Source organism: Ambystoma mexicanum, chromosome 3q, assembly GCF_040938575.1.
Source record: "Ambystoma mexicanum isolate Mex_15411 chromosome 3q, UKY_AmexF1_1, whole genome shotgun sequence".
Taxonomy (NCBI): domain Eukaryota; kingdom Metazoa; phylum Chordata; class Amphibia; order Caudata; family Ambystomatidae; genus Ambystoma; species Ambystoma mexicanum.
This window is the reverse complement of record NC_090926.1, coordinates 244,111,158-244,255,336: the sequence shown is the minus strand read 5'-3', so window position 1 is coordinate 244,255,336 and position 144,179 is coordinate 244,111,158. Positions and strand designations below refer to the sequence as shown.

The window sequence follows — 144,179 nt, the reverse complement described above, 5'->3', positions numbered from 1 at the left end:
TGGGAACGCGTGACAGTAGGCCATGTGTTGTTGGGGGCATGTTTCAATGGGTGCGTCGAGCGAAATGTGCAGAAAAGGCGTTTTTTTCCCGACATTTCGGACTTTGCGGGGCTGTCTGGGTAATAAAATCTGGGGGGATGTGCGCAAATCATACCTCTGCGTATTCCCACGGGTGTCCTCTTTTCGGAAATGCATGGGGTTCCCCGTTTTCCTTGGTGGCTTGGACACCCGAGGCCCATATCTGTATGTTGTGCCAGTCGGCAGAATGGCTGAGATTCCCCTCTGCAAACAGACTGGGGGTTGCTTGCGTTTTCGGCTTGCCCCTTGCCCGCCAGGTAGGTGCACCCACGCATGTGAGGTACCGTTTTCATCGGGACACCTGTGGGAACGCGGGACGGTAGGCTATGTGTTGTTGGGGGCGTGTTTCGATGGGTGCGCCGAGTGAAATGTGCGAAAAATGCGTTTTTTTCCCCACATTGCGGACTTTGCTGGGGTGTCTGGGTAATAAATTCTGGGGCGATGTGTGCAAATCATACCTCTGCGGATTCCCACGGGTGTCCTCTTTTCGGAAATGCATGGGGCTCCCTGTTTTCCTTGGTGGCTTGGACACCCAAGGCCCATATCTGTATGTTGTGCCGGTCGGCAGAATGGCTGAGATTCCCCTCTGCAAACAGACTGGGAGTTGCTTGCGTTTTCGGCTTGCCCCTTGCCAGCCAGGTAGGTGCACCCACACATGCGAGGTACCTTTTTCGTCGGGACACCTTTGGGAACATGAGAAGGTATGACATCTGCTGTTGGCGACGTGTTTCGGTGAGTGGACACAGGGAAATGTCTCTGAAATTGGCGGAAATTAAGACAATTCTCAGACATTTCGCTCTGGCCACCCACCGAAACACACTGCCAACAACACGTGGCCTACCTTCCGGCATCCCCACACGTGTCCCGATGAGAACGTTATCTCACATGTGTGGTTGCACCTACCGGGGGCGCAAAAGGAAAAGGGTAACCGACTGGGAACCCCAAGCCATTCGCCACTGCCCATTTTGTTCATGTGGGCAACCTACAGATTTGGGCCTAGGGTGTCGAAGCCAGCAAGGGAAACAGGGAACGCCATGCATTTCCCAAAAGAGGACACCCTTGGGAATCCACAGAGGTCTGCCTTGCGCAAATTGCCCCAGTTTTTATTAGCCACAATCCCCGACAAAGTGTGATATTTGGTGGGGAAAAAACACAATGTTCACTTTGTCTGGGGTTCTGGGTAATAAATTCTGGGCCGCTTCGCGCAAGTCAGACCTCTGTGCATTCCCACGGGTGTCCTCTTTTGGGAAATGCATGGGGTTCCCTGTTTTCCTTGCTGGCTTCGACACCCTATGGCCAAATCTGTAGCTTGCCCACATGAACAAATTGTGCTGTGTCAAAAGGCTTGGGGTTACCAGCGGGTTACCCTTTTCCTTTTGCGCCCCCGGTAGGTGCACCCACACATGCGAGGTACCTTTTTCGTTGGGACACCTGTGGGAACACGAGAAGGTATGACATCTGCTGTTGGCGATGTGTTTCGGTGAGTGGACACAGGGAAATGTCTCTGAAATTGGCCGGAAATGAAGACAATTCTCAGACATTTCGCTCTGGCCACCCACCGAAACACACCGTCAACAACACGTGGCCCACCTTCCCGCGTCCCCACACGTGTCCCAATGAAAATGGTACCTCACATGTGTGGGTGCACCTACCGGGGCGCAAAAGGAAAACCGACTGGGAACCCCAAGCCATTCGCCACTGCCCATTTTGTTCATGTGGGCAACCTACAGATTTGGGCCTAGGGTGTCGAAGCCAGCAAGGGAAACAGGGAACCCCATGCATTTCCCAAAAGAGGACACCCATGGGAATCCACAGAGGTCTGCCTTGCGCAAATTGCCCCAGTTTTTATTAGCCACAATCCCGGACAAAGTGTGATATTTGGTGGGGAAAAAACACAAGGTTCACTTTGTCTGGGGTTCTGGGTAATAAATTCTGGACCGCTTCGCGCAAGTCAGACCTCTGTGCGTTCCCACGGGTGTCCTCTTTTGGGAAATGCATGGGGTTCCCTGTTTTCCTTTCCGGCTTCGACACCCTAGGCCCAAATCTGTAGGTTGCCCACATGAACAAATTGTGCTCTGTCGAAAGACTTGGGTTTACCAGCGGGTTACCCTTTTCCTTTTGCGCCCCCGGTAGGTGCACCCACACATGCGAGGTACCTTTTTCATCGGGACACCTGTGGGAACACGAGAAGGTATGACATCTGCTGTTGGCGACGTGTTTCGGTGAGTGGACACAGGGAAATGTCTCTGAAATTGGCCGGAAATGAAGACAATTCTCAGACATTTCGCTCTGGCCGCCAACCGAAACACACCGCCAACAACACGTGGCTTACCTTCCCGCGTCCCCACATGTGTCTCGATGAAAACGGTACCTCATATGTGTGGGTGCACCTACCGGGGGCGCAAAAGGAATAGGGTAACCCACTGGGAACCCCAAGCCTTTCGCCACTGCCCATTTTGTTCATGTGGGCAACCTACAGATTTGGGTCTAGGGTGTCGAAGCCAGCAAGGAAAACAGGGAACCCCATGCATTTCCCAAAAGAGGACACCCGTGGGAATCCACAGAGGTCTGACTTACGCAAATCGGCCCAGAATGTAATACCCAGAACCACCAGCAAAGACCCACATGGGAGAAGGGTGCCCATGGCCAGGGATATTACCGCCGACTTTGCTGGAGCCCTGGCTGCCCTGCGTTACAGCTTCTCCCCACCAAGGAGTCTCGGCAGTGTGCCAATACCTCCCCGAAGGGAAAAGCTGTAATGCAGCCCAGCCGCAACTCCAGGACAGTTGGAGGTGATCTGCCCAGACGGGCCATTCACACCCACACCACCAACAATCCAGCCCCAGTCTCACCCACCCCACTGACAGTGGGCCCTAACCATAGAATAATAAAAAACAGTACTCATATAACATTGCAGCTGCTTGGGTAGAAAAAGCTGTAAACAAAACAAAGAACATGTGTTACCTACGGTCACACCAGCAAAATGTAGCCCTCCCCGGGGGCAGATAAGGGGGGGGGCTGTCCAGCACTCCTCCCTGGGCTCAGGCTTCCATTCCTAGGAGCAGATATCTGGTCCCAGGGAGGGCTGCATGACTTTGCACCCACTCCATTGCGGGTGGGGGGGGGGAGGGGGTCAACGCCCCATCCCATTAGAAAATTCTCTGACCCTTTGGGGTACCCCACCGACCCCCCTAAAAAGCGTTCCACCATTTTCATTTTTTTTCCTTTGGTAACCCAACTCCCCTTGGTGCAGAGGGTCACATTGGTGTGCCAATCTGGCGCCAGGGTGCCCAAACCTTACTGCCCCACCCACTGGGGGGGCCTGTCCCACCATTTTTGGGGGCCCTCTCCCCCATCACCCCAAATGGCTGGCTGGGACACCTCATGCAGGCCTCCCCGGGCCTCCTACAAACAGCTGCATGAGGTACACCCCACCTCCATTTGGGGTGAGGGGGGGAGAGGGCCACCACAAAAGGTGGGGCAGGACCCCCAATAGATGGGGCAGTAGGGTTTGGGCACCCTGGGGGCAGATTGCCACACTAATGTGGCCATCTGCACCAAGCGAAGTTGGGTAAACAAAAAAAAGAATACAAATTCATAGGCTGCTTTTTAGGGGGGCTGAGGGGCACCCTAAATTGGCAGCGAATGATGTACTGCAATGGGGGGGGCCCTCAGCCCTCCCCCACCCCAAATGGAGGGCCCCACCTCATGCAACCCTCCCTGGGGGCAGATAGGGGGGCCCACCTCTTGCATCCCTCCCTGGGGTCAGATGCCCCTTCCTAGGAGCAGATATCTGCCCCCAGGGAGGGTTACAAGGGGTGCCCCTTTTCTACTTCAGTTGGAGGGGCACCCCCCTTTCATTCAGTAAAAACTCCATGGTGGCTAGTGGCCCCCACCCCTTCCCCCACCCCCTTTTCCCATAATTCTTTTTACATTTCCTTGGAGCAGATGGTCAGCCATCTGCCCCGGGGTTCACATGCATGTGCCCCCATGCTTTGGGGGCCGGGAGGGGGAGAGGACTGCTTATTTGAAGCAGCCCCCTCCCCCCCACCTCACAAACGGATCCATGGTGGTCTAGTGGGTTGCTGGTCACGGATCGAGCGCCCTGCGCCCGACCCGTGACCAGCAATGCCTCATATGTGGTGTCCTTGGAAAGGGGAGAAAGTCCCCTTTCCAGGGACACCACTTTTTGATCAATCCCTTGTGGTCCAGTGGGCCCCAGGGCCCCAAACCACCTCCCACCTCCCACCTCCCCTTGATTTTATTTTGCTTTTATTTATTTTTATTTCCACCCCTGGGGGCAGTGATTATCTGCCCCAGGGGTCTCTGGCGCTGTGGTTCCATGCCTTGAGGCCACAGGGGGAGGGGGGCCGCTTACCTAGTAAGCAGCCCCCCCTCCCCCTGCGTCACAAATGGATCTGCGTTGATCCACTGGCATTGCTGCCTGCGGATCGCGTGCCCTGCGCCCGATCTGCGGGCAGCAATGCCTCATATGTGGTGTCCTTGGAAAGGGGCACCACTTTTGTTCCATCCCTGGTGGTCCAGTGGGCCCCAGGGCCCCAAACCCCCTCCCACCTCCCTCCATCCCTCGATTTTTTAATTTTTTTAAATTTTTTTATTTCACCCCTGGGGCAGTGATCATCTGCCCCCAGGGGTCCTGATGCTGTGGCCCCATACTTTGGGGCCACGGGGGAAGGGGGCCGCTTACCTAGTAAGCAGCCCCCTGCGTCACAAACGGATCTTCATTTGATCCGTGACGTACCTGCCCGTCGATCGAGGCGCCCTGCGCCCGATCCGCGGGCAGCAATGCCACACAATTGGTATCGTTGGAAAGGGGAGAATCTCCCCTTTCCAACGATACCTGCCTCGATCTCTGGCTTGAAATACAGCCGGAGATCGAGGCTGACAAAAAGGGAACTCAGCTTCTTTATCCACCGCAGCAGCCGAAAATGGCTGCTGCGGTGGATTTACTTTCAGTTTCACGCCGATGTGCGTTACGCACGCCGACGTGAAACTGAAGGTAATCCAGCCCCCTGGCAGCGAGGGGGGACCTCCCCCTCACATAGCCCGGGGGTTGGATTACAGTTTTCAGCGATCCCTGCTTTGCAGGGATCGCTCAAAACAAGGTGCCGAAAAGGACGAGCTATCTCGTCCTTGGCACTGCGTGTGCACTGTCAAGGACGAGATACCTCGCCCTTGGCACTTAAAGGGTTAATATAGATTGTGCTTCTTGAGATAGTACACCAACTCTAATACTTTTTAAAATGTTGGCGTATGTGAGCTCTACAGACTGACACATGTTTTCAGTTAATTCTTTGTATTGAAAATGTTGCCAAAGGTTGACATTTCCTATGCTGCCAAGTGTTTTACGGCATAGTTTGTGCCCTATGGTTTTAAAAATAGTTTCACCTTTAACTGGTGTTAATTGAAGAATATCTCTGAAAACTATAATATGTTTTTGTCCTAAGAGTTCTTCATAGTCTGTTTTCAGGACCTCTTGTAATCTGAGGAGAATCAAGGCTAACGTTAGATTGGAAACCATGCTTACCTCATCTATTAGCAGCATTGTCATTTGCTTGAAAACTCTGCATAGTTCCATTGCAGCTTCTGGAAAAAGTTTGTAATAGTCTAATTTATTTTGGTGTTCCACTGAAAGGATTAGTAATCGGTGCAAAGTGACACCGCCTATGTTGTATGCAGCTAAACCTTGTACAGTATGTTGTACAGTACCTTGTACAGTATGTTGGGGGCAGTTACAACAGATGACAGTTTGTTGTTTGGCAATTGTTGGAGGAACTTGATGATTTTGATTGAGGAAGTTTTGACTGAACCAGCTTGACCACTCACGTATAGCAGTATACGTTTGTAGTCTCGACAGGTACAATTTTTAGTTTCATGCTGCACACCATGTTCAATTTGTGTTGTTATTTCTAGGAAACTGCTACACTGCTCATTGTTTAGTTGTGATTTCAGTAGAGCAAAGTCTTCTGTAGATTGTTCATAGTAACACATGCTTTTTTCTACTTCAGTCATGGCTAATTCTGCCTCATTTGATATTAGTGGCTATCCAAGTGGTTCTTGGCTTCCTGTTACAGAAGGTTGACTGCTGCCAGGAGTGTCCACATCTAGTTGCGCCTGCAGTTCTTCTTCTTGTTGCTGTTCATTGTGCAACATTGTTTTGTACTGCGTAAAGTTTACGTTTGTTCTATTGCTTTCATTTGCTTTGAAAGCATCTTCATAGGAGTCATAGGTATCTACTAAATCTTCTTCTTTTCTCCATGGTTTAAAACGTCGCAGTAGGGACATGTAATACAGTTCTTTATGCTGAGGAGTTTTAAAGACAATTTCATGTGATTAACTAAGCTTTGTTTGGTAAGTTTCACTAGGCTGCCTTCACAATTTTCCACTCTGTATCTGACTTTCTTCTCATCTGGTTTAATATTTTTATTATTTTTGTATGGGAAGTTGTGGGCTATGTGTGGCCATGACTGCCACCAATAACGGGACAGTGTCCGGTTTGGTGCAATGGGGACTTACCGGTCTAGTCTGACTGGTAAGTCCCCATTGCACCAACCATTCCCCATTCCCATTTTAGCCCCAATAGGGCTCAATGGGAATGGGGAGGGTGCAAATAACAGGCTCGTGAATGTCAAGCCCGTTATTTTCTCCCTGGTCCCTTAATGGGTCTTGTCCACGACGGCTGGTCAGACCAGTCGTTAATGGAGGAACCCGCTAAGGGACCTTAGGTAGCAGTAAGTACAGAGCAGTAAGGGATTACCGGTCTCCTTACCGGTGACCGGTAACCCTTAGCGCCCACCTTGGAATGAGGGCCATGGTTTCCAAAGTGGTACTCCTGTTTGGGTAGTATGTGTCAAGTAAGTTGTTTTTCAAAATGTCTTGGCTGTTAGGATCATTTTTGGCTATTGTTTCTATGTGTTCATATGATTTGAGAACCATTTTTCAAGATTTAGCAGAACCAAGGCTTAGCCATACTATATTTTCAGATTTTCCATACAAGGCTGTACTGGTTAAACCGTCTGCGGCTTCATAGCAGCCACATTCTCTATGGGAGAGCATTTTTATGCCTAAGCTGTACAATTTCTGTGATACTGTTTTGCCAGAAGATATGACATCCCAGAGGTCTTTGAGGTCTGTTTTTTTCTGCTTTGGTTAAGTAGGCTGTGACATATCGTGCAACTGCAGTGGAAGTGTCTGCAATGTACTGCACATCTATATTTGCATTCCATCGGAGGGCAATGATTTCATTATAATCATTGATGTATTTTGATCCTTCTGTTCTTTATATTTAATATGTGTTCTCAGGTGATTTACCTTTGACACTATGTCTAACTGAAGACATTTGCTGCCTGATTCATGGAATTATTTGCGTGAAAAACGCAGATTTGTGCACCTTTCTGCCTGAAAATCCCCATACTTCAAACATGGATTTTTGGGCAGAAAGACGCGCAAATCTGCGTTTTTCACGCAAATAATTCCATGAATCAGGCTGGAAGTTGTTTACTTGACCTGTTGTTGAAACTGGTCTAGGGAAACCAAAGTGGCATTTTGTGTAGTATTTCCCTTTGTTTTTATATTTGCTATTACAAAACTTCCCACATTTGTATTTTTGAAATTGTAAAATGTATGCATGAAGGTCACTATGTGTTGCTTTTGAAGGGATTTCACAAGTGACATATTTTGGGATGAAATGCAAAACAGTGGCATCACTGTCCTGACCAAATTTAGGAGCATCTTTAATCCACAAAAAAGCATGTGGATGTGTGGTGGTCCTCTGGGTTGGTATTCTTTTCTCCAAAAGAAGTGCTGCACTTCTCCGAGCGGAGGCAATGTTTTATTACAAATGAAGTGTAGCATAGCAATGAAGCGATGATGTAAATATCTTGATATATTTTCAGGATCTAGAAAGCAGAGTTCTGCTGGTGTTTTTATATCTATATTTGTTTTGTTTTTGTTTGCTATGCATAGGAAATCGTATAAATCTTCCCATGCATATTCTGCACAACTTAATGTCACAAACCAAGTGGGTGGGCCAAGGTTTCTTATCATACAGAGTACATCTGCATGATGTAGGAACCAGTATTCTTTTGTACCACTCATGTTTGCTAAAAGATTTGTAATGCTTGACTGTAAAACTTCATCTTTTTCTTGCATGTTTTGTAGTAATTGGGTAGCTGATATATTTTGAAAATTGGTACCTGATTTTAATGTGTGCGCAACTCCGTAGCATAGAGTTGCTAGTTCACTTTCAAAGAGAAGGTGGAATATGTATTCCACATTTTGTCTGAATCTGGGGTCTTCAGAATACATTCGTAAAGAGCAGTATTCTGTTGCTGTTTTTTGTGTGGGTCTTTCATCGTACCTTCCTCCTATTTCAGTAGGAAAGAGTAGAGGAAAAGCTTGTGCTTCTATACTTTTTTCACATATGCTGATTGAAGATTTTTTGGCTTGTCGCATTTGGCAAGTTTCCAGTGCATTATCTATGGTGTCTTTAGAGTGTGATGGGTGAATTGTATAAAGGTCTAAAATATTGGATTATGTAGTAGGATCTAGAAGTTGAAATTGGCCAGTTCCTGATGAGTCTTGAATTATTTCTGTGGTTTCCCTCAGGTTTTCTTCGACATTTATTTCTTTGTAGCGTTCATTGTTGTCTTTTAGATATTGCATGGCTTCACTAACTTTATGTAAGTCCACGAGTTGTTGCCAAATTCTTTTGTCTTTTGTATGTACGCCATTTGCTAAGATAAATAAAGATTGATCTATTGGACATTGCACTCCCAGATTGTGTACATTTTCTTTGAGATATAATGGCAAATCTACAACTTTGTCACAAATGTCTTTCAGTAATTCAGAGGGAGGTAGTTTTGTTGATTTTGGTTGAAGGCATATTATTGCTTGAAATGGGAGCACTTTTTGAATTATGATGCTCTCATACAAGTAAAGTGTTGCAGTGGTTTTGGTAGTGGGAATAATTCCAAGTTATTCATGATAGCACATGGAGGTATTTGGTTGTTGTCAAGTTTTGCAGTGCAGTAACTGCAAAGTATTAAGGGGTTAGTAATTTCGGATTTGTTTCTGCTATAAGGTAGAGAGCTAATTGGAACCACTTGGAATCTTCATTGTCTTCTATTTTGTACATTATGTCTACAGTTTTTGTGCTATTCCTATAAAAAAGTCCTGTGGTAACACCACACGGGTTGGTACTTCACCAGATGTACTTTTAAACTTTAATATTTCTATTTTGTATGTGTGTACTAGAATGTTGGCATCTGTAAAGTTGTTGCAAGTCTATTCTAAAGCAATTGGATTTTGTAATTGGCTTTCACTTCCAAACTATTTTCTCGGGATGTGCTCTATTTCTTTTCACATAGTACACTTTATGAACGAGATTTCTTACAATTAAATGGTGTGTTGCTATTCTTTTGATATGGTGGAAGGTGCTTTTGCAAATAGGTCCAGAAAAGCAGGCTAATGAATGTCCTTTTAGTCCTGTGTATTTTCGCACTGGACAGGAGCCCATAGTTTGTTATAGTTTTATTTTCAATTTGCCTTTGCCTTTCACATACTGACTGAGGAAGTGGCGTAAAGATGTGAAAGATATTTTGCCATTTGTAGACTGCACACATTGGTTCACTGGAATGGAGAGTTAATACTAAGTTTGCTATGGACATTTTTGTGAGCGATGTTTCTTGTTCCATGATGGTATTATTAACTTTTTCATACCCTTGTCCACTGCTATGTATGGCAATTGGGTTTATTTGGTTTTGTTTGTATGCTGCTTCATTGAAATATGATTCTGTGCTGGTGGAGTGACTCCACTCACCTCCACAGATGTTTGCAAAACTATCTTTGTTGATATTCCGTTTGTTGAGAAGTCCTTGTTGCAGTTTAGTACTTAGTTTTGTTAGTGGTTTCATTCTGTTTAAAACTAAAATAAATCATTTCCTTTGAGAAGGACTGCACTGTATATGGGAGCTTCCAGGATTAGTTTTCTGTGGTAGGTTTTTAGTGTTGAGCATGATTTATCTCCTGTTTGTATAAGGTTCTGAAGGACTCTGTGGTGGAAATTGTTTTGTTGTAAAATCATTTTTTTGGTAGGTTTACTTGTGGCTACATGAAGATTTATAGGTGCAGTGTTAGCACTAGTGGTAGCTGCAGTATTTTTAATAACTTTCTGTTTAGTTTTACATTTTGAATGAGGAGGCAAAGTTCCTTTATTGGACGCTGCTTTTGTTTCGCTTAGTGACTGTATTAGCTGTTTTGTTTGAGCTTTTTGTATAAATTCTGGTAGAGGTGGATCCTTATTTTGTACAGTTTTATTTTGAATTGCTCTACTTCTGCGTTGTTTTCTACGTAGTTGATTTTTGGTAGGCATTCTTTGGGGTCTGTTGGTGAAAAAAAGAAAGTGTGGGTTGGGACGTTGTACAATATATGTGTGCATTGTGCATGAGTGTCTGAGTATGATGGTAGGCATGTATGTAGAGGTGTGTGATTGTGGAATGGGCTGTTACTTCAGGTTGGGAAGACTATTCTTGTAGTTGTGTGTTACTATACTGGTGTTCCGATGGCAATACAAAGTGTGCACCTGCTGGGGTGCAATCAGTAATACTGAATCTAATGCTGCAGGGTTACTACAATTGTTTGTTTTACAATACTATAACTCTACCATGTTTGAGTAACAGTTAGAACATTGTGGCAGTATTGTACTTACTTTTTTGGATGCAAAGAGTAGTAGGTTTCTTCTGAATTCTGTTTTTTACTTCAGAAGCTGCTGGTTTTCAGGAGCGTTGTCTTCACTGCAATTGTGAAAGAAAGAAGTTAGTAAATATGTGTGTTATTAGCACTGTTGTTAATGTAGATATGTATTTGTTTGTTTTGCAGTAATAGTGCTTTCTTTTAATTGTGCATAGTATGTTTCCTTTGTCTATGTGCATTCAGGATATTTTACTTAGAATCTGTCAGTTGAACTTGCCTTAGAAATGATTCCAATAGTAAGCACGCAGAGCACACTTGGCTTTTTAAGGCAGTGTTATTTGATGTTAGGAGAAATAACAGTATGTTTTTCTTGCTATTTACACAGGGTAAATAGCAGGAAAAGCATGCAATGTATGTATTTACAACACAAGGTACCTGCTACTTACCCTGGATAAGTAGTAAAAATGTCATGTTTTTATTTCTCTCATCTGCTATGATCAAGTGTAACTTTAAGGGTGTGTGTTTTCCAAGTTTTCATTTACCCATATCACAACACAGAACAGGAAACTGTACATTGTTTGCATTTGAATATGATTCTTGCCATTTACAATAATACTGTTATTTCTCCCATCCTTTGACATGAAATCGCACTTTGATAGAAAGCTCTGTGTGCTGTGTTTCATTACTATTGTAATCATTTCTAAAGCAAGTTCAAATGATAGATTAAATGTAAAATGCCTAGAATGTACAGAAAGGAAATTGTATGTACATTCTATGCACTATAATGCATGAAATGCTATTATGCTTGAAATGTGGATAAATTGGTGGCAGTGGTTACACAAATGACAGAATGAATGAATGAAGAGAATAAATGAATGAATGAAGAGAATAACAGTTTGCCCATTACAATTAGTAACATGGGTAAATGAAAGTTTGGATAGCACATAGCAGATGGGAGAAATGACAGTATACTTTTTTGCAGGTTATACAGGGTAAGTGACAGTTATCCTGTTCATATGCATTTATACAAGAGCTGTACATGTACTGTGCACAAAATATTCATACCTGTAGTTTGTGTGCATGCATGTGGATGTGCATGAATCTGTAAGCAGAAATTATGGAGAGTTTTACAGTAGTTTTTGCAGTAGGTGCTTTCCAATGACAGGAGACTTGTACTCAGAGTGATGAACAGTACATCTAAAATGCTGAACTGTGATGATAGAGTTAGATGTAGAGTTATTGGATGTGATTGGTGGATGACTGCTTAACAGTAGCCAATGAGGGAATGGTGCAGAGATTAAAGTGGAAAGTGTAGAAGGGCTGCCCCAGTGTTACGTGATTGGACACCGTAGTTGTTCGTGGACAGGGCGTGCCACATCCGGGGTTTCTCAGCAAATCCCTGTAGGGATTAGCCAATCAGGTGTTGAAGTTGTTCTTTGCGGGAAAAGAGGGTGTGTGTGTGTAGTGAAGATGGCAGAGGTGAAGAAAGTCAGGGTGTTGGTTGTTGGGGATTTATTTGTAGATGGTTTGTAGAGGTATGCTATGTTTGAACATAAGGCTACCAGTTTTGGTTTTGAAGGTGTGGAGGTTTTCTGGTGCACTGTGCCTGGTTGCATTATGCAGGCAGTGGTTAGAGCTTATAAAACTGTCTGCATGTGGAAGAATCCAGATGTAGTGGTACTGCATTGGGGTGGTGTCATTTGGGATACATCAGTGCTCCTAGTTTGTTGAGTATCCTTGAAAACCTGGTTCAGGCAATGATGGAGGTTCTTCCAAATAGAAAGTTGATTTTTTCTGAAATATTGCCTAGGGTACTATGGGACAATTCTAATGTTTTCTGTCCCTAGCAAAATGGTGCACGATGTTTAGTGAATAGAGGGATGTCTGCTTTCTTGTTGAGAAGTGGAATGTTGTCACGTAACAATGACAATATTGATTTTGTTAATGGTGACTATTTTAAAGCAGATGGCATTTCTTTATCTATATTGGGAAATACTATGTTATTTCAAAATATAAGGAGTGATTTACAGAGGATAATGTGAAGAAGATAAGTGAAAAAAATAATAATAAAATGAAAGCTGTCTTTTATAAGAACTTTCTAAAAAAACATAAAAGGCTCTTTTCAGAGCCACCCTAAAAGGGGAAGTGGGGCACACTATTTAAATGTGCACTCCCCACTCTCAGATTTTTCGATTTGTGCGTGGACACTGCGGTTGTCTGCAGACAGCGCGTACTACATATAGGGATTTTGAGGCTGAGTGGGATGCAAATGAGACTGTGCAGGGCAAGGGATTGGTCAATAAGGTTTACTGGGTGTGATGTATAAGGAGAAACTTTGGCAGAAAGTCTGTTTCTGAGAGGAGAGCAGACATCTATGGCTGTGTCTTTCAGAAGGCAGATTGTCGGGAGACTCATGGATAAATTGGTTGGAGGTGCATGCAGACCACTGTGGAGTGGCTGTACATCTTGGATTCCCTCATGTGGATGTGCACTGGGATGGAGTTCGTGGAATGAAGTGGCCGGATTTGGTTCCTCTTCGTGCTGCTTTGGTGACAAGACATTATTATTATTCATTGTGGAGGGAACAGTTCAGGACATGTCTCTGGAATCTCCTTGCAATTTGCAATGAAAGAAGGACTTGGGAAAGTCATGGACATGTTTCCAAACTCCTGAGTAATTTTTTCTCGTATTGCGCAGAGAAAAATGTGGCTGCTTTCTTCTTCATTAGGTCCACAAATGGAGAAAACGAGGCGCAATGTCAGCAAGGCTCTTTGTGCCTTTTTGAAAGATGTTGGCATGTCATCTTTCCACAATGAAAATATTATGTTTCATAGTACACACATTTTTTGCAGAGATGGAGTACATCTTACTTATGCTGGCAATCAGATCTTTCTGCGAAATATACAACATGTATTGTGACCCTTTTTGGAATTACAGCAATCCTTTTTCCAGTAATTGTTGAAAATGTGAAGTTTTTGAAAGACAAAAAAACAGCACAAAAAGGCTCTTTTCAGAGCCACCATTTCCTCCCAGAGAGGAGTGCAATTGTTTTGATAGCGCAGCACCCCAAACATTTTAAATGTCCACAAACTGTCCACAGAATTCTAAAAATGCACAGGGACCTGCAGCCTTTCATTAGCACTTATATTTTTAAACTTTGAAAAGCGGCTCTGAAAAAAATTTGTTTTTGTTTTTTTGTTGTTTTATATTTTTGTATTTTTTAACAAAACACACAAGGAAGGGAAGAGAGGGTAAGGAAGGGGCACCAACCACAGGGATAAGAAAGGGTAGATGTAGAGAGGAAGATGTAGGGTGGGCCTTAATCAGGTAGTGAGCAGTCCTTCTCATGCTCCCGGACTGCAGCCTCGAAAGCACTTTGAAGGGTCTCCCCCCTGCAGAGTACTGCGTCACAGTACATACACAATACTGTGACCCTCAAAAGGTAAGGGTCGACTGTGTCGCGTATGGCCTGCGAGGCAGCTGAAGGGATGCGCTGCCCCACAGGAGTGTCCCTTGTGGTGGCAGGAGCAGAAACAGAGGATGCTGCAGAGGAACTCAACCAACTACGTTTATCGCAGGGGATAACCCTACGAATAGCACCAGCATGGAACGACCTTAGGTTTCACTTCATGGAAGTAGAACCATAACTGTACAAACCTGGTTTGCCATCTGGCACTCAGTACAGCGCACCTTGTTTGCATCTTGTCCTTCAAGAGTGGCAAACAACCTCCACACACAAGATTCATGGGGGATGCTAGTAATAGGGACTTCCACTACCTCATCCTCATCATCCTCTTCATCCGCCTCTTTATCATCATGCCTGTTCCCCTCTCCAGGCCCCTGGGAAGGTGGTGGAGGGGGTAGGGGTGTTGCTGAAGCTGAGGCAGTAATAGCAGGAGCAGCTTGCGATGCCATCAGGAAGATTATGGAAATCAGCAACCACAAATCAGGAACAGCAGGAACCTGCACCAATAGACAGCAATGACAGCAAATGTCAATATAAGCCAAAGGGGCAGTGCTCTGTCTTGGAAATCCAAAAGCAGAATAAGAAAAACCTCTGCGGTGTGGCCTTTTATAGTGGTGCTGGTGCGCACTTCGTGGACACACGGGCTGTCTGTGAACACTTCGAACACCAAAAAGGGTTCAAAAAGTTTCAAAAAGTACGCAGATCTCCAGGGACATGGTCTGGGACATGTACTTGGGTGATGTTTCACAGGAAAATACATTGGATTACTCAAAAAATCACTTTTTTCGTGTCCGGGGGCCTGGTCTGTGTTTGAGAACAAGGAACCATGCTTAGCGTGGGTGCAGTCACATGATGACGTTGCGCACATGTTCGCGAATGGGACGGGTGTCCGTAGGACACCAAATGCACGGGGTTGATGGTATGCATGCATGCGGATGTTCTACAGACAGTGTTCGGGTCCCCAAACTAATTAAAAGTGTGACACACATGCAGCGGACAGTTACAGACAGGCGCCATGTTCGTAGGACCCGAGGGTGGGATATGCATGCATGCGGGTGTTCTACAGACAGTGTTCAGGTCCTCGAACTAATGAAACGTGTGTCACAACTTTCTGGACATGCGGACGGGCTACATGTTCTACGAGCATATTCACTCTGATTGCAGACAATGCAAACAGGGGGGATGTTCTTAGGACACCTTATTTTGAATAATAGCGGACATGCAGACAGATTTTGTGTCCTGCGGACACCTCAATTTTTATTACGAATAGTGCGGACAGGAATAGTGTCCTTAGGACACCACCATTTTGATTAATTGCGGACATCCGGGACCGCCGCGCTGTCCGTGGACACACTAACGGCTTTTTTTTTAAAAAAAACACAGAGGAAGATAGTAACAGCATACATAATGTTTTATTATTGTACAAAAATATAGAAATTATGAAAGAGAGGGGGAAGCAGAAATTGAGACAAATGCAGGGGAATTAGGGTTTTCTAAATGGATGGTAGGGGAGGAAGGGATTGAAGTCTCATCATAATGTTTTTGGTGATGGGGATTTGTTGGGGATGGTTGGCTGGGACATGTAGAAGGGGTACAGGTGCATGTGGGACAGTGATATTTTTTGTTCTCCATGATATGGTTTTCTACAAAGTTCTTCAAAATAATAAAATTGGTCTTTATTTGATCCATTTTTTGTTGTAAACGCTGTAGATGATTTTACAAAGTGTCTGTTTTAGTATTATTCTTATTTTCTCTATGTTCTGTTAAAGAAAAATAAATGTGTTAGGTACACACAAAATAATGTTTATTAATCGGCTTACTTAGAAAAGTGCAGTGTCTACAATTGGAATCACTGTTTTCGCTCATTTCGTGCCATGGAAAATGTTCTCCTAGCCATTCCAAAGTACTACACATTTCTGTGTAAATTCTTTTTAATAAATTATGTTTTAGTGTATTGTACTACAGAAAGTTTAGAAATATAAGAATTAATGTAGTGTACTTACCAGTTTGTTTTGACTTTTCCTCTTACTGCTGTTTATGTGTGCTCTTGATATTTGTTGTGTAGTTTCTGAATAAAGCATTAGTGAGGTAATTGAGTTAGAGGTATATGACATTTCTTTTTGGTATGTCCGATTATGTCTATGTAATTGGACTGTTGGTGTGCTACATATATGCAGTTTGCACTTTCTATTTCTTTTTAAATGTAATTTATTTATATGCTGGTGTTTGATCATGTTTAGTGTGTTTATTGCATGATACCACAATTTAAGATACACCATGAGTTTTTGGATAGTGTTGATGTTGGCCGAGTCCATCCGCAGACATGCGTGCAGTCTGCAGACATCCCAACCACTAGCGTGGTAGGGGGGTTCAGTATGGTGTATGGTATATCTATATAAACTAAGGGAAACCTAATAAAAACCTATCAAATTCATGATATCTATATCTATATTCAGTGAAAAAACTTTGTTAATAGGATGTTATGGTTAAGTTGCGCTTCTAAAAACCTATGAAATTGATTGAAAAAACTTTGTTAAAGGGACATTATGGTTAAGTTGTGCTACTAAAAACCTATGAAATTCAGTGAAAAAACTTTGTTAAAGGGACATTATGGTTTTATGTAAAACTGAAAAACCCCAGAAATTCTCCAGTTAAGTTTCGCTACTAAAAACCTATAAAATTCAGTGAAAAAACTTTGTTAAATGGACATTATGGTTTTATGTGAAACCGAAAAACCCCAGAAATTCTCCAGTTATGGTAAGGTAAGCAACCATAACTCGTGCCACCACCATTCACTGCTAAGAATAATGCCCATGACATCAAAGATGACATCACAAATATCATTCATGACATCACTGATGACATCACATATGCATTTAGTTTTTATGCACAGCCTCTACAAGGGATTGTCATTATAATATTGGCAGAAAAATGTCAAAAAATTAATTGGAAGAACTATCATTTGCCAACTAGTTTTACCATAACGTCCCCTTAGTTTTTTCACTGAATATATATAAATATAAATATATATAAATACTAACTGTGTGAAGGTGTGCTCATGTGTACTTTGTTTGTGTCTACCTGAATGAGTGCTTCTTATATGTCCTGGATTAGTTGCCTGTGTATGCTCAAATGCATGGTATCGCTGTGGATACTGCCCAACGCTAATAGCGCTACCGCAACTCAGACCGGCGCAATTGCGCCGGCTCACGAGTTGTGGCGGGTGGGGGACATTAAATCCCCATTCCCCATTGGGTCCACAGGATGGGCTTTGGGGAGCACTATTACCGCCTGCAGTAATAGCATTGAAAACAGCTGAAAACGGCCCGAAAACTGTCATTTCTTAGCTGGAGGCGAAAATGCCATTTTCAGCCCAACTCGTGATTTGGCTAGCCCTTAAATGCAGCGTAATTACTGGATTCAAGGACTCAGGCCAAACTCATGATGAGGCTTTTGTGTTCAAGTGTGTTTTAGCTATAATGATACATGACCTTTTAGCTTTGTCAATGCTTGTTAACATATTGATCACACATTGGACTACTCATGAACCTGCTCTTAGACAACCACCTTTATTTTAATGCCTAAGCTGGTGACATGTTTGCCTGTTCTTCTCAGGTCAAGGTGCCATATTACCTACATTTTGGCATTTCTGCCGAAAATGGATGGTCATGTTAAACCTGTTCCAAAAATGGATTTCAACAAGCTCTGCTGTAACAAATAAAAGTGTGGGTGCTACCTTTTATGTCTTGCTATGTTGTGTACAAATGGAACACAGTGACAACTTATGAACTTTTTTAATTGGAGGAGTGTAGACATTTCTGCTGAACGTATGCATATTGACGAAGTGCAGCGACCGGGCCCCAACCCAACATTAGGGGTTGGGGCTTGGGTCCCATGGACATTTAAAAACAATATATATTTTAGAATGCTGCAATTTATAGCACACTTTCTGTATAAGTAATCGCGTAGAAAGCTACACAGCTTCTGTAGGGTAACATATGAAAAATTCCAATAGATGCTTGGTCACCCACAGCTCATAGGACGATTTTCCAACACATTTTTATGATGCCTTTGCCCACAATTTATGACAGTATTCTTCCAGTGTAAAAATCCATTAAAACATGTGCCAGTATGTGTCAGTATCCCCAAGTAAGAACATACTCATGTTTGCTTTATCAATAATGTTAGTATGTTTGTTAGTTGTTAGTAATGATTAGTAATGATACTATAAAAACACATGGCCATGTTGGCTGTGCCAATATAGGCCAATACCCCCCTTTAAAAACATGTATGTTGGCTTTGCTTATTATGCAAGTAAAAATGCCAGAAAACATGTCCATGCTGGCTGTGCCAAGATGGGCACTATCCCGAAGTAAGAACACTCATGTTGGTTTTGCCCATAATTCCACTCTTACACTTTTTTAGGTTTTGAATTTCAAGAACTACGATAGTAGCTTACTATAGAGTTTATTTTAAAACAACACAAATCATACAGTAAAGCAACTTGTTAATATATAAGCCCTTATAGAAACGTATTAAGTCAAAAGAGTATCATTATAGCTTTATTTTCCACAACCTGAATGAAACACCCAGAATGCAGAGTAATGTGAGACCCACAAATGCCCTCTGATTTGCACCACTTTCTAGTTAGCATTTAAAGGCACACAACAAAAGAAACTGTCTGATGAGGTCAACCTCATATAGTAATTGTTTGTCAAACTTTTCCAGGTACTTGTTTTGTATGATGTGAAGTACCTCTGAATGTACATCTAAAAGCAACACCTTATTTTTACGTGTCAAACGGGTAGACATCATGGACATAAACTGAGTGGTAAAAGCTAGCTTTATTTTGTGGGTCGCTTTAATTGTTTTGGGATCCGGCACACATTTTGGAGGGAATTAGAGCTACTTGGGTGTTTTCACTTGTAAATGCCCCATCACACTTCTAATAGCCTAAAATGTTTCCGAAAGTGTGCTGCTAATTACAGAGTGATATGTTTAAAAAAAAGTAATCACCAGGCCCCTGTATAGATGCTGGCCTCACATCCATTGATTGTCATCTGCATCTTGTCTCCTATCAACAAAGTTCTGTAAGTGAGTCATTGGGGGAAACGTAAAGCCCAAAGGTGTATTGCTCCTGAACAGCATATACTACAGTGAATGCAGGATGGATTCCTTCTCTTAACTTCCAGGAAGCTCTCCACAGAGGCAGATATGTGCCTCCACCATTGCTCAAGAGCAGCATGAGCACCAGCTCCCTTTGCCAACATGTACTTTACGCCAATGTATCAAGGCAGAGACCACGAGAGTCTCTTTCAATCAAATCATCCTCCTTCCTAGCAGATTAAGAGGATGACAGACTCAGAAGCTGATTCTGATGATGGTGTAAAATACCCTGTTGCTATTTCTCCTTTATTCTGATCCTTACCGAAAATGACTCTTTCGGAATGTGTTGGATCCATGATTTTCCGATCCATTTACTAGATCATGTAACAGGTGTATAAATCAGTTAACTTGGCAATGGCAGTGAAGCTGCTGGTAGGGTGCACTGGACCTAGGTCTCTGCCTTTTCTCAGCCTGTAACCACAATACATGTACTTCAGTACACCTACCATATCAATATTCCCCTTTAAAAAAAAAATATCACAGTGCAGGGACACAACAGCAAGTACTCTGAGGGTGTCAGCACCATTTTCAGTGTTTACCCAATTTGGAGTATAGTAACAAAATACAAATTATACTGTTAATAACTATTAGACCATGGAAATCGTTATTTACCTTCTCTCATCCGATCAGAATGTTAAGCGTGCAGTCAATAAATACTGGTATTGACTGCATTGTGATTACGTCCTGTGTTTAGAAACAGACAGGGAAACAACAATGCAATTTCCAGGCAAGATTGTGTTTCATCAAGACACTTCCTGTATGGCACAACCTGTTTCTTTCCCGCAACATGCTATTTAACACAAGAAAGAGAAATATTAAAACATTGGAAAATGCTTTCATCTTCTTATAGGGAAACAGTTAACTTTTACATGACGCCCAATGCATGGTCATGTTAAACTTGTTCCAGTTAAACCAAGTTGCAATAAATTAAAATATTACAAAATAATATCACATTTGATTTACTTACTCAATTTGTCTGTTTACTTTACTCATTCTCAAAGCACCATTTTTTTTTACTTCACAATGAAAACTCCAAAACATGTATTGCTAGTACCACCATGTGCTAATAGCCTTATAGACCTCAGGAGAAGAAACTATCAGGTATGATAATGACCCTTCCCCAACTTATGCCATGAGGCTAACAGGTCATTATCCCACATTAGGGACTACTCCATTTATCTATAAGGCTATAATAACACATGCAAATGACCTGCCAAAAAACACGTTCAGAACATTTATGCAGCGTTTTTAGCACAAGATTAAGGGCCAACTTCCATGTCTCCATCAGAATCGAGGCCCAACAAAGACGTCTGGCACTGGCATAATGCCCTTTGCGTGTTTATGAACGCAAAGCCCATTTTATGCAAACTTCAGAATCAGGCCCTCAGAAGGCACTGACTAATTTCAGACACTGAGATACTAAATCAAGGACACCAGCTCTCACTAGGATCAACAGACATAACAAACTGAGATTTTGGAAAGCAGAGTAAATACAAAACGAAAATGAAGAACCGCAGAGACAGGGTCTTCAATAAGCACCTGGAGAATGAGAAATGCAAATTAGGTGATATAGGTGTAATGTGGTGCGTTCTCAAAAGAGAAAGTGTGATAGGGTGTAAGATATTGAATGCTTGTTTAGGGGGAAAACACAGCCCAGACCTACCGTGTCTTTTTGGAACGTGTGGGAAAATAGTACTTAACAGCATCTGAAGTATCTACGGTGTCTAAGAATTATGTTACGCTATGCTATGTTTATATGATATGATATGGCATTTATAACGCTCCTATCCACAAGTGTTTCGAGGCATGACGAGGCAAGGGAGGGGGAACAGAGCGAAGACAGACAACGATCCTACTAGGCCATGTGTCATTCAGGTCGCGCAAGTGCAAGGGAAGGGGGAAAGGAAAGTGCAGTACATGGGATAATAAAATAACAAGTTAAATAAAAGAACGGCCAGCTGGTGGCAAGTGCATGGTGAGTGCAGACATAAGTGCTGGTGGGGGGACTAAAGGGATACAGAAAACAGTCCCCAGGTGCCGGGGTCGCCAGAGAGGCAGTGCAGGCGTGCAACTGGCGGGGCTAGGGCCCAAGATCAGATGGGTGGCCAGGTAACCAGTGCAGTCTTAGTATCCGCCAGGACTTCCGCAGGGGAGAGGGGGAGAGAAAGCAGAAGCAAAGAGGAAGGTTTTAAGGTGCTTCCGGAACCAAAGATGGTTTTCCTCAAGTTTCAGGGAGGCATGGAGGCTGTTCCAGAGGGAGGCCCCAGCCGAAGAGAGAGATCTACCACCAACTCGTTGCTTGGAGAAGTGACTGACCGTGAGGGAGTTGGAGGCGGATGAGCGAAGAGACAGAAGATATTTAGGAAGAGAGAGTTGAAGGTATTGAGTCCCCAGGCCCCAGAAAGCCTTGTGGACAATGCAGAGGGTTTGAACTTAATCCTCACAGCCACTGGGAGCCAGTGCAGAGATTTCAGTCCTGGAGAGATACGAGCCCTGGGCTTGAGGCCAAGGACAAGTCTTGCAGTCCTGTTTTGGATGAGTTGCAGAGGGCGTAGAGTAGAAGCAGGAAGATTTAGAAAGAGGCTGTTGCAATAGTCCAGCCTAGAGAGAACCAGAGTTCTGGAGACAGTGAGTTTCTGGGGGAAGGAGAGGAAGAGAAGAATACCTCTGAGAAGGTGCAGCTGGTACGAGAGAAAGAGAGTGTGGGGTCGAAGATTACCCTGAGGGTTTTAGCCTTGCAGGTGGGAGCAGGAAGAGGGCCAAGAGAGGTCAGCCAGAAAGCTGCAGGAAAGGAAAGGGTGGGTGTGCCGATGAGGAGAATCTCAGTCTTACTGGCATTAAGGCAGAGGTCATTGGCGGCAAACCATTCCTGGATAGCAGACAGTCAGTCAGAGATGAGGGACGGAGAAGAGGTGGCCGAAGGTAGCTTGAAAATTAGCTGAGTGTCATCCACATAGCACTGAAAGTTGGGGCAGAGAGCTGCAATGCGGTGGGCAAGGAGTGCCAGGTATTGGTTGAACAGCCAGGGAGAGAGGTTAGACCCCTGGGGGACACCACAGGTAGAGAAAAGGATAGCAGAGAGAAAGGACCCAAGTTGGACCCGGGAGGGTCGGTCAGAGAGGAAGGAAGTCAGCCCTGCCAGCCTGACCGGTGTTACCTAGGTTAACACAGAGACAATTTAGCAGGATGGCATGGTTGACAGTGTCAATGGCAGAAGAGAGATCAAGCAAGATGAGGACACAGAGGGTGTTAGAGTTAAGGTTGGAGAGCAGGTCTTCATGGATGTTCAGGAGAGCAGTTTCGGTGCTTCTGGCAGCTCTGAAGCTAGACTGATGGTTGTGAAGACAACCAACAGATTTGGTGTGGAGATTAAGCTGGGAGATGGCCAGCTTCTCCAGGAGCTTGCCCAGGAAGGGAGTGATGGAGATTGGGTGATAGTGAGCCGGGCAGGAGGGATCGGCAGAGGGTTTCTTAAGAAGTGGGTGCTCAAGTGAGTGCTTCAGGGGGGATGGGAAGACTCCAGTGACGAAGGAGTGGTTGCAGAAGTCAGAAAGGGCAGGAGCCGGGGTGTCAATGTGGTCCTTGATGGTTTTGGAGGAGCAAGGGTGGACCTGTTTTGATGAGTCTTTCATGGATCGGACTTGTCTAGAAACCTTGTCAGCGGAGAACAAGGGAAAGGCAGAGAAGGAGGGAGGAGAGGTGGCTGCAGAAGGGCCAGGGGAAGTGCAGGGAGTAGAGGCAGGGAGGGGAGAGCAGGAGAGTGAGGACAGGATGTCCTGAGTTTTAGAGATGAAGTGAGAAGCCAGTGCTGTGCAGAGGGCCTGGGAAGGGACAGGAGATGTAGAGACTGCGGCAGGATTGGCCAGTTCCTTGCAGATTTTAAAGAGTTCAGCCGAGTTGCTATTTCCTCTCGGCCACCCTGCACTTGCGTTTTAGGGTGACGAGGTCTGAGTCGTATCAGGAGTTGCACTTGTCTTTGGCTTCAGGCGGATCCTCATGGCAGGGGCAAGGATATCAAGAGTATCAGATATAGCAGAGTGGAGCGTGGAGAGGGCTGTGTCAGGGTGAGAGTCAGCCAAGGCGGGAGAGGGAGGTTGAGAAAGTGGCGGCGAAAGCCTCAACTGATACGCGCTTCATGGGTCAGATGACCAATAAGGTGGGTGACAGTGATGGAAGTGGGTTGGCCTGAGTGGTAGGGAAGGTGAGATGGGAGGAAAGGAGAAAGTGATCACTCCAGGAGAGAGGAGTGGGAGAGAAAGTGGAAGGTCTGAGGAGATCAGAACATCCAGGGTGTACCCTGCAGAGTGAGTCGAGCCAGAGGGGAGAATAGAGAGTGAGAGAGAGTCACAGAGGTCACGAAAGAGTCCAGAGGGAGGACAGGAGGCATCCAGGTGGATGTTGAAATCTCCAAGAAGGAGGAGTTGAGTGGTTGAGGCTAGAAGTGAGGAGGAGAGGTCCTCCCACTCAGAGAGGAAGGAGGAAATCTTACCAAGTGGCCAATAGATAGTAGCCACAGTAAGGGAATGGCTAGGGGAGAGAAAGAGTCTGCAGACGAAGCATTCAAAAGAGGAGTAGGCCTGCGTAGGAATGACAGAGGTAGGAATCCACTCGGGCAAGATCAGGGCTACACCCCCTTTGGAGCGGTTGGACCTGGGCGCAGAGAAGATCGTGTAGCCATCGAAGAGAAGCATGTCAAAGCTTGTGACAGAGCTGGCCGTGAACCATGTCTTGGTGAGGCCGAGGACATCGAGGTCAAGTTCTTCCAGAAGGCGGCAGATGTCGCAGGAGTGTTTGATAGCTGAGCGAGAGTTAAGAGTGGTAATGTGGAGAAGGTTTCCATCCTTGAATGACTTCCGGGGAGGGGTACAGATCAGAGGTATGCCCTGCAGAGGTGTGGAAGGAGCCCGAGGGGGGCAGAGAGGTAATGAGTGGGCAGGGTAGCTTAGGAGGAGGCAGTAGGGAGAGGCGAGGAGGCCATGGAGGGGGGAGAGGAGACAGCAGGAGAAGAAAGGAATTGTAATTTGTACCACGCACCGCTGCCATTTCATGTTCTCCAGATGATCTGGCACATCTGAAAAGGAAGGGGGTTGAGAGGGAAAAACACCAGAGAGCTTTTTTTGTGCTGTTGGTAGGTTCAGTTCGGAAAAAACAGTCACTGGGTGCTGGTTTGTTTTTATGTTTTAGACATTATGTGGTGCTTGGTGCATGCATGTGTATGGGGTGATTTGTGTGTGATTGGTAAAGTTTCCTGTTGGGACTTGTGGGGTCTGTAGTTTGTGGTGTTTTTCTCTATGCGGCAGAGGTACGTGTGTGATTTGTTCAGTGTTTGAGGGTGAGTATGCAGAATATGAGAGAGTTTTTAGTAGGTTGAGTGGATTAGTCATCTGAGTTCTTTGTGCAGGCTATGTTGATCCATTGAGTTATTATTATTCTGTGGTGATTTGCTGTAGAATGTGTTATTTATTTAGGTGGTTATGTTTTGGATAATTATGTTTCTATTGTTTTAGGTGTTTCTTTTGTGGTGTGTTAAAACTTTTACTTCAATGATGTTTCCTATTTAGCTTGGTGAGTAAATGAGCCGTGTTTTTAATGATTTTCTAAACTTTACGTGGTCTTCTGTTGTTCATATTTCCTTTGGGAGTGAGCTCCAAACACTCATTTCTATGCAGGAGAATGTTGTTCCCCCAAAATTACGCTTTGAGTATTGTTTTGGTTCAAGGCAAATGTTGTTGCTGGATCTTAATGTTAGTTTTGGTTTGTAGATGGACATTTTTCTCTGTGTGAATTCTGCTGCTTGGCCATGTGTTGCTCTCTGTGTTATGCATACCATTTTGAAGAAGATTTGTTTTTTGACTGGTAGCCAACATAGTGTTCTTAATGCTGGTGTGATGTGTTCTCTCTTAGTGAGTCTGAGGATTAATCTTGCTGTTGCATTCTATATTTCTTGTCATTTATTGATAAGGTACTCTGGCATTCCGGGATAGTTGCTGTTGGCGTATTCTATTCTTGACATGACTAGAGAGATAGAGGTGAGTGTTCTATGTGGGATGGTGAAGAAGGGAAGTATCCGCTTGATTGTGTGTAGGTGGAAGAAACATTTCTTTACTACTGCGTTGTCTTGCGGTTTGAGTGTTAAGTCGTTGTTCATTAATATTCTGAGATTTCTGACCATTTTGCATTGTTCTGCTGGGTTTCCCAATTCAGTAGGCCATGGAATGTGGTGGTGGTTGTTCGACGGGTCATTGGGCGCGATCATGATTTCGGTTTTGTCCTGGTTGAGTTTAAGGCTTTTGGTACTCATCCAGTTGTTTATTTCTGTAAGGTAGTTGGTAAGGGTAGGGTTTTGTTCGTCACTAGCATAGACTTTGGTGATGATTTGTGTCTCGTCAGCATTATTGTAGCAGGTGAGGCTGTGTTTTTTGATGAGGTTGATTAGGGAGGTTATGTAGATGTTGAATACCAGTGGTGAGTTGGATGAGCCTTGTGGGACTTCACAGGTTGTTGTGCGGGGGATTGAGTTGAAGGGTGTTAGCCAGGTTGTTTCTATTCTTTATTTTATAAAGAAGTTTAGCCAGAGTAACACTGTGTTGGCAATTCCTATATCTTTAAGTCTTTTGATGAGTAATTCATGGTGAATTGAGTGGAAGGTTGCTAATAGATCAAGTAGTGTTAGTGCTGATTTGATGTTGGTGTTTTTTTTAGATCATCCCATGTCAATAGTAGTGCTGTTACCATTCCTCTCATGGGTCTGAAGCCGATTTGGGTCCGGTCTAGTCTGTGATTGTTTTCTACATGCCCCAGGATTAGTTAATGGATGTAGCTTTCTAGCAGTGTTGCCGGGTATGGGATGTTTGAGATTGGTCAGTAGTTGGTTAGGTTTTCAATGTTTCCTGCTGGGTCTTTAATGAGAGGCTTGATGTATGCTGTTTTAAAGGCTCATGGGTCAGTCCCTGTTGCTAGTGAGTGGTTGAAGCGGTTGAGGAAATACTCAGCAGGTGTTTTCTGGCCAAGGATAGTCTTGTATATGTCTGGTGGGCAGGGGTCTGCTGGAGATCCGGCTCTGTTCAACTGGGAAGTTGTTTAGTCTTGTAGATGGTTCCGTTTTACGGTTTGTTGGTGTTTATAGGAACGCTCTTATTGATTTTCTGGATGTTTGTGATTTTGTTTTTGAAGTGGTCTGCAGGTCATCGCACAGTTTTTGTGATGGTGGGTGTTGCTTGAGTTTGTTATCTGTTCACTGTAGAATGTCTTTTTTGCTTTGAGTATTTCAGCTTTGTATAGCCATATCTGTCTTTGGTATGTGATTTATGTTCTGTTGATCATAGTTTTTCTGCCATTCTTGTTCAGGTTTCCGGTTAGTTTTAATTCAGTTCTCTGATGTGGCATGCAAACCATCTTGCTATTGTTGTATTTAGTCAGGGGGCAAATGTTTTTTTCTGGTGCAATGCCATCTAATGTTTTCATGATCTATTTTTCAATTGTCTCCGTTGTATCTTCTATGTTGTTTGAGTCTAAGCTGGTGATTGCTGGCTTTGTGGACTTCAATCTGGTTTTTAGATCCACAGTGTTTATGGATTTCCTGTTTCTTTTCCGAATCGGAGGGTTTTTCTGTGGGGTTAGGTAGTATACTTGCTGGCGAGTGGATCACAAAGGGTATTATGAGGTGGTCACTCCAGAGGATTTGCATTGGAGGTGCAGTTGTGACCAGGTTTTTGTTGCAGAAGATTTTACCTAGGGTGTGGCCTGTTGTGTGTATTGCTCCCTTCACCAATTGTTTTAGGTGCATCGTTACTAGCTGATTTGTTAGCATTTTGGGTGAATCAATGTTTTCTTCTTCAAACCAGATGTTGAAATCTCCCAATATGATCAGGTGATCATGTTTGATGGCGATGTTGACTATGGCATCCACACATGTTTCTATAAAAGTAGAGTTGTATGTCGGTGGCCTGTAGATATGAGGGACGATAGGTTGGTTTGGTGATCTAAGGCTACGTGCAGGAGTGATTCAGAGTTTGGGATGTTTAGCAATGGTGCTGTTGTCATCTTTAGCTAGTCCTTGAATGCAATGACAAGGCCTCCTCCTCTTTTTCTTTCTCGGTTGGCTTGTTTGAGTTTGAAGTTGGGTAGGGAGTCGTGTGCTATTACATTGAAGGTTCGAGTTAGCCAGGTTTTTATGAAGAATAGGATGTCTGTCCCTCCATCAATTAGCAGTTTGTATATTCTTCCATCACTTGGCAGTTAGTATATTTCTATCATGTTTTTTTTCCGTTTATCTGGCATTGACTAGATTGCAGTGTGTATTTTTGTTTTGTGGGGTTTGTTTGTCCTTTGGTAGTTGCGTTGGTGGTTTAAGTTGATATTGATTCATTTTTCCAGCATATTGTGCCATTGGTTCTGTTGTTTCTGTTTGTTCATTGAGAAGGTCACAAAGGTTGCATTTTGGATGGTTGTTTTCTTCTAGGTAGTCTATCCGCTCACATTGATGGTTCTTTGTGTCGTGCCAATTTTATGTGTGATGAACGGTGTGTTCAATTTGTTTCTCTCAGTTGTGCTTCTGTGGGTTTCTTGTCTGTGTTGGTTTTCTGGCTATCCTCATTGTGTTTACAGTTCTTCTGGTTGGTTGGCTGAGCAAGTGGTAAGCACATTGGTAGTGCGATAAGTAGAGTGATTTGGTCTTGTTGGTTTTTTCCTTCGGAGTTGTATGTTTGTCCTCAAGCATTTTCCTCTTTGCTTGGGATATTTGGGCTATTGCAGCATGCAGTGAAAGTTTTGTGGTGGTGTAGTTTGTCAGAAGGTTTTATAGGGCTGTTTTAGTGTTCTAGCTGGCCAGGGTTCTGAACTGTTTCAGGCATCACACTGCCCCATGATAAGCCTATTCCGGCAGCTATCCTGATCCAAGGGTTGGCCTTTCTCAGTGGTATACTTATCCCTGGTCTAGACCTTATCCAAGGGACAGGGACCTTATCCATGGAACATGGCTATCTAAGGAACAGGGCCTATCCCAGGGGCGTGAGCTATACCAAGGGTGTGAGCTATCTCTGGGGGCGTGAGCGATCCCAGTGGCATTTGCTATCCCAGGGGCATGAGCTTTTCCCAGGCAGAGCTATTCTAGGGCAGAGCTATTCCCGGGCAGTGCTATTCCAGTGGTATAGGGGTGGAACTGTCTTAGGTGGAAATTACCTCAGGGGAGAGTATCACAGTCGTGGTATTATTCCTTGTCCCGGCTTTATTGGTATGGCTTTCCAATGATTGAGGCCTCTTAGTGCTAGGAGCTTGTGATGGGGAGGTATCCCAATGGCATGATCTTCGCGTGAATAAGTCCTTAATGTGTTACCATTCCTAGTTGTGAATCATAGTAGTGATTGTGGATTAAATTGACGAATGGTTTAATGTGGCTTTTAGCCTCTGGATGGTTTGAGCTCCCCTTTTTGAGGTCTTTTTAGGTATTTCATTCACAAGGGCACATGCCTCTCTGTGGTGGTTGTGTTTCACTCTCAGAGTCTTGTGGTGCTTGGGAACCCCAGCTTTTTATGGTTTTGTAGTGGTATCGGGTTCACAGTGGCAAAAGTCTCTCTGTAGTGGTTGTATCTTGGTCTTAGAGACTTGTGGAGTTTGATAACCCCAGTGTTTCGGTGGTAGTGTTCCAGACAGTAGTTGAAGATTCCCAGAGTTTGTGGTGGGAGGTTAGTAGTGGTGGGGTGCAAAGGTCGGGTGGGAGAGTGGTGAGGTTCCGGGGTGGCAAACTTTAGGAGGTGTGCAGTAAGGTGGTGAAGTTGCAGGTGGTCTTGCCCCATCCCATCGCCTTTAGGGGTGAGTCTACCGTCACAGCAGTAGATTTTGCAGAGACAGGGCTTACTGCAGAAAAGTTCAAAGAGATGGAGGAGGACCCCAGTGCTGTGGCAGAGTTTAAGTGTAGCAGGTGAAGAATAAAAAAACTCAAGAACAAGAGTTTAGGGTGGGGCGACAGAAAGCATTCAGGTACAGAGTGGTAGTGTCTTATAGTAGCAAAATTCAGAGTTGGATATTTTGCAGCAGAGTTTAGAGCTCAGAGTGACAAAGTGTCAGAATTTGGGAATTCGCAGTGCCAGAGTTTAAAGTGGCAGAGTCGCACAATGACAAGTTCAAAGTTGGAAGATTCACAGTAACAGACAATAAACAGTTTCAGAAAATAATCTTGCAAATAACTTGTGGAGCAGGGCTTGCATAAACGTTTCAAAAGAACACAGACAACGTTGGTAGGTGTTGAAGTAGTTTGGTTTTGCTGTGTTTATTACAATATATCATTAATGATCCATTAGAGCCAATTTGCAGCAGGTGGGAGTTCAGAGACGCAATGTTAAATGTTGCTCTCATCATTTGAAGGTTTTACGTAATATTCATGCCCAGTCATTTCTTTAATCTTTCAATTATTTAGTAGAGAATGCATGGTTCTCAGGACTCCTGATGTTTCATAATCCATCAGTGGCAGAAGACCAATCTTTATATGCTGTGGACACCGAGAGAACACATCATTGCTCCTAGACAATACCAAGGACTTTAAAGCAGAGACATAATCCTCGGTGGCCTTTGGGCTGAAAGGTTAGGAAAGTGAAACATGTTTATAGGTATTCCGGGATCCTTCTCCCATCGTTGACATATAGGGCCTCATTATAAGTTTCGTAGAACAGGATAACGGCTCCGCTAATGGAAGCGGACCCGTTAAACCCATCCGCGGAATTACGAGTTCCCCTTGCAGGGAACCAGGCGTCGTTACCGGGTCCTGCGAGGGGAAGAGGGAGCTAACAACGGGCCAGTCATAATCAGCCCGTTGTTAGCTCCCTCTCCCATTCCCATTGAGCCCTATGGGGGCTCAGATGGGAATGGGGAAGGTCCAGGCCCGGGTTTCCTAGAGGGAGGAATTACCGGGCCCTCCGAACTTGGAATGGCCCGGTAATTCCTAATTCTGGGAACCCGGTAAAGGAGCCTGGTTTGGGCTCTATAGCTGCCGCCAAACTCGTAATGAGGCCCATAGACTGATAGTATGTGACTCTAGATTGGATGAAAACAAAGTTCAGCTGTCCCTCTATGTTTCCTTTGCTATGCGTTTTACTGCCTCCCTGAGACCCTCAGTTCCGGCAAGTTACTAGCACCTATCTGTAAATGTCTGCATATCTGTGAGATTGCAGGGGCATCTCAGAGCAGGCTTGTCAGCAGTGACCTTCCAGTCTGTGAGAGAATAGAAGTCCCTAAATACAGAAGAAGAGCCCCGGAGATGACTTGCAGATCCTGAATAGCGTCCCGGGGGTCCAGTGCCTTGGCGTGATATGGGGGCCTGCACCCTGGTCATTGCAAGGGCTGAATCCCAGCCTAGAGGCTGCCCTTCTGTTCTAGTAGGCAGCCGTTCCTTCTGTAAGTAGTTGTCTCTTCCTATTTGCATAGACATGCATAATAGCCCAGCAGTTAAGGGGTTAACCTGGGATGATGGACGATAGGATAGAGTGGAGAGGCAGATCCCAGGGCATAGCAAGCATGGTGACTGGGTAGGATATCCTATAGCCCCAGATGGAGGGCATGGCAAAGGGCAGGTTTGTCATGGCAAAGGGCAGGTTTGTGTGCCACAGTTGCATGCTTACAGAAAGTAATTGCAACAGTGGAAAGGAGCATGACTATGCTGTCCTGAAGTCGGTCCATCGCTGTTCTTTGCTTTGATGAATGCGGACGCACGTACATATAGGGAGAGAGGTTTTACTTGAGTATCACCAAAGAAACAGGGGATTCAGACCCCCAAACCTAGCAGCAACACATCTGGCAGCAAGGCAAACTTGCCATCAAAGACACATGGGATTCAAATAATTAATTTTAACAGACCTAAGAAACATCTCTCAACCTCTGCTGTGATGGTAACAAAAGAGTTGCAAGGCTTAAGAAGCATCGATTTCTAAACTATCTCTGAGTTTAAAGGACAAGGATTAAAATGCCAGTAAGACAAATTGGGGAAGTTAGCAGAGGTATCTAAAGCAGCTGAAGGTGGGGTACTAAGGGAAAGGGGCATGAAGAAGTGACGTTGACAGGGGGATGGCGTGAACGTGGATGCTATTAGTTCATGCTCAATGTGATATGTCAGTTGGTTTGATCACCCAGAATAGAGAGCTCAAGTGGCATGGCTTGGTCACCTAATTTGTCTGCTGGCTAGCGTCACAGACTCTTAAGCAGAGTTATGCACAGTATAAGGATTTCTATGAAAAAAACATATTTTGGATCTGCGTTTGAATATACTTTTCTCCAAAGAACATGTATGGCTCGCATCTACATCTGTGCATTTATGATTGTAAAAACACCCCTTCTGGGGTGAAATAAAGTTTGTGGACAGGGTGCTTTCATTTCACAATAATAGCTGCAGTGGTGCCACCGCTTTCCAAATAACACCACAGACTTTCCCAGGAAAACGCACGCATTTCAGTCAAATCAGGAATTGACTAAGTGTGTACGTACATCTCATCAATCAATGTCTTTATCGTCTATTTTTGCTACATTTACCATAGGGATGAGTTTATATTTTTCCAAATGAAATTCTTACAGTTCATGCAAGCCCAGTTGGGAAGCAACTGATGGTCTTGAGTAATTTGCCGGTGGATCCGCAGGTGTTTCCTCAACATTAAATATTTATTCCTGTGAGTTTCACACAATCTGACCTTCCTAATTGAGCTGAAAATGTTCCCAAGACTGACCTGAACGTTTCAGGGCCAGTGTAAGAGTTCAGGTTACCCCAGGACATCTGTTATTTTGCTCTTCCCTTTGGGCAATATGTCCTATTGGTTGTATGACTGCTCTCCCAACCACTATGTCCCTATGCTGAGGGTGCCCCAGGTGGGAGCCTAGTATTGACCTGATGTAAAACTGGTTATGACCTGAGTGGACATTACAGCTGTTGACACTTTTTCAAAGAAGTCCATATAGGACCTTTCCTAAGGAAAACATGTACAGTGTAATCACTTCATGCTACATTGTCTTTAAAGAAACAGGAAACAGAGACCCATTTGCAATCCGGCTTCCGCTGCAGCTATGGCCATCAAATAACTTTGTGGCCTGTTTCAATCAATTTTGCAATGGTTGAGCGCAGAGTGCCAATGTGCTTTGTTGGCGTTGTAATCAGAATTGAGAAAGTCTTTCTGTGTGCTCATTCTGAGTCATGAGTGGTCTCTGAAGAGCAGGAGCCCGACTTCATACTTTGGCTACCATCGTGGGCGTTGTTTGTGGGGAATGAAGTTCTACAGAGTGTCTCCTGCGGTCTTCCCTCTCCTCCCAGTCCTCTTCTGGCTCCCAAGTTCCTCTTAGAATAGCAAAGCGTTCTGAGAGACTCTTTGAATTGGGGAACAGGATGTAGTTGTAGATCAGTGAGGCCAGCACTGCGCCAACACAAGGTCCCACCCAGAAGACCTGTAGAAATGGAAATGTTTTATTAATTATATTTTACTCATGTAAATATTCACTAGGCAAAAGTCAAGCTCTTTTTTGTAGTAAAGTCAAGTAGCATCTCTTTTAAAAAATATTTTGAAATTATTTTTGCAACATTTCTGTGTGAAATGAGTGCTTGTGGGATGTAAAGGACAATACTGTGCTGACATCAAATCTGAGATACTCCTGTTGCATAAAGGGAGTTTCCAATTGTGCATACATGGCCTTGTGTTGGAATAATGTAGTTGTATTCAAATAGTTGCCTAAAGAACATACATGGGAATGGGATTGTAAGTGAATCTATATGATAATGAGAAAAAAATAATGATGCAAAGGAATTGGGTTTTATATTCAGCACTCGGGTCTGGTCAGTCTTGAATGATATGCGTGCTGTCATAATGGAGAAAATAAGCTTGCCACATGGTAGCAGTATTTTACTTGGAGGCTAGATTTCTGCAGTTTCACCACACAGAGTTGTAATCTCAATCACATTGCCAGAGGCATATCTATTTATTTATGTTTGTATTTGTGCTTAGTCAACATATGACTTTTCACAAATTAGATTCAAACAAATAAAATAGAACCAAAACTACATACACATAATTTAAACATTAACCAATAATAATTTCCAGTTCCTTCAACATTCTTAACAGTTCCAAGGATAAAAAAAGTCCCTCCCTGCGGACATTCCACACCAAAAACCCTCTGAATCAATCCATGCCACATTATGTACAAATCGAGAGAAGCATTTTACTCAAGTCCATTGTTGCTCGACAAGAAATTAGTCGATGTTTAACATCTTGCATCATGCCTGAATAATAGAGATCATCACATAATACATCCTTCCCATGTCCTTAAATTCTTTATTCTCTGTCCTCCATCTGGCATCCGGAAAATGCCTTATATAAGGTAGGACAAAACCCAGTGGTTTGTCAGCGACATGGAAATTCTTAAAAATCTTCATATCACTGAATTTGGCCTTATTTAATATCCAGTCATTTTTCATTATATATTTTTCAATTTCATTATATATTTTTCAAAGACCGTACATTGCCAATACATTTCAGACTTCTTGTTGAAGCAGGGAAAGCGCCTCATTGGTACCCTGTCCCATTAGAAGCCCTATGTAACATATAGTTTTCTCCTTTGGGCATATAATTGATCTATACACCATGACCTTTCTGCAATCCACATAAACCTGTAAAGATTTGAAGCCCAACTCATAATGCAGGCTAGACATCGGTAAGGACATGGGGAGGCTCAAGGCCTTTTTTCCAGATGAGTCCTTCCATTCTAACCCAGTTACCCTTAGAAGCCATATGCTCAATTTTAATGCCATACATCAATACCGCAATTACTTTCCCCTAATAGAACTTAAGAAGAGGCAGTAACGAAAATCTACAGTAAGAGTAGAGTATCTTTTTCTTTTGACAAATCAATTGATGTCACTTCCCCTCAATATCTGCCTCAAAAACTTGTACCAAATGTTAAGAATGTTAAGAGTGCAGTCAATAAATACTGGTATTGACTGCATTGTGATTACGTCCTGTGTTTAGAAACAGACAGGGAAACAACAATGCAATTTCCAGGCAAGATTGTGTTTCATCAAGACACTTCCTGTATGGCACAACCTGTTTCTTTCCCGCAACATGCTATTTAACACAAGAAAGAGAAAGATTAAAATATTGGAAAATGCTTTCATCTTCTTATAGGGAAACAGTTAACTTTTACATGACGCCCAATGCATGGTCATGTTAAACTTGTTCCAGTTAAACCAAGTTGCAATAAATTAAAATATTACAAAATAATATCACATTTGATTTACTTACTCAATTTGTCTGTTTACTTTACTCATTCTCAAAGCACCATTTTTTTTTACTTCACAATGAAAACTCCAAAACATGTATTGCTAGTACCACCATGTGCTAATAGCCTTATAGACCTCAGGAGGAGAAACTATCAGGTATGATAATGACCCTTCCCCATCTTATGCCATGAGGCTAACAGGTCATTATCCCACATTAGGGACTACTCCATTTATCTATAAGGCTATAATAACACATGCAAATGACCTGCCAAAAAACACATTCAGAATATTTATGCAGCGTTTTTAGCACAAGATTAAGGGCCAACTTCCATGCATCCATCCAAATGGTTCGTCCTTATCTTAAATCCAAGATATTTCATTTCTTTTACAACCGGAAGACAATGATTATTCAATTTCCATTAAAAATCCAAACTCTTTTTTTTAAAAAATGATGGAGAGCCATAACAGATGTTTTAGATGTTTTAGATGGGTTAATGATCAAATCATTTAATATCCCATACTTTGCAAAGGCTGTGATCAGGCATGGGAGGCCTGCGGCAGGATGATGTAATAAAATTATGTCATCCGCGTAAGCCATCCAATTGATTTTACACACACCAATCGGCGGACTTGCTAAGGTGTAAGAATTTAGACTAACCGATAGATCTGCCAAGAACAGGTTAAAAAAGCAGTTTGCGATCTTGCCTTATTCCTTTCTCAGTCGGTATGGATGTTCATGAGTGACCATGAGAAATCAACCTTTGTTGTTTTTTTGTGGAGGTGGATAATGATGGATAAAAGTCAGACTGGGATTCCTCAGTCTTTTAATTTTTGCTAAAGTTTACCACGTTTGATTGTGTCAAACTCATTTGATGAGTCTATTCACACACCAAGTTTCAAACTTGAGACAGAGATCATACAAATCTCTGCAGTGGATGTTCAACACACTGAGCTATGTTACCAGCATTATTCGGCATTATAATGTATGTCCCCTTATATGCACACATCTGAACACACTACACTGTCAACAGTTTACATATGGAAACCGAGTTCATGATTTTCAGAATTGCATCCTGTGGGACCATATGAATATTAAACATTGGGACCAATTAAAATCCATAATGAATCATGTATGACATCATCTTGTGGGAGATTAAATGGGCCAATCTTTCTAGGTGGTTTCAATCAAAAGGAATGGTTTAAACCCGTTCAGAGCACGACGGGTGTTACCTCTTGATTGTTCCAGGCGGATCATGAAAATAGCATGATCTGCCACATCGAAAGCAGTTCTATGTGATTTTAACGAATCGGAAAAGAAAGAATGAATTTGTACTGAACCCAAAACAACGAAAAAAATACTGATTTATTTGGGGGGGTTCCAACCCTTCCATTCCCCCATGTTTAAAACCCCATCCCAAACCCCTCCCCACCAGCCTTAACCCCTTACCCCACTCCCACATATATATATATATATATTTTTAAATCAGTATTTGTTTGTTGTTTTCTATTCGCTTAAAATTGATTGTTTATTTAGTATTCAGTAAAATCACTGGATACCATTGAAAGCTACCGATAGATACAGAAGGATTAGGGCACAAACTTACACTGGCCTCTGGGGGACAGCAATTACTCCCTAACCACATGAGTGGTGTCCGTCTCTCTCTCTCTCTCTGGGCAGACACCTGACTGATAAGAGTTGATGCTGTTCAGTGTGGTTTGTTAGCTGAGCCGTCCTCATCATTTCCAGGGTTTTTGCAGCACAAGAATGTACATAAATGGTTTGGTACAGTACCCATTCTCAACAGCTGTAATATCAGCTGATGCGAGACTTGATGCCAAAAGAGAAAATAACTTCACCTCTCTATTCTCTCCATGGTGTGGCACTAAAAAGACACAGTGCTGCCAATGCGAAGTCCTAGTGCAGGGTGATGTATGGGACTGTAAGAAAGCTCATTCAAGCTTCTGCTGGCTTCACTTCCTCAGTGCTGGATTGACAAGTGCATATGGCGTGGTCTGAATGAGAAGCAGACATGAGAGCTGAGTTTGAATACCTCCTCTGCCAGTGCCCCGTTGTATTTGGCCTTGTATATTCACAATTGTATTTATTACAGATTTAAAGAAGTAAAATAAGCACCCTGGTCTTAAAGGCAGTATGCAACTAATCTCGCGCCTTGGATGTTCAAGTAAAACAGTTGAGCGCAGACTAACCATTCCTAATCCACGTTGATAAACACATTTCAAAACCCACCTACCATCCAACAATACCAATTTATTCTTATTTTATTAGAACAGGTCCTACAGTACCAAATTGAGACCACTCAATGGCTTGATTATTGGCATTTATATTTTAATTATATGTCTTATTTTGTTGCTTTTCTTGATCTTGTACTTCTTAAGCGTTCAAGCTGCCCTCCATCCGCTCGCCCCCAGCCGTTAACACCTGACAAAAAAGAGGTCCCATGTGTCAAAGTGCAAGGTGCGAACAGTGGCAGTATTAAACACTCTACAGGAGGTAAACATCTCCAGAAAAACTGCCACCAAATTCCAAAATTGAAGATACTGTGAGAAATTATAAAAGGGGTCTGCTATGTTATGGGCTTCAGTCATAATGTAATCCTTGGGTGGCACTGTGGCTGGGATGGTTCTGGAACCACACCTGGTTCAGGAATCATAGGAGCTCGAGAACCGCCCTGAGGAGATGTGCATCCACCTGGGGGCTCTCGGTTAATAAAGACTTATGGCTCATCTAACAATTGTGCCCATAAGTCATTTCATGACATTTGGCAACAAGGATTAGTTCTTCAAGGAGAGCCCCCAGCATTGACGTTGGAGCACATATGTGGTCCTCCAGAGCCGGCCGCTTTATCTATATGTCTGAGGCATCCCAAAGAAGGAAAATATCGCCGGTGTGGGAAGACTAGAGAAGAGCATATCCACCTTGCAAGCACCAAAATATTACCAAAGTACTGTTTATTAGTCAAGTGCAGCAAGATAGAACTTTGATACTAACGTTTATGTTTACTCCCACATCATATGAAGGTGCCCACGCAATCACCAATAGCTGTTGAATGCAGAGGAAAGGACCTTAAAAAACGTCCTTAACGTGGCAGCCATATTGGTAACTACTGTAAGGGTTACTAGAGTAACCGCACGCCGCGGTCTACAAACGTGTTGGGAACCGGGAATTTCGGACATGGTAAGCACGATTAGCGCTGCTTATAAGTGGACACAATAATTGCTTATGAAGGGGGAGCGCACAGATGAGCAAGTGCATGTGTGTCCAACATAAAAACAAGGAACAAAAGAAAGACATTCAACAGCAGGAAAAAGGAATCAGCAAATGACTCAAATCATCCAGGGCTATAATCATTTAATAATCACCACTGTGCCCCAACACCATGCAACATATTCCAGCACCAGTCCAATTCCTCCCAAGCCCTGGGAATCCTGTCAGTCCATGGGAACAATGGATAGATGGTTTTCAAGTTTACTTAAGGGCAATTGGTGTGGCCAAATTTAACAACGATTTTAAAGAGGCTACCTTATTGAACGGTATAGGCACAGTGGCCCTTCGGACATTCCTCACACTGCTAGACCAAAATGACACAGAAGGTGGCTCAGGAGATTCAACGGTGCAGGTAGCAGCAGAAGATACGAAAGTGCCTTAAATAAGCTGTCTAAAAACTTTGGGAACAAGATCAACATTGTCCTTGAAAGATATCGGTTCTTCTCCAGACGCCAATATAAAGGCGAATCCATCAATGCCTACAGAGCAGCCTTGAGGGGTTTGATTTCTACGTGCAAGTTCACAGGGGTTGCTGATGAATACCTCAGAGAACAATTAGTTTTGCATGTAGCAGATCCCAGCATACAGCAAAGATTATGGCAGGCACAAGACCCTCCTTTAGAACAGGCAGTGGAAATTGCCAGTACGATGGAACTAGGAGAAGTTTATGAAAGAGGTGCAGAGCAATGAAGAGGTCAAAGAGATTAAATATGTCCAAGGTGAGAATAATGAGGACAATGAGGAGACTCTAATAGCCATGGTAAAGAAAATGACTGCAAATAATTTTAGAGCTAATTCGAAAAAAGATAGGGAACCAGTTAATAGATTTCAAGCTTGATGTCAAAAATGTGGCCAGAACAGACACACAAGTATTGGAATGCCCGGTTTACGCGGCTGAAAGTAATAAGTGTAGCTATATGGGGCATTTTGGCAAAGTTTGTAGGAATACCAGAGGTAGAGGTGTACCTCATTTCGTCAATTGAGCACAGAATGAAAGTGATCACATTTTAAATAATACTGGCATCAAGGTGTTGGAAGAAACTGGTGGTCAGAGGAGTTTATTATGTTATGTTATGTTTTGTTATGTTATGTTACTTGGCATTTATATAGCGCTCTTTATATCATTGGTATGACCTCAAAGTGCTGGTAGGTTGAACGCCCTCGGTAACCGTAGTTCTGGTCAGTAGAGAGAGATAGTGTCATAGGGTGTGTAGGTGCACCAGTTATGGGTGCAGCTGATGCAATTGCTGGGTGGTATCTGCATCCTAGCATTAGATGTGGTGCTAGAGATATCAGTTGGATGTGTGCAGTCTGTTGGGTGGACACCCAGACTGGGCTCTGGCTGCGTTAGGCCTGAAGGACACATATGTGAGCAACTAGGCCGGATAGTGCTCGGCTAGCTGTGATTTATTAGGGTGATGAGGTGTTCCTGGGGTCGTATTTGTATGTGAATAGCTATGCCAAATTTATCAGGGGTACAGCTGTGTTCTAGTTGAATGATGGTGTATAGTAGAGAGTAAGCGTAGTGAACTTTTTGTCATCAATTGATATTGCTGATGACTTTGGGGAAGAAGATCAAATTCTAACCCTCACATCAAGATAAAAAAATAAAGGGCTATGGGTGTTTATGTACATCAATGAGGTGCCGCTACAAGTAATGGTGGACCCTGGATCACCCTATACTATTGTAGATGTTGGGACTTATATTACAGATTTAAAGGGTAAACCTGAGGAGCTATGATGTACCAGTGTGAGAGCCATGGGGTAGGGTAAAACTCCAATTAACATCATTGGATATAGCTGGGTGCACTTGCGTTCTTAAGGCAGGGGAACATTTTGTAAGTTGTATGTGGCAGAAAATGAGTCATCTGTTATAGGGTGGTGGGAACAGGTGACCTTGCAAATTAAGATACACACTGGTGAGAACATCCCCATTTTGAGCATATCTGAGGATACTTGTGATACAAAAGAAAAATCTAGCAAAACGTTTTACTCAAGTGTTTAATGAGTCAATTGGGGTATTAAAAGGTTTCAAACATAGAATCATTCTAAGGAAAGGTGCAAAGCATGTTGCACACAAAGTAAGAAATATTCCCATAGGCACAAGAGAAGCTCTGCAGAAAGAACTGAACAAGCTATGTGAACAAGATGTTGAACCGATTGAGAGCTCAGAGTGGCTTTCCCCGATTGTGATTGTACGCAAACCAGATAGGTCCATCAGAATGTGCATATATTTAAGGGAGTTGAACATGAACATTTGGATAGATAGGCATCCCTTGCCAAATATTGGAGAGTTACTAACAACCATGAGCCCAGCAACATTTTTCACAACTCTCGATTTGTCCTCAGCATATCATCAGGTCAAGTTAGATGAAGAATCAAAGCACCTCACTTTGCTTGTCACACCATGGGAGCTTTCAGGTACAAAATAATGCCTTTTGGGTTAGCCTCAGCAGCAGCAGTATTTCAAAGACATATGCATCAATTATTTGGCGGTCTTAAAGGTGTTTATTATTTTCAAGACAACATTTTAATTTCGGCTATGACAGAAGAAGAACATAATGCTAAGTTACTAGGAGTATTGAAAGTTATACAAGAGAAAGGGCTCACTCTGAATATAGAGAAATGTAAGATCAAGAGGAATGAGGTTACGTATTTGGGACATCTCATAAATTCTGATGGAATTAGACCAAAGAAAGATCTCGTAGACACTATCTTGAATATCCCTGAATCATCTAACAAAGACCAGCTGCAACGTTTTTTAGGACTAACAGAGCATTACTCAAAATTCATATCTCATTACTCGGAAAAAATAAAATACATGAGGGATGTTATGAGAAAATCTATAAAGTTTGAGTGGTCAAAGGAGTACAAGTATGAGTTTGAACAAATGAAAGTTTACATAAACAAAGCACCAACATGGAATATGTTTGATTGCAAAGCTCGAAATGTGATCTCGTTGGACGCCAGTAAGGTTGGGTTAGGGGGTGTCCTAAAACAAATTCAGGGAGGTAAAACAGTGCCTGTTGCATTTGCTTCGAGAATACTAAGAGGAACAGAAAAGAACTACTCCACAATTGAAAGGGAGGCACTGGGGGTGAAGTGGATATTTGAACATTTCAGGAGACTCATTCGGGGTTTGCCAATTGAGTTAAAGACAGATCATATACCATTGATCCATGTCCTAAACTCCAAGAGCCTGCATCTGGTGTCACCTAGGATACAGAGGTGGATACTAGATATTATGCAGTATAATGTCAGTGTAAGATACACTACAGGCAGGTCAAATGCAGAGGCCAATTGTTTTTCAAGATTGCCCTGGGATTGTGGTGATTATAAAGATGAATCCTATAATGACCAAAACACAGAAACTCTCATTGCATCTGTAAATCCGACCATATCAAAAAGTGTCTCAGACAAGCTGTTCTATGTGAGTGGAAGGAATCCAATCAGTAGCAAGATGTACAGCCAGGTCAGTTAAAGACTGTTCAGCAAGCACTGTTACCGATAAAGTAATAAATGTGAGCGCTACACCCCTACAGCCGGTTGAAATCCCAAAGTCTGTTTGGACTAAATTAGCCATATGCATTACGGGACCAAATGAAATCCTGGATAACCAGAAAATGTAAATCATCGTCCTATTGGATTATACATCCAAATGGGTGGAGTGCGGCAATGTGGAAGGAGCTGTTACCGCAAAAATAGTAAAGTTTCTGGAAGAGGTGTTTAATAGGGAAGAGGCCCCTTTGGAAATACTCTCGGATAATGAGGTCCAGTTCATGTCAATGGAGGTAAAGTCCTTCATGAAGGAAAGAGCTATAGAGCACAAAACCACTTTCTTATATGACCCAATGTTTAATGGCCTTGTAGAGAGGATGAATGGTTTTGTGAAGTGCATCATTCAGCTGGCTATTGCCAATGCCTTGCTGTGGAGGGATACCTTAAAAGAAGCTTTAACACTTATAGGATGACTCCACATTCAGTCACTGAAGAGGAGCCCTTTACAATGATGAGGGGAACAACAGTGTCCAATAGACTTAGACCTTCTTGGCAGGTATCAAGTACCCACAAACAAATCGACATTGGTGATATAGTGAACAGAGTGAAAGAAAGGCAAGCCAAGTACAAAGAATATTATGACACAAATAAAAAGGTGCCAGAGAGCAAGATTAAATACAGTGACTGGATTTGTGTGAGGGAGCCCAAAAGTGCTGAAAGGAGAATCCAAATGTAGGTCTCCCCAAAGAGTAGTGAAGTCTTCAGGAAAATCTGTGTTACTGGAAGATGGCAAAAGATGGTCATGTGTCGATGTTGTACTGTTGGAGAGGGATATTCAGTTGGAGGATGATAGTAGCGTGAGAAAGTCAGAAGTGACTGGCAGAAGGCCCAAAGACTTTCTGGATGGAGAGGGCATGTCAAGGAAAAACAGAAGAATCATACAGAACTTCAAGAAGGACTTTATTACTAAACGTTGCAACCTGCTGATCCTATCGTGACAGTGCTTCAGCATGGCACCTCTGCACCCTGGTGCTGTGTGCTGTCCATTTCCATATCCTTTGCCATTATCCGTTTTGGGTGTCAGTATTGCTTTGGCAGTTCTCGTTTCGTTTTTATATTTCCTTTTTTCTTCCTCCTTGCTGTCCTCTTTTCTTTTATCATTTCTCTCCTTTCTCCAGTTATGAGTGTGTTGTGTATAGGGGAAGATGTTATGTTATGGGCTTCAGTCATGATGTAATCCTCGGGTAGCACCCTCGCTAGTATGGTATTGGAACCACACCTGGTTCTGGAACGATAGGAGCTGGAGAATCGCCCTGAGGAGATGTGCACCCACCTGGGGGCTCTCGGTTAATAAAGACTTATGGCTCATCTAACAATTGTGTCCATAAGTCATTTCATGACAGGGTCCCAAACCGTTGTGCACATTTCAATAAAGTTGTCACAATGAAAAGACACCATTGTGATTATTATTATTTTACTCAAAAACAATATTCGTTGTCAAAAAGTTCTGAACCTTTCATCACAGAAGTAATTATTTCAAGCTGTCCCTCTGTGTCTTGATACACAGAGGCTATCTCCAGTTAGCAGCCAGTGCAGAGAAATTGCATTTATATGGCAGTGTGCAACTTGTGACTCTCCTGATGTTTTGGATTGAAACTCTCATGATCCCTCACTATTGACAATGCTGTTTAGGGCTGATGAGAGTTGTGCTACAAAACATGTGGCAAACCAGTAGTTGTAGATCCCTGATCAATGTGTGTGTTATGCGGGATCACTTTAAAAAGGGTGGAAGAGTCTTGTGGCAGGGCTTTAGGATGAAACACATGATATTTGTCCCCGATTGTAAACAATACCTGTAAAAAACAGTCTTCCACAGATGATGAATCTTTCTAGAGACATGTTGGTTACAAGGGGTGACCACCAACAGTGTTTGATCACACCCACTCTCTTTAATCTGTATTTGGCAGATCTATGGGAGGAAGCTAGGGAATGTGGGAGTATGCCCCCAGATGGTTGGACCTACAACTAGGATGCATCACCTACGCCGACGATGTAGTCCTGGTGGATTATACCCCCACAGGACTGCAGCACTGCTTGATGGGGCTAATGAATTATCTGGCAACTAACCATCTCACAGTCAGTCCAGCCAAATTCTATGTCATGAGGTGCACCAAGAGGAAAAACAGATTAGCTATACATGGAAAATCAATGATTCACTGATTAGGAAGGTTGAGTGCATTCGATACTTGGGTTTCTCTGTCTCCTATAAACAGAAAAAAAGAATTGAAGAAACCGAGATGGAAGGGAAAGACGAAGTGGGTTTTTTGCTAGAAAGGGCATTTAAATGCAGCCTGTGGGAATTCTCTCTGTTACCTCTAGAAGAGTTTTATAGGGCAAAGATATCCACAATTGATTTGTATAGGTGCGAACTGATGCACTGTAGGAGCAGGACGTTTTTCAGCAACTTGGAAGGGAGAATCTTGAGGAGAGTGCTGGAGCTTCCTATCTCAGTCCCGGTTAGTCTGATAACATTAGAGCTGGGGCTGGTGTCCTGGTGGGCGCAGCTGATGAAGCGTAGTCTTACCCTCTTTTTTAAGATGTCTAGAGCAAAGTGGACGCACATTTATTATTACCTTGATATCACTATGGGCAAGGGAGTAAATCCCTTCCTATCCAAATTCAAGAAAAGGTGTGAGTATTTCATGGAACAGTTAGGGTTGCGGGGGCCAGTATTGGATGAGATACTAAAAACAAAGGTCAGAAGATGGGATAATGCAACAGATCTACAAGATATAGGACAAATAAAAAGGTACAGTGGACAAGAACTACTGTTTCTTCCGACGAGGGAGGTCAGACTGTATGTAAACAAAATTCCCTCGGCTAAACTTATAGATTGGTATTTCAAGTTCAGATTTAATTGCTTGCCGCCTTTAGAAGTTGTTGGGCCCTAATTGGGCATTCCCTCTGAGTCACGTGCTTGCAGATTGTGTGGAGAGGAAACAGAGTCGCTGAAGCATCCGGATATGTATTGTCCTAGGTTGATGGAGAGAAGGAACACAACTTTTGAACCCTTCATTAATTCCCCCATGTGACATTATTGCCACAGATTTATGGCACAGGCTTATGACGACTGTCCATCTGTCACTTACGCTGTCACTTGTAAAACTTCTGGCTATCATTTTTAGTAGACTTGAGGAGGTGATGACGGGAGCACAGGCTGAGCTAGAGAAGTTTAAGGCAAATTAGGTAAGGTGGTGACATCATATGCATCTCACTGTTCAGGCTAGCACAACTAGAAGCCACAGTATAAGATGCTCTGCACCCTATTGCATTGTACTGCTTCAAACTGAATTTTGATTGGCAATACCGCAAAATGAATAGGCACAACGAGAAAGCCAGTATGTGTCTTTTATGTTCTGTCTCTCTTTCCATTCTTGTCTCTTTTTATCTTCTTTGTCTTCCTTCTCTGGGAACTGTATTGTGTTGCAGTATTTTATTTTATTACTAGGGAAATGGGCTTGTATATGTGTCATAATGTAAAAGTACTTTGTGTACTATAAACATTTTAACAAAATACAAATAATAATAATAATAATAATAATAATAATAATAATAATAATAATAATAATAATAATAATAATAATTATAATAATTAGGGCTCCCAGTTTGCCTTTTTTATGGATGTGTAAACATTAATACAGATGGAAATTAACTTGTTTCCTCTCAGTTTTAACATTTCAAAGTGAAAAAAATGTGAAATACACTTCTTCCAATGCTGTCAGTGAGGCTTTCCTTACCAATGCCGCACAACCGGCAGAATGGAAAATGCTCTTAACATTTTTAGGCAGAGCTGTAACCTGAGCAGGGCCTCCTGACGGACTAGCAAATACATTTACTTCACAGTTTGTTTTCTGCACTGGGTTTGTAACGTGCAACCCATTCCTCTGCAGATCATCTGTGAGTGGGGAATGGATGGTCGAGATTACCATTGTCCACCTGTAGGGATTCAGGTTTTTTTTTTACAACTTTATTTAACTTTACACACAGGTTAACCAGTTACATTTGCAACATTTAGTTTCAGTGAACATAATACATGTATTGGCCAATTTTACATTACATTTACGTCAACAGAGGCAGGTAAATCTGCCAGATATTGCTTGTACCGTGCCCATATATTCCTAGGTTTAGAGGGGGTCATTACTGAGTCTATATACAATTTTTCGGTGTCGTTAGCCCACAACATGTCACTGTTCCAGTCCTCTACTTTTGGCGGCCGAGCGTTTTTCCACCTCATCAATATAACCCTTTTTGCCAACAGCAGACTTAAATTGAGCAGTTTTCACCAAGTTGGGTTCATTTTCCCAATCGCACCTAATATACACAACTGCAGTGTCCATTGACCGGTTGGTCCGCCATCTTATCTAGAGCTCCACAGACCCCGGCCCAGCATTGACTCAGTTCTACACAGTCCCACAGCATATGGTATATGTTAGCATTTTCAGAGTTACATCTTGGGCGATTGCCAGAGAGAGCAGGGTATGGACGCTTGAGTTTCACTGGCGTGTAGTGGGTTCTATGGATAATTTTATAGTGGATCAATTTGAATCTAGAGTTGCATGATATCAGCTTAGTCAGTGCACAGATCTGGGACCAATCCTGTTCTTCTACCGGCTGGTCCAGATCCCGCTCCCAACCGGCCTTTGCAGCGTGGGGTGGTTTTGGGCGTGTTTGCATTATAGTTTTGTAGAGAGTGGAGGCCGTGACCTTCTGAGTCCCCCCCCCGTGAATATGTAACCAAGACCCACGTTTATTTCGGGTTCATTCGGGAATGATGGGTAAATCTGTTGTGTGGTTGCTGCAACCTTGTCGAACTGCTGTCTTTGTGTGTTTGTGTTTCCTACTGTGTCTTTAATCTCATCCCACTTCAAAAAGTGTTTATCCCGAAACATCTGTCCCCATTGTGTGATGCCTCTGGCAGTCCAGTGCATTGCCACGCACTGTCCATGGGGAAGGGTGTGTGGGGGTCGCCCCATATTGGCATGCTCGGGTGGTATAGTTTGCTGGCTCCAAACATACCATTTATTTTGGCCCATGCAGTGATTGTGACATTGGATGTATGTATAGTGTTATATTGTTTAGGTGTGGCCCTGGTGATTTTCTGTAGGGCCAGTATCGCCTCCTGTTCCCTCGCAGGAGGGTGTGGGGGGCCAGGGTTGAGGAAGCATGTTGCCCAGTCGGCAGCATACTGTGCCTGCGCTGCCAGGTAATACAATTCCACGTCGGGAGCCATTAGGCCGCCTCTGGGATACGTATCTGTCAGCACCCTCCAGCTCAGCCTCGAGTGGCCTCCCCATACAAACGCTATGCAAGCACTATTAATTCTGGAGAATAGAGCGCGACCCGGCCACACCGGTAATGTACTGAACAGGTAGAAAGGCTTAGGCAAAATGATCATTTTAATTAATGCTATCCTCTCCATCATTGATATAGGACAGTTCGGGACAGTTGAGCGGATCTGGCGACAGCAGCACCCAGGTAAACAATGTGTAATGGGCTCCATATGAGGCCGTGGAGGTTTTGGGGCTGCATGGTGGCATCTGTGAGCGGGAATATCTCCGACTTATTGGGATTTAGGCGAAGACCTGAATATTCGCCGAACTCTTTCACTGCAGCCAGCACCTTGTCCAATGTGCGGTCTGGGTTCTTCAGGTGTAATAAAATATCATCTGCATAAAGCGTTATAATATGTGGTTTACCTTCAAGCCATATCCCGAATGTGCTATAACGGAATCTAAGTATGTCCGCAAGGGGTTCAATAACCAGGGCGAAGAGTAGCGGGGAGAGTGGGCAGCCCTGCCCGGTGCCCCCCAGTAGTTCAAGAATGTCCGTGAAAGACCCGTTAATTCTGATCTTAGCGTATGGCCGCATGTAAAGAATTTGGATCCACTTTATGAAGTTTGGGCCAAATCCATAGTTTCGTAACACCCCAAACAGGAATGGCCATGAGACAGTGTCGAATGCTTTCCGCATGTCTAAGGAGACCGCTATTCCTTTGGTTTCTGGGGGTATCGTGGCAATGATTTGGTGGCATCTCCTTATATTAGTTGCCGTAGATCTGCCCAATATAAACCCAGCCTGATCTTCATGTATCATATATGGCATCAGTGGTGTAAGCCTTGTTGCTATTATTTTGGCCAGGATCTTGGCATCAGTGTTTATTAGGGATAGAGGTCGGTATGACCCACAGTCCCCGGGGATTCCCTGATTTCAGCAGGAGTGTAATTATAGCTTCCCTGGTGGTTTCGGAGAGTTCTCCTGCATCCAGTGCCTCCATCCATACAGCGTGGAGCCTGGGAACCAGTTCACTACTAAACTCTTTATAGAACTCAGCACTTAGCCTGTCTGAACCCGGCACTTTACCGTTGGGGAGAGCTTTTATTGCATCAAGTATTTCAGGTTCGGTGATGGGTGCCTCCAGTGATTCCCTAGTGGTATCCGCTAGTAGGGTTGTGGGTATCTGGGCTAGGTAGCTCTCAATCTCGGCATCTTTTACAGTGCTTTGCAGGGAGTATAGGTCTTGAGTATAGGTCTTTATAATAAGCATTGAAGATCTCTCTCAGTTTGTCTTGGTCGGTGGATACAGTGCCATCAGGCATCTGTAGGCAGGGTATGGTTGTGGGGCCATTCTCTACACGTACTGTTCTTGCTAATATTATCCCCGGGCGTTCCCCTTCCCCATATCTACGGGCTGCAGCTGGTCGATCAAAGTATCTGACCTCTTGTTCTGCGGTCTCGGTGTATTCGTCTAATTTGGTCTTTAATTCAGAGCTGAGCTGGGGTGACGGGGAGGATGCGTACTGTGATTGCAGGGATGATATTTGAGATTCTAGTGTAATTAACGTATTCCTAATGTCTTTGAGGATTCCGCCCTCCTTGGATATTGAGTGACCTCTGATGCAGACTTTGAACACCTGCCATAGCATAGACTGGGTCAAGACAGAGTGTTCATTGTTATCGAAGTAGTCTTGTATATATTGTTTCATCGAGTTGTTATAAACCAGGTCTTTCAAGGCCGCAGGCTTGAATCACCAAGGTGGTCTGGAGATGACCCGACCAGGGATTCTTAGTGTCAGCTGTATCGGTGAGTGGTCTGAGTATGTTCCTGGGTGTATATGGGAGTCTGTGACCCATGCCATGCTGTCTCCATCTATTAGCCATAAATCTATCCTGGAGTGCATGTCATGGACTGTGGAGTAATAGGTGTATTCCCTACTGATAGGATTCAATGTCCTCCAGGCGTCTTTTAGTTGTAGATCCACCATATGTAGGTGTATTGCTTGCGCGGGATTCAGATGGTTGAACTTGAAGGTCAATTGGTGATAAATTCACAATTGAACGTCCACTCTTTACACTCTTTGGCTGCCCAATCTGTGCCTCTTCCCAAAACAATTTCGAAGTGAATCACAAAGTAAAACCTCTGTTCATATTAGTCTTCATGGTCATTTTAAGCATACAGACTGGGCAGTTGCGGATTAGCATTACGATTGTAATCGCGCTTTAGCACTCTACTCCACATGTGGATGACTATTTATAAAATTTAAAGTGGTCTAGTTAGCAAAACGTGCTATCATTTTGGGCAGCATCTTGGCTCTGGATCCTGTAAGAGGGATGGAAGGACCAGTTAAGATTTGAAATCTCAAGTATTCGTGAGTGTAGATTTGGGCCCAATGTGTTCTTGTTTAACCACCCAATTGTAATGGGTTTAATGGAAATGCATTGGCATCAGCTTTATGTGGCCCAACTGCTTTGTTTTGCAACCAAGTAGCACCATCCCTCTGTGTCTGAATGTGGTAATTTGGTGATGATGACACCCGTTATTAGCTAGTGCTTAGAAGTAGGAGAAATGTGTCTATGAAATGCATGATTTACTGAACACATTAAAAGTAGCAATGGTGGTCTGGATTAAATCCTTGGGCCCATTTGATTTTGGGCTCACCCAGTTGATGAGATGATCATCCCATTGATGGAACTCACGACAGATTCAAATCCTGTTCCCCAGTCTACGCCAAATTCACCAGGAAGTCTCTCAATTCCACAGAGAACAATTGGCATCTAAATGCCTATGTATTACGTTATCTTGGATTTATATAGTTCCTACTGCCATAGTTCATGAGGTTGAAGCACTTTTGCCTATCACAGAGGCAAAAGAGGAATGTGACAGAAAATGTAGGAGTGGTAGGGAGGTGCAAAGTCAAAGTAGATAGGATGGATCAGGACGAGTAATAGATAAGGTGCTCTCACAAAGGCATGAGAGGCAAAAGGTGCGAGCACTATGCGTACAATTGGACCAAATTTATAGTGGGACTCACCTGTATTCTATGGGCGTAGTGCCAAAAGGAGAGCTAGCTGGAGGAGAGGTGCTCGCTGTGCCAGGGGGTATGTCTGGAATCTACTCACTGTATGGCAAGCTGCGGCATGTTGAAGCCATGCCCAAGAAAACACAGGCAGCAAATCCCTTCTACTTACATCGTAGGGGCCCAACAAAATGTGGCAGCTGTTGGAAGACTGACATCCGAATTTGTCAATTTTGCAACCGCTCCCTTAAAAGCAAGCAAGAAAACCATTGATCAGTGAGGCACTTTTGCCTGTCAGAGAGGCAACAGAGGCGTTAACAGAAAAGGACTACTTGTTCACACTTTCCTATCATCACAGCACACTTGTGGCCAGAGTGAATGTAGGGGTGCCTCCTCCCCCTGTTAAATGGCAAGAATCGACCTAGTGGTACAATGCTAAAAAGTGCCCCCAAAGGCTGTGCTTGGCAAGCAATGAAGATAGAATGCGGCCAAACCGACATCAAGGTCTGTGGACGATGTGGATGATTTAGCTGATGAAAACAGAGATGTAGAAACTGTGCTTTCAGGTATTGGAGCTGGCCGGGCCCTTGGGGTCAGTATGCTGCTTCTTCACCAGAGCTGTGATGACCGTTGAAGTGTAGTCCTCGATGAACCGCCCCTTTGCTGAGTGAGGGGATTATGAGAGCAATGATCAATGGGACAGTCAGAGGGAGGCTTAGGTTGCCACCTTGGCATTGCATGCATCCATGACTGCGCATGAGGGTCGGAAAGGTATGAGCACCTTGGCACAAGCAGGCATCATTTGCCACTGTCCTTCCACCCCACTCCACTCATTCCACAGCAGAAGCCCAAATATAAACCATTCACTGCAGCGTTTCGCCACACGTGCCCACGTGATGTCCAAGCAGCGTGTCACAGTCTAGCAGCCACTGCTGCCTTCCACGCGCTCATCATGACTAACCCTTCTTGTGCAGCGCTACCCTAGCCCATGCAGTTGCCGCTTTTCACTGTGGCCCTTCACCTGGTAATAATGCGGCCACACTTCATAGCAGTCCTCCCAGGCTTCCTGTTCATTACAGTTCTTCTGCTATAATTCACCGTTGATGCATCACTCCCCTCCCTTCTCCCCTCTGTGAGGACAGCTGACATGCAAGCTCTCTCCTCTGACAAGGAGCCAGCCTGCACATTGCACAATTGACTCCAGGAAGGGACATCTCCGCCCTTTAACTTTCCCAGATTGCAAGGAATAGGGTCATAGGAACAGCTTTTCTTACAGCCTTTAGAAGAGGAGAGAATCTAGAAGGATACACTGTATAAATCCCTGATTCCATCTGCATCCTTGAAAGTCACTCTTTCGACACCTGTACACCCGGTTACCCAGGTGTTCACACCGCAGACATCCTGTGGCCGCCCTCATTCGCCCGAACCCAAGCAATGCAGCGTCCTCCAGTGTTTACTCTCTTCGTGGGGTTATGGGTCCCAAGTGATGATCTCATTCTCTGAATCTTTGCTGTTAATCTTGGACATCCCCCAGACTTACCCATTGGTTGTTGAAGTTCCCTGTTATAACCGCTGGGGCAAATGATCGAGCGGGATTCATGGAGCAGCCTGTGTAGTAGATCTAGGAAAAAAGATGGTATCATTAAAACTGAGAGGTTTCATAACGGAAAGTAATTTATTAAATGTACATTTAATGTAAGAATGTTACTCCTTCAATGGCTACAGGTCTATCTGCCCCCCAAAAAACATGCTTCTAAACCCTTAAGACCTCTCTACCGCCATCCACAAAGGCACTTTGACTTCACTGCTATAAATGACTTCTCACCCATAAGACCCCCATGGGCACTCTGACTGTATCACCATATATGATCTTCTGCTCTTGACGTGTAATATTCCTTTAGTGATCTCCTGACGCCCCACGGCTGTACTCTTATCTTTAGTACCCATTATTCATCAGCGCTCACGGGACCTTTGACCCTTTACTGGGATTCAATTTATCAGCATATACAAGTGCCACTCCCCTGGACTCTGCTCTAGGTAAGCCTTTCACAGATGTTTTTAAGTCCATAAAAAGCCAAAGCAATTGGAAAAGTAAAACTCAGGAAGTTTACAGGTTCCATAACTTGTAATTTCACAGAGTTTAAAACCAGAATTTCGATTGTAGATTCTCTGAATTATTCTTAACAGGCTGATGGAATATGCATTTTCCTTGAACATCTCCCAGAGTCCTTTCCGCCGCTCCCTGTGACCATATGGGGACTATGAGGATAGCTCAGGGGCAACACAGGTTCAATCCCCAGGTCTGCGCTTAGAAACCTCTGGGTATTAAGCTAATTTTAAATAACCAATTATAATTGTGGCAATTTACTGTTCCGTTTTGTTCTCACGGTAGGAAAACAGAATGCAGGACAACGATGCCTCTAAGTTCTTTATGTCCAGAATATTTCATGATTTCTAGATTGGTAAGCATTGCACGCCTCGCCCAGAAGGTTAAGCAAAGCTCTGCCCGCAGAGATGATTCTGTGGCATCAGAACACGGGGGCACCTAAAGCAGTGCCAGCCTCTGTGGAACTGTTGAGGATTGAACTTTTGTGTGACCATGCGGCAGAGGTTGAAATCATGCTGCAGGAGTGAATTGTGTTTACCAGGAGCAGCAGGTAGGATTAGTTGAGTGTTTCATACAATGACATACCCCAAGCAGATGCCCCAGTGTCACTGAAAGGCCGATGGACAGAGCCGGGAATCCAGTGTTACCAGTTCTGCGTTCATCAGTTGAGGCTAAAATACAGAGCGCCAGCTGCAGGGTAAGGAACACCTCCATCGCTGTGGCCTTTCCCGCTGTCGTGTCGTTGAACAACTGTGAAAAGACAGAAAACAGAATAGGAATCATGTCACCAGAAACATGGCGAGGGGGGAGGTGTGGGGGGGGCGTGTTCATCAGTGAAATCAGGTATGCACCCCCCAGGGGCCCAGAATCCAAAGGCCCAAAAAGTGTTTGAGGGCAGGTGGAGCACTTTCTAATCCCTTCCTAATTTAGGATCTTCAATTAAGCACTAGCATGAAATGAGAACACTTTTTTTAGGATGCATTTCTTTGCCCTGAGGGCACTCAAATAATTACACTGAGTGCATGATTTGGCCCTGACACCAGAACTGTCATCATGTTCATGAGAACACACACATCACGAGACCAGGTCAGTTAAGTTGTTGATTTACGCCAGAGCATGGAAGTGCAGACAGCCACCTGGCCTCCAGCTGTGGACAACAGATGGGTGGGAATTAAGGATGTTCAAACCACCCAAAGTGATGTTCAGGCCCTTAAAACCTGCTTCTCTATTTTCGAGGAAATTCAGAGTGTTTAGAGGCAAGGCTGATGGCCCTGAAATCTCGAAAGCTCTCCCTTCTGGTGTCCAAACTAAAAGTCCGTTTGTGTCAGCTGGAGAGAATTAAGCAGATTTTTGGGCCCAAAAGGCACGATTGGGGTACTTTGCAGGTCCCAATAACCCAGTACAGCAGCGGAGTGAATAAATGACCTGCTTCAGATATCTCTGGGTACCTGTATATCAGACATGTAATTGCGGGCTTAAAGAATTTTACCATTCACCCATCTGAAGTCGCTAATAATAACATCGCATCTTGATATGGTACTTCATGCAAGATTCCTGTCGCTTCGAAGCACTCTGATAATATGTGTTGTTATTACCAAATGTAGGGGCCTGCAATGAATTTACCATACTCCGACGAATTGATGGCTTAGTCGGCCCACCCTGTAATTAAACCTTTGACTTCAAGTCCCCCACAGAGATTTGTGGCAAGCATTTAATTGACTAGCCTACCTTACAGGCTGCCATCTATCTCAGCACTGACATCCTCATGTTGCTTGCTGCTGATGCACAGGACAGCCATGATGTTCCGCTGCATAAACATATTCAGATCGCTCTTGGGATTGGCAGAGTGTGGGGCTCCCAAAGTGGATCTGGAACTCCATGTAAGCCTGTCCCCCAGAATGTGTCTGGATATTGTGTGCCTGCAGAAACCAGGGGCAATCCATTGCAATGAATGTGCAGTGCTGACCACCTGTTTACTATGATGGCTGCCATAGCAGGTCTCTGGCCCGCCAATGTGCACACCACAGAGATCACCATGGATGCACCACGCGTGGGTCATGAAGGGCATGGAAACGCAGGCGGATCCCTGGTGCAGCAACCTTCCACCAAATGGATGCAGTGGATGCTTGATGCATCAGCACATTGTGCAGAGATTGACCAGGCAAAGGGGAAAGAGCGTGGCCGCGCAGACTATCTAGTGCGCTATTTCTTACAATGAAACTGCCACCATCCGATTGAGGTTGTGCGTTGGGAAAATATATCTGTTATTGCTCCAAGATGCATGTGCATTCATGGTTTCCGCTAAGATTTCAATCAGGAAGGGGAAGTCAGTGACATGAAAACCACAGAGTTGGGACCATCATCTCTGCAAGTCGTCATTGGAGCACAAGAGGATGCTTTAACCCTGTTGTTAGGAATCGTATTATATAATCATTATTTTACATATCAATTTAATTGTTCATGTATAATGCACTTAATACCAAGAAGAGTTCTCTAAGTGCAAGATCGGGATTCGAAGCTACTCTGCCTCTCTTGGTTTGTTTGCCAGACAAACACGTTGCCCCTGAGCTATACTTACTCCAACAAGCGGTATATGTTGAACGCCAGGAGCATCAATGGGAGAAATGGATAGCTTAATCCTGGCCAATGCACTCATATATAAGTTTGAAAAAAAACATGTTTTGCATAGTACACCATGGGAAAAGCATTTGAAAGCCTGGTATGATATAAGGCAACACATTTCAGAACTAACGAGGTTCACAGAAAATGCTGTACGAACAGGGCTCAGTTCGAGGGTACAAGTGGGGGGACGGAGTCCACCCACTTTTTTTAGAGGGTGGACTCAGTGCCCCCCTGCTAAAATGAGAAACGTTGAATGTCCTCTTTGAATTTATGAATTTAAGCCGATCTCGGGATCGAATAAGATTGGCCGGCCAGACACTTCACCACTGCACTATATAACATGATGAAAAATAAAAAACAACTAAAAAAAGAAATGTCCCATTTTGGTACTGCAAGATCCAGGGAAAACATTTCTATTGGTTCTTGTTGTTTACAACATGCAAACCTTTTAACGTTTTCAGAAACAATATCACAAGAAAATATCCTCTCTTGGTTTTGTGTGTGTGTGTTGATTTTATAAAAGGCAAATGCCATTCGTCCTGTGGAATTTGTGTGGTTATGCAACGGCAATTTAATGAAATGTGCACATTTCACCTTGATATGCTCATTTCTGGTCACATCACATCCCATTCAATTTGTTGATGAGTCCCCCCACTTTAAATTTTAGAACTTGACCCCTGTGTGGGAATGTTTCCTCCACGTAAATTCATTAGGCAAACTGATTCAATTCACAACCAAGCTGGGTTAAACCATTGTACAATGCTCGATGTTAACATCAGAACAAAAGGCAGGTTTGGTGGGGGCAAGGGGCAGGGTGGTTCTCCACAAAGAAATGTGCTTAAATAATGGGTTAAAAAGGTGTTTTTTTTAAGTGCACTTCCTTGAAGAATTGTGTAAAACGTTACACAATGTACATTCGGCACTGCAGGGTAGGACATACAAAATTCAATAGATGCAAGTCACCAGCACTGCACTGAAGCATTTTCCAGTGCATTTTCAGCATGCCTGTACCTGCACCATATGCTAGCACTTCCGTTCTAAGGACACGTTTGTGTTGGCTTTGCCCAATAAGGCCAGTACATGTTCCTAACTTTGTTCAATAAGGCAAGTACTGGCAGCCACTGCAAGAACACTGGTACCACCGTCACTGTTGAAACGCATCTGTTGGCTAAACCCAGAAATGGCAGCATTTGGCAATGTAAGAACACTTCTGCAGGCTGTGCAAACTGCCCAGTACCGCTGAATTGCCCTATAAAACACATGTGCATGTTGTAAGGCCTACCCCACTCCCTCATCAAACACAAGTCAGGGATACCTGCCTCGCACAATGGAAACTAAATACACATACACATACACACCCACAGTCATTCATGCAGACACACTCTGTCACTGGGTATTACCAAAATTGACCTTTTCAAATTAGCTTTTGTCCTAATTGACCTAATAATAATGTCCTGATTAACCTTCACACAATTGACCTTTACCTTTATTTTAGTTCTTGTATATAGGTGTGGGGTGGGTTTGAGATAATAAATAATATAAGGGGATTGGGTGGGGGGGTTGTGTTTTTTTTTGGATTGGGTGCTGGGTTGCAGGGATTTCCCCCTGCATATATCTCCTAATTGACCTTTTAAATTAGATTAATTCTCCCGCGATCAATTCTCCTGCGATCAATTGTGAGAAGGTCAATTCCTATACATCCTGTCAATGAGTCACGCATGCTCACAACCTCATTCAAAGAAATTCTCTCTTACACAGACACACCACAAACACTCATACATTATCTTACACATTCATACACATTTCTTCAAATCCGTATCTTCAGGCCTTGGTGGTGACATCTCCTTCGAACATGCAATCTGCAGAGGGCCAGACAGCATGTCAGTGGTAACGATACTCCCTTCATCCCCCTCTCTCCCTGCTCAGGAATCTGTCTGGGGATGTTAGTCATCATTCTGATGCAGAAAGAGGGGTGAAAGGCCTTCACATTCTCAAAGATGCTGATGGATTTCCAGCCCTCTAAACGGACTATGAAGGCTGTGTCTCCCAAAAGCCTTTCACGGGGCTGTACATGAGTCAGTGTAAGGCACGGATAGCATTCAGCCCTGGCCCATGTACACCCCTACCAAAGGCATTAGCAACATCATCAGTCTTAGTACTTGCGTAGCATGTAAATATTTTTAGATTATTGGCCAATGCAAAAATAATATTTTCATTATGGAGTAAATGTAAGGCATGCACTCCCTAATGCAAATTTGTAAAATAATTTGTAAAATAATTCCTTCCAGCAAGGGCAGTTATCAGGTCCCAGAGGGTTTTATATTGGAGGGGTGTGGCACCTTAGTGCCTCCTATTGGCAAACCTCTCCTACCACTATCAGAGAAACAGAGAGCCAGCAATGAAGAGGGTGAATAACTACAGTTTGATTCTATGCGGATGAAGTTTAAAGAAAGAGAATATTCAGAACAAGAAATCTAATCAGCTCAACATCAAGAAATCACGCGTATAAGACAAGAATAATTTACCAGAATTGCTAGACATGCAACTTTTTACATTTTTCTCAACATTGCCAATATTTGCTTACCAAGGCATACACAATTTAAGAAACTATGGGCCTCATCAGGGATTGGGCAGAGCTGTGAAAATGCGCGGTAGCGCTATTACTACCACATTACCACTTTGCCCAATCCTGAGTTTGGGCGAAGAGTGGGGGGTTTACCTCCAGCTTTTTGCTTGAGGTAAATACCTCCCCTTTCTGCCCATCTTTGGCGCTTTTCCCACCAGCACTATTACCACCAGCTGTAAAGCACCGAAAAACCCTGTAGAGTCCTACGAACTCCGAATAAATGGGCATCAACAGTGCCACCATATCTAGGGATCCGGCACAAATTGCACTTTTGTGTATCTCTGCACATTTACGATCGGGATACCGCACCACTTGTGATGAGGCCCCATGTGATTAAAACTGAACAACAAACTAAGGACAGCCAAGGAACACTAAGCGCAAAGAAATTCCAGCCAATCCATGATTAAGAAACATTAATTGCAATAACATTTTTAAAGGCAACATAGTTTAAATTCCAAGAACAGGGGGGAAAAGGGAATTGAAAATTATATTACCTTCCATTCCACAACCTTATCTACAGTATCTCCTGTGCTTGTGGTAAATGTATTGTGGGGCAAGCTTGGTGGAAAGCGAAATTGCTATTGTATGAAAACCGTTTGGATAATTAGAACTCAAAATGCAAAATTAACACTGGCAAGATGGTTTCATTTTGAAAAACATCAAACGAGACTCCAAATACTGGGAAACATGAAAAGATCTAACAAAGGAGGAGCCATGAATCACATTTTAGCACACAGAGAAGCCTATTGCAACAATTGCATGGATGCAATAATTCCTGTGGGTACGAATGAAGATTGTGATTTACATTTTGTAGATCGCAGACTTTGAAAAAAACCTCAGGTAGCTAGGCATGAGACACTGCTTGCAGGTAATGTATAAAATGAGTCACCTAACACATAATCAAAAATAGAAGTACAGCAGATTACTTTTTATTTGTATTATTTGTAATTTGCATCACAGAACACATCATAATTGTTATAATATCTCTTATCAGGATTTATTAACTTTAACAGTTCTGTTAAAATTCCCACATTTATATCTCTTTAATTGATTATGTATAAGAGAGGATACTGATGTATATCAGCATTAGTCTTATTCAATATTCAACATAGAGGAAAACCATATGGATCCAAGCTCATCTTCAGTCCATCACTTATTGTAAAGAGAGGGGAAGGATGGCATTTGTTTAAAGATGATATCAATGCATGACCAAAGGCAGAAACAAATGATAGACATTATCATTAAAATATTAGCCCTCTGCTAATTTGAACCAATTTTTGAGAGCAGTTGATACTATAGAAGACACATTGATCTATCGTTATGATGAAATCTCATCATGACTCGGTATAGAAAGAGAATACAAACGCCATAACAATCTTGGGTTAACATGTTCAGTAGATAATATAGAAGGACATGGGACTACAATCTACGATGACTTAATTTGGTGAATCAGTATATTAATAGGAGAACAGGAGAATCGCAGGTGTCAAGAACACCATGCACAGTGAGAATGGCATTATGATGTGTAGACGTGCTAGAAAAGCGTGTGCCGCTAACAGATACCAACTTGGGAGAGAACAGGTAGATGGTACATGCTATGCATTTATTCTGAGTTCTGCTTAATAAATGTCAGTGTAGATATGTTTAAAGTATTACTCAATATTGTATATCAAGAGGATGCACCAAGAAAATAAGAAGAACATTATTTTCCATGAAACTCAATGAAGCAAAATGAAAGGACGTTCAATAAACAAACATTGCGATAAAAATAAATTAATTTCAAAATTTGTTTGAGAATGGTTAAAGAATAATGAAGAATTTCATACACCTAATTCCATGGATGAGAGCATCCTTTGCTGAGAAAGCACTTTTCTCCAGACTGCAATGTCTATTATTGTGCCAGGAAACAATTCAGTCTGTGGTGTGCACCTACTCAATGTTGCCTTCCTATTAGTCTTCACACTTGAAGGCACTCACAAGAACACCAGAAGTCTCTACCCGTGTCCGTTGTTGAGTTAAATTCCCCAACAGCTAGTCTGGCTCCAGTTTTACCCAACCTCTTTAAGGTCAGTGCCACTGTACCCAAGGAAATGTACACAGAGGCATTGCACACAGTGAGAAGCACGCCATGTTGTAGCCCCCATAGAGAAGTACACCAAGACAATGAACCACAAGAGAAGTGCACAGTTGTATTGGACTTGCAGTAGTATTGTAGCCAGAGTGAAGTCAAGACCCACAACAGGCCGGGATTACACATACAATGTCAATATACCCAAAGAAAAGCAGGCTGTGCCTTTTCAGACAGAGAGAAACACACAGTATCATTTAACCAAAAAATGAGGACACAGTAGCATTTCACTCAGAGCACAACAAGCATTGCCATTGGAACTTTAGGGAAGCACGCAGGAGTAGGAAGTGATGGTGTACTGTGAGAGAAGACCACAATTGTACTGCATCTGAAAATGGGCACCACTTGCATTGCACCCACAGACACACACAAAGTAATATTGTACCCAGAGATGAGTGCAGTGGGGGTTTTGCACTCAGAGAAAAGTAAACAATAGTATTTTACCCAGTGAACTCATTCATGCTCAGAATTGCATTGTACCCAAAGGCAATACAGTTGCGCCCAAAACATGGTGTGCTTTGTCATTCCACTCCTAGACAATCACACAGTGCTACTGGACCCAAAATGAGTACCCAGTAGCGTTTAATGAATTGAGAAGCAGAAAATGGCATTGGACCCAGAAAGGCAGGTGGAGACTGGGTAGAAGGTGATCAGAATACAAACATATTGTACCAAAGGAAAAGCACACAAGGGGTGTACACTCAAAGAGAAGCACTCAGAGACATGTTATTCAGAGAGAAGCACACACGAACATTGTACCTGCAGCAAAAGGAGGCAGACCCACACGTGTGATTTGACTCAAAGGATCTGGATGAGTGGGATCACAATGGAACACCCAAAGAAAACCAGGTCCTAAAATCGTACACTGAAGGAAAGCATTATAATGTTACATGAGCAAGGCTTTGAAGAAATGTGTTAAAACATTGTTTTAATGAACAAAACATAGTGAGAGCGGATTTAATAATCAACAATGCAATGGATAACACATGTAGAACATACTATTATAATGAATATATTTCAAACAAACCTAAATGGTATAGACTGAGAAAAGATTCCTCTGCGGCCAAATGAAAGAGCAGAAATTGCTCGAAGTGTTCTACCAACACCATGAATACGTTAACAATGATAAAAGGAAGGAAACTCAAGGCAGATAGCAGGGCTAGGATATCCTGTTAGGGTTTACACCTGGAGTCACACTGAAGTATTGACCCTGCATAGACAATATTTTAGATCTGCCAACTTTTTTGTAAACAAATGGGGAAGAAAGCCCAACTGAGGCCGCTATCCCCACTGAACAAGGTTTGAGATGATGCAAATGAGTACTGCCAAACCATGACAACTTGGAGTTTCGGCTTATGTGGGTCTAATAAGTCCAAAGGGAAAAACAGCATAGTGTGGAGTAGAAGGGACAAGCCAGGATATACAAAATGTGTCTTGCTAAATAGTGAATTACAAATGCATGCTTAAGAAATGTCAGCAGTGTATTTCAAGAGGAAGCCCATCTCAAGTGCAGTGCACCATGGAAACCAAGGTCGAGTTTGGTTAAATGTTAGGTTAAATGAGGACACAGCTGAATGGTGGAAAAGTGAAGCAGCGTTGGTACATGCTTCCTATGTTATGGAACTTCCAAAGTAATGTGGGACTATTTTGGGCATGGCCAAAGGACCCAAAAGACATGTATAGTGCTGTGGCCACGTAGTGTGTCCAAAAGAAACACATTGGGGGAACATGTACAGTGGGCACGGCCGAAGGCCATGGCTAGTGGTCTGTAAAGAAACTATGTTACAATAAAACCCTTGACATTCACTGAACAAACCTTAGTTAAGGTGCAGTTAAATTGCGCAGATTAAACACAACAAATCCCTTAGAATTCTGCAGATGTGGGAAGTCATGACCAGCTTGACTCGGCACGTTCCTGTTGCAAATCCCATGAGCACACACATACATATTTTAAGAGAAAGGATTCACAATAACATACATTGAGGGACATGGCTTTATGGGGGACATCAACGGGAACATGGTGATTTAAACTTGTCATTACTTCCTGCATCTGTTGAATAATACATACTAGTGGAAAATCCTGTGTTCTTGGGCTGATGTGCATACAGGAAGATAAATATATTATGTGGTATATTTTAATGTAATTTATGTTAATCGGAAAAAGGAATTGTAAAGGATCTTGCTCCTTTTACATGGAGTAGTAACCTCAAATAAAATCAGTTGAAAGTTCAACATAGTACATACGGTCAATTGTATCTGCTACTCATTGTCTTGGATTCCAAGACTTGGATGCCACTTATGGGTTTCGGACTCAAATATATAATGTTGAGGGAAGTCATATATTTTCTAAGTGTATACAAATTGAAATGCACATTTTGTTTGTCTGGAAGATGAACTTGAAGTCTTATTGTTGTACGCGTAAGGCAACAGTTCTGTCTAGTGGTGATAACAGGTGAAGCGGGCAGGACGGCTTTGGACAAACAACAAGTCAGTACCTTAACCCTTAAGTGGGAGGGTGAGCTATCTTGTCCTCTGCACTACGTTTACAGTGTGGAGGAGGAGATAGCTCGTCCTCTGCACTACTCACTTCTGGGGAGGAAGATTGCCCCACCTGCTGCGCTGCTGTCCCTGACCCCCAGGTTGTGAAGGGGAAGACCTCCCCTTCTGTGCCTGGGGTTCAGGGTGCAGCCGTGATGACGTTGGCGCACGATATGTGCACCCATGCCATCAGGAAAATACATTTACATGAAGAAGCCAAAAGGCTTCAGCATGTACATTTCACAGACATGCTTTTCATGCTGCAAGGGCATTTTTTGCCCGATTTCCTTGAGTGAGGGATCCTTGGAAAGGGAAGACTCTCCCCTTTCCAACAAGCTCTCGCCTAAGGAGATTGCTTGACCAGCAATGACCACTAAACCACCAGGACATTGATTTTGGGATTGGGCACCCCCCAACAGGGCAAACAGATCCAACCCCCATCCCCCAAAAAATTGCACAATGTTTTGCTTATTTGTGGGCATATGGGTGCTGTTTTTCATTCATTTGCCCCCAAGGAAGGCACAAAAAAGAACATTCTCCAAAAAGGCAAACTTGGGGCATTAGGGGCGGGCCTTGTGCCTGTGGGCAAGCCCCCCTAGCAATCCCTTCAGGGAGTGGCAGATTCGTGTTGCTTCCCTGGGGGCAGAATTGAGAGTCTGAACCCATTTTGCAACCCTAGGAAAGCAGCAAGGACCAGTAGGCCACCAGGGATATGATCTTGGGGTGGGGGGGCAGGGCAATACGTCCCCCACCCCCACCACCAGAAATTGCCAACCAGATGACATAGTGTTGTTTTGCCTTCTTTGGGGGCAAATTGCTGCAGTTTTACACCAATTTGCCCCCAAGTAAGGCAAAACAACATATACTGGAATGCTTGAGGGTATCAGGCGGCTGGCCCCATGCCTGTGGGCCAACCCCCTTAGAATTCCCCCCCAAGGATTGGCAGACCCTTGCCTCTTCCCTGGGCGGGGCAAAATTGAGGTTCCGGCCTCATTTTGCCACACCTGGGAAGCAGCAAGGACCCCTAGACTACCAGCGATATGATCTTGGGGTTGGGCTCTGGGTGGACTCTGGGTGCCCCCCCACACCAAACCGCCTCCACCCCAACCCTCCAAAAATTCCAACAAGATGGCATAATGTTGTTTTGCCTTCGTTGGGGGCAAATTAGTGCAGCACCCCCGGCTGTCCTAGAGCTCTGGCTGGGCTGCATTACAGCTTTTTCCTCCATAGAGGGGTGGGGACCCTGCCGGAGGTCCCAGGAAACAACCAATGGGCTTTGTGATGGTCGACCCACATGGGAGACAGGCGACCAAGCCCGGTGGCAGCACCCCTGAGCGTCCTGGAGCTCTGGCCATGCCGCGTTACAGCTCTTCCCTCAGAAAAGGGATGGGGATTCTGCCAGGGCTTCCCGGTACTGCCGCTGAACTTGGGGACGATCGACCAGCAAAGGAGACAAGCGCCCAAGGCCTGGGGTGGCACTCCTGGCTGTCTGAGAGCTCTGGCTGGGCTGCGTTATGGTTTTTCCTCCGGGGAGGGATATGGACCCTGCCGGGGCTTACTCCGACTGCCGCTATACTAGAGGGCAGTCGACCCATGTGTGAGGCAGATGCCCAAGGCCGGGGCAGCACCCCTGGCCATCCTAGAGCTCTGGCAGGGCTGCATTACAGCTTTTCCCTCAGGAGAGGGATGAAGACCCTGCCGGGGCTCTCTGAGAATGCAGCTATTCCTGGGGACAGGAGAGCAACATGGGAGACAGGTGCCCAAGGCTAGGGGCAGGACGCTCAGCTGTCCTGGAGCTCTGGTCATGCCGCAGCTGGGGAGGGATTTGAACCTGGTATGATATAAGGCAACACATTTGAGAACTAACGAGGTTCACAGAAAATGATGTACGAACAGGGCTCAGTTCGAGGGTACAAGTGGGGGGACGGAGTCCACCCACTTTTTTTAGAGGGTGGACTCAGTGCCCCCCTGCTAAAATGAGAAACGTTGAATGTCCTCTTTGAATTTATGAATTTAAGCCGATTTTAAGCCGATCTCGGGATCGAATAAGATTGGCCGGCCAGACACTTCACCACTGCACTATATAACATGATGAAAAATAACAAACAACTAAAAAAAGAAACAATATCACAAGAAAATATCCTCTCTTGGTTTTGTGTGTGTGTGTTGATTTTATAAAAGGCAAATGCCATTCGTCCTGTGGAATTTGTGTGGTTATGCAACGGCAATTTAATGAAATGTGCACATTTCACCTTGATATGCTAATTTCTGGTCACATCACATCCCATTCAATTTGTTGATGAGTCCCCCACTTTAAATTTTAGAACTTGACCCCTGTGTGGGAATGTTTCCTCCACGTAAATTAATTTGGCAAACTGATTCAATTCACAACCAAGCTGGGTTAAACCATTGTACAATGCTCGATGTTAACATCAGAACAAAAGGCAAGTTTGTTGGGGGCAAGGGGCAGGGTGGTTCTCCACAAAGAAATGTGCTTAAATAATGGGTTAAAAAGGTGTTTTTTTAAGTGCACTTCCTGGAAGAATTGTGTAAAACGTTACACAATGTACATTCGGCACTGCAGGGTAGGACATACAAAATTCAATAGATGCAAGTCACCAGCACTGCACTGAAGCATTTTCCGGTGCATTTTCAGCATGCCTGTACCTGCACCATATGCTAGCACTTCCGTTCTAAGGACACGTTTGTGTTGGCTTTGCCCAATAAGGCCAGTACATGTTCCTAACTTTGTTCAATAAGGCCAGTACTAGCAGCCACTGCAAAAACACTGGCACCACCGTCACTGTTGAAACGCATCTGTTGGCTAAACCCAGAAATGGCAGCATTTGGCAATGTAAGAACACTTCTGCAGGCTGTGCAAACTGCCCAGTACCGCTGAATTGCCCTATAAAACACATGTGCATGTTGTAAGGCCTACCCCACTCCCTCATCAAACACAAGTCAGGGATACCTGCCTCGCACAATGGAAACTAAATACACACACACATACACACCCACAGTCATTCATGCAGACACACTCTGTCACTGGGTATTACCAAAATTGACCTTTTCAAATTAGCTTTTGTCCTAATTGACCTAATAATAATGTCCTGATTAACCTTCACACAATTGACCTTTACCTTTATTTTAGTTCTTTTATATAGGTGTGGGGTGGGTTTGAGATAATAAATAATATAAGGGGATTGGGTGGGGGGGTTGTGTTTTTTTTTGGATTGGGTGCTGGGTTGCGGGGATTTCCCCCTGCATATATCTCCTAATTGACCTTTTAAATTAGATTAATTCTCCCGCGATCAATTCTCCTGCGATCAATTGTGAGAAGGTCAATTCCTATACATCCTGTCAATGAGTCACGCATGCTCACAACCTCATTCAAAGAAATTCTCTCTTACACAGACACACCACAAACACTCATACATTATCTTACACATTCATACACATTTCTTCAAATCCGTATCTTCAGGCCTTGGTGGTGACATCTCCTTCGAACATGCAATCTGCAGAGGGCCAGACAGCATGTCAGTGGTAACGATACTCCCTTCATCCCCCTCTCTCCCTGCTCAGGAATCTGTCTGGGGATGTTAGTCATCATTCTGATGCAGAAAGAGGGGTGAAAGGCCTTCACATTCTCAAAGATGCTGATGGATTTCCAGCCCTCTAAACGGACTATGAAGGCTGTGTCTCCCAAAAGCCTTTCACGGGGCTGTACATGAGTCAGTGTAAGGCACGGATAGCATTCAGCCCTGGCCCATGTACACCCCTACCAAAGGCATTAGCAACATCATCAGTCTTAGTACTTGCGTAGCATGTAAATATTTTTAGATTATTGGCCAATGCAAAAATAATATTTTCATTATGGAGTAAATGTAAGGCATGCACTCCCTAATGCAAATTTGTAAAATAATTTGTAAAATAATTCCTTCCAGCAAGGGCAGTTATCAGGTCCCAGAGGGTTTTATATTGGAGGGGTGTGGCACCTTAGTGCCTCCTATTGGCAAACCTCTCCTACCACTATCAGAGAAACAGAGAGCCAGCAATGAAGAGGGTGAATAACTACAGTTTGATTCTATGCGGATGAAGTTTAAAGAAAGAGAATATTCAGAACAAGAAATCTAATCAGCTCAACATCAAGAAATCACGCGTATAAAACAAGAATAATTTACCAGAATTGCTAGACATGCAACTTTTTACATTTTTCTCAACATTGCCAATATTTGCTTACCAAGGCATACACAATTTAAGAAACTATGGGCCTCATCAGGGATTGGGCAGAGCTGTGAAAATGCGCGGTAGCGCTATTACTACCACATTACCACTTTGCCCAATCCTGAGTTTGGGCGAAGAGTGGGGGGTTTACCTCCAGCTTTTTGCTTGAGGTAAATACCTCCCCTTTCTGCCCATCTTTGGCGCTTTTCCCACCAGCACTATTACCACCAGCTGTAAAGCACCGAAAAACCCTGTAGAGTCCTACGAACTCCGAATAAATGGGCATCAACAGTGCCACCATATCTAGGGATCCGGCACAAATTGCACTTTTGTGTATCTCTGCACATTTACGATCGGGATACCGCACCACTTGTGATGAGGCCCCATGTGATTAAAACTGAACAACAAACTAAGGACAGCCAAGGAACACTAAGCGCAAAGAAATTCCAGCCAATCCATGATTAAGAAACATTAATTGCAATAACATTTTTAAAGGCAACATAGTTTAAATTCCAAGAACAGGGGGGAAAAGGGAATTGAAAATTATATTACCTTCCATTCCACAACCTTATCTACAGTATCTCCTGTGCTTGTGGTAAATGTATTGTGGGGCAAGCTTGGTGGAAAGGGAAATTGCTATTGTATGAAAACCGTTTGGATAATTAGAACTCAAAATGCAAAATTAACACTGGCAAGATGGTTTTATTTTGAAAAACATCAAACGAGACTCCAAATACTGGGAAACATGAAAAGATCTAACAAAGGAGGAGCCATGAATCACATTTTAGCACACAGAGAAGCCTATTGCAACAATTGCATGGATGCAATAATTCCTGTGGGTACAAATGAAGATTGTGATTTACATTTTGTAGATTGCAGACTTTGAAAAAAACCTCAGGTAGCTAGGCATGAGACACTGCTTGCAGGTAATGTATAAAATGAGTCACCTAACACATAATCAAAAATAGAGGTACAGCAGATTACTTTTTATTTGTATTATTTGTAATTTGCATCACAGAACACATCATAATTGTTATAATATCTCTTATCAGGATTTATTAACCTTAACAGTTCTGTTAAAATTCCCACATTTATATCTCTTTAATTGATTATGTATAAGAGAGGATACTGATGTATATCAGCATTAGTGTTATTCAATATTCAACATAGAGAAAAACCATATGGATCCAAGCTCATCTTCAGTCCATCACTTATTGTAAAGAGAGGGGAAGGATGGCATTTGTTTAAAGATGATATCAATGCATGACCAAAGGCAGAAACAAATGATAGACATTATCATTAAAATATTAGCCCTCTGCTAATTTGAACCAATTTTTGAGAGCAGTTGATACTATAGAAGACACATTGATCTATCGTTATGATGAAATCTCATCATGACTCGGTATAGAAAGAGAATACAAACGCCATAACAATCTTGGGTTAACATGTTCAGTAGATAATATAGAAGGACATGGGACTACAATCTACGATGACTTCATTTGGTGAATCAGTATATTAATAGGAGAACAGGAGAATCGCAGGTGTCAAGAACACCATGCACAGTGAGAATGGCATTATGATGTGTAGACGTGCTAGAAAAGTGTGTGCCGCTAACAGATACCAACTTGGGAGAGAACAGGTAGATGGTACATGCTATGCATTTATTCTGAGTTCTGCTTAATAAATGTCAGTGTAGATATGTTTAAAGTATTACTCAATATTGTATATCAAGAGGATGCACCAAGAAAATAAGAAGAACATTATTTTCCATGAAACTCAATGAAGCAAAATGAAAGGACGTTCAATAAACAAACATTGCGATAAAAATAAATTAATTTCAAAATTTGTTTGAGAATGGTTAAAGAATAATGAAGAATTTCATACACCTAATTCCATGGATGAGAGCATCCTTTGCTGAGAAAGCACTTTTCTCCAGACTGCAATGTCTATTATTGTGCCAGGAAACAATTCAGTCTGTGGTGTGCACCTACTCAATGTTGCCTTCCTATTAGTCTTCACACTTGAAGGCACTCACAAGAACACCAGAAGTCTCTACCCGTGTCCGTTGTTGAGTTAAATTCCCCAACAGCTAGTCTGGCTCCAGTTTTACCCAACCTCTTTAAGGTCAGTGCCACTGTACCCAAGGAAATGTACACAGAGGCATTGCACACAGTGAGAAGCACGCCATGTTGTAGCCCCCATAGAGAAGTACACCAAGACAATGAACCACAAGAGAAGTGCACAGTTGTATTGGACTTGCAGTAGTATTGTAGCCAGAGTGAAGTCAAGACCCACAACAGGCCGGGATTACACATACAATGTCAATATACCCAAAGAAAAGCAGGCTGTGCCTTTTCAGACAGAGAGAAACACACAGTATCATTTAACCAAAAAATGAGGACACAGTAGCATTTCACTCAGAGCACAACAAGCATTGCCATTGGAACTTTAGGGAAGCACGCAGGAGTAGGAAGTGATGGTGTACTGTGAGAGAAGACCACAATTGTACTGCATCTGAAAATGGGCACCACTTGCATTGCACCCACAGACACACACAAAGTAATATTGTACCCAGAGATGAGTGCAGTGGGGGTTTTGCACTCGGAGAAAAGTAAACAATAGTATTTTACCCAGTGAACTCATTCATGCTCAGAATTGCATTGTACCCAAAGGCAATACAGTTGCGCCCAAAACATGGTGTGCTTTGTCATTCCACTCCTAGACAATCACACAGTGCTACTGGACCCAAAATGAGTACCCAGTAGCGTTTAATGAATTGAGAAGCAGAAAATGGCATTGGACCCAGAAAGGCAGGTGGAGACTGGGTAGAAGGTGATCAGAATACAAACATATTGTACCAAAGGAAAAGCACATAAGGGGTGTACACTCAAAGAGAAGCACTCAGCGACATGTTATTCAGAGAGAAGCACACACGAACATTGTACCTGCAGCAAAAGGAGGCAGACCCACACGTGTGATTTGACTCAAAGGATCTGGATGAGTGGGATCACAATGGAACACCCAAAGAAAACCAGGTCCTAAAATCGTACACTGAAGGAAAGCATTATAATGTTACATGAGCAAGGCTTTGAAGAAATGTGTTAAAACATTGTTTTAATGAACAAAACATAGTGAGAGCGGATTTAATAATCAACAATGCAATGGATAACACATGTAGAACATACTATTATAATGAATATATTTCAAACAAACCTAAATGGTATAGACTGAGAAAAGATTCCTCTGCGGCCAAATGAAAGAGCAGAAATTGCTCGAAGTGTTCTACCAACACCATGAATACGTTAACAATGATAAAAGGAAGGAAACTCAAGGCAGATAGCAGGGCTAGGATATCCTGTTAGGGTTTACACCTGGAGTCACACTGAAGTATTGACCCTGCATAGACAATATTTTAGATCTGCCAACTTTTTTGTAAACAAATGGGGAAGAAAGCCCAACTGAGGCCGCTATCCCCACTGAACAAGGCTTGAGATGATGCAAATGAGTACTGCCAAACCATGCCAACTTGTTGGAGTTTCGGCTTATGTGGGTCTAATAAGTCCAAAGGGAAAAACAGCATAGTGTGGAGTAGAAGGGACAAGCCAAGATATACAAAATGTGTCTTGCTAAATAGTGAATTACAAATGCATGCTTAAGAAATGTCAGCAGTGTATTTCAAGAGGAAGCCCATCTCAAGTGCAGTGCACCATGGAAACCAAGGTCGAGTTTGGTTAAATGTTAGGTTAAATGAGGACACAGCTGAATGGTGGAAAAGTGAAGCAGCGTTGGTACATGCTTCCTATGTTATGGAACTTCCAAAGTAATGTGGGACTATTTTGGGCATGGCCAAAGGACCCAAAAGACATGTATAGTGCTGTGGCCACGTAGTGTGTCCAAAAGAAACACATTGGGGGAACATGTACAGTGGGCACGGCCGAAGGCCATGGCTAGTGGTCTGTAAAGAAACTATGTTACAATAAAACCCTTGACATTCACTGAACAAACCTTAGTTAAGGTGCAGTTAAATTGCGCAGATTAAACACAACAAATCCCTTAGAATTCTGCAGATGTGGGAAGTCATGACCAGCTTGACTCGGCACGTTCCTGTTGCAAATCCCATGAGCACACACATACATATTTTAAGAGAAAGGATTCACAATAACATACATTGAGGGACATGGCTTTATGGGGGACATCAACGGGAACATGGTGATTTAAACTTGTCATTACTTCCTGCATCTGTTGAATAATACATACTAGTGGAAAATCCTGTGTTCTTGGGCTGATGTGCATACAGGAAGATAAATATATTATGTGGTATATTTTAATGTAATTTATGTTAATCGGAAAAAGGAATTGTAAAGGATCTTGCTCCTTTTACATGGAGTAGTAACCTCAAATAAAATCAGTTGAAAGTTCAACATAGTACATACGGTCAATTGTATCTGCTACTCATTGTCTTGGATTCCAAGACTTGGATGCCACTTATGGGTTTCGGACTCAAATATATAATGTTGAGGGAAGTCATATATTTTCTAAGTGTATACAAATTGAAATGCACATTTTGTTTGTCTGGAAGATGAACTTTAAGTCTTATTGTTGTACGCGTAAGGCAACAGTTCTGTCTAGTGGTGATAACAGGTGAAGCGGGCAGGACGGCTTTGGACAAACAACAAGTCAGTACCTTAACCCTTAAGTGGGAGGGTGAGCTATCTTGTCCTCTGCACTACGTTTACAGTGTGGAGGAGGAGATAGCTCGTCCTCTGCACTACTCACTTCTGGGGAGGAAGATTGCCCCACCTGCTGCGCTGCTGTCCCTGACCCCCAGGTTGTGAAGGGGAAGACCTCCCCTTCTGTGCCTGGGGTTCAGGGTGCAGCCGTGATGACGTTGGCGCACGATATGTGCACCCATGCCATCAGGAAAATACATTTACATGAAGAAGCCAAAAGGCTTCAGCATGTACATTTCACAGACATGCTTTTCATGCTGCAAGGGCATTTTTTGCCCGATTTCCTTGAGTGAGGGATCCTTGGAAAGGGAAGACTCTCCCCTTTCCAACAAGCTCTCGCCTAAGGAGATTGCTTGACCAGCAATGACCACTAAACCACCAGGACATTGATTTTGGGATTGGGCACCCCCCAACAGGGCAAACAGATCCAACCCCCATCCCCCAAAAAATTGCACAATGTTTTGCTTATTTGTGGGCATATGGGTGCTGTTTTTCATTCATTTGCCCCCAAGGAAGGCACAAAAAAGAACATTTTCCAAAAAGGCAAACTTGGGGCATTAGGGGCGGGCCTTGTGCCTGTGGGCAAGCCCCCCTAGCAATCCCTTCAGGGAGTGGCAGATTCGTGTTGCTTCCCTGGGGGGCAGAATTGAGAGTCTGAACCCATTTTGCAACCCTAGGAAAGCAGCAAGGACCAGTAGGCCACCAGGGATATGATCTTGGGGTGGGGGGGCAGGGCAATACGTCCCCCACCCCCACCACCAGAAATTGCCAACCAGATGACATAGTGTTGTTTTGCCTTCTTTGGGGGCAAATTGCTGCAGTTTTACACCAATTTGCCCCCAAGTAAGGCAAAACAACATATACTGGAATGCTTGAGGGTATCAGGCGGCTGGCCCCATGCCTGTGGGCCAACCCCCTTAGAATTCCCCCCCAAGGATTGGCAGACCCTTGCCTCTTCCCTGGGCGGGGCAAAATTGAGGTTCCGGCCTCATTTTGCCACACCTGGGAAGCAGCAAGGACCCCTAGACTACCAGCGATATGATCTTGGGGTTGGGCTCTGGGTGGACTCTGGGTGCCCCCCCACACCAAACCGCCTCCACCCCAACCCTCCAAAAATTCCAACAAGATGGCATAATGTTGTTTTGCCTTCGTTGGGGGCAAATTAGTGCAGCACCCCCGGCTGTCCTAGAGCTCTGGCTGGGCTGCATTACAGCTTTTTCCTCCATAGAGGGGTGGGGACCCTGCCGGAGGTCCCAGGAAACAACCAATGGGCTTTGTGATGGTCGACCCACATGGGAGACAGGCGACCAAGCCCGGTGGCAGCACCCCTGAGCGTCCTGGAGCTCTGGCCATGCCGCGTTACAGCTCTTCCCTCAGAAAAGGGATGGGGATTCTGCCAGGGCTTCCCGGTACTGCCGCTGAACTTGGGGACGATCGACCAGCAAAGGAGACAAGCGCCCAAGGCCTGGGGTGGCACTCCTGGCTGTCTGAGAGCTCTGGCTGGGCTGCGTTATGGTTTTTCCTCCGGGGAGGGATATGGACCCTGCCGGGGCTTACTCCGACTGCCGCTATACTAGAGGGCAGTCGACCCATGTGTGAGGCAGATGCCCAAGGCCGGGGCAGCACCCCTGGCCATCCTAGAGCTCTGGCAGGGCTGCATTACAGCTTTTCCCTCAGGAGAGGGATGAAGACCCTGCCGGGGCTCTCTGAGAATGCAGCTATTCCTGGGGACAGGAGAGCAACATGGGAGACAGGTGCCCAAGGCTAGGGGCAGGACGCTCAGCTGTCCTGGAGCTCTGGTCATGCCGCAGCTGGGGAGGGATTTGAACCTGGTATGATATAAGGCAACACATTTGAGAACTAACGAGGTTCACAGAAAATGATGTACGAACAGGGCTCAGTTCGAGGGTACAAGTGGGGGGACGGAGTCCACCCACTTTTTTTAGAGGGTGGACTCAGTGCCCCCCTGCTAAAATGAGAAACGTTGAATGTCCTCTTTGAATTTATGAATTTAAGCCGATTTTAAGCCGATCTCGGGATCGAATAAGATTGGCCGGCCAGACACTTCACCACTGCACTATATAACATGATGAAAAATAACAAACAACTAAAAAAAGAAACAATATCACAAGAAAATATCCTCTCTTGGTTTTGTGTGTGTGTGTTGATTTTATAAAAGGCAAATGCCATTCGTCCTGTGGAATTTGTGTGGTTATGCAACGGCAATTTAATGAAATGTGCACATTTCACCTTGATATGCTAATTTCTGGTCACATCACATCCCATTCAATTTGTTGATGAGTCCCCCCACTTTAAATTTTAGAACTTGACCCCTGTGTGGGAATGTTTCCTCCACGTAAATTAATTTGGCAAACTGATTCAATTCACAACCAAGCTGGGTTAAACCATTGTACAATGCTCGATGTTAACATCAGAACAAAAGGCAAGTTTGTTGGGGGCAAGGGGCAGGGTGGTTCTCCACAAAGAAATGTGCTTAAATAATGGGTTAAAAAGGTGTTTTTTTAAGTGCACTTCCTGGAAGAATTGTGTAAAACGTTACACAATGTACATTCGGCACTGCAGGGTAGGACATACAAAATTCAATAGATGCAAGTCACCAGCACTGCACTGAAGCATTTTCCGGTGCATTTTCAGCATGCCTGTACCTGCACCATATGCTAGCACTTCCGTTCTAAGGACACGTTTGTGTTGGCTTTGCCCAATAAGGCCAGTACATGTTCCTAACTTTGTTCAATAAGGCCAGTACTAGCAGCCACTGCAAAAACACTGGCACCACCGTCACTGTTGAAACGCATCTGTTGGCTAAACCCAGAAATGGCAGCATTTGGCAATGTAAGAACACTTCTGCAGGCTGTGCAAACTGCCCAGTACCGCTGAATTGCCCTATAAAACACATGTGCATGTTGTAAGGCCTACCCCACTCCCTCATCAAACACAAGTCAGGGATACCTGCCTCGCACAATGGAAACTAAATACACACACACATACACACCCACAGTCATTCATGCAGACACACTCTGTCACTGGGTATTACCAAAATTGACCTTTTCAAATTAGCTTTTGTCCTAATTGACCTAATAATAATGTCCTGATTAACCTTCACACAATTGACCTTTACCTTTATTTTAGTTCTTTTATATAGGTGTGGGGTGGGTTTGAGATAATAAATAATATAAGGGGATTGGGTGGGGGGGTTGTGTTTTTTTTTGGATTGGGTGCTGGGTTGCGGGGATTTCCCCCTGCATATATCTCCTAATTGACCTTTTAAATTAGATTAATTCTCCCGCGATCAATTCTCCTGCGATCAATTGTGAGAAGGTCAATTCCTATACATCCTGTCAATGAGTCACGCATGCTCACAACCTCATTCAAAGAAATTCTCTCTTACACAGACACACCACAAACACTCATACATTATCTTACACATTCATACACATTTCTTCAAATCCGTATCTTCAGACCTTGGTGGTGACATCTCCTTCGAACATGCAATCTGCAGAGGGCCAGACAGCATGTCAGTGGTAACGATACTCCCTTCATCCCCCTCTCTCCCTGCTCAGGAATCTGTCTGGGGATGTTAGTCATCATTCTGATGCAGAAAGAGGGGTGAAAGGCCTTCACATTCTCAAAGATGCTGATGGATTTCTAGCCCTCTAAACGGACTATGAAGGCTGTGTCTCCCAAAAGCCTTTCACGGGGCTGTACATGAGTCAGTGTAAGGCACGGATAGCATTCAGCCCTGGCCCATGTACACCCCTACCAAAGGCATTAGCAACATCATCAGTCTTAGTACTTGCGTAGCATGTAAATATTTTTAGATTATTGGCCAATGCAAAAATAATATTTTCATTATGGAGTAAATGTAAGGCATGCACTCCCTAATGCAAATTTGTAAAATAATTTGTAAAATAATTCCTTCCAGCAAGGGCAGTTATCAGGTCCCAGAGGGTTTTATATTGGAGGGGTGTGGCACCTTAGTGCCTCCTATTGGCAAACCTCTCCTACCACTATCAGAGAAACAGAGAGCCAGCAATGAAGAGGGTGAATAACTACAGTTTGATTCTATGCGGATGAAGTTTAAAGAAAGCGAATATTCAGAACAAGAAATCTAATCAGCTCAACATCAAGAAATCACGCGTATAAAACAAGAATAATTTACCAGAATTGCTAGACATGCAACTTTTTACATTTTTCTCAACATTGCCAATATTTGCTTACCAAGGCATACACAATTTAAGAAACTATGGGCCTCATCAGGGATTGGGCAGAGCTGTGAAAATGCGCGGTAGCGCTATTACTACCACATTACCACTTTGCCCAATCCTGAGTTTGGGCGAAGAGTGGGGGGTTTACCTCCAGCTTTTTGCTTGAGGTAAATACCTCCCCTTTCTGCCCATCTTTGGCGCTTTTCCCACCAGCACTATTACCACCAGCTGTAAAGCACCGAAAAACCCTGTAGAGTCCTACGAACTCCGAATAAATGGGCATCAACAGTGCCACCATATCTAGGGATCCGGCACAAATTGCACTTTTGTGTATCTCTGCACATTTAGGATCGGGATACCGCACCACTTGTGATGAGGCCCCATCTGATTAAAACTGAACAACAAACTAAGGCCAGCCAAGGAACACTAAGCGCAAAGAAATTCCAGCCAATCCATGATTAAGAAACATTAATTGCAATAACATTTTTAAAGGCAACATAGTTTAAATTCCAAGAACAGGGGGGAAAAGGGAATTGAAAATTATATTACCTTCCATTCCACAACCTTATCTACAGTATCTCCTGTGCTTGTGGTAAATGTATTGTGGGGCAAGCTTGGTGGAAAGGGAAATTGCTATTGTATGAAAACCGTTTGGATAATTAGAACTCAAAATGCAAAATTAACACTGGCAAGATGGTTTCATTTTGAAAAACATCAAACGAGACTCCAAATACTGGGAAACATGAAAAGATCTAACAAAGGAGGAGCCATGAATCACATTTTAGCACACAGAGAAGCCTATTGCAACAATTGCATGGATGCAATAATTCCTGTGGGTACGAATGAAGATTGTGATTTACATTTTGTAGATCGCAGACTTTGAAAAAAACCTCAGGTAGCTAGGCATGAGACACTGCTTGCAGGTAATGTATAAAATGAGTCACCTAACACATAATCAAAAATAGAAGTACAGCAGATTACTTTTTATTTGTATTATTTGTAATTTGCATCACAGAACACATCATAATTGTTATAATATCTCTTATCAGGATTTATTAACTTTAACAGTTCTGTTAAAATTCCCACATTTATATCTCTTTAATTGATTATGTATAAGAGAGGATACTGATGTATATCAGCATTAGTGTTATTCAATATTCAACATAGAGGAAAACCATATGGATCCAAGCTCATCTTCAGTCCATCACTTATTGTAAAGAGAGGGGAAGGATGGCATTTGTTTAAAGATGATATCAATGCATGACCAAAGGCAGAAACAAATGATAGACATTATCATTAAAATATTAGCCCTCTGCTAATTTGAACCAATTTTTGAGAGCAGTTGATACTATAGAAGACACATTGATCTATCGTTATGATGAAATCTCATCATGACTCGGTATAGAAAGAGAATACAAACACCATAACAATCTTGGGTTAACATGTTCAGTAGATAATATAGAAGGACATGGGACTACAATCTACGATGACTTCATTTGGTGAATCAGTATATTAATAGGAGAACAGGAGAATCGCAGGTGTCAAGAACACCATGCACAGTGAGAATGGCATTATGATGTGTAGACGTGCTAGAAAAGTGTGTGCCGCTAACAGATACCAACTTGGGAGAGAACAGGTAGATGGTACATGCTATGCATTTATTCTGAGTTCTGCTTAATAAATGTCAGTGTAGATATGTTTAAAGTATTACTCAATATTGTATATCAAGAGGATGCACCAAGAAAATAAGAAGAACATTATTTTCCATGAAACTCAATGAAGCAAAATGAAAGGACGTTCAATAAACAAACATTGCGATAAAAATAAATTAATTTCAAAATTTGTTTGAGAATGGTTAAAGAATAATGAAGAATTTCATACACCTAATTCCATGGATGAGAGCATCCTTTGCTGAGAAAGCACTTTTCTCCAGACTGCAATGTCTATTATTGTGCCAGGAAACAATTCAGTCTGTGGTGTGCACCTACTCAATGTTGCCTTCCTATTAGTCTTCACACTTGAAGGCACTCACAAGAACACCAGAAGTCTCTACCCGTGTCCGTTGTTGAGTTAAATTCCCCAACAGCTAGTCTGGCTCCAGTTTTACCCAACCTCTTTAAGGTCAGTGCCACTGTACCCAAGGAAATGTACACAGAGGCATTGCACACAGTGAGAAGCACGCCATGTTGTAGCCCCCATAGAGAAGTACACCAAGACAATGAACCACAAGAGAAGTGCACAGTTGTATTGGACTTGCAGTAGTATTGTAGCCAGAGTGAAGTCAAGACCCACAACAGGCCGGGATTACACATACAATGTCAATATACCCAAAGAAAAGCAGGCTGTGCCTTTTCAGACAGAGAGAAACACACAGTATCATTTAACCAAAAAATGAGGACACAGTAGCATTTCACTCAGAGCACAACAAGCATTGCCATTGGAACTTTAGGGAAGCACGCAGGAGTAGGAAGTGATGGTGTACTGTGAGAGAAGACCACAACTGTACTGCATCTGAAAATGGGCACCACTTGCATTGCACCCACAGACACACACAAAGTAATATTGTACCCAGAGATGAGTGCAGTGGGGGTTTTGCACTCGGAGAAAAGTAAACAATAGTATTTTACCCAATGAACTCATTCATGCTCAGAATTGCATTGTACCCAAAGGCAATACAGTTGCGCCCAAAACATGGTGTGCTTTGTCATTCCACTCCTAGACAATCACACAGTGCTACTGGACCCAAAATGAGTACCCAGTAGCGTTTAATGAATTGAGAAGCAGAAAATGGCATTGGACCCAGAAAGGCAGGTGGAGACTGGGTAGAAGGTGATCAGAATACAAACATATTGTACCAAAGGAAAAGCACACAAGGGGTGTACACTCAAAGAGAAGCACTCAGCGACATGTTATTCAGAGAGAAGCACACACGAACATTGTACCTGCAGCAAAAGGAGGCAGACCCACACGTGTGATTTGACTCAAAGGATCTGGATGAGTGGGATCACAATGGAACACCCAAAGAAAACCAGGTCCTAAAATCGTACACTGAAGGAAAGCATTATAATGTTACATGAGCAAGGCTTTGAAGAAATGTGTTAAAACATTGTTTTAATGAACAAAACATAGTGAGAGCGGATTTAATAATCAACAATGCAATGGATAACACATGTAGAACATACTATTATAATGAATATATTTCAAACAAACCTAAATGGTATAGACTGAGAAAAGATTCCTCTGCGGCCAAATGAAAGAGCAGAAATTGCTCGAAGTGTTCTACCAACACCATGAATACGTTAACAATGATAAAAGGAAGGAAACTCAAGGCAGATAGCAGGGCTAGGATATCCTGTTAGGGTTTACACCTGGAGTCACACTGAAGTATTGACCCTGCATAGACAATATTTTAGATCTGCCAACTTTTTTGTAAACAAATGGGGAAGAAAGCCCAACTGTGGCCACTATCCCCACTGAACAAGGCTTGAGATGATGCAAATGAGTACTGCCAAACCATGCCAACTTGGAGTTTCGGCTTATGTGGGTCTAATAAGTCCAAAGGGAAAAACAGCATAGTGTGGAGTAGAAGGGACAAGCCAAGATATACAAAATGTGTCTTGCTAAATAGTGAATTACAAATGCATGCTTAAGAAATGTCAGCAGTGTATTTCAAGAGGAAGCCCATCTCAAGTGCAGTGCACCATGGAAACCAAGGTCGAGTTTGGTTAAATGTTAGGTTAAATGAGGACACAGCTGAATGGTGGAAAAGTGAAGCAGCGTTGGTACATGCTTCCTATGTTATGGAACTTCCAAAGTAATGTGGGACTATTTTGGGCATGGCCAAAGGACCCAAAAGACATGTATAGTGCTGTGGCCACGTAGTGTGTCCAAAAGAAACACATTGGGGGAACATGTACAGTCGGCACGGCCGAAGGCCATGGCTAGTGGTCTGTAAAGAAACTATGTTACAATAAAACCCTTGACATTCACTGAACAAACCTTAGTTAAGGTGCAGTTAAATTACGCAGATTAAACACAACAAATCCCTTAGAATTCTGCAGATGTGGGAAGTCATGACCAGCTTGACTCGGCACGTTCCTGTTGCAAATCCCATGAGCACACACATACATATTTTAAGAGAAAGGATTCACAATAACATACATTGAGGGACATGGCTTTATGGGGGACATCAACGGGAACATGGTGATTTAAACTTGTCATTACTTCCTGCATCTGTTGAATAATACATACTAGTGGAAAATCCTGTGTTCTTGGGCTGATGTGCATACAGGAAGATAAATATATTATGTGGTATATTTTAATGTAATTTATGTTAATCGGAAAAAGGAATTGTAAAGGATCTTGCTCCTTTTACATGGAGTAGTAACCTCAAATAAAATCAGTTGAAAGTTCAACATAGTACATACGGTCAATTGTATCTGCTACTCATTGTCTTGGATTCCAAGACTTGGATGCCACTTATGGGTTTCGGACTCAAATATATAATGTTGAGGGAAGTCATATATTTTCTAAGTGTATACAAATTGAAATGCACATTTTGTTTGTCTGGAAGATGAACTTGAAGTCTTATTGTTGTACGCGTAAGGCAACAGTTCTGTCTAGTGGTGATAACAGGTGAAGCGGGCAGGACGGCTTTGGACAAACAACAAGTCAGTACCTTAACCCTTAAGTGGGAGGGTGAGCTATCTTGTCCTCTGCACTACGTTTACAGTGTGGAGGAGGAGATAGCTCGTCCTCTGCACTACTCACTTCTGGGGAGGAAGATTGCCCCACCTGCTGCGCTGCTGTCCCTGACCCCCAGGTTGTGAAGGGGAAGACCTCCCCTTCTGTGCCTGGGGTTCAGGGTGCAGCCGTGATGACGTTGGCGCACGATATGTGCACCCATGCCATCAGGAAAATACATTTACATGAAGAAGCCAAAAGGCTTCAGCATGTACATTTCACAGACATGCTTTTCATGCTGCAAGGGCATTTTTTGCCCGATTTCCTTGAGTGAGGGATCCTTGGAAAGGGAAGACTCTCCCCTTTCCAACAAGCTCTCGCCTAAGGAGATTGCTTGACCAGCAATGACCACTAAACCACCAGGACATTGATTTTGGGATTGGGCACCCCCCAACAGGGCAAACAGATCCAACCCCCATCCCCCAAAAAATTGCACAATGTTTTGCTTATTTGTGGGCATATGGGTGCTGTTTTTCATTCATTTGCCCCCAAGGAAGGCACAAAAAAGAACATTCTCCAAAAAGGCAAACTTGGGGCATTAGGGGCGGGCCTTGTGCCTGTGGGCAAGCCCCCCTAGCAATCCCTTCAGGGAGTGGCAGATTCGTGTTGCTTCCCTGGGGGGCAGAATTGAGAGTCTGAACCCATTTTGCAACCCTAGGAAAGCAGCAAGGACCAGTAGGCCACCAGGGATATGATCTTGGGGTGGGGGGGCAAGGCAATACGTCCCCCACCCCCACCACCAGAAATTGCCAACCAGATGACATAGGCCCTCATTACGACCCTGGCGGAAAGTGACTGACCGGACCGCCACAGCGTAAATAGCGTTTCCGCCATTGCACGATGGAGCAAAGTGCGGCCCATTCCGACCCATCGGGCACAAGCACCACGCCATGGCGGAAGTGCAAAGTCCGCGATGGCGGAAATGACCCCAAAACGGCCCACACCGCCGCCGTACGGCGCCCTATGTGCAATACCGCCACCCATCATAGCGGACACCGCAGTGAGCGCCAACCGGAAAGTACGGTGACCGTAAATATACGGAAACGGAAGTAAAAACATGGGCCCGGAACGGGAAACAACACCCCGTACACCTATAAAACCACAAAATACACACAACCACTAAAAACACCACCCTGAGACACATCCCAACCCGTCATCCACCCTAGTGAAACCAAGAAAAATGGGAAAAGTAGCGAAGAAAGCGTGCGACCGCAAGCGGCAGGTCCACTTCTCCCGTGAGGAACTCACCGTGCTTACAGAGACCCTCCAGGAGAATGCCGCCGCCGTCTTCTCCACGCAAATGACCAGGACGGCACTTGCGAACAAGAAGGCCATATGGGCCCTGGTGGCACAGCGGGTAAGTGCGGTGGGGACCGCACCCCGCAACCCACAGCAATGCAGGAAGCGGTGGGACGACCTGCGGATACGCGTCCGTAGCATACTTTCTGCCAACCGCAACATTGCCACAGCCAACGGGGGAGGATCGGAATCACCCATCAAGTTGACCCCCTGGGAAGAAATCTGTGCCTCCACCATTGGAATGGAGAGCATAGAGGGAGTCGGAGGGATGGAGAAAGGAGTGCAGACATCCGGAGAATCAGGTAGGTGGCCCAAATAAAACCATGCCAAATCCACAATGTCCAATCATGTGACTCACATGTGTCCACATAGCGCAACAGCAACACATGGCCAGGAGAACGTCCACACACATTGGCCTGATAGCGCACTTTAAAACTCACAATAAATACATAAATAAGTAAAAACCCCAAAAACACCCACTACACGTGCAGCAGGCACACCCTAACTGCAGGCTGCCAAACAACTGCACCCTCACTCCACACACAAATGAAAGCACCTCCAAGGCCCCGACCCAAATCACCCTCAGGTACCACCCCAATGCATGTGATACATTGCCATTCCAATTCCCACAGACCCATTAATAACGCTCGCCCTCCTTTACTCCACCACAGGGTCCGATCCAAACGACGAGCTCCAGGACACCCCTACCAGCACACCTGCAAAGAGGGCCAAGACCGACGGCCAAAGACCCTCCACCTCAGCTGCACGCATCAAGACACGGCAGCAGCACATATCAAGTGGCAGCACACAGGAGGGAACATCAACAGGCACCCCAGCAGCCAGCATGCCCACAACAGCACCACCACAGGTCCCCCCAATGGATGCCACAGAAGGTACTGCCTCTGGTGGCAGCAGCACCATAGGTGACACCCCATTAATGGCAGCATGCTCCGACACAGAAGACGGGGATGTCGAAGTCAGATCCATCCATGACCTGTCCCAATCCCCCTGTCTGTTCCATCCCGTACACCATGAGGATACCACGCAGGGGCACCCACAAGACGACGACTGGCCATCCCCCACAAGCCCTGTGGCAGGGCAACATGAGGCGAACAGCCCCTCTGTGACACCACCGCAAATGGCCATGGCCCAGCAGAGGCAACAGTCCCTCGACCAGTTAATCGTGCAACAGCAGCAACTGGCCACGCTCCTCAAGGACCATGCCGATGGATGAGGGGGCACTAAGGCAGACATAGAAACATCAACTGAGACACTTAGGGCACAAATGGAGAGTAGCACCGAGAGCCTGAGAGTCCAAATGGAGAGTAGCACCGAGAGCCTGAGAGTCCAAATGGAGAGTAGCACCGAGAGCCTGAGAGTCCAAATGGAGAGAATCACCGAGAGCCTGAGGGGGGAACTGCATGCGACGTCCAAAGACGTATGTGCCGAACTTGCCGCAGTGCGCCGTGTGCTCACTGAGCTCTCACAAACCCTTAGGGACATGCATGGACGTGAGCAGGCAGAGACGTCATCCGTTGCAAGTTCCGTCCAGGGCAGCCCCCAACGTAGATCTGGGAGGAACCTGCGCTCCACAGGCAGGGGTGCCCCTGATACCCGCAGAGGGGGCTTGCAATAGCGACTGCCCACTGACAATGAGCATCTTTGGACACTGGTGTTCGGGGGGAGGTAGGAGGGTGGAGGGGGTGTGTTGGGCTCACTTGGGTTGCGGGTCGATAGGGTGTTCAACATGATATCACATATGCCATAAACAATGCACGATCAACCAATGAGATGTGTGGACAATGATCTTCGTGTACTAGGCCATCATAGGCGTACAGTCCATTTTGTGCATGTACCAGACACACACAGTGCCACGAGTCCCGTGTCCATGTATCAGCCACCAGGCGTGAGTGCTAGAAGCATGCATCTATGAGATGCTGACGAATTTCACGGCCCTCCTGTGCCTCGCAGACTCCTTGAGGTGCTGCCACATCCCCACCCTCATCATGACCATCTTCAGGTGCTTGCAGTTCTGCGTCAGGGGGCATGGGCACATTTCTACGTACGCACATGTTGTGTAGCATGACACATGCCATCACCATCTTTGCAACCTTCTCATGGCGGTACAGGAGTGCCCCGCCAGACCTGCTGAGGCACCGGAAACGGGTCTTCAGTAGGCCGAATGCCTGTTCAATGACTACACGGGTACGTGAGTGGGCATGGTTGTAGTCCTCCTCATGCTGGTCCCGTGGGTTCCGGACTGGTGTGAGGAGCCATCTCTTCAGTGGATATCCGGCATCACCTGTATGTGGACGATAAACGAATTATGTGGAATGCCATTGCTACGTACGCACCCCCCCCTTCCTGCCAGGTCATTGCCGCATCACATACCCCACATCATCATGCATGAAATGAGACTCACCGAGTAGCCAGGATCTGTTCCCTGCGTGTCGCTCCATGTAGCGTGTTATTGTTGAGTTCCTCAAGACCATAGAATCATGGGTTGATCCAGGGAATCGGGCACAACAATGTGTAATGATCCTGTTGGAGTCACACACCATTTGTACATTCAGTGAATGAAATTGTTTTCGGTTGCGGTACTGGGCCTCCATGGCATGTGGGACGACCAATTCCACATGGGTGCAGTCGATGGCACCAATGCAACCCGGTATGCCGCCAAGTGCATGGAATCCCACTTTTGTGTTGGTAATTTCCTGCTCCGAGCGTGGTAGAGGGATGTAGTCGTCTGCGTGCTGCAGGAGGGCATCGAGCACTTGCAATAGTGTCCGTGAGAACAGTGGCTGAGAAATGCCATGCAACTGTCCGACTGTGTGCTGGTAGGTGCCTGTGGCCAGGAAGTGGAGTACAGACACCACCTTCAGTAGGGGTGGGATGGCGGTTGGGCTATCTATCATGCTGACAAGGTCAGCCTGTGTCATGTCCAAAATGGCGGCTATGGTGTCCCGGTCCAAACGGTAGAGGGTGTGGATCTGCTCATCAGTGAGGTTGAACGGATGTGCTCGGAGGCGTGGGATTGCGGGCTGCCTTCGTGGTGGTAGTGGCTGTGCTGGCAGCCCTTGCTGGCCCTGCCTTGCCCTCCTCCTCCTCCTGCGTCTCCTCCGTGCGGCCGGTTGTAGTTGGTGTTCGTCTTCTTCTTGGAGTTGGAGTACTTGCAGTGCTATCAGGTCCCCCAGGGCCAACATCGCGAGTCCTGCCGGTAGCATTTCGGAGTGGGTGTGGTTGTGGGAGGAGACTGGGTGTGCAATTTATGTGTTTTCAGGCTGTATGGCCTCCACCTGTGGTGATTCATTCCACCTGTGCAAGCTGCTCTCCCCTTTGGGCGAGCACGTCCCGCACACAACGCTGCAATTCGAGGAATGGCATCTTGCTATTACAATCATGTATTAGTACCCGATGGCCGTGTAACATTGGTTGATATGTTCATTCGGCTATGGTCCCATTGTTTCACATGCATTCTTTGCAGTCGCGAACAGACTTGTGAAGGGTCAGTGGAACGTAGTACTCGAGTAACGGTGGACCCTCATGCATCACTGTACCGAGGTTCACCGACGGGCGGGGCGTCCCATTTGTGAGTGAAGGCAGTTGCCATTTTCACACACAGCCGCACTAGATGGATTAATTTGTGATTTCAAGCGGCCACAGATGCCTTTTCGACGTGATGTTGCAAATGAGGAATTCGAAGGGCGGCGCTTTCGGTCTTCAGCTAGCGGCGAGGAGATGCCCACAGGTCTGACTGCAAATATAACGTTCTATTGTTCAGTGTCCTTGGGACAGGGGCCATGGCGAGGATGCAATGATTGATATGAATAGTTTGGGATGCGCAATAGCAAAGTGGATGATGAGGCCGGACGTTCCCAAATACATGTTACTTCACAACACTGGAATTACGGGCTGGGGCACAGTGGATTTTGCAGGCTGCATAACGCACAGACTCAATGGAATTCTCACATGTTATGTGAGTATGGAAACAGGCGTTATCATTACGGGATGAGGGAATGATGAATGGATGCATGGACAGATGATTTGATACGGTGTTTGCCATGTACAGGGCTTCTTGGAATCTGTCCGCCTCCCCTGCGCTATGTGATGCAGGGCTGCCATAGTGGGACCATCGTCTATCTGGCCTTGTTGAGCCCTCCCTGTCTCGACGCGCCTTCAGACACTTGTGTCCATGCACGTTACCAATCCCATCTGATGGATTCTGTTTTCACAGACGCATGCACAGGTACACTCGTTTGTGATGGTGTTTTCACCTCGATATGGATAGTTATGAGTCGCAAGTGGTTTTGGGGTGGTGATGATCCTTTGGAGTGGGCTAGCATGCATATGGCTGTGGATCTAGTGTGATCATTGAAGTGAGTTGATCGAATGTAGTTCTGATGGCCATTCTATTCTTTTTCTTTTCTTTTGGTTGACAGGTATCTCCTCCCCTTTTGCCACTGCCATCTGTATGCCACTCCTGCAGATGGGTTTTACTCCCGACACCTGCTGCTTCGTGTTAATCAGTGGAGCAGCATTACGATCTTATGGGACGATCGCCAATGGGCCACATGCCCTTACGCAGTACTAGTGGCTCGGAGCAACATTTCGGCCTTTCAGCTGGACTAGTGCCTCCCTATTGGGACGGCCCTGCGGTTCTAGGCGCTTCCATGTTGCCTTTTCGTACGAGAATGTAGCCCCTGTGTACCATGAAGGAACAGGGCGTCACACAAGAAGTAGCTGGTCATTTATTGCGGATGCAGCCCACAATGGTGAAATGTGTTTTGGAGTTCATGGCCTAATGGCTGTATGGGCTTGGTGAATTTGTTGTGCATTAAATTTCTATTCTGATATGGGCCGTGTAGCGTTCTTCTTTGCAAGTGATGTGGCATATTCCTATTTGGGGAGCGATGTATTGTGAGGAGATCTGCATTGGGTTCCAGCTTCGGAGTATAGTTGCGTGGTACTGTGCTGGGCGCGTTTGCCTACGAAGCCCAGTGAGGTCAGGGGTGAGGGCTGCCAATATGACTGTTTGAATGATGTCATGCTCAGGGGCGGGGGATTAGGTTTTGTGTAACAGATGCCGGTCAGCCAGGTGGATTGGTGGAATGATGTGATTATCGGAATATTGCTGGTCACAGGTGCCTGTGTTTGCGTGCGTTCCTTGGTGGGAGACTGAGGTCCTGTCCATTGGTATAGCTTCTGTATTCGTGCCATCTGTGCCCTGCAGCTCCCATTGGCCCCTCTTGTGATTCTTTTGTTCGTTGGCATGCATGGGTGACTTGTACATTTCACTGGTTGCATTGTGACTTCGTTGCACCTACGGGGAGTTGTACTATGTGGCCAGGGAGCGGTGTACAGGCACTCAGTGGGGCCGTTTACGGTTGATTTGCGATGCCGTACTTCTCACCATGGCGGAATGGTACTTTCCGCCGTGCTTGATGGCGTTAAGTACATGTCCGCTAGGGTCGGAATTCGCGTACCCTTGCGCCATGGTGCTAATTACGGTTTGGCATGGCGCGCGCGCGCGTACTTGGTGCAGTTAGCGTTGGCGTTCACTACGGTGTCGCTAATGGCATCGTACTTTACGGTGACGGGTCATAATCGCACCGAGCGCTATTCGATGGCGGTATTGCATTTCCGCCATCGTTTTTCGATTTCCGCCAGGGTCGTAATGAGGGCCATAGTGTTGTTTTGCCTTCTTTGGGGGCAAATTGCTGCAGTTTTACACCGATTTGCCCCCAAGTAAGGCAAAACAACATATACTGGAATGCTTGAGGGTATCAGGCTGCTGGCCCCATGCCTGTGGGCCAACCCCCTTAGAATTCCCCCCCTAGGATTGGCAGACCCTTGCCTCTTCCCTGGGCGGGGCAAAATTGAGGTTCCGGCCTCATTTTGCCACACCTGGGAAGCAGCAAGGACCCCTAGACTACCAGCGATATGATCTTGTGGTTGGGCTCTGGGTGGACTCTGGGTGCCCCCCCACACCAAACCGCCTCCACCCCAACCCTCCAAAAATTCCAACAAGATGGCATAATGTTGTTTTGCCTTCGTTGGGGGCAAATTAGTGCAGCACCCCCGGCTTTCCTAGAGCTCTGGCTGGGCTGCATTACAGCTTTTTCCTCCATAGAGGGGTGGGGACCCTGCCGGAGGTCCCAGGAAACAACCAATGGGCTTTGTGATGGTCGACCCACATGGGAGACAGGCGACCAAGCCCGGTGGCAGCACCCCTGAGCGTCCTGGAGCTCTGGCCATGCCGCGTTACAGCTCTTCCCTCAGAAAAGGGATGGGGATTCTGCCAGGGCTTCCCGGTACTGCCGCTGAACTTGGGGACGATCGACCAGCAAAGGAGACAAGCGCCCAAGGCCTGGGGTGGCACTCCTGGCTGTCTGAGAGCTCTGGCTGGGCTGCGTTATGGTTTTTCCTCCGGGGAGGGATATGGACCCTGCCGGGGCTTACTCCGACTGCCGCTATACTAGAGGGCAGTCGACCCATGTGTGAGGCAGATGCCCAAGGCCGGGGCAGCACCCCTGGCCATCCTAGAGCTCTGGCAGGGCTGCATTACAGCTTTTCCCTCAGGAGAGGGATGAAGACCCTGCCGGGGCTCTCTGAGAATGCAGCTATTCCTGGGGACAGGAGAGCAACATGGGAGACAGGTGCCCAAGGCTAGGGGCAGGACGCTCAGCTGTCCTGGAGCTCTGGTCATGCCGCAGCTGGGGAGGGATTTGAACCCTGCCAGAGCTCCCTGGGGCTGCGGCTGGACATGTGGAACGTTGGCTCACATGGGAGACGGACGCCCAAGGCCAGGGGTAGCACCCCGGCCATCCTGGACTTCTCGCTGGGCTGTGTTACAGCTTTCCCCTCCATTGAGGGTTGGGGACCCTGCTCGTAAGACCGATGACAATAGCCCAAGTGTGTTGCAGCAGTTGCCGACGGTACACAGAGTGTGCCTATGCTAATAAATAGGAGCCAGGGAAACTCCTGCTACCATGGTACCGGCCTTGACACAGGATACAAGGAAAGCCAAGCAGTTCATCAAAGCTGGAAGAGCTGAAGGGAAAGCCGATAAGTACCGAACTGTGTTAAATAAAACTAGCAAAAGTGGCATATGGATAAGAGTGCAAAGAATTATAAAGTATTAGGGGAGGCCAGCTGCAAAGGGAACCGACACCACGTGGGTGCTAACTCGAGAGATTCTGGTTGATCCCATATTGAGTGAAACTACAGAAACCAGAAGACCGTAGGAGAGCCACCAAGACAGGTCAAAGTGGTCATACAGGAGGTCTAGCAAAATCCCTGTACAGTCGAAAGTCTTTGACTTACAAACTTGAGAAAGCAAGGGAAGTTAATCCTGCAATCATAGAAAGCAAAAAGGAAGTGTGAAATGGCAAGAGGGAACCTGACGGACAGATGTCAGTAAAGAGGGGCAAAGTCTAAAGTCCCAAGAAACAGTGTGTTGACAAATGTGAACCTGGTAAAGGGAAGTCCACGGAGAACTGTTTAAAAAGACATTGGGCCTCATTACACGGAAGGCGGTGAGCCATGGCGCTATTAGCGCCATGGCTCATGCCGGTAAAATACCAGCACCGCCTTGGCGGAAAGGGGATTTACCGCCCCATTCCAAGGTTGAAGGGGCGGTAAATCCCCCTTCCGCCATTGCCCTTCCCCATTCCCATTTCTGCCCCATAGGGCTCTATGGGAATGGGGAAGGCGCTAATTACGGCACCGCAATTTTGCGGTGCCGTAATTAGCTCCGAGGTCCCTTAACGGGTTGGTTTTTAACGCCTGCAAAAAGCAGTCGTTAAAGCACCAACCCGCTAAGGGACCTCGTAGTAAGGCGGTAATGGTTAACGGTCACCGTTACCATTAACGGTGGCCGTTAACCATTACCGCCTTCCGTGTAATGAGGCCCATTGAGATTTGTGAATGTTGGAAAAGCCATAGTGATCGCGGGGAAGGGAGGCTGAAAGTATGGAGGGGTCAGCACCCGAAAGAGGGGGACCCAGGGGTGAAGAATCCTTGCCCCAAGTAACAAAAGGAAACAAACTTTCATTTGTTAAAGGAACTTTTGTTTTGTTATTTTGGATACATCAGGTCCGCAAAGGCAAGGGACTTTCAAAGGAAAGGAGACTTGTCTATCGACGGCTCTAATAGCTGAAACAGAACTGTCTTCTTGTGCTGAAATAGTTCGAGAGTATGCTGTGCTCCAAGATCCCACCTTACCCTGTGCTTAAAACATCAGGAAGGGAGATGCAGGCTACTGCATCCTGACATATTATTTGTGAACACTTCTTTCTTTCTCCTGAATATTGTCCCACACTCTCTTTGTATTAGCTGTAAGGATTGGCAATAGTTTTTTCAGTAAAGGCCCTTTGATTTGACACAATGCCACTAGGACTGCCTTATTTTTCCTTAGATGATAGAAGCTTGCTCCCATCTTACATTTAGGTTCAGATTAGGCATTTTTCCAACCTCCATACAGTTTCATAAGCACCCTTGAACTGTGATCACGTGTCTGTCTTTACTGTTGCCACCATGAGTTCCTTACAATGGAGGTAAGTTCAAGAGAGGCTTGGTTGGCTCATGACCAGGAATTCAAGGCCACTCTGAGCATGAATGTTTGTGCAGTGGTTACAGAATGTGTGAAAACAACAAAACTTCTGTCTTAGGTGAGGAGTGAGAACATTGGAGACGTTAGAGGTTCATCATTGAATATTATTTAAAATACAGAAAGACACTAAAACATGGTCTGTAGTCACATGGTCAGATGGAAATAGACATTGGGACGAGCTGTATCGAAACCAAGAACACAGAGTATGCCTATACTCCCTTATATTATCCAGCACTGAGAACATTTCCAAGGTCAAGGTCAAAGCCTTAATTGACTAGCAGGCTGCAAGAGTGATGATAGATGACAGGCTAATTGGTGGGAAGCTATGGTTATGACCAACTCATCAGCACCTGGGTACCAGCCTGCGTGTGTGGAATAGGACAGAGGGGCACAAGGGGGCCAACCAATTATAGAGGGCCACGTAATAGAGAGCCCCATATAGTTTGTGGGATGTCGTGTATCTGATCATGTTCCTAGAAACCTGCATTAGATGTGGGCTTAGTTGCCCCACCTGATGTTGGAGACCCAATCACCTTCCCTGACAAGTATGGAATGTATACCTAGATGTTTCCTTTAAGCCAATCACTTTCCCAGGTAGGTTTTTGTAGTTTGTCACGTAGATTGACATAAATGATGATGAGTTTGTATTATAAAAGTTTTTTTATGATGTGCATTGAGTGTGAAGATCGAGTGAGTTTGTTGATGTTCGTTGTTGTTACGCTCACCTGTTCTCTGCGTGGACGTTGGGGCACGGTTAGAGCCCTCCCTGGATTCGGCTGCCCTGGATTGATTGTCACCCGCTGCTGCGGCTCAGTACACTGTTCTGGATGCTGATACTGCCCCTGCAGGAACACGAGAGGTAATAAGAGGGGGGTGGAGGTATCGTGCCTCTCTTCGGATCTTTCGTGCCAAAATGAGGTGAGTAAGCATTTACCCATAAAGGCTCACCTGGTATTTAGTGAGGGCGAGCTCTCCGACCTGCTTCTCATAAGCATGGGTGCTTCCTGATGACCCAGTTGCTTCACTGGTCTGTTGATGTTGTGGCCCAGACCATCTGTGACCGAACCACTTTGAAGGTAAGAGTTTTCGTGTTGATTATTGTTCATATGAGTATTAATTCCATGTGACATGATTTAATTTCGTTCGCTTATAATGTCTCTTTCTCTCCTACAGGTGATGGTGACCCAGCGGAGCCATTACCCCGGTGCAGGACTTCGAAGTGTTCCCCAAGAGGATGACAAGTTGGAATCTTAAGGTAAGCACGAGATGCAATGGTGTGCAACCTTAAATAATGTCCCAATCAGGTTTCTAACCTTATTTCTTCTTTTCTCCTGCAGGGATGGTCTGGCGGCATCCTGAGAACAGTTGCGGAGCATGGACCTGACGGCGGTGAAAGAAGTATGTGGCCGCGATGAAGCTGACCGATGAGTTGGTGCTCGAGTAGAGAGTCAGGTAAGTGCGCTCTGGCCGGTGAAGGATGGAGTCACTGCGAGCAGGTAAGAGGCGCTTCAGCGATGATTCGGCTGGTCTTGATGGTGAGAAAATGGGTAAGTGTGCCTCTGCGATGGTTTTGCTGACTATGCAGGTAAGATGCTTCTCCGCAATGATTTTGCTGTTTCTGCAGGTAAGATGCTTCTCCGCTATGGTTTTACTGTTTCTGCAGGTAAGATGTTTCTCCGCAATGGTTTTGCTGTACAACAGGTAAGTGGTTTCTCTGAGATGGGTCGTTGGAGAACAGGATGGATGCTTCGCCAAGATGGTTGCTCAGGAACATAGGTCAGTTGCTTCTCAAGCAGCAGTGAGCGTTACGCTGCTTGGGCAGAATAACGTGAAGCCTAGGCCTGCGGGCGGGGCTAGCTTAAATAGCATGCTCTTGGCCACACCCCCTTGCTCTGCTAGATGGTTCCACCCTGCCACTCCCAAATGCTTCTCCACGTGCAGCTTCTTGGATTCCAGTGGCCACGCCCGGCCCAGATGTGAGTGGCTGACTGAGATGGAATGGAATAGCACGTGCCCAGAGGAAAAGGTGTGCAGAGCACACTTTCTTAGCTGGACCCTTTAGGGGATGAGGACTAGGGATCCAGTCCAGTGGCCATGACAGCACTCCCCCTCAAGGCCCCTCTCACGAAGGTCCTTCCCCCTGGCCTTGGTTTGGTGGGGTTATTATGATGAAACCGTTTAACTAGTCGTGGGGCATGAACAAATTCGCTGGGCTCCCAAGTTCAGTCTTGCGGTCCATAGCCTTTCCAATCAATTGAGTAGTACAGCTTGGATCGTACTACTTTGGAATCCAAAACCTTAGATGTAAATGTGCATGATGGCATGGAGCTTCTTGCAGCATTATAAGGGCAAACTGTGTAGTGAATGTGTATTGGTTTAGGCCCAGGATAGAGGGGAATAGTGGGAAAAGACATGTCGCCCCCATGTTTTTTCGCTATTTGTGTATTACGGTCTCCTGTGATGGTGCCTCCTTGCACTAACAATGGCAATGGATTGGAGTGCTGAGACGTTATGCTTAATTTTGCAATTTTCTCAGTATTCTAGATGGCTTGCCAGGTTCCTGGTTTATTGTAGAGAGGTAGTTATGTTATAGCTTGTTAGTACAATGGATGCATGTGATGAAAGGTTGAGAATGGGAACATTTTATGTTGTGCTTTCGGTTGATGTGGTTCCTTTAAACTATGCAGATGGGGTTAGTTTTTCTTTTCTTTTTATTATTATTGTAGGGGTTTTGTGCTGTGATGCTGTGATGCTCGTTGAAGGGGGATGGATTGGCTCCTTGGAGGATTGCTGTGTTTGTGTTAGTTTCCATTCAGAGTTTGCTGATGGCAGGTTAAAGATCTCAGGTGTCCCTTATTATTACAGTATAGTGTGTGTTTTCACATGCAGAATTAAGATGCAGTATATGTGTGCAATTGAGTAGGTTGTTTCTGGGTGAGCATATTAGCTTTCCTTTCCTGGAATTTTGTTTGAGGGTCCAAGATGGTGTTTCCAGTGGTATTAATGTCCAGGATTATTACTCCAAATTTTTGTTTGTGAATGTGAATATTTGGCCTTGTTACGTATGGGTGTTGTAGAATTACGTTTTAGGGTATGCTTTGTGAGTGAATTTAGGGTAGGGATGGGAGATGTGGGTTTGGTGTCTTATTGTAAGTTTAGTGTTTTTTTGTAACGTCTTATCTGCTTGTTGCCTTGCCACTGCGTCTGTACAGTGAGCCATCTACTTGTAATTGTTACTGTTATTGATATATTTCTAGTAGCTTGATGCCCTATTGGGGTGTGTGCTCTATCTTCTATTCTTTCTTTATTCTGTTCTTTCTCCCTGTCCTATTCTTTGACTGTGATTACATACGTTTGAACCAAAGTAAGAACTGTACCATGGGCAAGAACACTGTGAACCATCTGAATGTCATCTCATGGAATGTTAACAGACTCAATAATGTGGTGAAAAGGACCAAAATATTGTCTCATCTACGTTCAAACTCATGCGATGTTATCTTCCTCCAAGAGACGCATTTGGAAGATCCTGAAGCTGAAAAATTAAAGAGGGGATGGTTAGTGGATACTTTCTTTTCTAATCACTCATCCAGCAAAAGAGGTGTTTCAATACTTATTAAAAAGAATCTGCCTTTATCAGTCATTGCAAGTAGAGGAGATAAAGAGGGAAGAGTTATTTGTGTTTTGGTAAGGATTGAAGGTGTGAACATTCTCCTGTGTAATATATATGCACCACATTTGGATGATCCTTTATTCTTTCACGATGTGGCTCAGTTGCTTCAAATTTTCAACATGCAGTCAATTATAATTGGAGGCGATTTCAATCAGGTGATGGACTCAGCATTGGACCGATCAAATGGGGATTGTACTAGAACTTCAAATAAATGTAAACGATCCTTGGAAAGTTTAATAAAGGAATTCAACCTGGCTGACATCTGGAGACTGGAGCACCCGTCAGACAGGGATTATAGCTTCCATTCTCAGTGTCATGATACATATTCTCAGATTGATTTCTTCTTGACATCTGGACGGGTGACTTTGAGCTTCTATAATACAGCTATTGGACTCATTGCCCTGTCAGATCACGCACCTGTTTCATTGCAATTGTCCTTGCAGCACTCTCTGGTTAATTCATCGAGATGGAGAATGAATTCTTATATACTGAAAAATGACCAGGTCTGGCAGGAGGTGGCGGAGGAAATTGATAGCTTCATCCAAATTAATAACACTGCCAATGTTCAAATATCAACAGTCTGGGAAGCGCTGAAATGCTTTGCTCGGGGGGTACTGATTTCAAAAACTGGCAAGTAGTGAAAATTAAGATCAAAGGAAATTCAGAGAGTCTCTTCTGAAGCAAAGCGCCTAGATGTTCTATTTGCAGCAAGCAAAGATAAAAACACAAAAAATGAACTGCGAAAAACTAAATATGAACTGAACAAACTCATCTCTAGCCAGGTTGAATATGCACTGTTCAGGCAAAAGATGAATTACTTTGAGAATGGTGAGAAAGCAGGGAAGTTACTGGCACATAGGCTGAAGGTGGCTGAAAGCGATCGCTTTATTACCGCAATCAGAGGTCTTAATAACACATTGGAGACACAGCACAAAGATATTAACAATTTATTCCGTTGCTTCTATGAAAAACTCTATAACTCTGATCTATCCTGTGAAAATGTAGAAATTGAAAACTTCCTTGACTCGCATGTTCTCTCTCGTCTGACAACGAATGAGGCGGCGAGCCTGGAGGGGAAGGTGGAAGTGGATGATATTCAACACGCGATTTCGAGACTGACTGTAGGTGGATCACCTGGCATTGATGGACTACCTAATGAATTTTATAAAGCCCTCCCCGATTCTGCACTACAGCTTTTGTGTGAAGTTTTTAATGATGCCTTTGAGTCTGGTTCACTACCTGATATAATGAGACATGCATTGATTACGGTGTTGAGAAAAAAAGACAGATCTGCTACCAGGTTCGAAAATTATCGGCCGATCAGTCTGATAAACTGTGACTGCAAAATATTGGCCAAAATCTTGGCTGTTCGACTGGGCAGGGTCATTCCAACTCTGGTACATGAACACCAAGTAGGTTTTGTCTCTGGCAGAGCGGTGGCGGACAACATGAGACGCCTGCTGTTGACCATTGAGAAGGCACATAATCAACTTATTGCCAGTGCTGAAAAGGCATTTGATCGTGTTGAGTGGGACGTTTTGTTCGCATGCCTGAGGAAAATGAACTTTGGGCAAGAATTCCAACGTTGGGTTAAGCTGTTGTACAACAACCCTTCTGCAAGTGTGATGACGAATGGACTTATTTCTGATCCTTTTGAACTTCATCGTGGTACAAGGCAGGGCTGTCTGCTTTCACCTATCCTGTTTATTTTGTCAATGGAACCACTTGCAGTAAGCTTGCGGGCAGATGTACACCTTCAGCCTGTAATTGGAAATGGTCGGAATAACTTGGTTTGGTTGTATGCAGACGATTTATTGATTGCCCTTCAAGACCCTACTGTTCGTATTTCTTATTTGATGCAAGATATTCATTCCTTCTCCTTGATATCAGGATATAAGATTAATTGGAGTAAATCCGAGATCCTACCAGTCAATGGTTTGTGTCAACGACATGCATGTGCTCAATTTCAATTCAGGTGGTGTGCTGAAAAGTTGAAATATCTTGGTGTATGGATTGGAGCAGACATAGTGAAATTACCAGCCATTAATTTTGCATGGATCCTCCCGAATCTCAAATCGGATTTGGTAAGGTGGAGTCTTTTGAAGTTACCAACCTGGGGCAGAATCAACCGTTTAAAATTAAACCTGGCACCTCGGATAAATTACTTCTTAAGCATGCTCCCTATAAAGATACCAGGAAGCATCTTTAAAGAGATCAATAGGATCATGCAGAATGGGAAACATCCGAGGCTCGCATTTTGGAAATTTCAACTCCCGTTAAAATTGTGAGGAATGAACTTGCCTAATTTCTTAGACTACCATTTATCTTTTTCCACTTGACACTTGTGCAGAATTGTTGACTCTGACGATGTACAGTCTGAACATTCTGACCTCTTATCTTGGGAATGCAGTGCGGTTTCCCAGTTGGACCCGAAAGCGCTGCTAACTACACAGAGGAGTAAATCAAAAGATCAGCACTCTCACTTCATTCTTGCAAGACTGATGGTGTGAGCTCTCAAACCATGTGAGTGCTAATCCCTATTTGCGCCCAGATGCCTCCATATGGAATAATCCAGCATTGAAGTATCAGGGTAAGTCCCTGTTTTGGACGGAATGGTTTGTGGCTGGCATCAAATACATTGGAGATTTGTTTGAGGGAGACAGTTGGTTAACCTACACTCAGCAGAATGCTTGTTTGCTGAATATAGGAAATTGAAGATTATTATTTCAGCTTGTGTTGAGGTGCCTCAATTGACTGTTCAGAGTCCCGCCTGGACAGCTCTAACAATATGCTTGAGTGCATCACACCCTGCTTCTACCATGTATGGAATCATAAAAGCTACTCGGAAAGGTGATCCGAGATTACCAGCAATTTGGGAAGAGGAATTGGGGGAAGATGTGACCTTCAGATGTTGGCGGAGATGCTGTGAGAACACCCGTCTGGTGAGTTTGGATTGGGGCCTCAGAGCTTCTCAAACTAAATTGTTGTTTAGGGCCTATTGGACGCCGGAGAAGCTATTCAGGAGGCAACTTTTGGACAACAATCTTTGCTGGAAGTGTAAGTGCTCAAGAGGATCTCTCAGTCACTTGATTTGGTCCTGTCCCAAAACAATGCAGTTCTGGGAAAAGGTTTGTGAGAGATTGAGTTTGGTCTTAAACATCGCAATCCTCATGAATGCTTCATTGCTGATTTTAGGTGATGACTCTTTGCTGGGTGAAATTGACTTTGGTAAGAAAGTTTGGTTGCTGCGCGCATGCATGGTCGCTAAAAAATTCATATTGAGGTCCTGGAAATCAAGTAATTGTTTGAATATTGATGATTGGGTGGAGGAGCTTCTTACTATTTCAACGTATGAAAGAGTCACTTACAAACGTACTGGTGACATTGACAAATTTTGGGACATTTGGAGCTGCTTTCTTGATGCCTATGGATGAATCTGAACTTTGATCTGAGATAATATATCCCTACCTTTGAACATTACTGTTATGTAAGATTACCTATAATTTATGTAATGGTTTTGTAATATACTTATGTCTGTTGTATAGTTTCTTGCAATTGAAATTTTCAGTCCTTGGCTCCTATATTTTCTCTCTTTTTCCATTCTTCTTTTTCTTCTTCTTTCTCTTTTCTCCCCTTCATCCACCTTATTCTTTTTCTTATATGTGATATTTAGAATTGGTTTGTGATGAATATGTGCGGGTTTAATGGATTGCTACTGTTTTTGTTCTTATTTGTTATTGTGAAAATAAAAATTTAACACACTGGAATCCAAAATGTCTTTAACTTCGTATTCCGGTTACCCTTCTATGACAGCTGGTTCGGGTGGTGTTTCAATCCGAATATCTGGCTTCATTGGTTTCAAGAGGGAGACATGAAATACCAGATGAATCCACATGTTGGTTGGTAAGTCTAACTTCATGGCTGCAGGATTAATAATAGCCTTGTTGTGGTAGGGTCCCAAGTACCTAGGGTGGAAGGCCCGGGGTCCTTTCAAAGGGATGTTCTTTGATGCCAACCAAACTTTATCCCCAGCTTGGTAATGTGGGGCTTCCTTTCGGTGCCTGTCCGCAATTTTTTTCTGTTGTTCTTTAGCCTTGGTTAGTGTTTCTGTAGACTTTTTTTAGAGTTCGTGAGATAGTCTCGTGTAAGGTTTTGACAGCTGGCATTTCCAAATCATCAGGAGAATCAAAGACGGAAGTTCAAGTGTGACGACCTTGGACTGTATAAAACGGGGACTGTCCGGTGCTTGTTTGGACTGAGTTATTGTAGGCAAATTCCGTTAACCAGAGAAGGTTTTTCCAAGGTTCCTTTGTTTGTTCAGCATGCACCGGAGGTATTGCTCTAAGGTCTGGTTGATCCTTCTAGTCTGGCCATCGGTTTGAGTATGGTGACTTGTGGATAGCCGGAGGTTAATCTTGGCTATTTTGCAGCATCTCCTCCAAAGGGCAGAAACGAATTGCGTTCGGTGATCAGAAATTAAGACCGACGGGAAGCCATGTAATATTATAATTTGTTCTAAAAACACTGTGGCAAGTGCGGCAGCAGTTGGAAGCCCCTTCAGTGGAATAAAATGGACCATCTTGGAGAACAAGTCTACAATAACCAGGATTGTATTGAACCCATTGCAGGAAGGAAGGTCAGTAATACAATCCATCAATAGTGTGTGCCATGGTGGCAGTGGCACTTCCAATGGACGTAATAGCCCTGCAGGGCTTTGCTTATGAGATTTGTTTTGTGCGCACACCACACAGGTGGCGATGTATTGAGCAACGTCCTTTCTCCAGGTTGGCCACCAATAAACCTTTTGGATTTTGGCACGAGTCTTGGTGATCCCATGGTGCCCTTCCACTAGCGATTCGTGGTCATTTGCTATTATTTGTCTTTGCAAGGTTTTGTCGTGGATATATAGCTTATCTCGGAAATAGGGCAAATCATCCTTAATGGAGTATTGGTTTCCTTGAACTAGCCATTCCTGTTGTGCAGTTGGATTCATTCGGGATCAAAGATCAGTTTTCAATTCTTCCAAACAGGAGGTTGCAGCGATATGATTCTGGATTCGTACTTCAGGTATAATGGCCACCGGCTCGGTTGTTGCAAAGGCTTATTTGTCTTACCCCATGCAGGATAGAGCGTTGGCTTTCCCATTGCATACCCCTGGTCTGTAGGTAATTATGAAATCATATTCTGCAAAGAAAAGAGCCCAGTGGAGCTGGCGCAAAGAATGGGCCTTGGCTGTCTTTAAATATTGTAAATTTTGGTGATCTGACCGTATGTCGGGCTCCTAAAATATAGTGTCTCCAAGTCTTGAAGGCTCCTTTGATGGCTAACAGTTCCTTTTCGGTATTTGCGTAGTTCAACTCCAGTGCAGAGAACGTGCAGGACCAGAAGGCTATGGGATGCAGTTGTCCAGTATCCGGATCTCTCTGTGATAAGACGGCTCCCATGGCAATGCTAGAAGCGTCTGTTTCAACTACATATGGCAGGTCAGGATGGGGATGCCGAAGAACTGATGCCGAAGGGAATGCCTTTTTTAGTTTCAGGAAGGCCTCTTCTGCCTCAGGAGACCACAGGAATCTTTTATTCTTTTTCAGTAAGGAAGTGTTTGGATGGACCATTTGGTAAAAGTTAGCAAATCCGAGTACGCTTTGCACTCCTTTGATGGATGTTGGTGATGGTCATTGTAGCATTGTGTCCACTTTGCGGGTATCCATATGAACACCTTGTGGTGTAAGCATGAAGCCCAGAAATTCGGCTTCTGTGACGTGGAAAGAGCACTTTTCCAATTTGGCAAACTGCCGGTGTTGACGTAGCTTGTCTAAAACTGCTCTTACATGGGTGACGTGTTCTTTCTTGGATGATGAATAAATGAGGTTATCATCAATGTACACGAGTGCACAAACATCCAACAATTTGTGAAGTACATCATTCATGAAGAACTGAAATGCAGCAGGTGCATTGCATAATCCAAAGGGCATGACCTGATACTCGAAAAGCCCGTACTTGATGCGGAATGCAGTTTTCCATTCGTCCCCCTTTTTTACCCGCACGGGGTGGTAGGCCCCTCGTAAGTCCAATTTAGTGTAGATTTGGGCGTTCTTGACTTGATTGAGCAATTCCGGGATAAGTGGTAAGGAATACCGGTTCTTTACAGTGATTTGGTTCAGAGTTCTATAGTCTATACAGGTTCTCAAATCACCTTCCTTCTTAGGTACGAAGAATAAAGCTAAAGAGGCAGCTGTCATGACCACTGTGAGGGGGCACAAGTTGTGCCACAAGCAGGCTCCCACCAGAACCCTGAGGGCCTTAAAACCACTGCAAAAGGGCGCCTGGAGCCAGTCCTGGCACCTTTGGCACCAGGCTCATATGTAGGAAGGAAGGGCTGTTCAAATTAGGTCCCATTTATGTACATGGGCCTTTAAATCCAACATGGAAGCACCCACACAGTCTAGTTCTAAGAACCAAGCCATGCGGTATAGTGTTTTAGGTGTGACAGGCCTGGAACTACTTTCCCTGGTATTACTTTACCTGGGCTATATAAACCACACCCTGACTGCAGAACACGCTTCGTGTTATTCTGCAACCCGCAGCGTGACGCTCACTGTGTCCAGCTCCTGGTCTTCAGCATCTTCCTGTAATCCTGCAAGAAGAAGAACAAGATTAGTCTGTTTTACCTGAGAAAACACCATCCAGCACTCAGCATCTCAACTGGGCTGCAATCTGTGGAAACCGAGAGAAGAAGAACATCAATCACCTGTGAGTACTAGCTTAAGGATTTCTGGCGAACCGCTGCCACAGCTGTTTTTCAAACATTGCGACCTGCTATAACGAGAAAGGGAAAAACAATATTAGAACGCGCGCTTCCAAAACATTGAATTACATCAGTCTTACCTGAATTCCATCGCCATGCTTCCATCCGAAGCACCACAGCAACATCTGCAAAGGAAAAGAGACATATTCAGGTTTGCTTTCAATATTAAACAACCGCACAGCGCTGTACTTACCTTAACGGATTCCGGTGGCCTGTTTTTCATCGCGCTCTCATCCACTCATCCACTCACAGCACCACAGCGGCCTGTGAGGAGAAAAAGAAGAAAACACAGGTTAGCTTTAAAAGACAATAAAGGCGCCGTGCTTCGCGCTTTCTCTTACCTAGAAACGTGCCTCTCCATCTACCAATTAAGAAAGCTACCTGTATACAGCAGATTCGGGATCACAGGAGGCCTGGGCCCAAGGAAGGTGTACTGCACCAGTGAAGCAACTCGGGCAGCTCGCCAACAAATGTCAAGCGCCCCTGCACAAGAAACCCGGGATGGATAGCTCACCCTACAAATAACTAAGGTGAGAAAAGAACCCAGTGGGAAGGGAATCAGTCAGAGGGGGTGGGAGATTCACCCATTAGAGACAGTTACCACAAATCCTCCCTTCTGTAATTGCAGATTCATTATTCAGCACTGGGCAACTACACATCCAGGGTTCCAGATCTCAGAGCCTTCCAGACGCCCCCGGGGATATCAGGTGAGCGTACCAGCAGGGGACTTAGATGGGCGTATAAAACCATTAGCTAGGTACTGGTCCAAGTAAGATTTCAGGTGCTGGTTTTCCTGCTCAGTTAGAGCATAAATTCGACTGCACGGAATTTGTGCCCCCGGCACCAGATCGATTTGGCAGTCGTAAGGCCTGTGAGGAGGAAGGGTATTAGCTTGTTCCTTCTGGAACACGTCCTGATAATCCAGATATTGCCAGGGCAGAGAGCCAGAAAGTCCCAAGATAGATTTGGTGTTGAGTTCTTTGATCTTCTCTTCTTGGTGGAAGCAAATGTTACTGCATTCTGGAGGAAAGGTCAGCACTCTTGATCGCCAATCGATCCTTGGGTTATGTGTTTCCAGCCACGGCATTCCTAAGATCATCTGGAACTGTGGAGCTCCAATAAGGTTGAAGGTAATGTCTTCACGATGGCCGCCCTGACATATCAACATGACTTTGTCAGTATATCGCGTCACAGAACCAGATGACAGTTGAGAACCGCCCACTGCTGTAACGTTTTCTGACTTGAGCTTTAACTGAAGAGGAAGGCCTATTAGTTCAGCCAGGTTTTCATCAATATAATTCTCAACTGCGACACTGTCAATATATGCCTCCAAGGCATGTACCTTTGTGGGTTGTTGATGGTTGACCAAACGTACACGGATGACCAGGTTTGAGGTCTGTACAGATTCCTTCTTTTCGCTCGACAAGTGGACCCCTACACTTGCCGGGCACTGGAGTTTTCCTGATCTTGTTCCTTTTCCTCATTCCCATTATCTGTTGCCCCTACAATCCTTTTGGGGAGTTTGATGGGGCTCTCCCGAAGGAAGTGTCCTGCTTTTCCGCAGTATAAACACAGTTGTTGCTGCCTCCTCTTCTCTGGGCCTTGGAGATAGGAGCACGTAATCCTCCGATCTGTATAGGTTTGACTGGTTCATGGGTTTTGGCTGCATTATCCCGAGGTCGCATATAGATAGACCTCCCTTCATTCCTTAAATGGTCTAATCGTCGATTCTGCAGTCTGTGATCTAGTTGTACCATCAGATTTTACTCAGCACATCCTTCTGGAAGATTAAACACTTGGGCTAGCACGTCTTTTAGTTCCCCATGCAAGCCCCGATAAACGAGCGTGGTCTGCTTTTCTTCCAGCCAATTTGTCTGCACCACGAGGCGATTGAAGGTGGCGATATAGGTAATCAAGTCTTGGCTCCCTTGTCTGAGGGACAACAGTTCGATGTCCAAGGTTTGACCTTGGGTGTGTCTAGCAAACAACTTTTCCATTTCTAGTTGGAAATCCCCAAACTGTTGGAGGAGAGGATTACCCTGGTTCACTAATGTTATCGACCAGTCTGCTGCGCTTCCTCCGAAATAGGAAAGGACAAAAGCAATTTGTGCGCTATCATTTTGAAAGGCCCCCGGTCGGCACAAAAAATGAAGACGGCATTGATTCCTAAAAATCGCATATTTGTTTGGATCGCCTGTGAAACGTTCAGGTGGGGTTAGTGGCACTCCTCCCGGAATACCACCTGGATTGGTGGTGACGGCTTCGACATAGGAGGTTGTGACACCCCAGGTAGCAGAACCTATCCTGCATGGACCTGAAGCATTTGCCTTGCCAAATCATCAGTTTGTTCCCGAGCTACAATTAAGTCTCTTCGTAAGGCATTGGTCTCTTGTCTAGAAGCTTGGACTTCAGCCCGCAATTCCCCTAGTAATTGGGCCTGCAGGTCGGTTTCTGAGGTTTCCATAACGCCCAGGCAGAGATTCAGAGAGGCTTTGTGTTCTGTTAAGCTCACTTGGTCTCTGTGGGGATGTTGGGGCACGGTTGGAGCCCTCCCTGGATTTGGCTCCCCTGGATTGATTCTCACCCCCTGCTGCTGCCAAGTACACTGTTCTGGATGCCGATACTGCCCCTGTGGGAACACGAGAGGTAATATGAAGGGGGTGGAGGTATTGTGACTCTCTTCAGATCTTTCGTGCCAAAATGAGGTGAATAAGCGTTTACCCATTTAGGCTCACATTGTATTTAGTGAGAGCGAGCTCTCCGTCCTGCTTCTCATCAGCAGGGGTGCTTCCTGATGACCCAGTTGCTTCACTGGTCCGTTGATGTGGTGGCCCAGACAGTCTGTGACCGAACCACTTTGAATGTAAGTGTTTTCCGTTTGATTATTTTTCATCTGTTTATTAATTCCATGTCACATGATTTAAGTTTGTTCTCTTATAATGTCTCTTTCTCTCCTACAGGTGACAGCGACCCAGCGGAGCCATTACGCCGGTGCAGGACTTCGAAGTGTTCCCCAAGAGGATGACATGTTGGAATCTTAAGGCAAGCACGAGATGCGATGGCGCGCGACCTTAAATAATGTCCCAATCAGGTTTCTAACCTTATTTCTTCTTTTCTCCTGCAGGGATGGTCTGGCGGCATCCAGAGAAGAGTTGCGGAGCGCAGACCTGATGGCGGTGAAAGAAGTCTGTGACCGTGATGAAGCTGACCGGTGAGTTGGTGCTCTGGCCGGTCAAGGATGGAGTCACTGCGGGTAGGTAAGAGGCACTTCAGCGATGATTCGGCTGGTCTTGATAGTGAAAAAACGGGTAAGTGCGCCTCTGCGATGGTTTTGCTGACTCTGCAGGTAAGATGCTTCTCCACGATGGTTTTGCTGTTTCTACAGGTAAGATGTTTCTCCGCGATGGTTTTACTGTTTCTGCAGGTAAGATGTTCTCCGCAATGGTTTTGCTGCACAACAGGTAAGTGGTTACTCCGAGATGGGTTGTTGGAGAACAGGATGGATGCTTTACCAAGATGGTTGCTCAGAAACATAGGTAAGGTGCTTCTCAGGCGGCGGTGAGCGGTACGCTGCTTGGGCAGAATAACACGAAGCCTAGGCCTGCGGGCGGGGCAGGCTTAAATAGCATGGTCTCGGCCACGCCCCCTTGCTCTGCTAGATGGGTCCACCCTGCCACTCCCGAATGCTTCTGCACGTGCAGATTCTTGGATTCTAGTGGCCACGCCCGGCCCAGATGCGAGTGGTTGACTGAGATGGAATGGAATAGCACGTGCCCAGGGTAAAAGGTGTGCAGAGCACACTTTCTTATGAGCCTGGCGCCAAAGGTGTCAGGACTGGGTCCAGCTGGACCCTTTAGAGGATGAGGACTGGGGATCCAGTCCAGTGGCGATGACAGTTGTAACTCCCTGTTTTAGATAATTGATATTAAAACAGATGCACTTTGCCAACTTCCTGAGTCAGTTTGGTTATTGATGTTTGAGTATATTCTGCATCTCCATCCATCTCCAAGTATTGCTACCTCATCTTAAAGGGCTGGGTTGGACACCCCTGTTCAGTGTCAGGGTGGGATGTGACTCAATTGAAACAAATTGGGGAACCCTACAATTTCAAAAACGTGGTCAGAGAGCCTCTAACCCTTCCATCGCCACCAAGGAATCAATAGGGTTTGATATCTGTAGCAGTAGAGAAGCTATTATTCCCCCTGGGAAGAGAGGAATGATTCTATGGACTTGGTTAGATACCCCCTCTGGGGTGCTACATATGATTAACCCCAAAATATGTCTTAGCATGGAAGTTCGGGATAGATGTTTTAGTGGGCATTATTGATCCCGACTTCCGGGGAGACGTGAAGTTTCTCTTACAGAATCATGGCAAAGTCCCTTTTGAGGTACGTCATGGAGAGCAAATTGCTCAGAGAATTTTTGAGAAAGCTCTATTTCCTCAATTTAAAGAAAGTGAACCAGATAAAACAGAAAGAGCTAACTTAGGCTTTGGGGGAGCAGATAAGTCTCTTAACCTTGAAGAAAGGAAAGGAGAAGAACCCACCATCTATCCAGACATAGCCTTTGCCCAGCAAAATGATCCAGCTCTCGCTGAAGCTTTTTTTACAAACAATCTCGGAAGAAGAAGGCATAGAGAAGGGAAGTCCCTTTTTCTTCTTAAAACTAGTGTTAGTCTACTGAAGGGAAACTTCCCCAGAAGGTTTTATAAAAACAGAGCTGGTAATACCCAAAAGCTACCGAAAGGTAGTACTAGAGATTGCGCATTCCCATCTCACTGGGGGAATTTGGGACAAACAAAGACCTAGGCACTTATTAGCGGAAAGGTTTACTGGCCAGGTATCCACACCGATATAAAATCTTTCATACAGACATGCAGGATATGTCAAAAGACCAACCCGCACATCCCAATACCTGCCCCTCTGAACCCGTTGCCGAACATGGAAGTCCTCTTTTCAAGAATTGGTATGGACATAATGGGACCTCTAGAAACATCTAAATTAGGCAATAAATACTTCCTGGTGATCGTGGATTATGCAACCCTGATATCCCGAGGCCTTCCCAATGTGAAATGACACCATGCAGCAGATCCTGAAACATCTTCTACTGTATTTCTCCAGGGTCGGTTTTCCGAAAGAAATATTAACGGATCAGGGTTTGAACTTTATGAGTAAGCTTATTGCTGAGGTCAAAGTGCTACTCAACATTACCACCTTGCGAACTTCTGTGCACCATCCTCAAACTGATAGTTTCGTAGAAAGATTCAATAAGACCCTGAAAAACTCATTCTACTGAAACTGGTAGACAAGGACGGAAAAGACTGAGACCAAATGATCCCATGGGCACTATTAGCAGTGAGGAAAACCCCCAAAGCTTCCACAGGTTTCTCTCCCTTTGAGCTACTCTATGGAAGAGAACCAAGAGATGTCATGGATATCCTCCAGGAAACATGTGAAGAACGGAGGAGCACCGCATTCCAATGTCACAAACCACCACTAGAATGCGAGAACACATGAAGTTGGTGCAAGACTTAGTTTGTACTCATATGGGAAAGGCCCAGAGTTAGGAAAAAGCCAGCTAAGATAAAAAAGTAAATTTAAGATCTTTTTCTATAGGGCAGAAGGTACTAGTCCTCTTGCCCACCTCAGAAAACAAACTTGTCTCCAACTGGCACAGGCCTTATGAGATAATAGAACGAACGGAAACATGCAGTATTAAACAGTCAAACCAGACAGGAAACAGAGAGTTCACTTATATCACATCAACATCTTAAAAGAGTGAAAATAGAACCCGTCAGCCACTCATGCCAAACTATTAGTCTGCCTGGTTCCCAAAGATATAGATAACTTTGACTTAATTCCCCCTGAACTATCTACCCAACAAAATGAAGATTTAAAAGATGTAGTAGTCTCATCCCCCGATGTATTTTCAGAGAAACCGGGAAGAGTGAAATGTACCTACCATTATATACGAACACCTAAAGGTACTTAAAACTTATCGTATACCAGTGGCCCGTAAACAGGTAGTGATCGAGGAAGTCAACACAATGTTGAAAGCCAATATCATTGAGCCCTCCTCAAGCCCATGGTCCTCTTCTATCATGTTGGTCAGTAAACCTGACTGTTCCTGGAGATTCTGCATAGACTTCCGTCAAGTTAATGCCATATCGAACTTCGATGCCTATCCCATGCCGCGCATTGATGTCCTAATCGATAAACTTGGGACAGCCATCTTTTTATCTACCCTAGATTTAACCAAGAGGTACTGGAAATGTCCCATACATGGGCCAGATAAGGAAAAAATGCATTCTCAATGCCCCTGGGATTATTCCAGTTTAAAGCCCTCCCTTTTGGCCTACACAGTGTGCCAGCTATGTTCCAACGCCTCATGGTTAAGATCTTATAACCCTATTCTGATTTTTGTGGAGCTTACATTGACAATATCATCATTTATAGTAAATCCTGGGAGTAAAACCATCTCTTCCATTTTTATACCATCCTGAAAGTCCTCAGGAATGCTGGCCTTAGTGCTAATTCAGCTAAATGTAGATTGGCCCAATCAGTTGTGAAATATCTGGGCTTTTTCATAGGGAATGGGAATGTACAGCCCCAAAATGAAAAGCCGTCTTGGAAACTCCAACTCCCAAGACCAAAAGAGACCTTAGGACTTTCCTTGGGTTAATTGGATATTACCGCAGGTTTATCCCCAACTTTTCAGACAAAACGGCCCAACTAACAGATAAACTTAAAAATGCTGAGCCCCAGAAACTTCATTGTAACGATGATGACGAGGTATGCTATCACATCCTAAAGCAGATTTTATGTTAGAACCCTATCCTAAGGGTATTCGACTTCTCAAAGGAGTTTGTGTTAAGACGTACACCTCCCTTACAGGGTTAGGCACTGTCCAGTCCCAAATTTGCGATGGACTAGAACACCCCATACTATATACAAGTCGCAAATTATTCCTACATGAAAAAAAGTACTCTGTGGTGGAACTGGAGGCCCTAGCCATCAAGTGGGCCATTATGCATCTTAGGTACTACCTATTGGGGCAAATATTCACAATGGTTTCAGACCACTGACCCCTAGTTTGGATTAGCCAACGCAAAGAGTCCAACCCTCGGGTCATGCAAGGGTTTCTAGACCTCCAACCCTATTGTTTCACAGTGGAACACCGGAGGGAAAAGACCAGGGAAACGTGGATTTTCTTTCTCGGTTCCCCTGTGAAGCAAATGTGGCGACATCGCATAGAGCAAGGGTATGAGAGAAACCTGAAGGTGTCTCGCTAGCTAGTTCATGGGGATCTGTCATCCAGGTGGCAAGGACACAGCCATTGCTATTGGATCGAGTTCCTGGGGGTGGCCTAGTGAGGGAGGATCACCTGGATGGGGGTTCCTCTGGGAGTTGGGCACTGACAGGTGAGACGCAGTATCCCCCTTCTTTTAACACCTTTTCCCCATCCTCTCATGTAGGACTATTTTCCGACAGGAACACCTTCGCACAACACGAAAGACAACGGATTAACATCAGAGCCGTTTACCTGACATGTCCCAATACAAAGGTCAGGCAAAGTCAGGCAATTGACCACAATCATACACACCTGACGGCCCATTCCCTTTCAGACAGGGATAAATGGTGGAACACAAGAGCAGAGGAGAAGCAAGGCAGACCGCACAACGAGACAGCTATCCAGGCCCAGCAGTTTAAGAGGAGGAGAAAGGCAGCAAAACCTCAGCAGATGAAATCGTAAGACCGAGGACAATAGCCAAGTGGGTTGCAGCACATGCCAATGGTACACAGAACATGCCTACACTGATAAGCAGGAGCCTGGACCTCTGGCAGTGCAGCTCTTCATGTTTTCCTTTAGGTGAACAACACCCATGGGATACCCTTGTGGCTCCTACTCTTATGGCACCCATAATTGGGGGTACAACCATGTACCACTTATGTGTGTTTAAGGACACCAGTGTGTTGCCCACAGAGCAGGGTATGTGCTGGTGGCAGCACCATGCTGAAATTGACAGGTCCTCCATTTGGGATACCCAGGCCCTGGCATAGGAATCAGTGGATTCCTGATAAAAGGCAAGATGGCCCCTGTGACATCTTGGTTTTCTATTACCTGTTACCTTGTTTTCCCAAAGTCCTGGGAAGCCCTGACTCTGTCCCGTCCCCTGACTGGCTGTTGCATGGAAGAACCATATATGTATTGAGGGGAAGTCCAGGCCAGATTGGCTGGAGCCTTCCCAGTGACTGTATGTTGTAGGTACACCCTTGGGATGGGACTTCTGTGAATAGAGTGTGTGACCAATATGCATTCTATTTTATTGGGGTCTGGTATCTGTGTGTCACACAAAGAATGGGACAGCGTTGCCAGAAACTGGCATGAAATCATTGTGATGTGCTACAAGGCTGGTTGCTTGCCCCAATCCGCATTCCTTGTTATCAGTGTCTGACTGGAAGTGAATGGCCTGAATGTGTTGTGAGCCTGATTGGCAGCCTGCCTGCATGAATGCCCTTCTGTCTGAATGGCTGACTGAGCTTAGCTCAGCAGTGTGAATGAGGGACAGATGTCTATATCTGGGGACCTCCCACTTCCAAATTTGTTCAGAAGCTGAATTTGAAACTTGAAGCTGCTTATCTTTGAAGCCCAGCTGGAAGAAGAGCAATTGCTTCTGCTTTCCTTTGACCCTATCTAAAAGCTGTTTAGTCTGTCGAGGACTGATCCGAGAGAGGAACTGGCTAGGAGACCTCTCCTCGAACTACGAGGGAACATCGTGCAGAAGCTGATCTTCATCGAGGTACCCTGGAAGGCAGTCCCAAAGGCTGTCGACCGGAGAAAGGGTTCACCAAGAATCTCGAAGTAAAGCACCCAGACATTGAATTCCATTGCCATCAACCAGGATTCAGAGGATTTCCATGACCACTGGAAGCCCGTCGAGTCGTGTTGCCCAGAAGCGGGGACAGCTTGATCCCGTGCTGCTCGACGACCGGAGCTGCAACGCTCCACCTTTTCCCTAAGAACATTTTGAACAAAGGGCTCTATTGCCATCAACGTCGACTACTTTTTCATGCCAGAGAAAGTGGAGGTCATTGACGACCAAGGGGAATCCGCTGGTGGGATTCCCACAATTCGAAGTCCACAAAGACACAGACAAGTGAAAATCTGAAATCTAGCTGTGGTCGAGTCCCGATCATCGATGCCAACACCTTACACCCGCTGCCGGGCCTATGTTCTTCACCAAGTCTTCTTTGTGGCATTGAGGTGCACCGCACGCCTCATCTTCCTCGAACGATGGTCAACGAACACTGCAAAGATTGAAGCTGGAGTCTCGATGCCAGTGTTCACATTTCTTCAAGGAATCTCGACACCCTGTGGCTCCTGCTTTAAAGGGAGTTCACTCTCGAGGGATCCATCGACAAACTGTCAAAGAAACTCTTCTAACTCAGGTACATTGGGGTAGTGGAATATTTTAACCAGGAAACAAGACTATTTAAACATTAATGGACTGGGCTTGTTAATACCCTTTATTACAGGTTACCCAGGTGGGGGCATCTTCACACAGAACTGTGGCTTACTAGCTAAAGTACCATTCTGCCATTGTTTAACCCAAATTGTCTTCCTTCCCATGATCTATGCTGATACACATTGTTATATGATTTGTATGTCATTATAACTGTCAGCAGTTGATGCATTTTAAAGGAGTCAATAGCTAAGTGTGGCACCATATAGGCACTGTATATATTTGCCATATTAGAATTGCCAGAGTAAAATGTGTGTTATTAATTGATGTATATATCTTGAACCTTATTTATATAAATATTTTGTCAGCACATAACATAGTGTGTGGGGGCCTGAAGACTACACTGTACTTAAGAACCAGCCTGCATCACCTCCTGAGAGCTTAAGCCTTGGTTGCTCATCCATTGCTACCATAATGCAGAACCTTGGCTGGGTGCTCTGTGCTTTTACTCTGCCATATAGAGGGCAGGAGTACAGATAACCCCCCCCAGTTGTTAAAAGTACCATTTTTATTACAACACCTGTGGTTATGTGGGAAGGTAGGACATTTGCTTTTTTCTCTTGGTTTTGATAACGTTTTCATACATTTCCTGCTGCACTTTGTTACACAACCCTTTGATTTCTAAAATGTGACCTCCATTTAGTCGCTACTTTAGTCACCTTATGCCTTTGTAACTCGCGGAAATCACCTATCCTTCAAATGGTCTGCCTGTGCTCTTTCCAAAAATGTGATGTCATCTTTCATGTCCTGGGTGTTAGTCTTAGCAGTGCACGGTGGTGGTGCAAGTTATGTTTGTTTAGCTTACCAAAACTGGCGAATTTCTGGGTGTTTTCAGTTTTACTTGTAACCATAACGTCCCTTTAACAACATTTTTTTCATTGAATTTCATAGGTTTTCATTAGTGCAACTTAACCATAACATCCCTTTAACAAAGTGTTTTCACTTAATTTCATAGGTTTTTATTAATGCAACTAAACCATAATGGCCTTTAATGTTTTTTCTGTGAATTTCATAGGTTTTTCCCAGTGCACCGTTAATTTCCTACAACTTACTAATATCATACTTACCCCAATATAGCAACATTTATGTCCAATTTACAAAGTTTCACCTGAAAACGCTGCCATTTCCCACCTTCTAACATCATTTTTAACAGGCCTATACAATTTTGGCAACTTCTTACACTGTTTTTGTGTTTGTCGCCGTTCACGAAGGTCTGACGTCATCACAGACTTTCTGGACAGTGTCACGTGACCATGCAGGCATGTGCAGCATGATGACATGTTCGCGAACGTGTACTCTCTTCACGAACAGGTCCGTGCTTTGCGAACAATTCGGAAATGCATTTTCCAGCCTATCTAGGAACTTTGAACCTCATAATTTACCCTTGCACAGCTCCTACACCTATTCTTACTCATTATGCATTACCAATCTAGCACACAGCACATACTTGGAAGAATATTAGCAAAACTGCTATTTATCTTAAAAATGGCATCAGCTATTGCAATCCATCCTCCCCAAAAGCCACCACCATCACCAGCTTGAGGACCTACACAATGAAAGAAGCACAGTACTACAATGAAGAGGACCAAGAAGATGAGGTAGAGGAAGTGCCTACCTCTAGCATCCAGAGAGAATCATGGGTGTGGCAGTTCTTTACCACTGTTGGGAATGTACCAAAGGCTAAAGCTAACAAAGTGAAATGCACTGGGTGAAACGTTTCCAGGCCCAAATCTGTGAGTTGTGCACAGGATTAAATACAGTATAAATTGGGTCTTTCCAGGGCGTTTGGTGTACCAGTGGTTTAGCATTTTCCCTTTGTGCCATGTTAGTGCACCCAAACATGTGAGGTACTGTTTGCATTGGGACATGTGGAAATGTGAGACGGTAGGAGATGTGTTGTTGCCGGTGTGTTTCAGTGGTTTCTTGGTGGCAAATGTCTGAAAATTGTGTTTTTTCCCTACATTTTGGAATTTGCTGGGCTTTGTGGGTAATACAATCTTTGGCGATTTACACAAGTCAGACCTCTTTGGATTCCCATGGGTGTCTTCTTTTCAGAAATACATGGCGATCCCTGTTGTCCTTGGTGGCTGTAACACCCATCCCAGGCCCAAAACTGTGGGTTGTCCAAAAAACCCAAATCCAGTCTTCCCCGGGGCATTTGATGTACCTGTGGTTTAGCCTTTTTTCCTTTACGCCCATGTAAGTGCACCCACACATGTTAGCGATGGTTGTCTTTGGGACACCTGTGGGAACGAGGCAAGGAAGTACATGGGTTTGTTGCTGGTGTGTTTTGGTGATTTCCTGGTGGCAAATATCTGACCATTTTGTTTTTTCCCTACATTTTGGAATTTGCTGGGCCTTGTGGGTAATACAATCTATGGCGATTTGCACAAGTAAGACCTCTTTAGATTCCCATCGGTGTCTTCTTTTCAGAAATGCATGGGGTTCCCTGTTTTCATTGGTGGCTGCGACACCCCAGGCCCGAATCTGTGGGTTGTCCACAAGACCGAATACAGAATAAATTTTGTGTTCCCAGGGCATTTGGTGTACCAGTGGTTTGCCATTTCCCTTTGGGCCTAGGTAGGTGCACCCACGCTTGTGAAGAACTGTTTTTGTCGGGACACCTATGGGAATATGGGAAGGTAGGACATGCGTTGTTGCTGTAGTGTTTCTGTGATTTCCAAGTGGAAAATGTCTGAAAATCGTGTTTTGTTCCCCTACATTTTGGACATTGTGGGGCATTGTGGCTAATACATTATAGGTCGATTTGCACAAGTCAGACCTCTTTGGATTCCCATGTGTGTCTTCTTTTCAGAAATGTATGGGGTTCCCAGTTTTCCTTGGTGGCTGCAACACCGTAGGCCCAAATCTGGGCGTTAACCAAAAAGCCAAATCCAGTCTTCCCCAGGGCGTTTGATGTACCAGAGGTTTAGCCTTTTCCTTTGCACCCATGTAAATGCACCCACACATGTAAGGTACGGTTGTTGTCGGGACTCCTGTAGGAACGTGGCAAGGTACTAAATGGGTTTGTTGATGGTGCGTTTTAGTGGTTTCCTGGTGGCAAGTATATGAAAATGTTGTTTTTTCCCCTACATTTTGGACTTTGTTGGGCCTTGTGGGTAATAAAATCTAGGGCGATTCGCAAAAGTCAGAATTCTTTGGATTCACACAGGTGTCTTCTTTTCATCAATGCATGGGGTTCCCTGTTTTCCTTTGTGGCTGCAACACCCCATGCCGAAATTTGTGGGTTGTCCACAAAGCCAAATCCAGTCTTCCCCAGGGCGTTTGATGTACCAGTGGTATAGCCTTTTCCTTTGCACCCATGTCAGTGCACCCACACATGTGAGGTACCGTTTTGGTCGGGACACCTGTGGGAATGTGGGAAGATAGGGCTGTGTTGTTGCTGGCGTGTTTCGGTGTTTTCCTGGTGGCAAATGTCTGAAAATTGTGTTTTATTTCCCTACATTTTGGACTTTGCCGGTCCTTGTGGGTAATACATTGCAGGGCGATTCGCACACATCAGACCTCTTTAGATCCCACAGGTGTCTTCTTTTCAGAAATTCATGGTGTTCTCTGTTTTCCTTGGTGGCTGTGGCACCCCAGGCCAAAATCTGTGGGTTGTGCACAGGACGGAATACAGTACAAATGTGGTCTTCCCAGAGCGTTCGGTGTACCAGTGGTTTGCCTTTTCCCTTTGCGCCCAGGTAGGTGCACCCACACGTGAGGTACCGTTTTCGTCGGGACACCTGTTGGAATGTGGGAAGGTAGGAAATGGGTTGTTGCTGGCGAGTTTCGGTGGTTTCCAAGTGGCAAACATCTGAAAATCATGTTTTTTTTCCTACATTTTGGATTTTGGTGGGCCTTGTGGGTAATACATTCTAGGGCGTTTCATGCAAGTCAGACCTCTTTGGATTCCCACAGGTGTCTTCTTTTCATCAATGTATGGGGTTTCCTGTTTTCCTTGGTGGCTGCGACACCCCCGCCCAAAATTGTGGGTTGTCCACAAGACCAAATACTATAAAAATGTGGTCTTCCCATGGTGTTTCACGTACTAGTAGTTTAACCTTTTCCGTTTGCGCCCACGTGTGGTACGGTTTTCGTTGGGACACATGTGGGAATGTGGGAAGGTAGGACATGTGTTGTTGCCAGCGTGTTTCCATGGTTTCCTGGTGCCAACATTTTGGACTTTACCAGGCATTGTGGGTAATAAAATCTAAGGCAATTCAGACGTCTTTGGATTGCCATGGGTGTCTTCATTTCAGAAATGCATGGGGTTCCCTCTTTTCCTTGGTGGCTGCGACACCCCAGGCCCAAACCTGTGAGTTATCCACAAAGCCAAATCCAGTCTTCCTCAAGGCGTTTGATGTACCAGTGTTTTAGGCTTTTCCCTTTGCACGTAGGTCAGTGCACCCACATATGTGAGGTACCATTTTTATCGTTACACCTGCGTAAATGTGAGACGATAGGAAATTTGCTTTTTTCTCTTGGTTTTGATAACGTTTTCATACATTTCCTGCTGCACTTTGTTACACAACCCTTTCATTTCACAAGTGTGACCTACATTTAGTCGCTGCTTTAGGCACTGTATGCTTTTGTAACTTGCACAAGTCACTTATCCTTCAAAAGGTCTGCCTGTGCTCTTTCAAAAAATGTGATGTCATCTTTCATGTCCTTGGTGTTAGTCTTAGCAGTGCATGGTGGTGGCGCAAGTTATGGTTGCTTAGCTGACCATAACTGGTGAATTTCTGGGGTTTTTCAGTTTTACTTGTAACCATAACGTCCCTTTAATAATGGACATAATAAAACACAGGACATACTTGCAAAACCATGCTTTGAAGTTCTTGCTGACCCTCCTCATACATATCTGCTGCAATCACATCCAGCACTTCAACCTCTACCCAGGAGCAGAATTCATTTTCCCATTCAAATCTATCCCGATTTCTAAAAACTTTACAACATAGATGGTCCCTGGTGGCCATCCCCGCGTTAACCCCTTTGCTGGTCCCTCGTGGCCATGGCCAGTAGCAACATTGCCCTGGTCATGGCCAGAGGCCATGACCCGGACAATCTGGCCACTGCCCATGCCCACAGGCTTTATCTCAGTCACCAAAGGTATATCACTATTTGTTGTACCTACATTATGACACTTTTCAAAAAATAAAACACAGAGACATTTGCAATACAATGCTTTTGGCTCCTTGGCAATGCTCCTTGCATGAGTTTGCTGCAAATTCGCCCATGTTTTATTTTTTGAAAGGTGTCAAAATGTACATACATAAAATAGTCATATAACTTAGCATGATAAAATCCATTCACACTATGAACAAACATTCACGGTTGAGTATATATTCTTTCTGAAAACGTTTGTGCACATTTGTCAAACGCAACAAAGTTATAATGAATTTAAAAATGTTGACACCCCCCCTAATTTAGCACCCGCTTGACAAAATCCCACCAAACTTTGCAAAAACATGTATATCTAGATCTTAAATCTTTTTGCAAACATGTGTGCAGATTTGTCAAATGGCATCACATTTATAAGCCTTTAATATATTTTGGGACCCACCCTCTGATTGTGTTCCTTCTTAGCCACCAAACTTTGCAGAACCATTCAGAATCAGGTCTAGAATGAATTCCCAAATTTTCATACAGTTTCATTGATTGAAGCCAAAGTTATAAGCCATCCAAAACTGTTGCCCACCGTGGTTCTCTCTCAAGTGAATCAGATTGACTGTTCCCATCATGCTACTGGATGCCCCACTATATTTCACATCCAAGGTGCCTTACATTACCAGTTCCCCACTGCACTGATTGTTGTCCTTGGTGTTACTGCTCCCATTGTTCACACTGCTTCTGCTCTCATGTGCTCTAGACTAACTGCATGCCAATGTAGTGACACTTGTCCATAATTGAGGGGCATGCACTGGCCTGCCATACTATGGGCCTCATTACACGGATGGCGGTAAGGATTTACCGGTACCGGTAAAATACCGGTACCGGTAAATCCTTACCGCCTTACTACGAGGTCCCTATGCGGGTTGGGGAATTTAACGCCTGCTTTTTGCAGGCGTTAAAAACCAACCCGCAAAGGGACTTTGGTGCTAATTACGGTACCGCAATATGCGGTACCATAATTAGCGCCTTCCCCATTCCCATAGAGCCCTATGGGGCAAAAATGGGAATGGGGAAGGGCAATGGTGGAAGGGGGAATTACCGCCCCGCCAACCTTGGAATAGGGCGCTAATTCCCCTTTCCACCAAGGCGGTGCCGGTATTTTACCAGCATGAACCATGGCGCTGATAGCGCCATGGTTCACCGCCATCCGTGTAATGAGGCCCTATGTCTTAGGTTTCAATATTTCATTGTTGATTTATATCAGGTTTAATGGCAGACTCCTCCAACTTCCAAGCGCTGCACCAGTGATCGGACTCATGTCGTACAGCATCGTTTACAAGGCGAGCATGCTGCCGCAGAGCTATTCTCCCGACCAACCTTGATTAGTACTTTCCCCTGGCACGTTAAGAGAAACTCCAAGCGTGTGTGGAACATCTGAGACACGCGCACTCTGACGGTTCAACTGTTCCCACAAGCTGTTACCTGCAGTAGTCGCATAGCCGCCATCTTCTGAAAAGCCTTTTCACATGTCTTTCTACAACACCTAGTAAGGTAAACTGTGGCCATTGGGAAAACAGTGTTCACTCAGTCATAAGTATACAGAGAAACCCCTGTTAAAAATGCTGGAACCTGAAAAACCCATTGCCCAGCGAAAAAGTACTGCTGCCCATTCAAGCACCTTGTGTGGGTTACTTGGCAATGAGGAACATTTATTCTGCTGACTTTCAGACACAGTTGAGCATTACTGTACTACTATCTTGGACACAGAGCTCAACAGGATTAGCCCCACTCGCATTGTTAAGAAAGTGCAATTCCTAAATGGTGGCGGACCTAAGCATGGATCCACGCAGAGAGGGGAGAATCAACAGCGGCAGTGGAAGTCGTGGACAGTCACAGCCTAGCCAGTCCCATTCCAAGCCTTATTAAACACCTGAGTGAGGTTAAACCAGGAAAGTTGCGCCGGCCTGCTTTATAAACTGCTGGCATTTTCAACCAGTATTTGGAGGCTAAGAAGGAGTCTTGGAGAAGGTTGGAGAAGGCAGATTGAGAATGAGACAGGGCAAAGGGAATGAGACAGGAGACGAAAGAGAGAGAGAGAGAGAGAGAGAGAGAGAGAAGTAAGACAGTGGTGGTGAGAGAGTCATTGATAGATTGACGCGACTGGAAGGAGTCCTAAGGAATATAGAGCAGGTTAAAGGTGACTTCAAGGGAGAGGTGGAGGAGTATGTTTAGAGTTTGAAGGTGATATCAAGGGGGAGGCGGAGGAGTGTGTTCGGGAGGTGGTTGGAATTGAAAAGGGTGAGGCAGAGGAGTGTGTTTAGGAGGTGGTCAGAGTTGACATCAATGGAGTGGTGAAGGCATCTATTTACGAGGAGGGTGAGGGTGAAGGTGATTTCAAAATATAGGCAATGGAGTATGTTCAGGATGGGGGTTGGTGCTGAAATCAAGTGAGAGAAGTGGATCAGTGTGTTAAGAAGGATTTTGAGAAAGGAGTTGAGGAATCGGAGAGAGGAACACCGTGCAGGAGGTTGGGTACAAACTCAGCAGAAAGATGCAGGGGGGTCTTAAGGATGAGGTCACAAGAAGTTGAAGGAGGAGAGGACTAGGGGGAGGTTAGAGAGGTGCAGACCCCTAAAACGGAGGGTGAAAATTGTGGAAGGGTGGTGGAGGTATGGTCATGCAGTGAAGTGTTGTGGGAGGTGGAAGTGAGAGAGGAGACAATGGTGTGATCAAGGATGTAGGCAAGGGTAGGCTATTGGGAACTAAAGCCAGGAGCCTAAAACAGGGAGGGAGATGTGGCACATGTAGAGAAGTTTGTGCAACCAGCCTCTTGTCAGAACTCTGGTGCTTATCACACTCTTAGCCAGTGCAATCGCCTCTCATAGCCCAGGGCAGGCTAATGTGTAAGTCCCTATGAGGACCACAGACCTGGAAGAGTGCTCTTCCCGGAATCGAGGATGAGAGACAGGGGACCCACATCTACAGTGATAACAGCAAAGAGGGAAGTGTTGTGGCACTCAAACCCACAACTCTGAGAATGACTGAGGAGTGACATTATATCCCAGGAAGGTGCCCCCAAATTCAGCATCACAAACCCCAGAGAATTGTTCCTTAAACCTAAGGAGAATGCACCCTGTTTTTTGCAATGGAGTTTTACCCAAGGGAAGTTGCCTGGCAATCAGGGAAGAGGTTTCTAGGCCTTTGTTTATTTTAGCTAAGTGTTGTAACAATCCTTAATAAAACTTTATTCAACCTACCTACACGTGTGTTATTGATCCTACACTGATCCCCGCCATATGAATTGCCGTAACTCAAATCCCAGGTATCGAGAAGACCTGTTCCCCTCGGTGTTAACTATTGCCCACAGTATTTCTACCCAAGGAATACTCATATAATGTGCCGCTGTTCTTCTGCTCGCATGTGTCCTTGGTTAAGTGCCCCACTGTGTTGTTTCCCCATTATATTTCTGCTTTGAGTTGTCGTAGATAAATTTTTGAATCACTATAGGTATGTCCCCCAATGTGTTAATTCATTTCTTTCCGGTTGTTTTCTTGTTTATTCACAGGATTAAATGTTCTAAATCAACTTTTCTTTTCACCTAGCGCCTCAAGTTTTTACACTGTGACATTCCTACATAGGGTCCCCTCCCTGTGCTATTTTGGGACACATGAGTGATAACGCAACCATCCAAAAGGTGCACCAAGAGCAAACCCGATGCAGTATTACCTACCCCAGATCTGGCTGCCTAATGTTTTAGTCTGCCACAGGAAATGCATGCAGTCTCAAAACGCCTTGCCCAAAGAACAATAGCCAGATGTGAAGGGGATCATCAACGGCTAGTGGCTTCATTATAAGACCCCTGCTGCAACCAGTCACAGAACGTCCAGAGCTGCACAACTCCCGAGTCACACAAGACCCACACAGCGATGAGAGATTGCAACCAACATCGCAACCAAAAACGTCATATATCTTGCACTAGCTCACAATTTACAGACATGCCCAAATGAAACCGCAATGGATATCAAGAGATCGCAAAGAAAAACCAAACAACCTGAAATAGCAGGAAACGATGAGTGGCTCACTCACTAATTCAAGCTTTCAGCCCACACCAGAAGCTACCAACACACCCGGGTGTGAATGAACAAACTCCACCTCCACAACCCACAAGAATCTGCACATTTACCCATTTAGGATGCTTTTCAAGTCAATGCAGACACCATCATCACGTGGGCCCTTTTACTACTGGATATCCTGGAATCCCTGCATTGACTGGTAGACTTGTTTGAATTTCGGCTGTACGAAAATAACGTACAGCCAAAAATTTCGAATACATCTACCACTCTGTACCATTATAGTGAACAAGCGGCGCTAGGGTGTCCCCTGCACCCTTGTTCCGTACAATGGCTTCGGGAGAGAGGGCGTCCCCCAATAAGTCAAAATAAAGATTTTTTTTAAAAGGGACCCTGCAGCGCCGGCTCCCATGCATGTAAGTGAAGGGAACCGCTGTTGCAGAGGGATAGAGGAGACAGCGTCGCACAGCGAGGTGTGCCTCCAAAAGGTAAGTAAGGGAGTGGGGGGTGCGGAATTGCCAGAAATGTTTGGGGGAGTGAAAACCAAAAGTCATTTTCGTTCAAATGACTTTCTTTTTTTTTCTTCCTCGAACATTTCTGATTCAGTTAAATCAGGGGCATTCGGATATCCGAGCAGCTTTTGACACAGGTAACATATTTCGCTAATAAAGAGGATAGAATAAGTTGAACCATGCAACACCAAGCTACAGCGGACGTGATCCTCCCTCACTGACATCAGAAACCTCCTGGCTACCCCAATTTCATTCAAACTACCGCAACATCATCTGTGGCACTCTGCAAGCAGCAGGCCTATCAGTTCTCTATCAAAAGACATGCACTCACCTGCTACAATTATGCAGATAACGTACACATCATTTTCAGAATGACCGCCAACAAGCACACACACTACCATCACCAATTCCCTCGCTCAAATGAGCACATTGGTGACTAACAATAACCTTACATTGAACCTGAGCAAGATTGAAATCATGATAATCAGCATTATCATCACCAACAAAAATGGCTACCTGTCGGGCAACTTCAAAGGTGATCAAGACGTTACGGATACTTGTGGATAACAGACTCATCTTAGAATCACAAATCATTGCATTGGTAGAGAAATGTGTGTATCACCTAAGCTCAATTTAGGAGATAATACCCTCTCTAACCATCCCGCACAGGACACTTGTCCTCATATCATTGGTGCTATCAAGATTCGATCAAACAAACACATATACCTCGGTATGTCAGATTACTTTACTGAGAAGTTGCAATACTTCCAGACAGAGAAATACAACTTTTTCTTAAACATAAGGGGACATATAACGCCAGCTCTGAGAGCAGTCCATGGGTCAGTGGTCCAGAAAAGCATCTATTTCAAATAATTTTGCACGACGCAGGGTCCCCCATGACCAGGAAGCTGAGTGTATCCAAGGTAAGATCATCCCACACCAACCTTGAGATCCAGCAATGACATACTCCTAGAAAGCTCACAATAATCTATTAAGGTGAAGCAGTACGGATCAGATTTCTCTAACATCATGGAGGAAATCTGGAACTCCCTCCCAAGGGAAATCCATGAAATCCAGGATCTCCTGAATTTTAGAGAAACCTTTGAAGACCTGGCTTTTTAGCACACCTACCGAACCATGGCATCATCCTGACAATCATCCATAGATGCTCTAGACTGCCTACCAGCTCTCTGATAATCTCCTGAACTAACATCTTCAACTCCTATGCTCAAGTGTACTATACTCAGACCAACTGCGCCACCCACACACAGCATGCTTAAAGGAATGGTTCGCCCAAAAAAATGTATTGGCCAAAAAGATGGGCAATAATAAAAAAAAATATACTGGCACTTTTTTTTTAAAGTTCCTATGTAAAATTTTGAGCAATTGAAGGTCAAAATTTACAAAAGCAAGCACAGTGGGGCATCCATTTTGTGAAATGGATGCCCGCCTGTGCTCGCTTTTGCTTTTGCGGCACTAATGAAGGAAAAGCCAGCCAGCTGTAGTAAACAAAAGCTACCACTGGGTGGCTTTTCCTTCATTGGTGCCGGTACTCGCAAGACAGAGACCGGAGACTACAGGCAGAAAAGCTGCAACTGCATCTCGGTAAGTGCTATTTTTTTTTTTTAAAGCACTAGCTGCCTTTTTTTTCTACGTTTTCCGGGCTGGAGGAGCCCGGAAAACTTTGAAATAAAACCGCAGCTTTAAAAACGTTGTATTCATGTTTGCGGTAGCTTTTCAAGTTACCGCAAACATAAATACAACGTGATTGTGTTTGAAAACGCTGCAGTTTTTCTTTCTAAGTTTCTCAGGCTCCTCCGAGCTCCTCCCGTGGGGAGCCTGAGAACCCCAAATGGGAAAGCAGCTGCAGGCACAAACACAGCGCGGTTGTTTTCAGAAATGCTGCAGTGTTTCTGCCTGCCTTGGCTTTCCCATTTGGGGCTCTCGGGCTCCCCGTGGGGAGCCCGAGAACCCCAAATGAGAAAGCCAAAGCAGGCAGAAACACAACGCGGTCGTGTTTCCATGCCGCTGTGTTTCTGCTTACAGCAGCTTTCCCATTTGGGGCTCTCGGGCTCCCCGTGGGGAGCCAGAGAGCCCCAAATGGGAAAGCAGCTGCAGGCAGAAACACAACGCGTTTGTGTTTCCATGCCGCAGTGTTTTTGCTTACAGCAGCTTTCGCATTTGGGGCTCTCGGGCTCTCCGTGGGGAGCCCGAGAGCCCCAAATGTGGAAGCAGCTGCAGGCAGAAATCTTTCTAAGTTTCGCAGGCTCCTCCGGCAAAACCAATGAAGGAAAAGCCACCCAGTGGTAGCTTTTGTTTACTACAGCTGGCTGGCTTTTCCTTCATTAGTGCCGCAAAAGCAAAAGCGAGCACAGGCGGGCATCCATTTCACAAAATGGATGCCCCCATGTGCTTGCTTTTGTAAATTTTGAGCTACAATTGCTCAAAATTTTACATAGGAATAAAAAAGTGCCTGTATATTTTTTTTATTATTGCCCATCTTTTTGGGCAATAAAATTTTTTGGGCAAACCATTCCTTTAAGACCCCTACCATCATACTTCAGACATCACAGCACCTTTACAGCCGACCTAAATACCACAACCTGCAGCCAATGCATCCATGAGCTAAAGGCAGGGATGTCATTTGAGGGCCGCCAGGGGTCGCAACTGCAAACCTTGTGGTCTCCCTTGCTACCCCTCGAAAGAATAAGAATAACAAATAATTTGTCTTTCTGGAATCCTTTACAATAATTGATAGACTCATTAAAGGTTTATTTCAGGCACACGTCAGGTGGTGAGTTACTGATTTAGTCTGTTCTTAAACACCTCATCCTTTTGAGGTTGATACATGAGTACCAACACAGGTTGGGTGATATTGTTTGTATATTTGTTCTATAAAAAGCGGTTAAGTGTAAGTGCTTTAAAATGACACATCAGTATCATTTGGCCTTGGAAATCTGCTTGCATTCATAGTAATTTTGTAATATGGGCCTATACACACTGATATTAATGATACTTATGGTGATCCATTCTTGTATGAAATGTATATCACTAAACAGTGATATTGTAACCATATTTTTCGTTGTGTACTAGAGACAATGCTATGTGATTCCCCTTCCTCTTTCGTCAAGGGGTGAAAGGTCGTGTTCCATCGCGTCCCGTGATGTCACTTCAGGGTCTGGTCAAATGATTTGATGTTATCAGGGGTCAAGGGTCGTGTGATGTCACTTCTGCTAATCCTGGCATTTTGGTGAAATTACGTCCTGGCTAAATGGATATGAGGCACTTCTCTTGAAACAAAAGCCTCTGTGCCCTGAACAAATATTATCTAGAAACAGACCTGCATGCAGAGCTGAGGGACTTTCAGCTATCTAGCAAACTCCCTAATCTAACTGCAGTCTTCTGTTTAAGATTTGCCAGAGCACCTGGAGACCAGGCAAAGGGCAGCGGTTCATGGTAGGGATCCAAGTTGCATAACATAAACCACGGAGAGGAGCACACCGCTATTCTGCAAGAAGTTATAAGCACACCTATTACACACAATGCCATTGCACCACAAGCAAAGCTTGCATTGCTGTACTGGCCTCAAAGATAAGTACTCAGTGGTATTATACTGAGATGATCAGAAGATTGCCTTGTATGCAGAGATGAGCATAAAGTGTTATTATGCCTTAAAAACGCTCACAATGCAGTTGTAACCAGAGAGAAGCAGGCAATAGCAGTGTACCAAAAGATGAGCACGCAGTGGAAGTGTACCCTAAGAGAAGGCAACAGCAGCATGAATACCACAGTGGTACAGTCCAATGAAAGAAGCACACACTAATAGTGTCTACACACTGATGAAGTGCACAGTGGTATTGTACCCAGAGATGAGCACATGTATGAATTGTACATGTAATAAACTTACACACCCCTGGCTGCCTTTGACATAGTCTAATGAACACATCCTGCATAGGAAGCTCAGGCTATATGTTCTCACTATAGAAGGATACGTATTACTGCCCCATGAAAGTCTTACTTCCAAGTAAGGCAGCACCATGCACTGACATAAGGTCTAGCATGACAAGTCACGGAACAAAGTCTTATTAATAACCTTCATGACATCACGGCACCAGACATTTTTTATTGTACTGTAGCAGTTTGACCACTTCATTCCCTTACCATCTGTGAGCAACCACATTCACTTTTACACACAGGCTATCCTTAACTAGGCCGCTCTTGGCAGTCACAGAAATAGTATTCTCGAGTTCAACCTGGGTTAAACGGTATCGAGGGCGCCAGACAAATAAGCCACCAAACAGACAGAACTGTCTGCGCACATTCTTCAGCCCTGCATGTGTCCAGTTGTACTAACGTGCAATTCTCAAAATGTGCCTTGGAAACACAACCCAATTATCACAGCACGTTAGGAGACATCCGCCTCCTGCCTTTTGCAGGACCATGGTCCACCTAAAAGAACAAACAGCCACCCATGCTATCACAAAACATTCTGCCGCTGAGTCTCTCCCTTTGCGAGTTCCTAGCATCTATCTCCCCCTTTCCCGTCCTCTTGTCTTCCCCGCGCTCCTTTTCATTTTCAAGGAGACCATGGTCTAGGTACCCCTGGCAGAGACCCAGTGTAACCAGTGGACCCATATGTAGACAGGATAAAAACACAAATCTGGATAGAACCATCTATTCCCCCCCCACATAATTCACAAAAACATTGGGTGAGTGTTGGCAATAAAAGGCAGTGGAATTTTATTGCACAAATTAGGGTAATAAACAAACATATTCATAATTACAGTAACCATAATATGCTGTACTTTTGGGCACCGGGTTCTGAGGTTGCACCCTCTGGCCTGTGCCGTCTTCCTTGTCCCATGACAGAGTGATCACCATACGGTGACCTGTCTTCTTTCTCTGTCTTCTCTCCCTTTTTCTAGGGTGGGAGAGTTCTGGGAAAAAGAAGAGAGAGACTCTGCGTAAGCAAAGTACTTGTTTGCTTGGGTCCCCTTGCAGAGTCCCAAGCTGGTTTCTGTTTTTCTGCTGCCAAAGCAGCTCCTTATTTGTGACCCAGGGGCTGGCCCTGGGTCTTTGTTGTGCCTGTGTAGGCCGGCTGGTGCCGACGGCATCAGCACCCCAAGGTGGCTTTCTCTGGAAGTCACTGCCTATTTCCTGACTCTCCTGACTCTGGTGCTTAGCACCTCCTTGTGAAGAAGGGCAAGTTGTTGGTTCCACCTTGCCCTTCCTTCGTCCTGCTTGGTCTGGCATCGTTGTGACTGCCCCCAAGGGGGACATGAAAGAGTGACTGGGGGAGAGGGGGAGAGGTCCTGTGCGGTGTCCTTGTGCTCAGGCTGCCCCCGCCCTCTCCCCGACCTGTCAGCCATGGGGCACAGGTTACCTGCCCCCGCCTGGTACTCTTTTGGCGCTGGCTTCACCACTCCATGGACACACCTAGACTCTCTGATACCAACAATTGAATAAGAAGCACTGTGGTACAACATGGTTATGTGGCAAAGCAAAGCAGAGCCTTAGATCAGAGTCAGAAACTAGGACAGACTGACCATCTGCACTAGAGGAGGCACAGTAGCCTAACTTCTAACAAGGAGCGTCATATTGGTGCATTCACCTCAGAAAAGACTCACTCTGGCAGTAAACTAGTTAACTGGAGGAAAAGGAAAGTGCAACTCCATTTCCAGAAATACAGTCAATAAAACAGTGAACTCAAGCAGAAAGCATTGCAAAGTTGAGGAGTTCATTAAGACTTTGCCACTCTAAAGGAATATGCCCAGATTGGGTACTCAAGGCGAGGCCCACTCTAGCATGTGCACTAGAAAGCCTCAGGAATGCATGACATGGTTGGCTTTGGGGGTGGGCACGGGCGCATTGTGGTATTCCACCCCTCAGTGTGTGGGATATTTTTACCCATGCCGATATGCCCCACTGCACCCCTTTTCCAATGGGGAAAGAAACAGCCAGAAATTGATGTGCTAACCCCTGTGCGTGCAAAAATCTGCAAAACTGCATATGGTTCATAATCACTAAAGGCTGCACACCCTTGCCACACACAGTCAAAGTTGGGGTAAAAACAGAACTCACTGCAAGAGAATGCCAGTGGGTGCTGTTACATGTAACATGATGCAAGGCCACAGAAGTGGACTAAAAACCAAAAAATGCCTTTTAAAATGCAGCTTCCCCAACCAATTGCAACCTTCAAACTGCTGTTTTGGCACTAAATTCAGTCATTTTCCCAGTGAACTATTGAAATTAAAAGTGTACTGAAATCACAGATCATCCAGGTGGCTCTGAAGAAACCGGGCCTCGCTGACAGCAGCTAAGAAATGTATTTCATGAAAAAGGCAAGCCAGCAACATTTTGTTCAGTTCCACAGGAAACATGCGGCTAAAAGTGGCAACATGCACCAAGTTCAGCTGTGCCAAGAAAACTCCAAGCAAAGGCTGAATACTTATTTCCAGACTGCAAACGTATTCCAGCACTCAAGGACAGAAATGGTGCTGAGTAGATGCGTATGCTGCAAAGGAAACTCTGATGTAAAATACTCAGTTCAAATGTGCTTTTTCCATGAAGAAATTACAAAATTCACCCGTTTAAAAGCATGTTTTTGTGAAGGGCTTAATTCCTTTAGTTGTCAAAATCCCCTATAAACTCTGTTCATTTTATATATTTTAAATGAAAGGTTTTAGGTGAATCTTAAAGTAACCCAGTTTGGATTTAACTGGTTAATTCTGATTGGACAGTGCCCAGCCTGGGAAAGATGACACTTCATGTTGACACTCTGCTGCTACCTGGAAGGCTTAATGATTGCTGGAGGTTCTCGCATATTTAGAACAAAGACCTCATTAGACATTCGTCGTTGGCTGAGCCAAGGACAATGGCAGGCTGAGCAATGATCCCTTCTGGGGAGGGGCAGGAAACTTCCCTCTACACCCCACCCTGATCAAAGGGATTTGACAGCTGTTGTTTGTTGAAAGGAGAGAAAAAAAACTGCTCAAAGAAATCTGTTGTTTAAAATGCTTATTTGTGATTAAGGTTTGAAAACCTTTAACTTTGCAACATGAAGGATGACAAATCTAAAAATTGGTAGTTGTAAATCTAATGTTATGCTCTTTCTGTGGAGACATTAGTGAACCCTGTACTACATAAGGAACCAAAGTTACAGGAAAATAATAATTGTGGCAAAACTATTGATGCTGTAAATATAATATTGTATATCCACATTCTAGGGGTAATCACCCACATATGTCTTGAATTAGAAATTGTTAGGCCAAACCGTTATGATTAAAATGGACACAATTCCACAGAACGACAAAGACAGCTCTCAAAGAGATGGGAATTGGATGTAAGGATAACTCACAAAGTATATAATGTATGTGTCCAATTTTATTAGGGGGCATAATAATAGAAATGTGCATTTGTGAAAAAGTTAAATTGTGGTTCAAATCAATGTGGGAGTTCCTATATCACATCATAAAGATAACAGACCTTTTCTGACTTCCAACCAGAACAAGGCAAGTGCCTTTGACCACTCACAGCCGTGGGGGTGTGGTTTGAAATTCTGCCCCTACCATAAACTTTGTGATGTCACTTGGCATGATAAATATAGGAACTTCACCACAAATAGACACACTGATTCCTGACTACATCCTGATTTCCGCATAGCACTTTGTTCCTGACTTCTTCATCTTGTTCCTGACTTCTTCATCTTGTCCTTATCCAGACTACTTCGCAAAACCCAGGCCCAGCACTTGCTGAACTCTTTTCAGCTAGGCCCAAATCTGGAACCACCCCCAAAATAACTTCAGGAATTAATTCTGATCCAGTCTGGCTTGCTACCATTCATGCTTGCCTACTGAACTCGCCATCCCGCTAATCTACCGTGTCCAGTGACCAGAAGGGCCAATCCAAATCCAGTCTGAGGTGCAGTCCAAATTGACCAGAACCGCCTAGCTGAACATCCTGCCAGAGGTGCCCTGCTGCCGGTAGACCCGATCCGGGATGACCAGAATCGTGACTGTCCAATCTTAAATTACAGTGGAGTGTAAGTATAAACAGGAATCATAGTAACCCATAGTATACATTTGCCTTGTCCTACCCCAATCTTAACCCATTCCATCTTTAACTTCAGAACCCTAATATTGTCAGAACCATTTTTGCGCTGATTTTACTCATTTGTTTCATTAAACCATAAGCCATTAGTGATTTGGACTAGCTAAAGTAATTCCCAGAATGGAAAATGAGTATCACATGTGAAGAGTTACAAGCGGCCGTGCGTAACTGTGGAGATTCACGAGTGACATTCTCTTTTTCTTAGTCATTAATATAGTTTAAATAAACCCAATCTGTCATTTTTAAAACCGAATTTCTACCTTACTCTGCTCTAATTTTTTTCAAAAACGCCTCTCACTAAAACTTCTACAATTTTATAGATAGAAAAATAATTTCAACTCCCACTTAAACCTAAGACCCTTAGCTACATCCACAACTACAAACCGCTTAGCTGAACAGTATATTTGACCCGTTCCTATTAAAAATTGCATAGTGACATTTTGCTGCGAATTCACATTTTGAAAAAGTTTTACACATGTCTTTTCCCATTCAAAGTGTTTCTTAACTTCCATTCCGATCTAAAGTGTGTACTGTTGTTTATCTTGTAGCTCATGTTTGTTAGGACCTGTTTAGTATTGCTCCCATAGGAATTGAATTTTTATCAATTTAAGCATTTTTGCACACTTTTCATTGTTCACAAACTATTTCCAACTGTCAGTTTTTAAAAGTGTCCAAGTTCCAAAAACGTTTTCTCTCGTTTGGGGAGGGAAGATTATATTCCAACACTGTATTCTGTTGTTCATTCCTGAATACCTGCTGCTCACTTACATCTGTTTAGAATTGCTCATGTGTGAATTAAGAACTTTGCAGGGGGAAATATTAACCTAAGAGCTATCTGTTCACAAACCAAAACTGTCTTTTCCCTGTATTTTATCTTCTGTGCTGCTTAAAATTGAATTCAATTGCCTTACTTATTTTCTGATTGTATTGTTCCCACATTGGTGATATATATTAAATTTGGTGTTTGATTTGAATTTGAAATAAATAAATAAATGTTTACCTTTGTCAACCAGCCTGATTCCTAGTCCACTGTGACCTGGGTATATTTTGAGACGGATGTGATATGAGTGGTATATCACTCAGAATATTGAACCTATAGAACCTATTGAACCTATAGACATAATAAATAAGTATTTCATTGCGCACTACATGCTAGGCAAGACCTGGGTGTGTGCCTGATTGAAATCCTTAACAATTGTTTGCCCAGTTGTTGATTTTAAGTGTCCCGTCAGGGAGGAGAGCTGCCATGAGGGGCTTCCACTCCGACTATCAAATACAGTTTAATTCCTAGGAACTGGAATTTATAAGCCTGTTGTCAGATGAGGGCGGCACAGTAGAAAGCAATGATTGGTGAATAGGACAAAATGGGTCATTGGGTCAAGTTCATCATACATGGGTGTGATGGGCCACATGCCTTTTAAATCCAACTCAACAACACCAGCTCGCAATAATTGATTAATTTGTGAAAGATACACAACACATCACAACAATAACACAATAATCTGCACAAACTTCACTACACTGCAACAACAAAACAAACCACACACAGACTCGCACAACAACACACAACGACTACCGACCAGGAAACAATCCAAGCCCAGCCAACGGAATTCCGAGCTGAGGCCGCCAACACCACATCACTCCTCTCTTGCACTTCTCCAGCTTACTTCCACTAACTCAACCCCCCCCTCCCTTTTTCAGCCACCAGACCACCACGGGACCACTCCGGTGGTGATAGTGCGCGGTACACATATCCTTTAACATTAACATTAACAAAGATACAAAAGTGCCTGCTTGTTTGTCAAGCAAAAAAAACATGTTTGCAAAACTGCACTTTTCATCCGTATGTTGCAAAACAACATGTTGCCTGCCAGATACAAAAAATGAAAAAGGCAAGGAACCTTAATTGATGTGCTAGCCATACGGCAGCACTATACTATTTTCCCAAGTTGTTTCAGTGTACCACGTGAGCAGGATAGACAGCCTCCCTCCTTCTAATGCATTCTGCCATTTGCAGCTTTGCATTTATATTCGAAAAGCAAAACTACGAGTAACCGAATGCAGATGCACACAGAATAGAGCATGCACCACTCACACCCTAAAAACAGGATCGTTCCATCTCAGCATTAGATCTCTAGACATGTGATCCTTACAGCGTCTTCCAAATCAAATACATAAATCAAATAAATACATTAATTAGCGCCCAGTTGCCTCCGGGTTAGGTGCGCTCTATTAATGTCTAAATAAATAAAGTCTGAGCAACACACCTTAAATTTCGCCGTCCAACACAACAGACAACTCAAGCAGTCCAAAATCCCATGCGAGTAATCCATCCAGTCCAGATTTTGTTTTCTTTGCATTCTGGTGCCTGCAGTACTGGACCTATAGTGGACTGTGCATACCGTATGGGTGCGACCATCAAAGAAAGAAACAAGGCAGTGACATGGTGCGGATAAACTGTTAAAACTGTTGGAAGTATGGAGAAATGCGCAGGTGGTGGTGAGCAAGCGTGTTTCTGTGCTGCTGGTGTTAACATTGTCCTTGTGGGCAGATGCTGCAGAAATCAGAAGGACATGGCCCCTTTAAATCTTCCCCTCTGACTGGTGATGGTGAGAGATGCCGTGTGAAGTGCAGAGAAGCGCAGTCTGTGCAGGAAGTTCTGACTAAAGAGAGAGTAGCCCAGGTAGGTGGGCAGGGGAGTATACAGTATTGCACGAGTGTGGGGGCAGTGGGGCGTGCACCGAAAAAGGTCCTGATACTTTTGCCCCTAAATGCAGTTCACGCTGTTCCATACGGTCTCATTCGTGCCCCCAAACCGCCCACCCCTGGCCAAATCTACATTTTTGGTAACATTACTGGCAGATGGAATTTTAACACACACACAAAAAAAAAAATGCTAGAATCAGTTAAGATGCAGGAAACTCATCTATTAGAGCTCTGTCGAGAAGCTCTGGGGCAAAAGACATGCAAACCTCCTAGTTTGCATATGGATTGCACCAACAGAAACAACTTCACAGAAATGGACATTGCAAGGAGCATCATCAGTCTTTGATACTTGGAGCAAGCATGGAAGTGACTTTAGATTAAGTTGCCATAAGTAAACCAAGTGGCAAATAACTTTGTGGTGTGACATACCGAAATTGCACTATTATTATATATGGAGCAAGTCTGTAGTCATTAGGCTTTTTTAAAAAAAATAACAGCATGATATATTAACATAAGCTATGAAGTGAATCACTTACAGAGCTGCAGATAAGACACAGAGCGATTAAATGATTTGCCCAGGATCACACACTTCGGTTAAATGGTGAAACCAGGATGTGGACAATTTAAGCAACTGAGCACATCTTCCCAGGTTTAGTTGACATATATGTTTATTAAGGTTTTGCTTTGCATTTCATGTGGTTAAATAATACTTTATATATAGCAATGCCTTCGAAGCAAACCACATTACATAATAAACTAGCCTTTCATAGTAAACTAACTATACACTATATACATTGTCATTGAAATATGTTGAGCAATAAGAGCATGGCTTTAGTTTTATTCTCCCCATCCTGCATGCAAAGTCATCTAGATTTATGTGAACCTAACAAATTCCCCTTTGGTTTTAAAGCAATATCAATTGCAATAAAGCATGCAGCATTATGCACCACTTCGGATCACTCCCTTCCATTCAAATTTCTAAAGGGACAAAAGTTCCTGCTAATTGTCCCCACCCCTCGTCGCCCCTCCCATCAGTGCTTAATGGCTCACATTGAAAATCTCTGTTGGACCAGAGCGACGCGAGGGCCCCTCTGATGTCCAGAGTCCCTTGGGACATAGTACTGGCAGCAGGACACCTCTTCCGTTCAGAAAGAGTAAGGTATCCTGCTGCCAGGACAACGAGCGTGCTGAGCAGGAATTGCTCAGTGCACATTGTCCTGCCAGCGGGACATCTTTCCCGTTGGGCACCATCATTGAGGTGCCTAACAGGGGGGGTGTCCCACTGACAAATATTCCCAGACTTGCCCTCCCTGCCCCCCCTTCTCAGTACGCCACTGTAGGGGGGCCCAAACGGGGTCACAGGATTTCAGAAGAGGGGCCCCCTGTTCCCACCTTAGTGATGCAACTGCTGCAATGCTGCCCCTGGAGCTGGCAACTGGCACGGCAAATGCAGTAAAGAACGCACCATAAACGTGCACACAGGACAGTGGCACAGGGGTGATGGTCAGCAGTCAGAGTCCAGGGTTTGCCATTTGTCTCTGGAGGATAGCTCAGCGGCAACGTCCTGGCCTTGGAAGCAAAACGACACAGAGCAACACAAGTTCGACCCCCGGGTCCGCGCTTCTAAATCTCTGGCTACTAAGCACGTTATAAATAACATATCATATCATCCCATTGCTACTACATGCGTGCACAGCTAGGTGAAATGGCAAGCCCTGCACCCTCCCTGCCTGAGGGAGTGAGGACACAGTGAAAAAAGACCCCAATTTGAATTTCAACAAATCGGGCCAGCCGCCGACAGTTGAAATTCAAATTGGGGTCTTGGCGGGTAGCTCGCCCCTGATAAGGGTTTCCTGGCAGAGCCACTTGCTTTGCTGAGGCAAGCAGGGGGCTTAGTGGTCCAATCTGCTGTCCTCCTTTCCCCAGCCGTCACCTGCACGTTTGCAGTTAGTTTGCTCAGCCTGTTTTCATTCTTCTGGCCTGAAAGCGACACACTGCCCTTGAGACACGAGAGTGACTCCATCTCTGCAGAAGACACTGCTTTAAAGGCTCATATCTTATAGCACGCACACTGACACACACTGTACTCTTCTGGTTCACATGCCCGCTCTGAATATTCTCAGTGCTTTTGCTACATTTGCACTATAAAATGTCCACACAAAGACACTGCTGAGAAAGGAACCCACAGCCCGAATTGCGATCTGCAAAAACCTTCCAGAAAAGCACCTGCAGCCAGATGCGAGAAGCACAAAAAGGCATCACGAACCGTGGGTATTAATGGCACACTTGTGAAAGGCCCCCTACAGCAGATGCATTTAGGACACAATATGGACATTGTATCAATTCAAAGTGCATAAAATGTCAGGTGTCCATTACCAGCCAATGACCACAGGCAACATCTGAACAAATTGCCCATTAAGCATGGGCGTAATTATAGGGGGGGACAGGGGGTTTTGTCCCCCCCAACTTATGTGTCATGCCTTTTTGTCCCCCCCATCTTTTGGCAGGAGGGCCAGGGTGCCACATTGTGACTTCCTGATACTTGATTTGACTTGATAATGAATGCGTAATTTGAGATGCGTGCTTGTGAATGTGTTCTTTATAAATGTATTGTTAGGAAACTTTAAAAAGCAGATTATAAATTGCAGTGCGCTGCTTGTTTTTTTTCCTTCATTGTATGTAATTGAGTCAGTGCATGTTGCTGGTGAAGCATCGGTCCTGAGTTTTATGATTAATAGGGAAACAAATTGGTGTTTCCTTGCAGAGAAAAACAGCAAGGGGAGTGCGTTTTCTATATTACTCGTGATAAACCCTAATCAGGGAAAAAACATGTCTGTGCTTGTTGGCCCTCATTGAGCAACAGCTGCACTCCATAAAGAAAGTTACTGCAAACGATCAGTTTTACCCACTGAAAACTGCGAACAAAAGGATAGCTAGGCAAGAGGGGTATGGGGTGTCTCGTGAAAGGGAAGACCAGGGGGAGGTGAGGTAATGTAAGCCAGCGCATTGAGAAGCAGGCACTTCTCCAGAGGGGTGTGAGGTGAAGCGTTTGAGGGGATACCAGGGGGTAGCGAGAGCAGCATAGTTAGAAGCAGACAAGGGATGTGAGGTTCCACGTGGGAAGGGAGACCGGGGGTATATAGGGAGGTGAGGTGATGGGAGAGGGGCTTTGGGGGGAGGAAGCGAGTCATGGCTAGGGAAGTGTGGGGTATTAAGAGGGCGAGGTGCTGGGTGAAGTGGAAGTTTAAATTTGGAAAGAAGGGGGTTGAGCTGTGATGGGGAGTGGCCACATGCATAGGAGAACCTGAGATGGGGCAGATAGGTACTTGAAGATTAGGGACATTCTATGGGGCATGCAAGGGAAGAAGAGAAGGGCAGTGATAAGCAGAAAAGGAAAGCCCAGAGAAAACTAGTGGGCGAGGGTCTAGCAACGCCCCAGGGGTCATTCTGAAGGGGTGGGGGATGATAAGGCTTGTCTAGAGTTAGCAGAGGAGGCCTGCCTATGGTCTAGTGAGGTAGTGGGGCAGGGGTTGGGTGATCAGGGGAATTGCACGGCACAGGAAATGTGAGGTGGCAGAGCTGAGTGAGCTGGTGGCGAGTCATGTGCAGGACAAAGCAAGGTGTTACGTGATAGACACGGCGAGGAGGAACATGCCAGTGCGTGGGAAGGGGGGTGGTAAGGTCGGAGACGGCACATTAAGTAATGTAAGAGGGTGAGGGCTGACCAGAAAGGGCATGCGGGCTGATTTTGGAGGGTCTGGGTGAAAAGCAGGGAGTCTGTAATTTCATAAGTGTTGTGCATTTAATGTCCCCGCTCCGAGACTGAGGGAGCTGTAATACTTGTTGTGTGTTCCTGGTTAAGTTGTTGGAGTTTTTATAAGTATATTGCACCTATTGCGGCACTCTCCCATCCACGCCCCACCCACAAAACACCCTGAATTTGAGTGTTCTCCTTTGGCAGACATGGGATGCATGTGTGTGGGGGGGCAGCGGGCGTGTTTTGGGGAATCGTGGGATTTGTGTGTGAGGAGGGTATGCATGTATGTATTCGTTCTAATATAGCATGAACCTAGCCAGTGGTACAGATCATATACATGTTATGGATTATAACTATAAAATGGGTGGGTTGGGTGGTGCATGGGGGAGTGCAGGTTACGGCCGGTCCATTTAAAGCACTGGGTGAATGACGATTACCACCTGGTACTGCCTGTTGCCTTGGGGTTTGTCCCAAATTGTACCGTTTTTCTTAAGTTTGTAATCTCCATCGTGAGTGTTTCCTGGATCCTAATCAAGGTGCACCTTGATTATGAAAGTAGAGTTCATCGTCTTTCACCAAGCAGACAGTAGCCATGGCAAATCAATGCAGTGATATGTGTGCAGCAATGGTTTGTGCGTTGCACAAGTCACCACCCAGTTGGTTAATGGAGTCAGCATATTTTTTTTCTGATGTGCCCAATGTCCACACAAGAGCACACTAGAATGTTTTGTGTATATGACTCGGACGAGCATGCCATTCTGTGCCCACACTTAAACACAAAAAGTAAAGACGTTGCCTCAAATTGTAAATCCACTAGGCCAAACACCCTTTTTACACTGCCACACCATGATTTTCACTAGCTGCAGGCCAGCACGAATAAGAGATGCTAATGTCAGCTCTGTTAGATAAAGCATGGGTCTGCTCTTTTTTGCCGAACTTACCCCTGAGGCCTGGGTAATAGTGAGGAGGTAGTGGCAGAGGACCTGTGGACCCTTTATCATGCATTAGAAGGCAGTTTTGTTCAAAATGCTTCATCAGCTTATTTCTGGTCAGGCTAAAGTTTGAAAAAACTACAAGCCTTTCTGTGCATTGTTTATTGGGTCTCTCTTGTGCAGTGTCCTGCCCTGTATATAGATATAATTCTGTATAGATGTTTCAGTACTGGGGTTGGCATGCCCACACTAAGACCTAGTCCCCCCTCCTCTAAAATTCTTCAGAAACAATAAGCAAAAGAGCCCTTGTACCCCATTTGAGTGGCTGATGTTGCAGCCATGTTTTACTCGCATCCAAAAACATATGTTGTCCAAATGAGCATGTATGGTTGCAAACATTTTAATGTTAGGGTGTTGTGAACCGTGATGTATGTTTCAGAAGACTGGCGTGTCTTTAGAATTACATTTTAAAGATACCCATCAGTCTTATGAAAGTTATAACCGAGCGCTTCGGCAATGGACTCTTGTCGTGTAGTAGTTTAGTCTTATCCTTCAATGCAACGTCCACTCACTCCACCCCACCCCTTTCTTTCAGTTGTCCTGCTATCCCCCCAATATTCTCAGCAAAGTTACTCCTCTGCCATTAAGGCCTGAAACCAGGAGTGAACTTAACTGGTGCTGTTTGTGTGCTGGGCGATATATCGAGTTTTGGAGATAAACAATATATATATTTTCAATATTGATATAGAATGAGACAATATTGTTAACATTAAGATATATACATATATACAACATAATTGCTTGCTGTATAAATGCAATATTTTTACCTCCCCCGGCCACTTTGGAATACTTTGCCTGCGTCAATTTGGGAAAAGCATACACATTGTCCTTTTATAGGCGGCCTCCCTCATTTTGTGTGTGGCCCCCTGTGTGCTCTCCCCCCCTAAATTTGATTCCTAGAGACGTCACTGGTGGTGACCAAGTGTGTTTCTACTCTGCTGGTATTTCACATTGTTGTGTTGGCAGAAGCCACAGAAATGAAAGGGACCTATCCCTTTAAATCTTTGCCTGGCTGGTGACAGTGAGAGAGAAGTGCAGTCTGTGCAGGAAGTTCGGCCTGTGCTGGCGAGCAAGTGTGTTTCTGCTCTGCTGGTATCCCACATGTTTGTGTGGGCAGAAGCCACAGAAATCAAAGGGGCTTCGCCCCATGAAATCTTTTCCTCTGGCTGGTAACGGTGAGAGGCGCTCAGTGCTGCATGTAGGTGTTTGAACGCATCTTTCCCGCTTGACGTGTGGATAGGGTGACCAGATGTCCAGGTTTTCCCGGGACAGTCCGAGGAAATCACCCGACGTCCCAGGAGTTTTTTCAGTTTATAAACCCCGTCCGGGGTTTTCATTACGGACCTTTTTTGCAATTTTTTTTTGCCGGGACCCGATTACGAAATCTCGAAATCGGGTCCCGGTGCTACTTTTCCTGTGAGAATGGGGACGTAAAATGCTTTTCACTCCCCCATTTCCTCCCCCTTCCTCTCCCCGGCGCTCTCCTCCAATGAGAGGAGTGTGCCTGTTAGCACACCCCCTCCTTGACCCCCGCAATGGGCCAACGAAACAGAAGTAGGAATAAAGTTGTATGTGTATTTTCTTTAGTCCTACTTCTATTTCCAAAGCCCGCCCGGGTTTTTTGTTTTTTTTTGAAAATCTGGTCACCCTACGTGTGGAGAAGTACTGTTTGTGCAGAGCATGTCTGGCCGTGGATCTGGCAGAATTGGCCGCACGTGAAAATGGCCTACTACTGCTTTAATTCTCCATTCGGATCTGGGTTTCTGTAAATGCTTTAGAAGCAGAGATTCCTGAACAGCATTATGGCTTCTATTTCTAAGTCTGTGATGGAAAACCTGTGGAAAAAGAGGTGAGCACTCAAATATTATTAAGGAGTCCAGTTGAAACACACACATCCCCATAATATCATCATGGTGTGGGTAACATATATATCTGATCAACACCCACCATATAGAGGAGGTAAATAGTGGTGGGAAAGTAACTACAAGTCTGAGAATGGAAACTGCTGTTGACTGACAGCCGAAAAGTCAGGACTGGGTAGAGATGCCACAGGCGTCATGGGGCCACTTAGCAATACTTAACGTTTTGTTCCAATGCAGGCCCCGCCCATCTCTGTCGAACTGAAACATCTAAAGCCAGCGAGACTTCGAGGCAGGGGGAACCCATTGCTCTTGGTGGGTGAAGGAGGGCGATAGGACCTGCTGCTATTAGTGGACATTGAATCCAGAACGCGTGACAGCCGCAACATGAGTCGAGAGGGAGGATGTGTATCAGGCTGCCCCAATGCCAAGTGTTAGATACTCCACCAGTGTCCCAGGCCTGCTTCACCCTGCCCATCTACCTCCTGTAGATCAGGAATCAAACTTCCCTGTTATGCAAGGGAGCAAAACGGGTTTATGGTGATATTTTCGACAGTGAAAGCTTCTACGTACCAACGTTTCGACAACAAAGCATTGAAAAAAAAAGTTTCAAATGCATTATTTTATTTTTTTATTGCGGGGGATCCTCTCCAACCCCCCATTTTTTTTTTAAACAAAACTAAACTAAACCCTTAACATAAAAAAAATGCATTCGTATTCGTATTGGTATTTTTTTTTTTCGAAACTTTGTATTCGAAGGTTTGGGGTGTAGAAACTTTTTTTTTCGAAAGAATGACCGGATACCAGCAAAACGACATGAGCAAAGAAAAGGACCATCAGACATTAGCACCCTCGGCGGGGGAGCCAGCCGATCAGGTGGATAGGAACATGGGCTGACACTACCAGTGAAAGCCTGCATTTCATGCCACCTGACGGCTGGCTACCCCTCCCGCCAGCTACGCCCACCAACCCTGTCTTATTTTTTGGTTCTCTCCCATCTCTCTCCATCCCACTTACCTGATTGCGGCAGTGGGGATCGCCGCCGCAGCTCCTTTCCCTGTGTGGCCGCCTTGGGCTTCCAATTCCCTGGCGGCCATGTTGGTAAAGTATTTTCTCTCCGAGAATGGGATGCTGCGAGGCGTTCCGTTCACGGAGAGAAAACACTCTTTCTTTAAAAAAAAACATTTACACCCATGTAGCGCACTACACGGGTGCTAATGGCGATATGCCCCTCGGTGGCTGGGCCCACCCTGTGGGTAACGGCCCACCACACTCTTTAAGGGACCCTCGCTTCACTCGGGCCATACCTTCGGCGGTGGGCAGTTACCCACAGGGTGGGCCTGCCTCCTCGGGGCATATCATACATCTTCCATCGGACAATAGAGTAGCTCTAATTCTGCACGTTTTTCGGAAATTAGTGTAAATGAAGGAATGATGTTAAATGAACAAAGTGGCCATAAGTTTGCCACTGTCCTTGTTCATTCTCAGAAGTTACTTTTCATGTAGACTACTATTATGCTACTAAACAACTCAAGTCATACAGCTTTCCCACATTGTAAGTGTAACAAGTCAACATAATAAAACCCCTAATGTTTGTGGCTAAGAGACGCCCTAGGAATAGTTTATAACTGAGAGGACAGGAATCTAATAGATGGGCGTTTGTGGTAAGCCTTTCACCTGAGTATAGAGGCAGAATTTGTGCACCTTAGAAAGAGGCCCGCTGTTTTCATTCTCTCTGCGTGGCACTAGGTGCTATGATTTCTTGACATTATACTTGTATTGACCTGTGAAAGATGAAACACTATGTTCTTGCTACCAAGATTTGAATCCGTGATTTATTGATATCTCTCTCTCTCTCTCTCTCTCTCTCTTTCTCTCTCTCTCTCTCTCTCTCTCTTTCTCTCTCTCTCTCTCTCACACACACACTGACACCTCTGGAGCCCCTATAGACTGCTGCCTGATATTCAAACTATTGAACCAGGAAACTTGGCATAAAATCCCAGCTTCTCCATTGGAACAAAGTATGTGATCCTGACCAAATAATTTTGCATCACTCTGCCTTGGATTCTGTATCTGACAAAACTGTCATTGCCTTGAAGGGATGCTTTTAGATGTGCACTGCACAGACACACTTATGCATGGCTTAACCAAGCAGTGCAGCATGTTGACCATTCATATAGTACATTCTGCAGACTTCAGTGTCTCTTATGTCACTCGTAGATACACCCATTTTGAACCATGTAACTCTCCTCGGAGATTAAGTGAAATAAATGATACGGCAGTGATAGTAATGAGGGGGTAGGAGGGTTCGGGGTGGTGGTAGTGCAAGTGAGAATTGTGTGCAGGAAATCATGAACCGATGTGATTACGAGTGAGATACTTCCTGAGAATGTAGGGCATTACTACAAAAAGATCCAAAAACACAACAGCCACAGTGATATCGAACTACTGGTTCTACTAAAAGCATATAATAGAGTCCCTGTTACCACTAGCCACACTCTCCTTTTTAGATGGGTACACCACATAGGTTGTTGGGAAAACCTCAGAATTCTTCTCCAAATATTATTAGTTTGGGCTATTAGGTGGCACCTTATCGCCACCTAGAAGCCAAACCTATTGCATTAGAGTATAGATAGCGAGAAATGGCACATGAGGTGGGATACAAAGCTTGTAGGTGTTGTTTGGTTCTTTGCCCACCCATAGACTGCCCATGGCATGAAAATCCCTATGACCATTCCCACCCGGTTTCTGCCCCTCCCTGTCCAAAACACATCCTCATGGGAACTCTTTGAGCTTGCTTTAATCAAGTCTTAGTTGTAAATGCCAAGCCACTGTTGTAATAAAAATGTCTTGAACAGGTCTGCCTTCAGCCACACCATGTATAAGCACAATGTGTGCCCTTCACTGAAGTCCTGTCAAAAACAAGCATTGGCCAAGCCAAAGGTTTTGGCTTGTGTATAAGCATTAGCCATTTGACAGGCACTGCTATTATATGCCCATATGCCCAGGTACTCGAAAAAAATTTCACCTGCTACCATCATTAGCGAGTTGTTACCACTACAGCGGTGCCTGGCATGTGTCTTTCCCATGCAAACAGAACAGCCCAAACTGTTGGCATTGCCAATGCTTGAAGACTAAGCTATGCCGCTGCCTCCATAGCAGCCACTTGAGCCACCATGTGACCTGCGCCCCACTGATGGGAATCACAGATTCTCGGCAGGCATTGCAGAGGCAATCAGTAAGGAGCCTCACACAGCCCGTCCAGAGGAGCTCCACTACACGCATGCGTGCTGAAAGTCCTCGTTTCCACGCCACGGTGCATGCGTTCCTCCATCCCCCGTGCCAGCACACCGGCTCCTAGACACCACTGTGCCGTGCACGCCCCCGCCAGCAGGAAAAAAATTTGAGAGGCCCAACATAGCCTCACAGATGTTTTTCTTCCCAATGGAAACCTTCTTGTATTGGCGGGGGCATGATGTCAATGGGATGCCCATACTATGTTCGCCCAGTGTTCACGGCCACACGCTAAATACATGGGCATCAAACACACTGCTGCCAAGGCACCAAGGAAGGACAATTAGTGGGTGTGGGTAGAATACGCAAACAGCCGTTTTGCCCGCACAGTTACACTGAATTGAAATGAGGCACGCTGTACAATGCACACAATGGACTGTCCGCATTGCCTTATGATTGTTGCTGTGCCCCGAATACTTACACCAATGCGCCGTGCTTGTAAAATACTTACAGCATTGCCGGCTAAGCTTCCTCTGGCATTCAAAGGCGCAAGCTCGTGCAGCAGGAAGGCCCCCGCCACGGCTCCCAGGAGCTGAGCGGTCACGTAGAAGACAGCCCGCAGGAAAGAGATGTGGGACCCCACCAGGAAGGCCAGGGTCACCGCCGGGTTCAGGTGTGCCCCGCTGATGTGCCCCACTGACTGAATCATGGTGCCAACGCTCAGGCCAAACGCTAGGGACACCTGCAGGACATTGGGGGTAGCAGCGGGCCAGCTCAGGGCCGCACCAAGGCCGAACAAAACAAAGAGAAGGGTTGCAAAAAACTCAGCAACTACGGCCCGAGAAAAGGCCAGTGATCTGAGCTCCCACATGGTTGCTGTTGGCCTTTGCTGGGTCTCTTCAGGCTGCCCTGCCACCCTCTGTTGTCTACCCTCAACAGAAAAGTACTGAGTGGTATGCATATATATAGGTGTGCCGGGGGAAGAGCGACTTTTGTGCCATGAAACCCGACGCCTTCCAACAGCATTGGAATTAGTCTGAGCATTCCCAATAGTACCCCGTGCCACTCCCCTCTCCCACTCACTCCGTGCCCCCTTCTAGCATAGCTCTACTTGTCTCACTGCCCCCCTGCGGTCTGTTCTAGCTCGTGCTCACACTATCAGCAATCTACAAACTCAGCAAGCGTTTCCAGGGACTTAAACGCACACCAATTTGCATTTAAATGCTGCGACATTACAGAGATAACCCTGAGATATCTGTGCTGAGGAATTCCACCCTGACGTGGGAGCTTTTAATGGTCCTCTTTTTTCTTCCATGGTCCATTGATGACATCCGGTCTTGGTCCCCCCTTGCATTGCATATTGCACAGCCCACTCGAGTCATTTCTTGACTTAACACGAGGGAATAACATTTTGAGGTGGTGCGTGGAGTGGTCGGCTGAGGTGATTCCTGCAAGTTGGGGGCACACAGTCATACATAGACACCCGCACATCGATTGACTACACCTGCTGACAAGATGGCAGCTCTCCCTGGAGTGTCTATGGCAAGGTGAGCTACTCAGCTTGTCATCGACATTTCTAATTTCGTAGGGCACCATTGCAGCATTTACAGCAATACCATACCTGCAAATTGGCCTGCCATTTATGTCCCTTTTTCCTAATGCTGATACCCCTCAACCCCAACTGCCCCTCTCCATTCCCTCCAAGGAGTAGCGCTGGATGAAATCTGTACTGCCCATGGGCAAGGTTTTTGCCACAGCCAACATGTCACACTATCTGCTGTCCTGCAGGCCAGGCACTTAATCCCCGCAATGGGACTTTATAGAGGTGGACTAGATCTATGCGCTGCACATACAGAGCGGCCGTGCGCTGCTTAAACTGATGTATGCTTGTACGGTCCCCATGACTGAGCTAGAGCAAATAGGTCTGGCTGCACCCCGAATCATCTGATTAACACTCTATTCGGGATTTGTTGAAGGTTTTGAACAGTGGTTGAAGTGTATTGGCAAAAGTAGTGGAACTGCGGTCTTGGCAGGGGAAAAGGTAGGCAGAAGCCTAGTGTAACATGTGACAAGATGTTGCAGCCACGCCATTGCAATAGTCTAAGTCACTAGTTAAGGCTCCTATTACAACTTTATATTTGCACAGGGACATGAAGGGACACATTCTTTGTATTGAATGGTGAATATGGTCATAAAAAGTGGAGGAATGGTAAACAGAAAAAAAGAAAAGTAGTGGAACACCGCTCCCGAGGGTTCCTGCTCACTTTGATCACTGGTTTTGAACTGTTAAGAGGTTTGGGCAATTGAGTTCAGGCAGCCAGGCTTGCCCTTCTATATTAGGAAGTTGCTTCTGAGCTCTTCAGCAGCCCCTGGGAAGCTTTCAGAGGGCAGAGGATGATACCTGTTGGTGTTTGAGAGCGTGAGCATTTTACTTCAGGAAGAGCACTTAGGCATTGATTTTACTCTTGGACGCCATAGTATTGGATACATCCTTTATTCGTATGTGTAAAGAGATAGAGGATGGCCCATTGGAGCTAGGTCCTAATGAAACAGCTACTCTGCAGAAACTTGATATGAATAAGGCTTTGCCCAACGATCCTTTTCAATTGCACCCACATTGTCACGGGGTCTTTACTTCTCCTGCCAATGCAATACCATGACTAAGAATGGATTCCTTTTCAGATGTCAACACCTTGGGAACGTCTTTGATTGTTGCCCTTCACCTAGTGCTAGAGTCTATTTTAAGGCTCTATGAGAACATTAAAGTCTCTATTTTGCACAACACAGAGCTTCTACACACCATACTTGAAAGGCTTAATAAAGATAACTCCACCTCAAAATGAGGTCAAAACTTTGATACTCTGACAAGGGCGCTAGTCTTAGAAAACACGGCTGATGAAGCAATCAATCAGGCCATCAATCACTTGCAAAATCACTCCCCAATGGCCTCCAATCACCTATGCATGTCTCCTGACCTGTTTGCGACTCAACCCCATGAGACCTTGATGGAGAACATCAATCTGTACGACGAGTATCTAGACACCGATGAATAGCCAGCCTCAACGAGTCTTTGCCTGCAGGAGGGGAAAAAAGGAGGGAAGCCTGCTTTGGCCAGAAAAAGAAATCTAAAAATCTCCTGAGTCTTGAGGGTAACAAGAAAAAAAGCTTCATGGAAATCTTTGAGATCCCTCCCCTTGACGCAGGAGGTAATTGACTTGAACTCCCCGGACCTTAATAACACCTTGGAGGAAGAAGCCATTCCACCCCGTATTAACAAATCTAAAACATCTAAGAAGAAAGGTGCCAAAAAAGCACAAGGGCCAACATTACAACTTTCTTCCCTCAAATAAGGAGGCCGTTGAGGTCCTTAAAAAATCCAAGCTACTTCAAAAGAGTAAAGATGTTTTAGTTCAAACATTAACTGATTGTAATTTACTTCTAAATGGAGAGGTAGGGGTTATTTTGAACTCTCCTCTAAGAACATGACCAGTTTATGCACGGTGGCTATGGCCAAGCTAGTGAATCAATAAACTATGATTCTTGCATTGTCAGCTTCGAGAACATAACTCGAGCCCCCCTCGCCACCCCCGGTCCAGATAACCTAGCTCCAATAGCCCTTAAACACAACCCTGTTCTATGACTGAACATTTTAGCCAAACTCTTTCGGGAAATCCTCAACACAGGTTCCATGCCTACTTCATGGAGTCTGTCCTATATAATTCCCATATTCAAAATGTGCAATTGGTCCAATCCATCCAACTAGAAACCGATCGCTCTACTCGACGCAACAAGCAACATCTTTCCATCCTTGGTTCTTAATGAATTAGAAATTTGGGTGGATAGCCTAAACATTTTGTCATCCAATCAAGTTGGATTGCGAAAACAGTTAGGCACCTCACTGAATGGTACTATCTTGGCTCACATTAGGAGTATCTGATGATTTTATCAGTTTGTCTGGCTTTTTCAAACTTAAAGTGTTGAAATAAATTCTTCCTTTTCTCCTGTTCGCTTTCATGCTCCAGTGGTTTCTGCTTCTATTTCCGGAGTTGTAGACTACTGTAATTCTCTTTTCTTTGCTCAGCTCACTTTTCTGCTGCATCGTTTGCAGATTTTATGAAGCTCCGCGGCTAGAGTTGCCACTCCTACCCCTTTTTGTGCACATATTTCC

General features: G+C 44.7%; 1 protein-coding gene across 1 annotated transcript; it reads right to left on the bottom strand.

The window, feature by feature from the left end:
* Window positions 1-29,655: 29,655 nt before the first annotated feature.
* LOC138582396 (aquaporin-2-like) lies at window positions 29,656-140,933 on the bottom strand. Its single transcript, XM_069653662.1, has 4 exons — window positions 140,523-140,933; window positions 52,495-52,659; window positions 51,343-51,423; window positions 29,656-32,839 (listed from the first exon to the last, which is right to left on the bottom strand). The coding sequence occupies exons 1-4, from the start codon at window positions 140,880-140,882 to the stop codon at window positions 32,624-32,626; spliced, it is 822 nt and encodes a 273-aa protein (XP_069509763.1). The 5' UTR covers window positions 140,883-140,933; the 3' UTR covers window positions 29,656-32,623.
* Window positions 140,934-144,179: the final 3,246 nt, after the last annotated feature.

Excerpts from the sequence above, each read along its gene's own strand:
- LOC138582396 (XM_069653662.1), bottom strand. The coding sequence starts at position 140,882 with ATGTGGGAGCTCAGATCACTGGCCTTTTCTCGGGCCGTAGTTGCTGAG. Across the intron at positions 52,660-140,522 it reads GAAGCTTAGCCGGCAATGCT|TTGTTCAACGACACGACAGC; the intron begins GTAAGTATTTTA and ends GTCTTTTCACAG. Across the intron at positions 32,840-51,342 it reads GGAACTTCAACAACCAATGG|GTCTTCTGGGTGGGACCTTG; the intron begins GTAAGTCTGGGG and ends CCATTTCTACAG.